This window comes from Cibotium barometz, chromosome 50 (assembly GCF_041138505.1).
Source record: "Cibotium barometz isolate CiBa-2024 chromosome 50, ASM4113850v1, whole genome shotgun sequence".
Taxonomy (NCBI): Eukaryota; Viridiplantae; Streptophyta; class Polypodiopsida; order Cyatheales; family Cibotiaceae; genus Cibotium; species Cibotium barometz.
This window is the reverse complement of record NC_141095.1, coordinates 6,275,466-6,419,644: the sequence shown is the minus strand read 5'-3', so window position 1 is coordinate 6,419,644 and position 144,179 is coordinate 6,275,466. Positions and strand designations below refer to the sequence as shown.

The window sequence follows — 144,179 nt, the reverse complement described above, 5'->3', positions numbered from 1 at the left end:
AGAGAATGTGGGGGAGAGGAAGATCTTCAAACCCTAGCAAGCAAACACACACACACACACACACAAGAGAGACCAAGACACAAGAGAGAGATGGATAGCTGAATTTTCTTCTATCTTCTTCTTCTCTACTCAACCAACATAATATAAAGATAAGAGTACACACTATGGGTTAGTACTCAACTACTAACCCATACAAGGTGCGGTCCATAATGTGAACCCGACTAAATGAGCTGGAGCTATAACTATGCCAGTATCTAGTAATCTAGAATGGCTATCACACAGCCTGTCATCCCACTAGCCGCATATCACCCATAATCTCACCAACCATGCCACTGGTGTAGATGCGGAAGCTATCACCCAAGCAAGTCATCAATGTCCTCCGTAGCACTAGTTGAGCTCGATATCTCAACACTCCCCCTCAAGCTCAAATTCACACAACACTGCACTCCATATAAGCTCCTAAACCTGTGGAGATTCTTTGTGCCCAATGCCTTCATGAAGATGTCAGCTACTTGATCCTCTATGCTGACATATACCAGATCTACATCTCATGGTAGAACCTTCTCCCTCACAAAGTGATAATGCACCTCAATGTGATTCATTCTAGCATGATACACTGGGTTACATGCTAATTGTATGCTACTCATGTTGTCATAATATATGACAATTGCCCTATCCATGGGCTCTCCCATGTCACCAAGTAGCTTTTGAAACCAAGATACTTCACAAGATGCCATAGCAGCACCCCTGTACTCTGCCTCTGTACTCGACAAGGTAACTTTTGGCTACTTCTTACTACTGTAACTCACAACAGCACTCCCAAATGAGAACATAAAATCACTGGTAGATCTCCTATCTACAATACTACCAGCCCAATCAGCATTCGTGTACCCATGCAACCACAAACAACCTACTCACTTTTGTCATCACCTTCATGTTTTCTAGATAATGCATAGTTGCCTTACTGCAACTTCCCACTTTTAATGTCATTCTGCTTTTTGTAGCAGTCCTTTGTCATGTGTCCTAGTTTGCCATAGTAATAGCACTCTATACTATTTGCATTTTGATTTCTTTACCAACCACCTCCGCCTCTTTGGCTCCCCCTGCCTCTAGACTGGCCTTTTCGACCTGTGTATGATTGCTGCTGTGAATCATTGGACTGTTGTTGTCTAGAATTCTGATTTCATTGTCAGCCACCACCTTGGCTTTGTTGACCACAGCCTCTACCTCTCCCTCTACTACTACCTGAATCAGAGTTAAAGTCCTATTCTGATGTGTTCATGCTTTGTGAAGAAGAATCCTCACCTAAAGACTTTTCTTCTATGATCAACATAGATATCAAGTCCCGAAAGTTGGGAATATTCTCCCTAACTGCAATGGAGGTCTTGAATGGCTTGTACTCTTTGCCAAGCCCATTCAGACAAACACTCACCAAATCATCATCCTCCACTAATAAATTGATAGAACCAAGGGATTCAACAATGCCCTTGATCTTTAAGGCATATTCATTGATGGACATGCTTTTCTTTCCCATAGTATGCAACTCTTGCTTCATCTACAACTTCCTTGCCTTTGTGTTAGTCTGAAACATCTGAACCAGATTCTTCCATGCAACTGCTAGAGTGTTTGCATCCTGTATGTGTCCTATCATAGTGTCTATGACACTAATTGAAAGCCAGTACATGACTTTTCTTGCACCTTGATTCCAATCCTTGAGTGCCTTTATATCTATAGGAGTTGCATTTGTTGAAAAAGCGGTAGAGGGAGAGGAGACACACAGATAGGAGCAAACCCTAATGTAGATTGCAAACCCTAACCATAGAGGGAAGCCATCTCCCTTCTTACACAATGCATAAAGCCATAATCCATAATACACACAACACACTATGAGTTGTGTCCACACTCAACTAACCCTGGCTAATGTCCACACACTATGACCAGCTGGACATGCGGTCATTTATGTCTCACACATGTTCCTACCTAACATGCCAGTACATAGCATAGCTGGCTCACACTGACATCGAGCTTGAATCTCAACAGCCCCTCTCAAGCTCATGATGTACTGCCGCGATGAAGATGTAGATGAGCTTGGGATATCAAAGCTCTCAACACTCCCCCTCAAGCTCATCCCACATACTCCCAACATAGTACGGAAGTACTCAAACTTCTCCCTGCTAAGTGGCTTTGTAAAGATGTCTGCCACCTGCTCATCAGTCTTCACATACTGTAGATCAATTATACCATCCAGCACCTTCTCTCTGACAAAGTGATAATGGACCTCTATGTGTTTGGTCCTCGCATGAAATACTAGATTCTTTGCCGACTGTATGCTGCTCATGTTGTCACAATGAATGACAACTTTGCCATCAATAGGCTCACCCAAATCTGCCAAGAGAGTCTTTAACCATACAGCTTCACAAGTAGCAATGGCTGCACCCCTGTATTCAGCCTCTGTACTGGATAAAGCAACTATAGGTTGCTTCTTGCTACTCCAACTCACCACGGCACTTCCAAGTGTAAAAGCATAACCACTAGTAGACCTCCTGTCATATGAGCTACCTGCCCAATCAGCATCTGTGTAGCCATGTATATCCAAGCTTTTACCACTCTCATAAAGTAGACCATAATGTGCAGTGGTCTTCACATATCGCATGATGCGTCTCACTGCATCCAAATGTGGTTTTCTGGGGCTGTGCATAAACTGGCTTACTAGCCCCACAGCATAACTCAAATCCGGGCGTGTGAGTCATGTAAATGAGACTACGAACCATCTTTCTGTACATAGATGGATCATCCAACTCCTCACCAAAGTCAGCCCGCAACTTCTTATTTTGCTCCAAAGGTGTACTCATAGGCTTACACCCTGTCATGCCATACTTTGCCAACATATCCAATGCATATTGGCGCTGTACTAACCATGTACCTGCATGATCTTTGATCACTTCAATTCCAATAAAGTATCTCAACTCACCAAGGTCTTTCATGTCAAATTGCCCACTCAATGCTTTCTTGACATGCATCACATCTGTACCATGATCACCTGGTGATAATCAAATCATCCACATAGACGACGAGTAAAACAATCCCATGATCTGTCTTCTTCACATAGAGTGAAGAATCTACTGTAGAAATCTAAAAACCAAGTGAGATAAGATATCTGCTCATCTTATCACTCCAAGCACGAGGTGCTTGCTTCAAACCATATAATGCCTTTTTCAATTTGCATACATGAGTGGGATATCTTGGGTGTACATACCCTTCTGGCTGTGCCATATACACTTCCTCTTGTAGATCACCATTTAGAAATGCATTTTTGACATCCATTTGATGCATTTCCCAACCATTAGCTGCAGCCATAGCAATGACTGCTCTCACTGTTCCCATCTTTGCCACTGGACTAAAAGTTTCATCATAGTCCAAACCTTGGGTTTGTGCATAACCCTTTGCTACCAATCTTGCTTTATGTCTCTCAATAGAACCATCAAATTTGCACTTCAATTTGTAAACCCATTTACAGCCAATGACATTCTTATCCTTTGGTAATGCAACCAAATCCCATGTGTCATTATGTACCAATGCGTCCATCTCAACATCCATTACTTTCTCCCATACATGCTTTCCAACAGCTTCTGTATAGCATGTAGGTTCCACATGCTTCACCATAGATGTCATATATGCATAATGCATAGCAAAATCTCAATATGTCAATCTGTCAAGTGGATATCTGACCCTTTGGGATCTTCGCAATGCCTGTGGATCACTCTGAACACCTGTCACTCTAGCATGTGTTGGCACATATCTATCCTGCCTAGCACCAGGTGTGCGTAAAACAAGTATGCCAAGTTCCTCATCCAAACTCTCTGAACTCGATGACTCATAACCTGTAATTCCAATGCCTTCAACCTTCTTCTTTCCTTTATCCACAGCACTACTCCCAGTGCTCACACTCTCATGCCTCAAACATCCTGACCATGGATGTACAGTACTACTCTCAGCCTCTGCTGTTGCTGCTGGCCCAGACATAGAAGTAGAACTAGAACTTGCTTGTGGCAAGTTCACATGCACATCAGCTTCAAGTGACTCAATGACACCCTCATCCTTTGCTTTGTACCAACTAGCAAGCTCATCAAACACCACATCTCGTGAGATGACCACTTGTCTAGTTTGTGGATTATAACATTTGTATGCCTTACGATCCTGTGCATATCCAACAAACACACATTTTTCTGCCTTAGGATCCAACTTCCTTCTTCTTTCATCAGGCACATGTACATAAGCTATGCATCCAAAAACTTTGAGGTGTCCAATGTTTGGCCTATAACCTGTAAGCCGCATCTCTGGCGTACTTCCATGAATGGCTTGTAGGTGTTTTGTTCAGTATATACACTGCAGTAGCATATGCTTCTGCCCAATAATAATTTGGCATGCTCTTTTCATTGAGCATTGACCTAGCCACTTCACATATGACTCTATTCTTTCTCTCACAGCCACACCATTTTGCTGAGGTGTATACCTGCAAGTCAATTGTCTTCTTATACCATGCTTCCTCAAGAAATGCTCAAAAGCCTTTGAGGTGTATTCACCACCTCCATCTGTCCTCAAACATTTAATCCAACAGCCATATTGCTTTTCTGCAAAAGCTTTAAAATCCATAAACTTTTCAAACACTTCACTCTTCTCTCTGAGAAAGTATATCCATGTCATCCTACTGAAGTCATCTATGAATGTCACATAATATAAACTGCCTTTGATGATGGGTTTTGTGCAGGACCCCATACATCACTGTGTACTATCTCAAGTGGCCTGCTACTCATGTTGCCTTCTCTAGGAAACCGCAACCTTGCCTGCTTTCCAAACTGACAGGCTTCACAAACATGCATATTCCCATCATACTTGAATCTAGGCAGCCCACTGACAATGCCTCTTGTCTGCATGTTCTTTAATCTTTGTATATTGACATGTCCAATCCTCTTATGCCACATATCAATGTCCTGTACCACATTCCTGCTTTTAGAGAACATGGCTGATTTTAACTCAGGAATTCCAGCATCCAGCTTAAACAACCTGCCTTCTTTCTTGCCTTTAGCAATGACTCTACATCCATGTTTGAAATCCTCAACAACGAAGCAACCATGCTCGTTGAAACGACCCTGTAATCCCTGTTCCACCATTTGACCAACTGAGGCCAAGCTTTTTGTGATAGAAGGCACATACAATATATCTGACATAGATTTTGTTTGACCATTGTGCATAACCAATGGTACACTTCCAACATGTGTAATGGCATGGTGAGTATCATCTCCTGTTTCCACATAGCCTTTCACATCCATAGGCTTCATATGCTCAAACCATTCACCATGACAAGTCATATGGTTTGATGCTCCAGAGTCCATATACCATGTGTCATCATTTTCAGCATTTGTTATCATAGATCCCACAACATGTTTCATGGCGAACAAATGATTTGTAGTGCCATCATTACTGCTTGATGCATAATTTCCACCACCATGTTGTGCATAATTTCCACCATAACGACCACCACGTTGTGCTCTACCCCCTCTCAAATCATTCTGTTTGCGGAAACAATCTCTCACCATATGACCATATTTCCCACAATAATGGCATTCCACATCTTGCATAGATGTCTGTTGGCTTTGCCAACGTCCTCTACCACGAGGATTACCTCTGCCTCTCTGAGGTGCATATCCACGACCACCTCTAGCACCATATGAAGGTTGAAAATTCTATTGTGGTGACCTGTCCTGCCATCCACGACCATTACCGGCCACGTGATGTGAATCTCCCCCTGCCTCTAAAACCTCTCTGCGAATAGAAAGCCTGATTTCTGCCATTGTCATGCATCCAGAAATGAATCACTGAGTTTGATTTCCTCAACAAGCAAGAGTGAAACCAACTCATCAAAGTTTGGTAAACCTGTACTCCTCACTGAGATGGATGTATCAAAAGATTTGTACTCCTTGCCAAGACCACGCAATGTAATATCCACCAAATCATCATCAGGCATGGGGGCATTAATTGTTGCCAATGCATCTGCAAACTTCGTAATTTCTTGCACATAATCATGGATTCTCCTTTTATTCCGCTTCACATTATGTATCTGTTGTCGCAATTGAGACTTACGAGCACTTGTGTCTGTATCAAACATCTTTACCAAAGTATCCCATGCATCTTTGGGATTCTCAGCATCCTGTATGTGTATGAGCATGGCATCAGAAATACATATAGACAGATAATGCAACACTTTGAATGCTCTTTCTGACCATTGCTTATGAGCAATAACCTGCTGCTATGTAGGTTGTCAGGGTAGCTCTGGCTCTGGCTCAGCACCTGTAATGAGATTCCAAAAACCTTTTCCTTTCAAGAAACTTTTGATCCTGTACTTCCATGCCTGGAAGTTCTTCCTATCTAGCTTTTCACCACAGCTTTTCACCAACAATCTGTACTGGATTATCCGACATGTTTGCTCAATGCAATACACCTTTCGCACAATTCCAAATCTGTAAATGAGCCTTCCTAAGCTCAACCACACTCCAATGGATGTTCCATATACTCCAAAGTAGCCAACAATCTTCAAATTTGATGTAGAAAACCAACCTGTATGCATCCAAAATGAACTGACTCACGCAGTCCGAGATACCCTGATTTGAATCGCCTTCCACGGCTCCAAATTGCAATGTAGTGGTGCAATCAAGTATGGGTAACTTGTATTGACACCTAAACAACCTCAATGTAGAGTATCAACACCATCTGACATGTGTACATATCAATTTTTGAAAACCCCTTTCTCTGTTTTGGGAAAAACCAGAAAAACCAAAAAAACCAGTAGTAATTTTGCTCTAAATTCTTCAATATTTGTCCAAATTGAGCAACCAGGCATTCATTAGCTTAGCAATAGTGTCCACTAACTCCATGTAAGAGGAATTTGTCCAATTGTTTAAGACCAAGGATTAATTGCTCGATTAAAATCACCTTGTTTCTCTGCAACCAATGGGGACAGCCTGTTTAATCAGCTCATTCCCAGCTCAATTGATGATAATTTATCAATCCAATCACATATCCCTCTTCTCAAATGTGTATAGCAACCAATTTCTAAATTTTTTTTGAAATATGTCAAGCACAGAAGTTGTAATCAACCTCCTCGCATCAAAATGATCAATTTTCTGCCATGTTTCTTTGTTGGAGCTGCACCGCCTGTAGGGTGGATTTGGGGAGATTATATTGTTAATTGATGATGATATTGAGTGCCTAACACACCAAGGCAAGTGTGTAACCCATAAATGCTTTGATTTTTGCCAAAAACATGCTCCAAATGCATCAAATTTTGACTCCTTTTTCTCTGTTTTGTGAGAGCTCAAAAACCAGAAATTTTCATACATTCATATGCATCCAAATTGCTCCAAAATTAGTTTAAGGCTTGCATAGGAGTTGCCAATACATTCCTCCTTGTCAGATACATGTGTCTCTTGCCAGAATCACTTCTATTTCACCATACATGAGTGCTTCCAACCTTTAATGGAAAGCTTCCAAAAACCAAAATTTCTCTTTGCTTTGAGTTGCTCTAATTTGCTTTTTTTTTGCCTGAATCACCTGTAATCCGCTCAAGGATGTTTAGAAGACCTTACCCGGTAGGCCAAGCTCTCAGATCTGATAGTAATCGGTGTGCTCCAAGCTTCACAGCTTCAATGGCAAGCTTCACAGCTTCTCTTCACAGCTTCTTCTCCCTCTTCTTTCACTCACTCATAAACCCTAATAGACAGCACAAGGCTCTGATACCATGTTGAAAAAGCGGTAGAGGGAGAGGAGACACACACACAAGAGCAAACCCTAATGTATATTGCAAACCCTAACCATAGAGGGAAGCCATCTCCCTTCTTACACAATGCATAAAGCCATAATCCATAATACACACAACACACTATGAGTTGTGTCCACACTCAACTAACCCTAGCTAATGTCCACACACTATGACCAGCTGGACACGTGGTCATTTATGTCTCACACATGTTCCTACCTAACATGCCAGCACATAGCATAGCTGGCTCACACTGACATCGAGCTTGAATCTCAACAGCATTCTCCTCAGATAACTCTCAAGGCTCCTCATTGTCTCCTTCTACATAATCCCAAAATCCTTTACCCATTAGGAAATTGGTCATTATGAACTTTCAGGCATGGAAGTTATTCTTATGTAGCTTCTCACTAACAATCTGATTAATTCTGTTAAACATGTTTTTTTGTAGCAAAATCAAATAACCTGCAAATAGACAACTTATGTATGTAACCTGTAATACAGCAGTATCTCTGTAAATGCTGTAGCATCGGTACTTCATCATAGCTTGTGTGTCACCAAATGTGACCACTACTTCCACCATGTTAACAAGTGGGGTTTTAGCACAATCATAGGTGTAGTGGTCTCAAATCTCTGGACAATGTAGGCATGGGGGTGAGCCCTCTAGTACAGTGCATTAAGCTTGCATGTGGCTGCTCCTCCCATAATGGAAGCATATTAGAGGCCGGGTGGGGTTGTTGGGAGGATGGCGATTGGGGAACCTTTGGTTAGGCTGGTACCTATACGTGTTGTTAGTGGCTAGAGATACTGGAGGAGCTTCCGCATAGACCACCAAGGGTGGGTTTTGATAGGCTTGAGGTGCTTGTGGAGCTGGCACACGAGTGCGAGGTACAGCTGATAGGTCGGGAGAGTGCCTGCTTAATACATAATTTGCATAGGCAGGGGGTTGTTTGTGAGTGTTGCTCCGGGATGAGGGGTATTAATGTAGGGGCTACCATGGCTACTTGAGCTCTGTGAGATGATGTGGCTTGGGGCTGTTGAAGGGTCGGTGCATAAGTAGCCATGGGGTATGTGGGGAAGCTAAGTAGGAGGGGCCAGTTGGTGATAGGGTTAATATAACCTTAGGACTGGGGGTAGCTATTCCTACAAATCAATGGTTCAAGAAGGGTGATGGGTTTGGTTGGTGGTTAGGGACCTAGGCGGAATTTGAAGCACTATTGGTTGGGGTCACCATGTAGTCTTTGGCGAAGGGATTAAGTGGGGTGGCACCTTGCTTAAGTTGTTATTGCTTGCATAAGTCGGAGTCCCTTGAGGTAGTAACACTCCTTGTCCTCATGGCCCGAGCGTCTTTGAGAAAAATGAGCAATATTTCTTGGTGGGACAATCACTTGGAAAATATGGCCTTGGTGGGAACTACATACTGGGCACCATGGACTCATCTTAGGCTCTTTGGCCTTGAGCTACTCGATCTCCTTCCTCAGCACTTCCACATCCGCATCCTCTTGTTGTGACCTTTTGAAATCTTAAAGCTCCTTCTTGAGCTTGTCTAGCTCATCCATGGAATCGAAAGTAGAAGCTACCACTGAGGCTAGAGGAACCGTTGGAGGAGTCGAAGACATGCCAAGGATAAGTGGGGGCCAAGAGATACTGCACTGCGCCATGAGTTGAGCATTCTCTAGTTGTGTAGCTTTGTCTTGGAAGTCTTAGAGGGTGCCTTGGGGTGGAAAGGTCTCTTTCATCTTTCGATCATCATTTTTGAGTAGGGAGTACGCAAAGCACCCACTATTATAGCATGTAGTTTCCAGGATCTTGGGGTGGCCGAGCCACCAAAACTTTAGCTCTTGTGACAAGTTGAGCCACTGACTCCCCTACCTTCATGGTGGTTAAGCTCTTGAGTAATGAGGTCAATGTAGTTACCATGCCAAAAGGTAGCCAAGAATTGTAGTGTGAAGGTGGCCTAATCAAGGAAGTTGTTGGCAAGGAATTGATTGTACCACCAGTCTACACTTTCTTCCTGAGTTATGGGGAAGAAGACCAAGTTTGCATCATATTGTTTAAGCCCTTTTGAGTCACACATACTGAGGAGCCACCACACATGGTCTCTCGCATCTTCAATGATGGTACCTTTGAATAATGGTAGTTTAACTTGCACACGCAGCAGTTAAGGATAGTAGCCAATAGCTTTGGCCCAAGTAGAGCTGTCATAGGGTTAGAAGAGGAAGATACCGAGGGAAGAGTAGGGGAATGAGGAAGAATCCTACGATGAAGGGGTGAATTACCTCCATAAGCTCTCGTCTTCAGGGGCATACACAACACTCCTCCACGATCAAAAATCACCAAAAAGAAAAAGAAATGTTTTTGAGACTATCCTTGACCTCTAGGAGAGTCCTACCGTGATCACCAAATTTTGTCTTAGCTATGGATAACTCCACTGGTCCTCGCTATGGAACTCACAGACTACCAACACAAACACTAGGGTTGGGGGAAAGGGAGCATGGATCCTCTCAGGGGGGACGTATACTCGCCAAGGATGAGTCAACCTCACTGGGTAGACATGCAAGAACTATGCTCTACACAGTCTACCGTGCTCTCCAACCACCACCTAGCACCGCAGTATCCCCACATGCCTCTCACTCACACAACACCCACCCACTAGACCACTTACTCACCTCACTCACACACAGAGATAGAAAAAACACCACAAGAGCCTAACATTGTATACCAAAATGCCTAAAAGAATGATACAAGAGAGACTATGCTCCAACAGCGAATGCGCTACAAGAGAATGTCCTCTCCAAGAGAATGTGCTACCAGCCAAAATGTGCTACACCATTTAGAATGATCCCCTAAACTCCTCCTTGGGTGTCCTCCTCCTCAAAGTCTCAAACCTCATCGTGTTGTGTAGAGGGAAGATCTTCTATTAGGAAAAGGGAGCTGATGCTCAAAGAGGATATTGAAGAGGAACTTGCCCTGCCTTGGGAAAGGGAGAAGGGTGTTACCTCCTTGAGTACCCTTGGAGTTGGCCATGCACGTCATAAGTGCCACTAGTAGTCAAAAGACCCGATGGGTCAGAGATGTCAGAGGAGGGCACCGACGGTGACGGCGATCGAAGATGTCAAAGGGCACCGGCGATGATGGCAGTTGGAGCGGTTGGAGGGTACCGACAGTGATGTGACAGTCAAAGTGGTGGGAGAGTATAGGCAACACTTGGAGCGATCGAAGGGCACCGGCGATGAGACGACAGTCAGAGTGGTCGGAGGTGATAGTTGGAGGCTCTTGGCAGAGTGTGGAGGACCTTGCTTCCTGTCCACATTTCACTTATCACGCTGGTCACAATTGCATTAGTCGTCGCTCGTCCAGAGCTGCCTAGGTGGTTCAGAACCACGCAAGTGCCAAGTCTAGACCGAACACCAAAAACGTTTGGCAATCCTGCTGGTGGGGGGAAGTGGTACGCCAGGTAGGGGAGTAGAAAGATAGAGGCTAGCTCTAGGTGAGTCCTACATAGCTAGTCAGTAAAAGTACGCGAGTAGAAAGAAGTCTAGAAAGAAAGCATGCATTAGTTAGTGTTAGTAGTGTTCACCAAAGAGTCATAAGAATACAATGGGGAGGAATACATGGAGAATGAAGGGAGATCAAACAGGGAAATGCGATTCCATCTCGCAAATAGGCTAAAGCTATAGAACAAGAAGGATAAATGCACCATCCAATAAGATTCCTAGAAGGGATTCCACACCAGCCAGAATGATAGATTTAGGAACCCCTAAAAAAGAAAGAAGAATACCATCAAGAACCACAAAATAGGAGGCAAGAAGCCCAAGAAGAAAAATAACCTATAGCAACCATGGGAAGGATGTCTCTCAAGTATCCAAAATTTAAGGGCAAGAGTGAAAAAGATCCATATTCCCACATCTTCGCATTCGAAACCACATTCCTAGCCACCCGAGCTCCGTTTCCAGAAAACATAGAGTACTTTACTACAACCTTGGGTGGCAAGACCACTAGCCAGTATGCACAGTATGGTCTGGAACAATTCCAGGCATTTGAAGACTTTAAGAAGGCCTTCTTGAAAAGATTTAAGAATGACAAGACCATAACAAAAGTGCTGGAAACACTACAAAGGCTAACTCATAAGAAGAGGCCAATTGAGGATTATGCAATTGAATTATGAGCGTTGCTTATTCACCTGGAGGATCAACCCAATAGACCTGCCCTAGCCACATTGAGCCAATGGTTTGTGAGAGGGCTTCAGAAAAAGCTCGAGACAACCGTGGCATCATATGATTTGGAGACCCTCACCTTCGAACAAGTGGTGGTGGCAGAAGCAACCAAAGCTAAAGGAATATTGATTCAAATAAGCAAAGACACTAGGAAGAAGAAGGATAAGAGAGAAAAAGAACGAAGAAACTTTCAAATCAGAGTTTGAGGAAGGTACCTCAGAATATCAGAATCCAGCCAGAGTCGGATGTCAAACAGCGAAAGCCCTAGAAAAATAAAGGCACGAAGCAGGTAGTGAATGATCAAGAAGAACTAAAGGCTTGGCTAAGATTGCCAAATGACATGCAAGATCAAGACTTAAATGACCGAACATCTAGTGTACGAAGTTCAACAACCAAGGAAACATGAAGGAAGAATGCCAGTTGTAGACCATGCAGTTGGCATGCGCCATTTGTGGTGGAAGGGACAACCACACCACAGAGACTTGCTTCTACAACACTCAGAATAGGAATCCAAGAGTGGTGGAAAGGCAACAAAACAACAAGCTCTAGCTATCAACCACATCGCCATGGGACCTCCAATCAACAGACCATATGGAAGAGGAGGTGAAAGATTTGGGGGGGTGAAAGATTTGTACTAGTGGGAGCTTGTTTCTACTGCAATGGTCTAGGGCACAAACAAAATGATTTCCCCATATTTCAGTGCCATCAGCAGGAGCTATGAGAGGCAAGGCCAATAAGGGAGGAAAACCTAGCAGGAAATGATGCAACTGTAATTATGGTGAAAATAGATCATGGGGCAAGAAAGGAAGAGCCACTAGAAGTGATGGTCGTGAGACAAGATCACAAGGACTTGTCAAGATGTCAAGACAGGCAGGAATCCAAAACCAAAATAGAAACAGAAGCCAAAACCATGGGAAAGACAATAGAGAGTCTATGAATAGATCACCAAGCTAGTGCAAAGTGCACAAGGAATGGTATACGAAGGACCGCACTTAGTAGGAGATTCTAAAGGAAATCCGGACAGGATAAACTTGATCAAGAAGAGAGAGGAAATTGTATCAAGAAAGAAGCTAGTGTCCAAATGAGAGAGCAACCAGAGGACATATGCTGAAGTACAAACTAGATCTAATTAAAGCCCAAAGCTAAAGAAGTGTCGCACAAGAAAAGAAGTAGAGGAAAAACTAGAGAACATCAAGATAGGAAAGCTAACAAGGGAAAGTCAGGAAACGGAGAGAGAAACGAACCAAACACCATATTAGTGAATTTGGGAATTTCCCAATTCCCATTTTTGAATACTTAAAAAAGGGGACATGGATAACATGTTTGTAAGTTTCTCAAAACCCTATCATATGACCTATCGTTGGAAAGCGCTTGAAAAATAGAATCTAAAGAGCTATAAAGCGCTCATTTTGGATTAGTGGTGTGGTTAATCCAAACTTTTGACCACGTGTCCCAAACTTGTGGGAAATTCTCATATTCCCCAATATGGTGTTACCAGGAGAAAGAAAGAATATGCAAAGGCCAAGATGGGCCCACTGAAACAAGGAGAAAAGCAGCAATTCTATGAAGAAACATGACTTAAGGAAGAATCTCAACAAGATGAAACTGAATATCACTCTGGATCTCAACAAGATGAAATTGAATATCACTCTAGATCAAATGCTAAACCTAGTTTCCAACTACAAGCAGAAGCTGCTCCAGGCCATTATACCAAATGAAAAACTAGCATAGTTTCCTTTGCAGGAATCAAAAAACCCAGCAGTGGAATGTAGGAATGTGGAGATGATTCAGGACTATGACACATCTATTCCAAAAGTGACCATCAAGATCAAAGTGCATACAGTGGAAAGGGGCATTTTGGATGATGGATTAGGGGTGAACATTATATTAGCCTGGCCAAAAAGCTAGAAATTACTGATTTGTAGCCAACGCGATTCCATATCCGCATAGCCGACCAAAGGAGGATCCAACCAGTCAGAATATTTAGAGGTGAGCAAATGGAAGTGGTAGGATGCATGTTCACTACAGTATTAATTATCTCAAGATGACCGATATAGCAAGTGCATACCCCATGCTGTTGGGAAGTCCATGGCTTAGAAGTGGAAGATTGAAGCACAACTGAGATATAGACAAGATAACAATCTGGAGAGGGAAAAAGAAGGTCTACATCTCAATTTGCAGGAAAGGATAAGGTGAACATGGCCAATTGATTGTTGCATGCAGAAGGTCGCAATTAACTGGAAGGGGTAGAAGACAATGAAGAGAAGCAGATTATGAAAGAGAATCCGGATTTGCTGTCACTATTCGAAGTAGATATAGAAAGGATTTTATAGGCTCATCCTAAAGTGATAGTGAAAGATGGAAGTACACAAGAAGAGGAAGATGACACTCATGATATTGTGAAAGAATTGCAGGTTTCTCAAGAAAAAGCCATGGTAGCCCTCAAGCAAGAGGAAGCCTAGCTTAGGAAAAGAAACATCAGAGTTCAGGAAGATGAGTTAGAAGAGGTGAACCTGGGGGATGATCAAAAGCTCAAGATAGTCAGAATTAGTGCTAAGGTGAACCAGGAATTGAGAGGGAAGCTCCTAGAATTGCTAAATTGCTACAAAGATGTATCTACCTGGAACTATTCTGACATGAAGGGAATTGATCCAAGTTTCTACCACCATAAAATAAACCTTAAAGAGGATGCAAACCCAATTAGGCAGAGCATATGTAGGATGAAGGAAGAGATTGACAAATTGCTAAAGGTAGGGTTCATCTATCTTGTGGATAGAGTGAAATGGCTGGTCGATAGTCATTGCTCCGAAAAAAGAATGGGAAGCTATGGGTCCAACTACCACAAGCTCAATGCTTCCACCATATCAGAACCATTCCCATTGTCTTCATTGATTCCTTGTTGAATGCAATAACTGGGCATGACACGTACTCTTTCCTAGATAGATTTAATGGGTATAATCAGGTACGAATGGCCTCAAAAGATAAATAAAAGACAACTTTCGTGAAAGAATGGGGGGCGTTTGCCTCCAATGTCATGACCTTTGAGCTGAAAAATGCTCCTTCCACATTCCAAAGGATGGTACAAGAAATATTATATGAATATTTAACCTCCTTCATGAGGGTGTTTGTAGATGATTTTAGTGTCTTTGGGAAGAAAGAAGACCACATCACAAACCTCACAGTGTGCTTGGAAAAATGGTAAAAGCCTAGATTGATCCTAAATCTAACAAAGTGCACCTTTGTGGTGTTAAGTGGTTCCCTCCTAGGGGACATTATATATGCAGAAGGATTGGCAATGGATCTGGCCAAGGTAGAAATCATCATGAAACTCCAATCACCAAAGAATGAAAACAAACTAGCAATATTCCTTGGTCTAGTAAAGTGGCACAACAGGTTCATGAGGTTCCTAGTAAATGTGGCTATACCCTTGTACAGTATGATAGTGAAGTATAAAGAATATGCATGGTCAAAATCCTGTGAAGAGGCATTTCAGAATCTCAAACGAATCCTATCTGTAGTAGCACCCATCCTCCAGCTGAATTTTGACCTAGTGTGTAAGATTCCTCCCTCTAGCTTTTGAGGTGTGAAGGTGTAACCTCCCCTTATGTTCTTGTAATTATTCCCCTCTCTGAAATAGAAGAAAGATCTTGTTTTACCCTATTTTAGCCTAGAGAGAGAAAATGTCTAGAGAGAGATGATCCAAAATTGAAATATCTTTGGATATAAAAATCCTCCTAGTGTCTAAAATGGATTCCCCTGAAACAAAAGTTCAAAATGAACTTTCCAATGTGTATTAGGATTTAATTGAAAATGGGATAAGAGACCTTAGCCTAAGGGTCTACATTTTCAAAAAAATTTAGAATATGGTCCAATTAAGGTTTCAATGAACCAACTAGATTAATCCAAGTGTTGGGATGAGATAAATCCAAAAGAATAAAAGAAAATACCCAAAAGTGAGTAAATGCTCACATAAGATGAAGAGTCGACAGAGGAGAAGGTTTATAAGTTAAAAATTATGAGATATTACTTAAAAAATGAGATATTTTGGAATAATGATGCATTTTTGACACCTTGGTAAGAAAGGGGGACTATTGAGGTAGGCACCTCTTTCAATGTGTGCAAGGGTTTTTAATTCAAAAAAATTGTGATATTTTTTATCTCTCCTCACTCCTGGATCAAACCAAGTAAAAAAGAGAGCCAAACTGGTCCAAATCTTGTCCAAATTGAGTCAAACTGAACCTAAAAAATTTTAGAACCCAGTTAGACTTGGTTAGTGGCCTCCCTCACCTATAAATAGACCCTCAGTCATTTGTAATTAAATATTGGAGCTATACCATGCCAGTATTATATTAAAATAATCATATTTTCTATTATTCCTTAAATTTCTCTCTTGGGAGCTTGGAGCTCTCTCTCTCTCTCTCTACAACAACTCTTGGAGTTGCTCTTCTCCTCTTGGTGGACCAATTTATTGGTCGGGGGCTTCACTGGACTTAGAGAATCAAGCCAGACTTGGAGGTAAAAGAAATTTTTATTATTTTTTCTAATTTTCTCAATAATTTTCTTCTTCTCAACCCCTCTCAAGCTTGAGAAGCTTTCTAAATGATTGTTTTAATTCAAATCAAGCTTTTCCTTAAAGTCTTAATGTTTAATTAAGAGAAAGTTAATCTTTATGCCTTTTAGTAATACTTTCTTTAAGTAAATCTCTCTCTCTAAAAGAATAGCCATCTTTATGGATAAATCCCTTGAAAAAAGATGCTTCTCAATGACAATCTCTTAATTCAAAGCTAAACTCTAGGCTTGATAAGGTAGAGATTAAGAAAATTATATTTTCATGATTTTATGCTATTAAAATAATGGTAAATTCTTTTAGATTGTTTATGAGTAGTTGAAAACTACTCTAATTCATTCTAAATGAGAAATGGATTATCCTAACAATCTGGGAAAAGAGGAATGTTGAAGTTAGCTTAATGCAGTGGGATAATCATAGTTATGTTTAATTTTATGATTAAAATTATGTTTTAAGATCATAGTTTGATTTTAAGCATAAAAGAGGAACTGCTGTCATATTTTCATTACAAACTTTTATTCTTTTAGAAAAACAAATTGAGAATTATCAGTAATAGTAGCGAAGCTATGGTAAAATTTTCAAAAAATAATACATATCTTATTTTTATGCATAATGCAAAAAGAGGAATTCCCATGATATTTGAGATCCAAGTAATTAAATGGTAAAAGAGGAATTTTTTGGTTAATTTATTTTTATGCAAAAAGAGCAATCCCCATGATATTTGAGATCCAAGTAATTAAATGGTAAAAGAGGAATTTTTTGGTTAATTTATTTTTATGCAAAAAGAGGAATTCCCATGATATTTTAGATCCAAGTAATTAAATGGTAAAAGAGGAATTTTTGCCATAATTCAAATTATGAGTATTTATTAAAAGTGGAATTTTGAGCTTTATTAATTCTATTGAAAAATATGGGTAGAATTGATTTTTGTAAATCCCATGAATCTTTTACTCGAAAAGAAGAATATTGAATATATTTTACTTGAGAAATTTGCGAAAGAATATGAAAATATCCATCGAGAAAACTTGGATAATTCTTACTCGAAAAAGAGAATCTGGAATCCCTGGGAGGATCAAGGATCCAATGAGTAAACAGAAGTTTAGAATTAATTCTCATTAATGAAGCTTAAGGAATGAAAATACATTACTTAAATGCTCTTTGTGATCATAAAACTGACCACCATGAACACAGGACCTGTGTGCTCATCATCAGACAACACTGGATGTGAAGGATGCTCGGGGGAGAGGAATGTTTGTATCCATGCATCTGCCCATCCTCTCGAGGCACAATGCAACCAATCGCCATCCATACATGCTCCACAAAAGCATGCAAACCATCGTGTGTAAATCATGGGGGCTGCCAGCACGTACTCCTGATGGAATGTAAGCCCAAGGTTCCTGGTACTATGTCACAATCATGGGAGGCTCTACGGTCAATCATGCCACTATCCACATGCAAAAAAAATCTCATGACAATCCCAGCATCACGTTTGGGATACGATGATGCTACACTCCCACACAAATGTTGGGAGCACCACTCGACTATGTGGCCCACATCTCTGAACCGCTGAGCATCCTGCCATAGCTGATGATGCCTTAGGGCACGTTTCACACATGCACGGTCCGCACCATCATGCTCTCCCTTCCCGTGACCAGTCTCAAAGAATGACCAAATCACTGGGATACTAGACTGCACATGCCACCTATAAATCCATAAAAGATAGTCTTAGTTATTGTTTTCTTTAAGATGTTCTAGTGAATTTAGTTTAATTGCAAATATAAGAAAACCATAAGTACTACCTGTAGAGCCAATAGAATTGTCTTGACCACTTGAACTGTGCGCCACAACCATCCGACCAAACCCATCGCTGGCCATGTATGATCCCACAATCTCCTAAAAAATCATCATGGAGACGAAAACAGTGTTGCACAAAATGTGCATCATGTGAACGATCATCACTAATATAGAAATGATACTCTCGAATAATGACACGGGTCTCAGGGATACTCACTATCCCATCTACATCAGCCTCTGCATGTCGATAGCTAATGCGGACCATAATAGCAACCTGGTGAGGTAAGCAATACAGATGTTTAGGACACAAAAAATCAAATAAGTAATATAGCTCAAACACGAAACAAATATTATGAAATATAACCATTACCTGCTCTGAGAAGTAATACTCAGATTGTATCGGTTGAAAAGGTGTAAAGGTGTAGTTCTCTGCAAAATCAATCACAAAGACGACCACACCAATAGGAAACTCTGTCCCAGGCATGCTCGAAAATGACAATCCAGCCACTTGGCACAATGACTGTGCCATATATAGGGGTAGATCCGCTCCCTAAATGTGGCTGTGAAGTGACAACGTGGTGTATGTTTGTCCACGAGCTGCAACTTCTTGGACTATCACCACTCTGGAGCTGGTGTGTCACATACTCATAACGTTGCCATGGCACTATCTCTTGGTCACTTGCATCAAGATCTACCATCTATAGATGTGCAAGTGAACCACATGATGTGCAATTACTCTCCAAACAAGGCATCCTATGGAACTGGGCATCCTCCGTGCGTGCACACAAAAGAGAGTGGATGAAATCATGAGGACTACGAGGCAACTCTCTATGTCCACTAAGAGAATGGAACACATCATAAAAAAGTTTGAACTCAACATGTTAGCGACAACAACATGTGTCACGCTGACGTGAGTACCTCACAAACCAAGGCTTACACCCCTCAAATGACCTTTGCCCAATTTTAAGCTCTCGATACGAAGCCACAAACTAAGAATACAACTCAGTTTGGGTCATTTCAAGAAAGCAAGCACCGTGCTCAATGAACACTCCTGTTGTCACTCTCTTACGCAAAGCTTTCTTGAGAACTAGCGAGGCGCGACAATTCTCCTCCCAAAAACTTTCTATCAAGGTTCTAGTGGTTTCATCTAGTAGGCGATCATGCCTAGCTACATGACCACTACTCCGCCTTGCTCAATACAAAATGAATACAACTAGGCCTTGCTCAATATAAAATGCCTCCTAGCTCCACCTTTAAATAGATGAGCTAGTGGACGTTAAGTCCCTTCACACTCACACCCTTCTCTTCCCCTTCTACATAACCTTAGTCTCTTAATATCCCCCCTCAATACCAACTATGAAAGAAATTGGAATAGGTGGTATTGGACATAGGATGCCTTTATAACATTAGGCGTACAAGGTTTGGAATATAGGTGTGATTACATTGAGATTTAAAACAATTTCTCAGCAGAGTTAGAGGCTGATACAAAGTTAGCCTCTGACTCTTTGTTAGGACATTTAGAAGTGATATGTCCCGTTTGTTTACATTTGTTACATTTCATTTTGTTGGGATATTTGATCCAACAATTATTTGCCAAGTGACCCACCTTTTTGCAATGGGCACATCTTACTTTGACCATTTGAAAGCTTGTTTGATAGTCGATGAAGTGGTTGCATTTGAAGATTCAGCTCCTCCCTTTGGCCTCTTTTCTTCATCAAGACAAGATTGAATGACTCCTTCGAGGGTGGGATTAGGTATGTTCTTCAGGGTGATGACTAAGGTGGGGTACACCTTCTTGACTGCTTTTAGCAAAACAGCCACTGCATCATCTTCATCCATTCTTGCATTCACTCACACTGATGCAAGTTGAGCCATAAGGCCCTTCAAGTGAGAGATGAAGGCTCCAATGCCTTCTCCCTCTTTGAGTTCCAAGATGAAAAATTCAATTTTGAGTGAGATCTTGGAATTCTTTCCATGAGCTCCATAGAGCTTATCAAGCTCATCCCATTTCTCCTTTACAGCTGGTCCACATGGTGAATGAGAGCCTCATCAAGATGAAGCATGATGATGGCTTGTGCCCTCTCATCATCTTCAATATCTTCAGCCTTTGTTCTCGATTAATAACCTTAGTGCCGGAGATGAATGGCCAAAAACCTTTGGACATCATCTTGTACTTGACAAGGACTTGCCAAGTGTGGAAGCCCTCTCTCGAGAACTTCTTGATTTGGGTGTTGTCCTTTGACATTGGTTATTGAAGGAGAATATTAGAGAGTAATGGGCTGATTTATGAAGAAGAAAAAACCAAAAATTTATAATATTTAGGCTTAATTAGAAAGAGAGGCTTATAAGAGTGCAACAACCCTAATCAAGTCAAGGATGTTGCATAAATAGGAGATTAAAATAGTAATTTTTATGGTTTAGCACTTAGGGTTTGTGCCCAATTACTAGTTTTGATGGAGATTAGCTTCATTAGTGTTAAAGAACACTTTGTTTGGTGATTAAGATCACCATTAGTGTTTAAAAACATGATTAGTGCTTAAGAGCTTATTTTTAGCATCTAATGACATTTATTTTGGTAATTAGATTCACCATTAGTGTTTAATAACACTCTTAGTGTTTAAAAACACTTTGGAATAACTTTCCTTTGTTGTATTAGAAGGCTCATTAGTGTTAATCAACACTATTAGTGCTCATAAGCACACTTTGAAGAGCTTTGAGAACTTGAAGATGATGAGGAAGCTTGATGACGTGATGAATGAGACTTCTGAATGCCTCATGTGGTTGGCCACCACTTCAAAATCAAGAGAAGGATCAACAAGCTCTCACAACATTACTTGGGTGATTAGAGCAAAGAGGGAAGGATTAGAGCAAGAAAAAAATATAAATTTGAAGCTTTAATGGAGATCTTCAAGAGCTTGAAGGAGAGCTAATTGGTTTTTCTACTGTAGCGCGCGCGTTGGTGCACCATTCAAGCTAAAATTCAAGCTGTAGATAGTGGAGCCTATGGGATTCAAAAGCCCTCAACTCTCATGGCTTATGGTTTCCTGTAGACGGTGAATCAATGTACGATAGTGGGCAAAGCAAAAAACGGCATCGTGTTGAACCAGTCGGAATACCGTCACGGAGAGGAGACGATTCGTCTAATTGGGTATACAACCACATGCGCTCGGATGTCCTCCACAACTCCCTAGTTGGAATCACCTCAAGTTATGGCCTCTACAAGCTGCTAGAGCTCCTCCACCAGCAGGGGGTTGAGCTCCACACAAGAGAAGGTAAGAAAAAATGAAGATTTTGACCTATTCTACACCACAAATGTGACCTACTCAACCAAAGCTCTAGATACCATGTTGAGAAAACGTGGTGCTCATGCTAGATCAAGTGTGTGGAGGAGAGGGACTCACAAAATACAAGAAAAATATCTTGCTTATTAAGTTGTTTATGAATACAACTAGGCCTTCCTCAATACAAAATGCCTCCTAGCTCCACCTTTAAATAGATGAGCTAGTGGACCTTAAGTCCCTTCACACTGACACCCTTCTCTTCCCCTTCTACATAACCTTAGTCTCTTAATACAAAGCACCAACCTCATTGGCATCTAAACTTTGTCGTCTAATAGACCCAATTCTAAGTGCATGTGGTGCTATGGAAAGGATGCGAGATGTAGCACTAACCATACCCTTCATTTGGGAGCTACTTATGGCTGCCACAATAGCCGGTCGAGCAGCCAAAGCGTCCGCAAAGTTCCTCTTCTTGTTAACTATATAGGAATGATGAACAACACTTTGTAGCACCGCCATGCCAGCTCTCCTCTCTCTTCGACCTCCAATGTCGGAAAGCGCCGTGCAGTTGGCCATGTTGGGCAGCTCAATCAAAGCATCAAGCACACATGCCTGTGCGATGAAGGCATGAGGTCTTTGAAATAGGAATGGAAGATTGCATGGGCACGACGATGTGCCCCTAACTTTGATAGTTCTTTCCTATCCACACGATGGGCATCCCCAAAGGAGGGGGTGGGTTCTTGTAGAAGAGAAGGGGACTCAGGAAGGGCGGGGTCATGTGTGGATTATCTAAACTAAGGGGTAGTGGGGGGGAAGAGGGCAGAGGGAGAGGAAGTGGAAGAGGAGGAGCAAGGCTTGGATCATCGCCAAAATGGAAGGTGTTGCTCGTTGACGTGCTCTCCACTCTCTCTTTCTCTCAGGAGCTACCCTTTTCCTCTCCTCCTCTTGAACTTGGTGGACGGGGGGAAGTCTAATCCTATCACGTTTCCAACTCCTACGACTTTGAGAACCCATTCTCAAGGAAGCTAAGAGAGAAAAAATTATAAAGGCTCAATGATGGGATAGTACTAGAGATGTGTGATTATATAGGAAAAATACATTATCCACTTCAAATCTCAATGATGGGATAGTACTAGAGATAAGTGTGGGATAGTACTAGAGATGTGTGATTATATAGGAAAAATAGATTATCCACTTCAAATCTCATTGGATTTCCTATCTAAGATTGATTGGATAATTAAGATAAACATAAAGATAATTAAAGATAAACTATTATCCACTTAAAAATTAATATTATTAGTAATATTTATTAACAAGTCTAAATATTTATCATTCCTAGATATATAAATATATCTTTAAATATATCTTTTATTTTATAATTATATAACTGCTTTTTTTAAATAATTTATTTTTTTAAAATTTTATTCAAAGGTTTATTCTACATAAAATATTTTTAAGGAACATTAAACTTAAAAAATTATTTTTTTAAATTGAATAATATGAACTTTAATAATAATATTATTGATCTAATTTCAAAATATAATCCTTTAAAATTAGTGATTTTAAGTTTTTTAATTTAATAAGTTATATATATTTTATTATTTAAAATTCTATATTCTATTTCTCTAAATTACTAAATTAACTTTTTTTAAAATGTATTTTTGAAAAAAAGGGGAGGTGGGAAGGAGGTGCCACGTGTCACATACGTGCATGACACGTGGCATTCTCTTGACATGTGGCACTATTATGGTTGATGTGGCAATTCCATGATGTTGCATGCCATATTACCAAGTGCAAGGTGGCATGCAAAGGTGGCAAGAAGATGTAGCATTAATGATGATTAGGATGATGAGGTGGGGAGTCAACTACGTTGACCATGTTGACATGGAGGGTGGAGGTGGCAAGCTACTTATGTGGATCCTCGAAGCTCATGTGGACATAAAGTGGCATGCATATATAAGATTTGTGCCTACCCAAGCCTCACACATGGAATGATATCTAAGCTTTGAAGTTTACCAAGCCTAGATTTCCAAACCTAACTAGGGTTGGTTTTAGACTTGAAAAGGGGAGAGTGGACACAATATGGGAATTTTCACTTGGGAGGATTGAAAATGGACCTTCCCATACTCAAATTAAGCCAAATTTTTTTAATAAATTCATGGCAACAAGCATATTGATCCCTAGAGTTTTTAGATTGAAAGATTCAATATTTAATTTTCTAGAATTAAATTACAATTGATTTAATGGGCCTCTAACAGTCATAACAAATTTTCCAAAGTAAATCTACAAAATTCCAACCATTAGATTTGTAATTTTACCTCATACCCACATTATACTAATCTTTCCCAATCTAATCATCACTAGATCCATACAATTTGAGCATTTGAAATGGTAGATGTGGTGGGAGGATAAAATAGTATGTTTTTTAACAATTCTAATACCTTTTAAATAATATAGAGAATAGTAGAACACATCAAAAATTACTCGATAAATCAAGTTAAGCTCTATGTTATTTGTATTTGTGATATGCAAAGTGGGAACATCATATGAGTAATAATGTAAAAGTTATAGGCAATTTACTCACATTCACTATACCTGTCTAAACCTTCCACACAGGGCCTGTATACAATTTTGGTTCCCAAAGAAAAGGGGATTTGCAATTATTGGATATTCAATCAGATTATAGTTTTAGGTGCCCAACTTTGCATATGATGTTTCATTAGAAGACCTTGAAGTGAAACTCCTTGGCTAACTAGGAGAGATTGGCTATTCTTCTTGAAAAAATGCATGTTTTCCGACTAAAGCCAAGGGCGCCCACTACATGAAACTAGATAACCTTATCTTGCAACCACCCATGATCTTGGGAGAGTCCTTCTGAAATAAGGATGCGGGAACCAAAAAGATGTATTTAATGAAATCTTCAAATGTGATATGCATGTAACCTGGTATACATCAAAGACTATGATAATGCCTATATTCATGTCAAAGCATAAGACTTATTTATCATAATTCTCCAAGACTGGCTTCTTTTAGTCCTAAAGTACCATGATTATCTTTATAAATCTATATGGTGCTACGATCATTGGATTCAATATCCTTTAGAAGACATTGTATTTGGCTCTCTAAGTTATTAAAGCATGCTGAATCAAATAGTGGAAAGTTATTACAAACATGAGATTCCTTCATTATTCCATAGAAAAATTTGCTATATGAACCTTATTTTGATTGGCATATAGATAATATCCACTCTTAGTGTTGATTATGCCCACTTATACATCTATCCATATTCTTGAATAGCTAAAAATGGTTTTTACCATTCTGGTTATATGCTAAGCTCCTCAATCCTAGGGTTTTCATCATCTCTCTCTATCTTTTAACAGCCTCCCCTTGTGTATACAAGATACTACTTTTTTCATCTTCATGATGCAAGAAAGAGAATGATAGACCAACACATATGCACATGGCATACCCAACTAACCTAGAGGCTCTCCCAAAAGGGTTGCAATATTAAAGAGCTTAGAGATTCCCTAGAGTAAGCTAATATGGTAGGAGAGGTGAGTACAAGAGAAGAATGTGAGTATACAAGGGGATGTGGCCACCATGTAAGTAAAGATGTTTTATTTTACTAATATATATAGTGTTCTGATTATCTTTAGTATAAGTATATAATGCAACATGGTCAGAATGTTAACATTTTTGCACTCAACATGTAGACTCTAAAATAATCACAAATGATTATGGTGTAATGGAAAGTTTTAAGCAAGGTAGTAAAACTAAGAGAAGAGATAATAACCCTCTACTTCTATTAGAATATAGCTAAGTGGAAGACTTGTCTAGAGAGAAAAGTCTCACCTAGGAGATTCATACAAGAATGGCCTAACGTGTTCTGCCTCCTACATAATTCTCACAATTAAGAGTCCTACTCCTCCATTGTGAAGTTGATAGCCTAAATACATTATGAATATAATTCCTGCCTCCTAATAACCTAATTTTTTTATTTTATCCCAATTCTCAAAGGTTTAAAACAACTTTTTGTCTTGTATAGGAACCACCCGCATGCTCGAATCCACCCTCTTGCCACCCACTTTTTGGTATTTTATTCTTTATCTAATTTTACTAGATCCTTAGGCTCAAAACTACTAGCTTTTTGGTTGGCCCATCTAGTCCCATAGCTTCATCCAATCCCATGGGTCTAGAAGTATGCCTGACCACTAGGTCTATGGAGTGATTATATTAGTTAAAAATTGTTTCCCAAGCTCCCTAGGTCACGACACTTAAATAGTATGCACACTTCAAAACTATAGGCACACCCACCTCTTCAAATGATTCCCAATTCAAGTAATACAATCTATATTATCTTATTTGTTTGGTTTACTTAAATCCCTTACATCATATATCTAACAAAAGAAAACATCATACAATCTATATTAGCGTATTTACTTGGTTTACTTAAATCCCTTACATCATACATCTAATAAAAGAAAACATCATAAACATAACCATTGTAGCGTGGGAATCACCCTTTCAAGTTATTTGGGCATTATCTAATAAAAGAAAACATCATAAACATAACCATTGTAGCGTGGGAATCACCCTTTCAAGTTATTTGGGCACTATCTACTATCTGAGCTAAATATTGTCATAACTTAGAATTTACCCTGCTAGGTTGCTCAGATATTACCCACCAAGTTCAATATTTCTACCATTCTAGGTCTCTTGAGCATTATCCATCCCTAGTTCAATATTCTCATAGCACATTGTTTCATTTGAGCACTTGCATTAAAACCGATTTTTCCCATAGTTATACCAAGTTAGCCATTACAAACTAGACACAATAACTTGATCCTTCTTGGTGAGTCTCTACCATGACCCACATGATTCTATTTATTTATAATTATCTTAATTTCTTTGAGGATCCTTTAAGGTTACCAAGATTATACACAGTTACACAATAAGGGATCATATTACATATATATTCTTTCTAGTTTCTTTAGGCTTATATCCCATAAAGAATTCAACAACACTCTAACAATCAATCATAGAGTCATAAAAGAGAACTTAAGATCTTACCAAAGCTATATGTATGTGTCTCATCAAATTTACAGCCCGTTTAGGTAAACTTAAGATAATACTAATAACATGACATTTGATCCAAGTTCAGGTTCATAACATTTTTTGAGAATTACTAAACTCTTGTGTTCTTATTCTCTTAAAACATAAGAGACTAGATTACCTGAAGATCACATAGTTGACATAGCCCTACCTTAGGTTGAGAACTTTAATCATACAACTCATTATTTTCAAAGGTTAAGTAGACTCAACTTCTTTTAAATAACACCCTCCTATTTTCAAAGGTTAAGTAGACTCAACTTCTTTTAAATAACACCCTCCTATTTTAGATTAGCTTTAACTACTAGGAAAGGTGTAGTACAATTTCCCAACTTAGATTTCCACCTTTAGATAGCTAGGTCTCAATCTTCTCCACATGAAGTTACAGTAGATTTGTTATCTTTAAGTTCTATGGTTAGTCAAAATTCTAGCATATTTCTTATCTTTAAGATCTATGCCTAGTTGAAATCTAGGGTTATTTTTGTCCCCTCTTTTTACTAAGGTCTCATGCATTTGACACATAGAGCAATTGCAAGATTAACCTTCTCTGCTTAACTTCCATAAGCCTTTTTTTAACTTTTACACATTCTTGAGAAGATAATACTATATTGATCTAGGATTTACTAGAGTGTTAATCTACTAGGCTAGTTTCTTTTTCTTCCTCTCTTTAGATGCCCAATCTCATACTCTATCCTTATGATTACATTGAAGCTTATCTCTCTAGTTCCTATGTTTGGAAGTTAATATAATTAACTCCCTTGCTCTACCCTTATGATTACATTGAAGCTTATCTCTCTAGTTCCTACATTTGGTAGTTGATATAATTAACTCCCTTTCTCCAGGGTTATTTTACCAAGAGCCCAAGTGTTATAATTATGGCTTTATGGCCTAGCTTGGTCTTCTTTGGTAGAGATGAATCGGGGAGAAGTTGTGATTTTTAAATTAATTTATAATAAGAAAAAATAATCATAATCAGCCTAAGTTGTCTAATTGAAAATTCCTTAGTTATCTAATTACAAAGATCCATGCAATTCCTAATAAAAATCAAGCCTATTCTCACAAATCTATGGGTCTCTACAAAGATGTATCCTCCCTATAATGTAGCGCCAAGAATGAAGTGAGAAATACTTTCCTCTTTTTGTAGGGATGCTCTAGTTGCCCATGTGTAGCTTTCCAAGGGAGGCCACCTACCATAATCATATTATAGCTCCCATCGTAACATAGCTAGTTCTCTTCAAATACCTCTACAATAGAGAGCTCCCATGGTTGTCACTTGAATGGGTGTGAAGTTGATCAAATGGCTTCTCTTATAGGTAGTCAGGTAGCAATGCCTAAAATATATGTGTGACTTAAGCTACTAGTATGCACAAGAAATGTAATATTGGCATTTACACTTAGCTCGGTCATCTTTTGTAAGATTCCTCCCCAGCATCTCAAGATGACTAGCATCTTCCCGTGTAATTAAATTCCTCTTCAGAAATATAAAAGATCTTGTTTCTAACCGTTTTAACATAGAGAGAGAAAATATTCTAGAGAGAGAATATTCAGATTTTGAATATTTTTAGAGAGAAAAATTTCTCATATTATTAAGATGAATTCCCTTGAAGTCCAATTTTGTAAAAGAAGATACCCAAAAATGAGTAAATGCTCACATAAGATGAAGAGTTGACTATGTACAAGGTTTATTAGTAAGAAACTATGAGCAATATTAAAAATATGAGATATTTTGGGTATAAGGATTCCATTTTGACACCTATGTAAGGAAGGGAGTCCCTTCAATGCTCACATAAGATGAAGAGTTGAAAATGTACAAGGTTTATTAGTAAGAAACTATGAGTAATATCAAAATATGAGATATTTTGGATTTAATGATTCCATTTTTGACACATGTGTAAGGAAAAGGAGGGCCTTCAATGAGGCACCTAATTCACATGCTTGAATGAATTTTAAACTAAAAAATAATGTGATATTTTTATCTCTCCTCTCTCTTGAACCAAACCAAATCAAAATGGAACCAAACCGAATCAAAAAGGAACCAAACTACAAATCTAGTCCAAATTCAACCAAACTGAAATCTGGAAAATTCTAGAAATCAGTTAGCTTTGGTTAGAGCTTCCCTCTCCTATAAATAGAACATGAATCCTTTGAAAAAAATAGAAGAATTTTACTATACTAGAGTTATGCTGAAATAATGCTAATTTTTACTATTCTCTAAAATTCTCTCCAAATTGAAGAAATTGGAGCTTCCCTCTTTCTTCAATCCCCATTGGTGGCTCCATCAACATACTTAACCAATTGATTGGTTGGGGGCCTCTACTGTGAACAAAGAATCAAGCAATTTGTAAGGTAAATGGTGAATTTTGATCTTTTCTATAATTTCTCAATGCTTCTCTCTTCTCAACCCCTCTCAAGCTTGAGAAGCTTAATTGGAATGGTCTTTGAATGCTATTGAAGTTAATTGATGAATGGTAGTGAAGAGTTACATAATTTGATGAATGCTATTGAAGTTAATTGATTAATGATAGTAAAGAAGTACATAAATTTCTATTTATGCTTAATTCTAATGGTTTTTATGTAATTTCTCTCTCTCACTCAAGAAATGGTCATACTCATGACCCATTCTCAATCCAAATGAAGCTTTTCATAAAGCTTTTTCTTAATCCAAGATTAATCTATGCTTGAGCCCAAATTAATGGCTTTTTTCTATGCTTTTAGTTTATGTATTTCATGAATATTGATGATTCAATCCATTATTGGATTAATGATCCAATTAGGGATGATTCTAATCATTTTCTTAATGATAAGCTTTATCCTTCAAAATAAATTGAGATTTATCAGTCATAGTAGCAGAGCTATGGCAAAATTTTTATAAAAATTACACATAAAATAATTTTATTCAAAGCATGAAAAGAGAACTTCCTACTATATTCTAGGAATTATCATCTAGATTATTTGAAAGAATTTTATTGTAATCATGGAGAAAGTGATTTTTATGTTATGCATAATTGATGATTATTTTATTATAAAAGTATTACTTTTATCATATTTGGATTTCATGCATAGAGGTATGCATAAAAGATTATTATTTTAATATAAAAGTGTTTCTTTTATCATATTTGGATTTCATGCATAGAGGTATGCATAAAAGATTATTATTTTAATATAAAAGTGTTTCTTTTATCATATTTGGATTTCATGCATAGAGGTATGCATAAAAGATTATTATTTTAATATCAAAGTGTTTCTTTTATCATATTTGGATTTCATGCATAGAGGTATGCATAAAAGATTATTATTTTATATAAAAGTGTTTCTTTTATCATATTTAGATTTCATGCATAAAGGTATGCATAAAAGATTATTATTTTACTATAAAAGTGTTTCTTTTATCATATTTATATTTCATGCATAGAGGTATGCATAAAAGATTATTATTTTACTATAAAAGTGTTTCTTTTATCATATTTGAATTTCATGCATAGAGGTATGCATAAAAGTTGATTATTTTATTATAAAAGTGTGACTTTTATCATATTTGAATTTCATGCATAGAGGTATGCATAAAAGTTGATTAGTTTATTATAAAAGTGTGACTTTTATCATATTTGAATTTCATGCATAGAGGTATGCATAAAAGTTGATTATTTTATTATAAAAGTGTGACTTTTATCATATTTGAATTCATGCATAAAGGTATGCATAAAAGTTGATTATTTTATTATAAAAGTGTGACTTTTATCATATTTAAATTTCACGTATAAAGGTATGCATAAAAGTTGATTATTTTATTATAAAAGTGTTACTTTTATCATATTTGAATTTCATGCATAGAGGTATGCATAAAAGATATTCTTTTTATACTAAAAGTGTGATTTTCATCATAAATGGATTTTATGCATAACTTAGATGCATAAGAGAAATTCTTTTATTCTAAAAGTGTAATTCCTACCAAATTGAATTTATGCATAAGAAGATGCATAAAAAATTAATTTTCAATTCAAAAGTGTCATTCTCATCTAAAATGAATTTATGCATAGGAAGATGCATAAAAGATTGATTTTTAATTCAAAAGTGTCATTCTCATCTAAATTGAATTTATGCATAAGAAGATGCATAAAAGATTGAATTTTAATTCAAAAGTGTCATTTTTATTTAAAATGAATTTATGCATAGGAAGATGCAGAAAAGATTGATTTTACTTCGGAAGTATTAATCTCCTTAAATGGAATTTATGCATAAATAAATGTGTAAAGAAATCTTATATCAAATATAAGAATTCTCTTGTATTCTATAAATAGATATGAGATGTGATAGGATGTGATAAGAGGTGTATAAGATGTGATAAGATGCTTATGAAATAAGTTAGGAGGTGATAAGATGAATTAAGATGTGATAAGATGTGTATGGGATGAGGTAAGAAGTGTATGTGATAGAATAAGATGCATATGGGTTGTGATAGGGCGAGAATGGATGTGATGTAAAAGATTAGATGTGAAGACATATGGGGTTATATGAATGGGAATGTGGAAATGGATGTATATATGTGGATGTGTGGATGTGGAGATGGGAGTGTGGATGTATGAATGTAAAAATGGATGTATGCATGAAGATGTATATGCATAGATGTGAATGTGGATGAAGATGTGGATGTATGTATATGTGTGGATGTATAGATGTGAATGGGAATGTGGATGTGGATGTATGTATGTATGTGGATGTAGATGTGGATGTATAGATGTGAATGGGAATGTGGATGTGGATGTGGATGTGGATGTATAGATGTGAATGGAAATGTGGATGTGGATGTATGTATGTATGTGGATGTGGATGTATGAATGAGGACGTGATAATGGATGTATGCATGTAGATGTGGATATATGGATGTGAATGTGAATGTGGATGTGGATGTGGATGTATGGATGTAGATACGGATGTGGATGTATGAATGTGAATGTGGATGTGGATGTGGATGTATGGATTTAGATACAGATGTGAATGTATATATGTGAATGTGGATGTATGAACGAGGATGTGAAAATGGATATATGCATGTAGATGTGAATGTATGGATGTGAATGTGGCAACCTCGGTTAGATTTAAATGGTGAGCTTCCGGTATGGTGGATTAGGGGACCAAGGAAGCGGCCTATGAGTGAAGCGCTAGGTGACATGCGAAGGTGCGTAGAGGGTGCTGACCATACGATGCTCGAGCTCTGGGTCGCCGAAGATACCCAGGTGTGCATCGAGGAAGAAAATGGAACAAGGTGTTAGAGTTGTTTCTAAAATCGGGCATGGATCTAGTTGATTGGCCTTGCTGGTACTCAATGGATGAGTCCATGGCTCTTTTATATGGATCTCTTGGTTGATCTTGCTGATCTTCAATAGAGAGTCCATATGGATTTTCTTAAGTGAATATGTTTTCGGGTACTATGATCTAGGAACTATTGAAAAGGCCCCTGAGAGTGAATAGGTGGTGAGAGTTTTGGTTACCAATGATGCCATAGGTACACCGATGAAGGAATGATTGCAAATTGGAACTCAAGCTAGATATTTTGGAGGATTATGATCAGTGATACTATGGTTTCATTAAAAGATTATTTTAAAGACAATTGAATCTGTGAAACAGGCAGTTTCATATTGGGTGTGTAAGTGGTGTGACTATCTTGAAGTTTGCTTGAAGCGCCGACTAGGGGACCTGGGAACTCTTTTCCTTGGTACCTGGGGCAAAACATAACCAGATTTCAAAATGGATCCTATCACTATAGTGGTTACCCATGGGATTGGATGGGGTTAGGCTGGACTGATGGATCCCTAAAATGAGACTCAATTCTATTACGTTACAATAGTCGAAGTAAATCCCGGATAACCCTTGTTCTATGGCAACGGCTGTGCCTCTTGGTGAGGAAAAAAGCGTTGGACTCTATGATCCAAGTGCAAGTCTCTTCCTTGATCTGACCATGGGACTTATGAGTTCAGTCAGATCAGTTTGGTTAGTTAAGGTTCTTGACTACGTTAGAATAAATTTTTCAGGAGGAATCACTCATGCTTTATGGGCTAGGGAAGTTTTTCTGGGTTCGGTTTTGGAAGAACCGAGGGATTAGTCTCTTGTCCGTATATCTGCGGTGGGTGAGGCCCGAGTGAGAGGCTCTGCCCTATGTAAGAAGTGCTATTTCCACTGCTAGCACCCTAGAATTTGTTGCTGTGCGAAGGGGGCAAGGATCTTTAAGCTGGTATCAAAGCGAATTGGCTAAAGTGGATCAACCAAGAAGCAAGAAATGTCAAAAATTTATGAAGTACCAGTAAAAGATTGTAATGGTGTGATGAAATTCATATAAATTGGTATTCAGAATGAAGATTCATAAATTGGAAAGTGGGTCTTTAGATGGAAGTACCGCAATTGTATGGAATCCCTGACTTGGTTGAGGCCTAGATATGATGGTATTTACCTTATAGCTCCAAGGAGGACGGTGACTACCCGTATATACCGTGGGTATATCTGCAGCTCTTTAGTGACAATATATACGAGTAAATCTAAGACCTTGAAGTTATAAGCAAAAATGCTATCCAAAGGATGAATTCAAATGCTGGTTGATATAATTTTTAAATTCTGGTTGAGAATTGATGAATTGATTTGGATTCTGATTTGATGATTTCTGAATTCTAGTTGAAAGAAGGTAAGTTGAACAAAGCCACAATGAGGATGAATGGGAAGAATCCCAATGATGATGTTAGTAAACTGGAAGACGATTATGACTTCAGCAAATCACTATGAGATTAGTGGATTGTGTTAACAGATTGCTACTATTTGACCTTTGACCTAGTGGATCTAATTAAGGAATGACAAATTGAGAACTTGCATAACTAAAATTCCCATGGAGGAATGTTCAGATGAAATTTTCGGTATGATGGATCATTATTGTATTAAGCATATGAATGAATTATTCATGGTAATGAGTTCTGTATATTCTTCTTGTAGAAGGGATCTTTATCCTAGGATTCTGTGGGGGGGCTAGCCAAACTCAAAAGAACCCCAAAATCAGTTGGATCTTAAGTCAGATTTAAATTATAGATAAAGTGGTCTTTTCACCTGAGCATCTTGGTTAATTTGGAAAAAAAAAAGGGACTTAACAAGAATTTTCATATTGATAGGATCATGGATCGAGGTTGTCGTGGTGGAATGTTAATCCCAAACGCGATGAGGAAGAGCTCGACCCAGATGTTCGTAAAACTCTTCATAGATCCTAGCTTCCAAGGACCTTTCAAGGGTGAAGGGGAAAACTTGGGTGAGGCTGTGGAGAAGTGGATGGAAGCAATGGAAGAATACTTCAATGTTACCGGGTACAACAAAAAAAGTAAAATGGCTCTTGCAAGGTTGAAGATAGTAGAAATAGCCAGAGTGGCATGGAGAAACCACTGCGAGACAAACTGTCTGGATCGGAATACCCAGACATGGAATGATCTCAAAATTTACCTAAGGGAGAGATTCTGTCCTCCCGGATTTTTGGAAACCAAGATGAATGAACTCTTAGAGTTAACCCAGGGGAGAAGAACTATCAAAGTGTATCACCAAGCATTCGCTCTCCTCTCTTAAGTACTCGCCACTGCTGCTGGATGAAGAACAGTTGATGTCCAGGTTCATTCGGGGACTAAACGAACCCTTGAATATCCTAGTAAAGAATGCCAAGCTAGTTTCCATGGCCAAAGTAGTGTGAATGGTGAAGGATTTCACCAAGGCCTTTGATGTCAAGGTCCTGCTGAAGCCAGCACCATCATCTTTCAAAAGATTTCTAGCTCGAGAAGGTGATTCCAACTTTCCACCGCCTAAGAGACAACAAGGTCAAACTCAGCATATGGGAAGTTCCAGAATGGAAGAAAGCTCTTTTTCCCGGAATGCAATCCCCTCGAATTCAACTTTAGAAGTTCCACCCTTGAACAAAGAAGTGAAATGCTATAACTCTCAAAGAATTGGACATCGCAGTATGGATTTCCCAACTCCTTTTGGATCAAGGTTTTCGGGGCAAGAAAGTCAGGGACCAAGAATCCAGACTCTAGCTCCTTCCTTCCAGAGTAATCAGGTTCCTTTACGTCAAAATCAGGGAAATCCCAGAGGTAGAACCTCTAACCAACCCTCAGTTTCAATCCAAAGTAATACAAGACCTCCGCCTCATAATAGGGAAAGTCAAAGAGAGATGTTCCCAAATTGACCATCCACTTCCAAGGCAGTAACACTGGAAGTCGTGATTGAAGAGGAAGAAGATGAAAGAGATTATACTCCAAGAACCTCCCCTTTTGTTCTTGTAATTTTTCCCTCTCTGAAATAGTCTAAGAAAGATCTCGTTTTACCCTGTTTTGGCCTAGAGAGAGATAATCCAAAATTGAAATATCTTTGGATATAAAAAGCCTCCTAGTGTCTAAAATGGATTCCCCTGAAACCGAAGTTCAAAATGAACTTTCCAATGTGTATTAGGAATTAATTGAAAATGGTATAAGGGACCTTAGCCTAAGGGTCTACATTTTCAGAAATTTTTGGATTATGGTCCAATTAAGGTTCCAATGGGCCAACTAGATTAATCCAAGCATTGGGATGAGATAAATCCAAAAGAATAAAAGAAAATACCCAAAAATGAGTAAATGCTCACATAAGATGAAGAGTTGACTGAGTACAAGGTTTATTATTTACAAATTATGAGATATTACTAAAAAAATGAGATATTTTAGAATAATGATGCATTTTTGACACCTTGGTAAGGTAAGGGGGACTCTTGAGGTAGGCGCCTCTTTCACATGTGTGGAAGGGTTTTTAATTCAAAAAAATTGTGATATTTTTATCTCTCCTCTCTCCTGGATCAAATCAAATAAAAAAGGGAGCCAAACTGGTCTAAATCTTGTCCAAATTGAGTCAAACTGAACCTGGAAAATTCTAGAACCCAGTTAGACTTGGTTAGTGGCCTTCCTCACCTATAAATAGACCCTCAGTCATTTGTAATTAAATATTGGAGCTATACCATGCAAGTGTTATATTAAAATAATCATATTTTCTATTATCCCTTAAATTTTCCTCTCTTGGGAGCTTGGAGCTCTCTATCTCTACAACAACTCTTAGAGTTGCTCTTCTCCTCTTGGGAGCTTGGAGCTTGGAGCTCTCTATCTCTACAACAACTCTTGGAGTTGCTCTTCTCCTCTTGGTGGACCAATTGATTGGTCGGGGGCTTCAGTGCAATTAGAGAATCAAGCCAAACTTAGAGGTAAAATCAATTTTTATTATTATTTTTAATTTTCTCAATAACTTTCTTCTTCTCAACCCCTCTCAAGCTTGAGAAGCTTTCTAAATTATTGTTTTAATTCAAATCAAGCTTTTCCTTAAAGTCTTAATGTTTAATTAAGAGAAAGTTAATCTTTATACCTTTTAGTAATGCTTTCTTTAAGTAAATCTCTCTCTCGAAAAGAGTAGCCATCTTTATGGCTAAATCCCTTGAAAAAGGATGCTTCTCAATGACAGTCTCTTAATTCAAAGCTAAACTCTAGGCTTAATAAGGTAGAGATTAAGAAAATTATATTTTCATGATTTTATGCTATTAAAATAATGGTAAATTCTTTTAGATTGTTTATGAGTAGTTAAAAACTATTGTAATTTATTCTAAATGAGAAATGGATTATCCTAACAATTTGGGAAAAGAGGAACGTTGAAATTAGCTTAATCTAGTGGGATAATCATAGTTATGTTTAATTTTAATGTTAAAATTATGATTTAAATTTGTAGTTTGATTTTAAGCATAAAAGAGGAACTACTATCATATTTTCATTCCAAGCTTTTATTCTTTTAGATTTTTTTTTTGAGAATTATCAGTAATAGCAACGAAGCTATGGCAAAATTTTTAAAAAATAATACATATCTTATTTTTATGCATAATGCAAAAAGAGGAATTCCCATGATATTTGAGATCCAAGTAATTAAATGGTAAAAGAGGAATTTTTTCGTTAATTTATTTTTATGCAAAAAGAGAAATTTCTATGATATTTGAGATCCAAGTAATTAAATGGTAAAAGAGAAATTTTTTGGTTAATTTATTTTTATGCAAAAAGAGGAATTCCCATGATATTTGAGATCCAAGTAATTAAATGGTAAAAGAGGAATTTTTGGCATAATTCAAATTATGAGTATTTATCAAAAGTGAAATTTTGAGCATTATTAATTTTATTGGAAAATATGGGTAGAATTAATTTTATTGGGAAATATGGGTAGAATTAATTTTTATAAATCCCATGAAACTTTTACTCAAAAAGAAGAACATTGAATATATTTTACTTGAGAAATTTGCGAAAGAATATGAAAATATCCATCGAGAAAACTTGGATAATTCTTATTCAGAAAAGAGAATCTGGAATCCTCGGAGGATTGAGGATCCAATGAGTAAACGGAAGTCTAAAATTAATTCTCATTAATGAAGCTTAAGGAATGAAAATACAATACTTAAATGCTCTTTCTGAGTTTTTACTATTCAATTCTGATAAGGTTTATTTTCTCTTTTAAAACCTTCAACAACACTCTGATACGTAGATTCAATGGGATCGAGAAAAAAGTACCTTTAACTAGGCCAAGCAATTGGCAGAAACTTAGAAAAGTCCTATCAGTATCGAAAGTAGAAAACAATACTAAAAGTGGATGTGATAAGATATAATGTGGATCTAAATGAATGTAAATGAATGTGATGGGATGTAAATGGATGCAATGTGATTAGATGAGATGTGAATGTGAAAAAGAAGATGTAAATGTGATGTGATAAGATGTGAATGTGATGTGATAAGATGTGAATGTGATGTGATGAGATGTGAGTGGATGTGATGCGATGTGATGTGATGTAAATGGATGTGGATGTGAATGTGATGAGATGTGATGTAATGTAAATGGATGTGGATGTGAATGAGATGGATGTGGATAGATGTGAATGTGAATGAATGAATGGATGTGGATGAATGTGATGAGCTATGAATGGATGTGGTGTAATATGGATAGATGTGGATGTGATGTAATGTGGATGGAATGGAAGTGATGTGATGTGGATGGATGTGAATGAGATGTGATAAGATGAGGATGGATGCAACGAGATGAGATTGAATGCGGGATGGGAATGGGTGTGATGGATGTGAATGGATGTGACGAGATGTGAGTGGATGTGGTAAGATGTGAAGGCATGTGATGTGATGTGGATCCGGTTAGATATGAATGGATGAGATATGATGTGGATAGATGAGATGTGATGTGATGTGGACTTGGGTAGATGTGAATGGATGTGAAGTGATGTAAATAGATGTGAAAGTGATGTGATGTGATATGAATGGATGAGATGTGATGTGATGAGTGAGCATAGATGTGGATAGATGTGATGAGATGTAATATGATGTGATGTGATGAGATGTAATATGATGTGATTGGATGAGAATGGATGAAGGACGATGGGTATGACTGGATGTAGAATAAGAAATGTGAATTGATGTAGAAGAATGTGGAATAACGAGAAATGATGTGGAACAATGTGGAAAGATGAGAGTTCGTTAAGAAACTGTATTTATGACCTATTTTTAAATGACTGTTTTATGTCAAGAATGTTGGGGAAGCATTTTGACCATCTTGTGAATGAGGTCGTGGAGACCTAAGTGATAAAGTTACAACAGCTGACGAAGAGTCAATGGTGGATGTCTCACGTAGCAAGGTCGACCAAGGTCTTGACCAGCCTCAGTTGGATTTAAATGGTGAGCTTCAGGTATGGTGGATGAGGGACCAAGGAAGCAGCCTATGAGTGAAGTGCTAGGCTTGCAAAGGAGCATAGAGGGTGCTGACCATACGATGCTCGAGCTCTGGGTCGCCGAAGATACCCACGCGTGCGTCGAGGAAGAAAATGGAACAAGGTGTTAGAGTTATTTTTTCTAAACTCGGGCATGGATCTAGTTGATTGGCCTTGCTGGTCCTCAATGGATGAGTCCATGGCTCTTTTATATGGATATCTTATTGATCTTCAATGGAGAGTCCATTTGGATTTTCTTAAGTGAATATATTTCCAGGTACTATAAGCTAGGAACTATTGAAAAGGCCCCTGAGTGAATAGTTGGTGAGTGTTCTGGTTACCAATGATGCTATAGGTACACAGACGAAGGAATGATTGCAAATTGGAACTCAAGCTAGATATTTTGGAGGATTATGATCAGTGATACTATGGTTTCATTAAGATTGTTTTACAGACAACTGAATCTGTGAAATAGGCAATTTCATATTGGGTGTGTAAGTGGTGTGACTATCTTGAAGTTTGCTTAAAGCGTAGGCTAGGGGGCCTGGGAACTCTTTTCCCTGGTACCCGGGGCAAAACATAACCAAATTTCAAAATGGATCCTATCACTACAATGGTTGTGCGGTTGGCTAACCCATGGGATTGAGGCTGGACTGATGGATCCCTAAAATGAGACTCAATTCTATTAAGTTACGATAGTCGAAGTAAATCCCAGATAACCCTTGTTCTATGGAAATTAATCAACGGCTATGCCTCTTGATGAGGGAAAAAGCGTTGGACTCTATGATCCAAGTGCAAGTCTCTTCCTTGATCTGACCATGGGACTTACGGGTTCAGTCGGATCAGTTTGGTTTAGTTAAGGTTCTTGACTACCTTAGAATAAATTTTCTAGGAGGAACCGCCCGTGCTTTCTGGGCGAGGGAAGTTTTTCCGGGTCCGAGGGATTAGTCTCTTGTTTGGATATCCGTGGGCGAGGCCCCGAGTGAGAGGCTCTGCCCTGCGCAAGAAGTGCTACTTCCGCTGCTAGCACCCCGGAACCGAGGGATTAGTCTCTTGTCTGGATATCCGTGGTGGGCGAGGCCCCGAGTGAGAGGCTCTGCCCTCTGCAAGAAGTGCTACTTCCGCTGCTAGCACCCGGAATTCATTGCACAGAGGGGGCAGGGATCTTTCATAGTGTTCCATGTGTTTGTGGATACCTCGGATTTCTTAATTGGAAGTGCCTTGATGTAGAGGACTAGTTCAGACCAGTCTACTATGCAAGAAGGAGGCTATCTAGGCTACAAAGAAACTACTCCACTACAGAATAGGAGTCACTAGGAATTATCTACTCTATTAAGACGTTCGGACACTACCTCTTGGGGAAGGTGTCTGAGTTTCTTGTAGATAACAAAGCACTATTTTACCTAGTGAATAAGCCAAACCTAGCAGAAAAACTAGCCATATGGATGCTTCTACTATAGGAATTTGAGTTCACCATCAATCACACCCCTGGAAACAAACATGGAGTGGGTAGATTTTCTGTCAAGACTGGAGATAGAAGAAGATCCATGGGGGTTGATGATGACTTCACACAGATGCGCATCTCTTCCTGATAAATGGAGAAAAACCAAGGTGGTATGATGAAATGTTACAGTTCTTGTCAGACTTGTCCTTTCCAAAGTACATTTCTAGAGAGAAAGAAACTGACTCTCCAGAGCAAGTAGTTCATGGTATTAGCACGACATCTCTACAAGATGGGCATCAATCAAATCTTGAGAAGATGTATCTGTGAACATGAACAACAAGATGTTCTGGCAAAAGCACACCAAGGAATAAGCGGAGGGAATTTTTTTGGGAGAGTTCACTAGTAGTAAAGTGTTCTAGGAAGGACTATGGTGGCCAACTACATTAAAAGATTCACACAAGTTCACAAAGGAGTGCAACATGTGTCAAAGGTTGCGGCAACCAAATGATGCAAATAGGATGCCTCATAACCCAATCCTACCACTTAATCCATTCCAAAAGTGGGGTCTGGAATTTGTAAGCCCATTCAAACTTGCTACTCAAAGGACAAGGAACAAATACATTTTGGTGTCCCAATGGATTATTGTAAAAAATGGGTAGAGGCTAAGGCCCTTAGAGACTGCAAGGCATCATCTGTAGCAAAGTTTCTTTATATGAAACTATAATGACAAGATTTAGATGCCCCATTGAGATAGTCAATGAACAAGGGAGCCACTTCATCAATGAAGCGATCAAGAAACTGAGAGAATAGCATATGATAATACACAAGAAAGGGATAGTCTACTACCCCGCAAGCCAATGGGAAAGAAGAATCCACCAATAAGATCTTGAAGGGAATCTTGATCAAGACAGTAAATGAGAATAGGAACGACTGAGATACAAAGCTACACTTAGTATTATGGGCATTCCAAATAGCTTATAAGAATGCAATAGGATTTACACCATTTAGCATGGTGTATAGATTGGAAGCAGTAGTGCTACCCATGGAGTTCCTTACATCATTCAGCATGGTGTATGGATTGGAAGCAGTAGTGCTTCCCATGGAGTTCCTTACATATAGTCTCACGATTGCAATGGTAGAGAGGCTCTCTCCGGAAGAATCAGAGGTGCACAGGATCAAACAACTCCTCAAGCTAGATGAAAGGAGACTGCACAATGCATGGACAATAGAAATTGTTCAAAAGAGAAGGAAGATGCAAGTAGACAGGAGTACAAAGTTTAAGATCTTCAAATAAGGAGATGTTGTCCTCCTGTTCTCATCAAGAATGGGACCCCCTTCGAAAATTTAAAATGAGATGGATAGACCCATATAGAATTGTTAGGAAACTGGGGACAAGAGCTTTTTAATTAGCAAGTTTGGATGGTGAGAAACTAAAGAATTTGGTGAATGGGTACAAGCTGAAGCCTTATTATGGAAGGATTCCCTAAGAAAGAAAAATGTGTCCAAAAGGAAACCAGAATTCTGATCTGGAGATATCTCAAGAACCCGAAATCAGATTCTAGCTAGAAGTAGAAAGTCGAACACGATTCTGGAGAAATTAAAAATAGAAAAGAAGAAAGCCCAAAAATATATATCCTATATGTAAATATGATAACAATATATAGAGATATCAAGGATCTAAGTAGCAACAGCATGGTGCAAGTGGGAAAATCGAAGTTGCCACCACAAAAAGGTTGCATGGATGAAAGGGAAACTTCTCACATCGCCATCACCTATTCTCGACCAAGCCATTAATGACCTTGTAAATAGTGCAAAAGGCACTGATGGTCGAGTAACGAGGGAGATCTAGGGCAATCATGGAAATAAGAAGTAGTTATGGCCGCCCTTGGGAAGGGTGCACCTCACGACAAAAATGAATGCCTCTCCATCAAAGACCTAGTTTCCAAATCAGCTTTCAAAAATCCCTTGTGAACCTGCATGCTTAACTCTCTTTCTGCTAATCATTGTTCATTTCCATGCCTTCTTTTTCCAAGCATCCCCAACATTCTTAAAGAACATGACATGGTGTTGGAGTTCAAGCACCTATCATCCACGATGTACAAAGGTGCCAATAAGCATGAGCAATGGCTAGAGAGGATGGACTCAAGGAGTTTGCAGAGATGCCCAAGAAGGTGCTCAAGTAGAACTACAAGGTCACAGAACAGTTAGAATAGTTGCAGAAAACCAACACCATCATGCTTTCGTCGAGAGAGAAGAGGGTTTTCGTTCCCCTCTATGTGGCCGAGGTCTTCATGCTAACCGGTGGACCGGTGGAAGGTGAGGGCGAGGTCAAGGAAGCAGATGAAGAAGACCTAGTAAAGGTGTTCGGCCATTTTGAAGGTAAGGCCAAGGAATTCAATATTATAGGCATGCCACACAAGGCCCGGCAAAAGCATATTCACTTCATGGTGGAGATGATCAATCTCACCCACAAGCCATATTGCATGTCAAGGAAGGCATACGATTGGTGAAAGTAACAAACATAGGAACAAAGTTGGCTTGGGCAAAGGTGCTATACAACAACATCAAGGACCAGGTTGGCAAGGTCAACTGCCCAAACACCAAGACAAAACAAAACAGAATCATTTAAAGCATAGGAAGCAGCTCAGCAAGAGGAGAAGAGCAAAAAGGAGGAAGTAGGCCACAAAAAGGACATAGAGTCTAAGGAAGAAGTAGCCGCAAATCCCCAAGAAGAGGGGAGCTCCGCACAAGCCCTATTTAAAAAGAAGACATTCAAGTTTGGAGAGAAGAAGAAGGGCAAGAAAGGAAAGACGGGAGCAAAGGAAAAGAGCACAAAGAAACTCAACAAGGACCTTGCTCGGCATTGGAAAGTCCATCCTTTCACAGAAGCTGGAGGAGCAGCAACAAGAAACATCAATAACAGAATGCCTACAACTTGAACAAACACAGCATGAAACCCCTACCATAGAACGCCTGCATCTGGGACACAAACAGTAGGAGATTATTATCACAAAACCCATCCACCTCAGACAACCACGAGCCAAGCCCTCTAAACCCTGTCCTAGAACTTTTTTGGAACCCATTGAAAAAAGATGGGTGCAAGGGTGTCTCAACTATCTATAAAGGAGTATAACGCATGGAACAAAGGAAATAACCATGCTGCATGTAAAGGTCAAGGAAAAAGAGGCCACCATCCAAGCACTAAGAAGCCAACAAGAACCCCTCCAAGAAGATCTAAGAAGAAGAAAAATGGAAGCAGGCCAAATGGAGGAAATACAAAGACAGATACTAAGGCTCCAGAAGGCGAATGAAGAAACACGAGAGGAGATGGTGATAATTGTAAGATTCCTCCCCAACCCCTCAAGATGTCTAGTTTCTTCCCCTATAATCAATCCCCTTTTCAGAATAATAAAAGATCTTGTTTCTACTTGTTTTGGCCTAGAGAGAGAAAATGCTCTAGAGAGAGATAATTCAGTTTTTAGATATCTTTGGATGGAAAAATATCCCTTCTTATTAAAATAAATTTCCCCAAAACAGAAGTTCAAAAAGAAATTCCTAAAGTGCATTAGAAATAAAATATACTGTGCACAAAAGACCTTAGCCTACGGGTCCAGATTTTCTGAAAATTTTGGATTAAGGTTCCTATGGACTAATAAGATTAATCCAAATGTAGGGAGGAGATAAATTGAAGAATAAAAGAGAAACCCCCCAACAATGATTAAATGCTCACGTAAGATGAAGAGTGGACTAAGGACAAAAGAAAACAATTAAAAAACTGAATTTTGACGCCTCAGAGTGGGGATCTCCCCTCATGAAGGAGGCACCTTTTTTCTCATCATTACCCCCAATTTTAAATCAATAAAATGAGATATTTCATCTCTCCTCTCTCCTATTTCAAAACTAGATCCAAAAAGTAAGCTGAACTGACCCAAAAATGGTCAAAATTTGACCAAACTGATCTGGAAAATTCTAGAATCAGTTTGCTTGGTTAGAGGCTCACTTTTTCCTATAAATAGAAGCCTCCCCCTTTGTAAAAGCTTAATGGTGTTTTATGCACTGTTACTCTACTCCTGCCCTGAGTCATCTACATTGAATTTCTTAATAATTCAATTGTTTTTGGCCTAATCCTCTCCAAAGTGAATTGGTGGCCACTCTTGCTCCAAACAAGAGTAGAACCCTCAATCCCTCAAGCCAAAGGAGAGCTTACAAGCTCCATGTAAGCTAATTTTCTTACTTATTTATAATTTTTAAATCTATGATTTTCTTGATTTTTATGTTTTACAGTTGATTGAATTAAATTCAAATGCTATGCCTTGATGAAAAGGCCACCCCCTTCTCTTCTTTACATTCCAGCCTTTCTTAATCCTAAAAAGATTAAATAAGAGATTAATTAAACTCTTCCTATTATTTACTCTCTTGAATTTAGAAAATTATGTATATTAGAGTTCTATGAATCTGATTTGGGTTAATTTAAGTTAAAAATAGAATTATAAAAATGAAAAATGGTCAGCCATATAAAGGAGGTTATGGCAAAATTTTCTAGAATTTTGTGGAAAAGAAAGTTTGTTTTTATGTTATTCCAAAAAGAGTAATTCCCACCATTTTTGCATCTAAAAGAAATATTCTAATTACTCCATGTACATATTCACCTATGAATATGCATGGATATCACTGATATTAATTATTAAAATTGATTTTTATGTATAGAAAGATGCATAAACGAATGTTTTTTATTATAAAAGTGTTATTCTCATTAAATTTGATTTTTATGCATACAAAGATGCATAAAGGAATTTTTTTATTATAAAAGTTTTATTCTCATTAAATTTGATTTTTATGCATAGAAAGATGCATGAAGGAATTTTTTTTAAATTATAAAAGTGTTATTCTCATTAAATTTGATTTTTATACATAGAAAGATGCGAAAATGAATTTTTTATTATCAAGGTATTATTCTCATTAAATTTAATTTTTTTGCATAGAAAGATGCATAAAGAAAATTTTTTATTATAAAAGTGTTATTCTCAGTGAATTTGATTTTTATGCATAGAAAGATGCATAAAGGATTTTTTTTTATAAAAGTATTACAAGTTAAGCTCTATGCAATGTATTCTTTAAAGCAAGTTGGACAATATCGAAACTTTTGTGCAAAAAAACATTTCCTAAAATCAATTGGATTTCTGATCAAGGGTGCCATTTGAATATCCACTATATGTATAATGTGCCCCAAACACTACGCCATTAAATTCCAAACGTAGCCATAAGAGATTAGACCTTTAAGTTGTGGTGATGCCTGTTTTCAAGCTACCTTCAGGGCACCCAACTGTCAAAAGTGGTGCCCCTTATCTTACAACCACCTTGTGGTTGGATGAGTTTAAGAGAGGCTAGCCAGTTGCCTAAAATTGGGAAGAGTTTCAAGAAGCCCTATTAAAGACTTCTAGCCAAATAAAAAACAAGATAGGGCATCCATAGTATGGGATGAATATGAAAATAAGAGAAGCCCTAAATTTAATACATTACTACCTATAGTAAAATGATCCTTGAGCTAAAAGGTATTAATGACTTTTAGTCACATAGGTTGATTGAGGGAATTTAGGACTTCATTAAGGGACCTTAGATGATTAAGAAATTCTATGAGTTGATGGAGAAAATCAAGTTAGATGTTTATGAGGATTTTTATGGACTTGATATTCATTTTAAGAGCTATAACATGGCATACATGACCTCACGTGTGGTGTGTGATTTAATAGTAAAATTAAAGCCTCGTTTATGTTGATTATGGGTGTGAATAGTGAAGAGTTTCCTTGCCAAGGCTACTATAGAGCCATTGATGTAATATTAGGAGTCATCAAGATTAAGGAGAGCTTGTAGATGCACCATTTTCCACAAGGTCCCAAGTGGGCTTGGAGCCACTTACTCCACATGCCCTCCCTTGGCTTAGCACCAAAAGGTGGTGGTTGTTTCTAATGGTGGCACTCCCTCACCTATTCTCATACTTACTTCCTTACTTGCACAAAAGCACATGGATATTCAACAAATGATCATTACTCATAGTAACACTGCAAATCCTATAAACAAGCAACAAAATACATAAAGCAAAGTGTTAACAAGTAACATTCTTAATGATAGCAACACTACGTGGTGGAAAAAAACAAAAAGCTACTTAAGCATCCACATTTGTGTGATCTTTTTCCTTAACGATCATTCCTTTCAAATTGTCTACTACTAGCAGCATACCTACTCTTTCTTATGACTTGAATCCCCTTATATCGACCCATAATGATGGCATTGTAATAGCACTTTGCTTTATGGAGTGTTGGAACTACAAACTCATTCCTTGAAGCCCATGGTGGCACTTCAAGTGTTAACACTTGTAATTGATACCCTATGGTGTTTGGATCTTCAAATTTTATCCTGGAGCTATATCTAACTCTATATATAGGCACTATTAGAAGGTCTTGGTAGACTGGACCAACCCTATAAACTTTGTCCTAGAGCTAGATCCGACTTTATATTTAGGCACTATTTAAAGATCCTGGTAAAGTGGATCAACCATTTGGACTTTGTTATTGCATACTCATCTAGATCTACCAAGATGCGATTTCAAGTTGGATCTTTCATAACCAATACTTATAGTGGTATCTCTAAAATGACTAACCCTTTGGATTTTTGTTGTTGCATACTTATCTAGCTCTACCAAGATCAGATTTAAAGTCAGATTGTTCATTACCAATCCTAGACTGGCATCTCTAAAATGCGCTTCCCTTGAAATTCGGATAAGCCATGATGGTTTGGACCTCTTGGTCTTCCTACCCCATGATGATAGATACATGGTGTGCAAGTTACTTCCAATTCATGCATCCAAATAAAGTGCTCATCAATATGGATGTCTTCATTACTATTGTGAGAGGTCATTTCTATGTTGTCATTACTATTGTGGGATGTCCTTTATGTGGTGTCTAAAGCCACATCAAAATCTCCAAGTACCACCACTTGGATACGCATGTGTGTGGATTAATCATCACTGTAGTTTCTCTATTTTGCAAACATGCTTGGGGCAAGGGAGAGGAAAGAGAGGGGAAGGGATAAAGGGAAAGGAAAGAGAGTGGAAGGGAAAGAAAAGCTAACATAGAGCTATGTAAGCTTTCCATAAAAGAGTCAAATATCTTAGTTTGCATCTTATGGGGTACAAAGCCATTGTTAAATAATATTATGCACTTAGTTGGGCCTTGCCAAATCTCACGTTTATTATTTCTCTTGGAATCTTTGTTGACGTGGAAAACTTCACAGATTTTACAAAGATTTGGGAGAGTTTTTTTGAACTCAGACTTGTAATTAGATTTGAGACCTTTTATGAATCTCATTAGTTGTTTAAACTCTAGATTGTAATTGGAGTCGAGACCTTTCATAAATTGTAATAATTTAAAGCTTTTTATGAATCCCCTTAGTTTGCAATCATCTTTTTCACCTTTTTCTATATCTTTATTTTACCTTTTCCCCTCTTACATTCACCAAATACAAATACACTTATGAATAATGAACGATTTAAATTTAACACATCTAACCAAAGATCATCCATCCCTTCAAACATGCTATGTGCCATGACCATAATTTAAACACTTGGCAGTGATGAGAAGAGAGTATTTTGCCTATTAACCCACAAAATAAATGAACACCCCTTTCTATTATGCCTACTAAAAAGAGTCAACCAAGTGTAAACAAACAACACTTTTAAGATTCTTTTAAGGTTGGTACATTACATATTTCTTGCTACTCAAACATTCTTTCAGAACAAAATGGTCATCCCCTTTTTTACACTATAATTGGAGTAGTTGGCTGAAGGTTGATGTGTCATTGCTGTAGCCTCCATCCTTGACAAAGTACTTTTGATCAATTTCCAAGTGGTTGAGCTTGCAATAGAACCTAAATTGTTGAAAAATACTAAGAAACCACATGCTTAAGTCATAATCCTCTTTGAGAGTATTGTAAAGCTCAATCCAAGTCCTCTCTTCATGTGTAGATCCTTGTTTTGATTTGATATGATTGATGTCCTCCTTAGACTTCCATTTTTTTTCTTCCATGTATATACCAATGATGTCGCCCAATGATAGAGTTATCTGATTATTCTTGTTTTTTGCATGTCGAAGTTGTCCCTCTGAACTCTTTGCAAGTAAGGTTTTCCAATCCTATACACAATATAGTAAGTTATTAAGTTAGTATTTCTTTACATTTTTTATTGAATGTATCAAAAACATAATATCATCATCAATTATGCAAATAAAACTTTCAAATTCTTAACTCATGTATTATTTTATTTTTGAAAATTTGATTATTTTCATGACACACTTTACGATTTAGAGAAAGAGAAGGGTACTCCTTTAAAACTCAAAGGACATCAACTATACAAATACAATTTTGAAATGCTTCAATGAACGTATTAATTTATTTTATGAAAAAGAACTATTCTTATGATACATTTTACAATCGAGAGAAGGGTACTCTTTTAAAACTCAGAGCATATAAGAATTAAGTGAAAAAAATAGAATGGTTGCAACATCTAAATACATAAAAAATATTATCCTTAGCCTTCCCAAATCATGTGTCGTTAGCCTTCAAGCCAACTGCAAATTCCCAATGTGGGTGCACTAGCATGTTCGTTGTGTCCTCATTCCATTGTCACACATGAATGCTCCTTTGCCAATAGGGTGAAGGATGACCTCTCTATGGCTACATGAAGGCAAAAAGAGAGAACCTTCACAATGGTTCTCTCTCACAAAAGGTGGGAGAAGAAGAAGCTAATGCAAGATGGAAACCTACCAACTATCCTATCTAGCATGCATCCATCCAATAACATACATGCAAGCAAGAACAGACAAGAGAAGAGCTCACAAGTATTCTATTGCAAAGGAAATGATTGTCCATTTCTTAGTCTCAAAAATGACTTATGTGACTAGTTTTACCAAACTTTAAATTGATCCGACCTCCAATACTAGTCTTAAGTAACTCTCATATTGCAAATATATCTAATGTTTTGTCATTAATGTTGCCATCTCCTCATCCATGACATCTTCCAATTTTTTATTTCCAAGTATCTGCTAAAAACAAGTGGGCTCCAACTCATGTATTTCTTTAACCATGTAAACATAATGATGGGTTGTATATCCATTATATCTCAACATGTCAACAAGGTATCTAGACCGACATGTACCTATCTTGATCACTACAAGAAGGAGACCTTAAAACACCCCACATTCTCCTTGCACTAGGAACTAATGGAATACCAAGATCCTCATCCAGGCTCTACTTAGAGCCACTAGAGACACCATCCACATATAAGTTACCTAATAATAGATCATGCACAAAAGGTTGATCTACATTTTCCTTCCCTTTGTGTGATACATAGTACCTACATTTATCCTCATGCTACCTGCCCATGGACTAACATTGGATCCACTACAAGAGGACTCTTCACATCTACTAAGCACCTATGATTGATGCTCTCCATGTTGGGCACCATCATTACTTCTTACATCTACATCTTTTGTTGCCTTTATTAGTGCATACTACCAGCTACTAGTGATCTCATCAAAGACAACATCTCAGCTTATTCGCATCTCATGAGTGATAGGATTAGAATATCTATAACCTTTCGGCTCTCAATGAAGATGAATTTCTCTACCTTTGGATTCAACTCTGTTCTCACTTCATAGAGAACATGCACATATGCAATACACCCTCTCACTTTCAAGTCAGACATATTTGGTTTTATGCCCGTAAACGTCTGTTTAAGTGTTATACCATAAACATATCAATAGTCAATGTCCTATTCATAATGTAAATAGCAATTATTAATATTGCTTCTGCCTAAAAATAATATAGGATACTCTTTTTCAATATCAAGGCCATACGCAACTTATGCAATATGCATATTCTCCCTTTCTGTAATACACCATTCTGTTGAAAGTGTACCTATATGTAAATTGTCTCTTGATTCTTGGCTTTTACAAGAAGTCACTGAACTCATTGGAAAAATACTTTCTTCTACCATCTAATCTCAAACATGAAATAAACCCATACTTTTCTAGTGTGATCATGAATGAATGTATAACATAATATCTATAACCTGAAATTATTGTAGTGTTTGTCGTTCCCTATACATTCGTTCAATGGCCTTCCACCACTGATATGCTTTTCATGCAAGAAAGCATATTTAGCATGCTTTATATACTTATACATAGCATTTATCAGTAAACCTATAACAATATTTTGAGTCTCTATAGACTTCAACTGTCATATATTCACATGACCAATGTGCTTATGCCATACGTTAATATCCACAATGACACCTATCTCATGCATAAACATGGCTCCCTTCAGCTCAAGGATTTTAACATCCAAAGTCGTGACATTTCTCTTACTCTTTGTAATTTGAAACCAAGCAATATTGATTTTTAAAGTCTTCCACAAAAGACCCTTGAGAATTAAACCTCACTTATAGACCCTATTCAACCATCTATCCAATAGAAACCAAGTTCTATGTAATATTTGGAACATAAAGTACATCTTTCAATGACTTTATTTTTCCATTCTGCATAGGCAAAGGCACTTTACCAACATGCATACTAAAGTACACAATATCATTACATGTTTCTACATAACCTATTTTTTTCATTTTCTACATATCTAAACCACTCACCATGACTCGTCATGTGGTTAGAGATGCCACAATCCACATACCAAATATCTCTTGATCACGACACCTCCTATCATAGAACTGAGCATGTGTTGTATCATAGTTGCTTACTTCTATTATCTCACCCTGTTTGCATGATACATAGATACCTTGCTGCAACTTCAAGCCCAAGACCTCTAGTTAAAGAACTACGCTCTATACCAATAAACTATTCCCACCATATTAACAATCGTCTTTTATTTTTAATAATTTTGCTTTTTATAGCATTCGTTTTCCATGTGTCCTAGTTTTAATTAGTAATATCACTATATGCTATTTATATTTCGATTTCTTTGGTAACCACCCGGCTTTTTCTATCTTTAGAGTGTCCTCTTCCACCTGTTTGTATAACATTGGATTCATGTTATTGTTGTTTCACTCTATTTTCGAAAAAGCATATACCTCATCTTCTAAATGATACTCTATCTAGACCTTTACCTATATCTGAGTAGAAGGCTTTCTCATTAAATTTTTAAAGGATGAACATTCCTCAATATTCATCTCCTCATGGATGAGAGTACAATTAGTTCTTAAAAATCAAGAAAGTTCTCTTAAACTGGAATGGTGAACTAAATGTAGGTGTATTCTTTACCAAGATCATTTAAGGTCATAGACACCATATCATCATTTATCATCACCACCTACTATTGGTGATCCAATCAAAACAAGGATATCTATAAACCTTTATTGAGTAATTACACTTATATCCCGCTTTCCTCTAGTAACAATATGCAATTTCTACTTTAGAGATATCTTTTGAGCTTGAGAGTTTATCATTTATATCTTCGCCAAGGTATCCCCGACCTCCTTAGGTATTGTACAATCATACTCATAGACAACCAATGTAAGACCTTTCTCTCTCTATCATGCCATGCTTTATATACATGTGCTTGTTGAGGAGTGGCATTTTATTCACCAATCTCTAGCTCCTTTTCATCACCTGTGATGAACTCCCAATACCCTTTTCCAATAAGAAAATTGATCATCTTGAACTTTCATAGTTGGATTTATTCTTGTCTAACTTCTCGCTCCTAATCTAGGATAGAATGCCAGACATGATTACCTGTAACAACTTACTAAATAGTGCTTGCAAATAATAGGGTCTCCTTTCTTTTACCCTAGAAGGATGCCTTAATCTCAGATAGTGACTTTTATATTTACATGTAGCTCTCAAGGCCACCAAAGGTGTTGCTCCAAAATAAAAGAGAAGAGGAGATAAAAAATAACCTTATCCATGTACCGCTTTCTTGTTTTTGTTCTTGCCTCTTGCTTGCCTTATTAGCTCTCACACGAACCAAAGCTTTAATACGATAAAGTCAATGTGAGAAAGAGGAAGAGCTTGCGTCCCTTGTAAGAAACATACACACACACACATAAGAGAGAGCAAGACGAAAGAGAGATGGATGGATGAATTTCTCTCTACAACCATAAACTAAAGAAAGAAGAGATATAAAAATACACTCTCCTACTATATCATATAATGGTCAATCCATAGTGTGAACCTGACTATATGAGCTAGCACTATAACTAAGCCATACTCTAGTTACTCTAGTAATACAAATATGATTATCACATAGCTTGTTATCCACTGCCAGCGTATCAACCATAATCGCACCAGTCATGCCAATGACATAAAGTGTGGAAGCTATCACCTAGGCAGGTTATCAATGTCTGCAACATTAGTTGAGCTGGATATCGCAAAACAATAGACCTATGGGGTGAGTCTTTCCTATTTTTCAAGTCTATTTTCAAGGATTAGTTACCCTTGCATATATAAATGTGATTGACTCCCAATCATGAACCAACCTTAAGTCTCTTATATAATGAAAGCTCCCTGCCTCCTCTGCACAACGGATTCGGAGGTGCTAGCAGTAGTGGAAGTAGCACTCCTTGCGCGGTCCTCTCACTCGGGGCCTCGCCTATGGATATCCGAAAAAGAGACTAATCCCTCGACTCTTCGAAACCAAACCCGGAAAAACTTCCCTTGCCCATAAAGCACGGGCGATTCCTCCAGGATATTTTTACTCTAACGTAGTCGAGGTCATTACTGACCAAACTGATCCGACCATACCTAAAGTCACTTGGTCAGATCAAGGAAGAAACTTGCACTTGGATCATAGAGATCAACGCTTTTTTTCCCATCGAGAGGCACAGCCGTTGATTTCTTTTTCCATAGAATAATTACTATTCGGGATTTACTTCATCTAGCGTACTACAATAGAATTGAGTCTCATTTTACGGATCCATCAGTCCAGCCTAACCCCATCTAGTCCCATGGGTTAGTCAACCGCCCAACCACTGTAGTGATGGGATCCAATTAAGAATTTGGTTAGGTTTTGTCTCGGGTACCAAGGAAAAGAGTTCCCAGGCTCCCTAGCCAGATAGTCATGCAAATTTAATGCCAGTCACACCACTTACACACCCAATATGAAATTGTCTTTTTCACAGATTCATCAATCTTTAAAACAATCATTTAATGAAGCCATAGTGTCACTGATCATAATCCTCCAAAATATCCGGTTGAATCTTAATTTTAAATCATTCCTTCATCGGAGTATCTATGGCATCCTTGGCAACCAGAATGCTCACCACCTGTCCACTTAGGGGCCTTTTCAATAGTTCCTAGCTCATAGTACCCAGTAAAATATTCACTTATAAAAATTCAACATGGAATCTCCGTTGAAGATCAGCAAGATCAACCAACAGATCCATATAAAAGAGCCGTGTATTGAGGACCAGCAAGGTCAATCAACCAGATCCATGTCCGGTTGTAGAAAATAACTTTTACTCCTTGTTCCAATATCTTCCACGATGCACTTGTGAGAATCATCAGCCACCTAGAGCCTAAGCACCGTATGGTCACAGCACCCTCTAGGATCCTTCGCAGGTCACCTAGCGCTTCACTTATAGGCCGCTTCCTTAGTCCCTCATCCACCGTACCATTCACTCACATCGACATCACATCCTTTCACATACACATCCTCATTCATTCTTCCACACATCCACATTCATACATCCACATCTATACATCCACATCCATTCTTCCACATCCACATCCATACATCTACATCCATATCCACATCCATACATCCACATCCACATCCATACATCTACATCCATATCCACATCCAAACATCTACATCCACATCCAAACATCTACATCCATTTTCACATCCATACATCTACATCCATATCCATATCTATACATCCACATCCACATTCACATCTACATCCATATCCACATTTATTCATTCTCATACGCATGCATACCCTTTCTTTCACATATACATCCGCATTCACATCCAATCACATTCCATACTCATCTTATCACATCCGTTCTCATGCTTTTCTCATTTAATAGCTTTTTCTAGATTGATACCGATAATATGACCTTTTTTTAAATTTCTGCCAATAGCTTGACCTATTTAAAGATTCTTTTTCTGACAACTATTTCCATATTCTTTCTCAATTCCTTAATTGAATTATATTCAATATTCTTCTTTTGAATAAAAGAAGAATGAGATTTTTAGAAATCAAATTTATCCATATTTTCACTTTTGGTAAATAATCATAAATCGAATTATACTAAAAAATTCTCTTTTTTCCATTTAATTTCTTGGATTCCAATTACAATGGGAATTCTTCTTTTTGCGTTTAATTAATTGCATTCCAAGGTCATGAAAATTTCTCTTTTATCTTCAATATTTCTCGTAAAATAATTTCATCTAAAATAAAATATCCATTATTTCAATATACTAAGAATTTTTCTTTTTCCATCCAAATGATGAAATTGCAAATGTCATAGGAATTCCTCTTTTAACATTTAAATATTTCTCATAGATAAAATAAATTTATCTAAAAATTCATCTTTGAATTTAAATGAATTATCCAATAATTCTAATATACTAAGAATTTCTCTTTTTTCATCTAAATGATGGAAAATTCTAAATATCATAGGAATTTCTCTTTTAACATTTAATTATTTCTCATAGATAAATAAATTTATCTAAAAATTCATCTTTGAATTTAAATGAATTATCCAATAATTCCAAAATGCTAGAGATTTCTCTTTTTCCATCTAAATGATGGAATTCTAAATGTCATAGCAATTCCTCTTTTAACATTTACTTATTTCTCATAGATAAATAAATTTATCTAAACATTCATCTTTGAATTTAAATGAATTATCAAATAATTCCAATGTGATAGGAATTTCTCTTTTCCCATCTAATTGATGGAATTCCAAATGTAATAAGAATTTCTCTTTTATCATATAAATTTATCTATGCAAAAAGATAAATATAACTAAAATCTTTCTTTAATTTTTACATAAAATATACATTATATTAGTATTCCAATTTTTTTCTCTTGATTCATTGGAATACAAGGATTTTCATTGTCATGGGAATTACTCTTTTAACATAAAAATAAATTACTAGAAATTTCTCTTTTTCTAATTCACTAATTATGCATAAACATAAAAATTTATTTTTTCATGATTACAATGAGAATCATTCAACTAATCTAGGATGATAATTCCTAGAATATGGTAGGAAGTCCTCTTTTTATATTATGACTGTAATTATTTTATGTGTTTATTTTACAAAAAAAAATTCATAGCTCCGCTGCTATTACTGATAATTCTCAATTTAATTGAAAGAATGAAGTTTAATATTATTGATATGATTAGAATGACCAGTAATTAGATCATTATCTAATTATGGATTGATTCATAATCTCTATGAAATAAATATTATAAAAGCATTAAAAAGCTATTTTTTGACCTCCAATTAGACAAGCATAGAATTTACTTTTGGATTAGAGAAATGCTTCATGAGAAGCTTCATTTGGATTGAGAATAGATCATAAGAATGACCATTCTTTAGGGGAGAGAGAGAAATTATTATACTTAAAAACCATTCAAAATTAAGCATAAATAAAAAATTATGTGTTTCTTTATTACAACACATCAAAGAAATTCAATAGTATTCAAAAGCCATTCAAATTAAGCTTCTCAAGCTTGAGAGAGATTCAGAAGAGAAACATTTAGAGTTTTAATAAGAAAAAGATAATAATCCACACTTTACCTTCTAATTTACTTGATTCTTTGATCGACCCCCAACCAATCAATTGGTTTGGTATATTGTAGGAGTCACAAAGGAAGATTGAAGAGAGAGAGAAGATCCAATCTCTTCAATTTTGTAGAGGTTTTTAGAGAATAATAAAAAATATCATTATTTCAGCATAATACTGACATAAGATAGTTCTCATATTTTTTTACAAAGGACTAAGGATCTATTTATAGGTGGGGAAGGCCTCTAACCAAGTCCAACTAATTTCTAGAATTTTTTAAATTCGGTTTAGTTGAATTTGGACAAGATTTGATCCTAGTTTGGTTCCCTTTTGATTTAGTTTGATCCGAGAGAGGAGAGAAAAATATCACAATATTTTTGAGTTTAAAACTCCACCACATGTGAAATAAGCACCTCCTTGAAGGGCCCCCTTTTCCTTACACATGTGTCAAAAATGAATCATTATACCCAAAATATCTCATTTTTTTAGTCATACTCATAGTTTTTTACTAATAAACCTTGTACTCAATCAACTCTTCATCTTATGTGGGCATTTACTCATTTTTAGATATTTTTCTTTTATAAATTGGATTTATCTCCTCCCCACACATGGATTGATCCTATTGGCCCATAGGAACCTTAATTGGACCATAATCCAAAAATTTCTGAAAATCTAGACCCTTAGGCTAAGGTCCTTTATACCTATTTTCAATTAATTCCAATTGCACATTGGAAAGTTCTTTTTGAATTTCTGTTTCAACAGGGGAACCCATTTTAGACACTAGGAGGATTTTTATATCCAAAAATATCTCAGCAATTAGGCAATCAGACATAGCAATGATAGAGGGACTACATGGATCAACATCCTCACTAAACCGAATACCTAACATCTTCGAGCCATTGAGATCTATACCCCAAATGCACATCCCAATAACATTTGTCATGCCAACAATAAGAGTGTCATCAAGTTTTGCACCCCCTGTCACTTCAATCCCATCAAGCTTTGGTTCTTTACCTAACATTTCTATAATTCCTATAGATATCAACCCTATTCCCGCACCTTGAACATACTGACTAGTCCAAGAAGAAGGAGGGTAGTCCAAGGGCTCCGTGAGTCCCTACTATCAAGAGCTCTCACATACGACCTCAATGAGTCATATAAAAATACGGTCCTATAGATCTCTAAAATTATGGGTAAATATGACGGAACAACTGATCTTGTTCAATTCATTCAAATATTTAAACAGAGATGTAAAGCCTTTGAAAATCCAAACTACCCTACCACGGTACATGCGTTGAACCTATGCTTAGAGGAAAATTTTAATCGATGGTTCATCACATTGATGCCAGAAATCAAGAAAAACTTCAGAACCTTGAAGTTAACCTTATCCATGGCTTTTCAAGACAAGGTGATCGATGGAGTGCAGCAAAAGAACTCTATTAAATTAAGCGTAAACCAAATGAAACCATTAAAGATTTTATCATTCAGATAAAACTCTTGAACTCACGATGTGAGTCATGGGAGAAATTAAAAGATTCTCAATTGAAGAGATGTTTCATGATGGGCTTAAAGAATAACAACTTACACAGCTTGATCATTGTATCCAACTTAGAAACATTCGATCAATGTTATAAAAAAGCAATACGGTTAAATGACAACATGATGGAAGATGATCATGATACGAGTGTTTCCTCATCTAAACCAAGTGAAGCAATGGCAAAAGAAAGATTGATCTCGCAATTGTCATTCCCTGAATTCTATGGAGCTTTGCTTAAAAGCTTTTAATCGACATCTCTAAGAGAGGATGAAATCCTTCAAAGCTAAATATCCTTAATGCCTCTAAAAGTAAGGAACGAAATACCTTGTGTTCAGTGCAATCACTATGACCAATTCAATCCCCATTATGTATACAAGACACCTATTTTTCTATACTGTATGTATTGTAAATCCTTTGGTCATGATACTACAAAGTGTCCCAATTCATCAAAATTGACTCAAAACTGGTAGAGCTTGCTAGCTTCTCCCTCATGCCATCTCCCGTGCACCATACAGAAACAGTCCAAAGGGTAGTAACTGCTCAGGAAGCAGTTAAGCAAACACTTCAGTGTTTCTATTATCCTGGACCTCACAAAGTGATAGACTACAAAGTTTGGAATACTTCCATGCCCATAGTCACTAACACTTTGTAACCCATGTGTGAATAATGTGGCATTGACCATATGTTCCAAGATTTCCTAAGACGAGTTGCTTCAATGCAACTTGTCTCACAAAATATAACTCTAAATATCTTAAGTGTACAAAATGAGAAATTATTTACGGCATCCTTGAATGTACTTACACGCTTATAAGCCAAGACACGAGTGTAAAAAAGAATACAAAGATACACTTTGAAATGGGTAGAAGAACATGCCTTAAAGCAGAAACCAAAAGAGAAAACAAAACCTTCTAAACCTAAGAAAAACAAGGGACAACAAACTATCGAAACCAAGGTTAAATTAAAGGATAGAAAAAAGGAGCCTATGGAGGAACATAAACCCAAAAGAGCCAAAAGCTACACATGATGTAGAATCATCCACCTCAAAGGCTACCACACAAACCACAAAATCCACATGTGCAACGGGAATACAAAAGTCCAAAAGAAAATTCGTTCTCGTCGCATATGGACAAACATAATGAAAACCTAATGATCCAATGAAAGAAGATGAAATGAGTTCTAGTATGTCACTTAGTGAGAATGAAACAAGTTCTGATTCGACACTCACTACAACGCACGAACCAATCAAGAAACTAGAACCCACCCAACCACCTCAAATTGAAAATCATGATCATATGACATATGCAAAACACAAAAAGCAAGCTCAAGAGAGCATGCTTAGCATGGTTGAGAGTCTTAAAAGATCACCAGCTGTTATTGAACCTCATAATGCCAATCTTAAAAAAGAACCAAAATACAAAACCCGGAGGAGTATCGCTTTCCCTTCCAAGAGGAAGACATACTCTAAAGAAGAGTCCTTAGATACAGATTGCATGAATTATGCAATTGAGAAAGCACGTGAGGAATTCAATGAATCCCTTATGAAATTAAAACAGTCTCTCAAAACCTCATTTGGAGGAATTCTCTTCTCTCATGGTGAAGCCAGCATAGTGTCAGGACTTGCACCTTTAAGGGCTTAACACAAGTTATACCAAGACATAAAGAGCTCCATAAAACAAGATTGTAAGGATTCACAAGTTTCCAAACAGAACTCAGTTAGACTTGTCAGAGGACCAAGTGTACCATTGTACACATTGGGTACTCTTGAAAAAGCTGAGAGCCAAAAAGAGGACGAAAGTGAAACAGGAATATGAAACACAAACTGAAATATCCATGGTTCCCCTTGAAGATTCTATCATGATATGGTTAATTTCTCCTACCGGCAATGATGTTAAGCGCACAAGCGCATTGATTAGCCCTCGAGCTACTCATAACATCATGACAATAGACACTTGGGTGTCATTGGGACAACCTAAACTCATCTATAAAAAAATGCTCTTGCAAGAGGAGCCAATTGACAAAACATTGAAGTTAAAAAATCACCACAGATCAAGCACAACTTTATCCAACATAAGAACACAATCTCATTAGACCCTCAAGTTATAGGATTTGTTAGGTCAACCAATACTCATAGATCATCCTGAAAGAATTCCCTTTACACAAGACTTGAACATGCCATGTTTGGGTTACTTCGAATATACAATGTATATTGAAACTAACCTCCTTACTTCAAGTTTTTTTTGGTTGAATATGTGTTGTAGTAGATTTGATTTTGGGGCATAAATGGACTGTTGTTGCCTAGGCACCACTGTGCTTTGCTAGTGATAGGGTCATCATGATGGTCAATGACACAAAATTGATAATACCATACTGTAAGGAAGAGGATCCAACCTTTTCTATGATTCTAAACACAAAAGATTACAAACCCCTTCCATAGAGTCCCCTCTACATAATGACCTACCATCTGTGTCAACGACCGACTCCGATAAAGCATCTACTCCTTCAACTCCATTCTCACCGACGAAGTTCGATGCCAAAATCTTACAGTCAGCAGCTATTCTTCAAAAAGTTCACCACGCACAACCATTTATCGCTAAAAAGAAACTCAAAGGAAAATCCCCGGAGCCTATGTCTCGTTATCGACAAACCTCACTAAAGGAAATAACCGCAAGCTCAAAAGCTTGATCATCGACAGCCACTCCACACAGAATCTAGCCTCATCATCGTCAACAATGCACATGAGTCCCAAACATGTAGCCTCAGTGCCAACTAATGTGAAGGAGAGCTCACAAGATTCCACTTCAACCAAAAAGAAAAATCCACCAAGACAACAAAAATCAAGGTATCTTAATGGCATCAAAATGTAGGTAGAGAAGCAACTACTTGTTGCTCGAGGCTACTACAAAGGTGCTAATCAAATTTAGGTACCTCGACAGTCAAAGCCTCTTCCTCAATGTAGCACTTAAAGACTAAAGAAAAAGAAAAGTACTCCACGACACCGTCCACAAAAGCCTATGAGTTCCTCAGCAAACTCTAACATCTGAACAAGTGTGGGCATCCAAAAGATTACTGCAAGCACAAGGATACTACCAAGAAAATACCAATGCTTAGTTCATGTGCACATGCTTCAACAAGGATATTATGAAGATAATACCTCTATGGTTAACACAATTGAACAACGTGAAGAAAGCATCACCACCGACTTCAATCCCAACAGCTTCACCTAAAGTTTGCCAAGAATGAAAACCCAAGAAACACCAAGCAAGTCACTCAACCACTCTCGTGCATTCAGTACCTACACAAGAGTTTATGTGTTCAAGGAACCCTTAATGGTAACCAACCAGTAGTCTTACCTACCGCCTTAACATTTGAGCTAGAAATTCAAGAATCAATTCCCACTTTTGCAACAGAGACTTAAGAGTGCATCAAAGACAAACTCACAATTCTCTTTTCACCCCTTTGGATGTGAAGTGTCAGCACGGAAGCGACACGATAGACATAAAAACTTATTCTCTTAAAAAGGAGAATAGCCACAAAAACCTGTTGCTCACAAGGTGGTAATTAGAAAAAAAAAAGCACAAGAGTCACACATATGACCTACCTAAAAGTGATAGAATATCACAAGAAACTCTCAAGGATCTTCAATATTCATTATATTTGGTTACGCTTATAGCTTACTATTCTTTTGGCTATGTTAATGTAGCAGTTGCTTCATGAGTACATATCCATACTCATCCACTGGAGGACATTTGCACCAAAGCGTCACCATCGACAACTTCGAAGTACATCTCTAGATAAGGAAGCCATGGTGGACGAAAGCCTCATCAATGGTACAATCCATCTCTTGAAATTTTTCTTTAAATAACAAACCTCTCCAAACGATGCTATCATCTTCGCAAATCAATGATCTTCAATCCTTAGTGAAGATATCTATATTAGCCTCGCAAATTAACGTAATTCTTTCAATCCTCGCCAACTAATGGCTACTTCAACATAGAGCAATTCAATAAGAGTCTATATGACTCACTTCTTGTACTTCATGTATATCTACTTTGCAAGAGCACTTAAATATACATAAAAACATAAAACTCATATTATGGAAAGAAGCATGCAAAAACACGACCTACTCAACAACATTTGACAAAAATCGTGTCACACAAAGAGACTTCATCTTCAAATGATAAATGTTGCTCCAATGAATTAAATGAGGAACTGAGAATCACCATCTCGTTCTGATGATTATGTCTACGTTCTTCAAATAATTCCCTCTTCTCTCCCATTATTAACATCTCTTAGCGTCCCCACTAACACAAATCACATGTGACCTTGCTTATGATTTCTAAAAACAAAGTGAGCAAAAAACACCCAAAAAACATGCTCACATAAATATAAAACTGTAATCATTCGCAAAAAACTTCACCGCCCCACCCCATTAGAAATTCCCAATAAACCACCAACTTTTTTATTCACTAACTAGCTTTTCTTATTCCTTCCGGAAGAACAAAGACCATTTAACGTCACTCAACATCAAAGCCATCGACAAAGCTTGCCCATTCTCCCCACACAAAGGTCTTCAATGCGATCACAAGCACACGATCGACATTATGAAGAGGAGAATGTTAACCCATTTCTAGGATTAACAAGAATTACCACCATTATCTTACATTAAGGAATCAAGGTAGATACACTAAAGAGTGATACATTCAAGATATGAAGTAATGGTATCCAAATCTACAATTTGAACGGGCGCCCGTAATGGTTTGACGGAATACTTAAGGTGATTCCTACTTCAAGAGAGTGTGATAACAAGCTAGGATGAAGTCCCAAGTGATATACTTCATGGATATATTATGAAAGTAGTCATTGTAATAGCATTAGGCCTCTTATGAGCCTAAAGTGTCTGGCCGACTACAATTTAAATAAGTGTGAACACTTATGGCCATGAATATAAGTGAATTTGTCTCATAATACAACATACTCTCCCATTGTGCAATTGAGTCTTGCTCTTGCTAATCCTCTTACTAATCGCTCTCTAATGCATGCTAGTGAGTGATGTGAGGAGAGGAGGGACGAGTATCCATAGTGTAATGCAACGGTGTGACAACACTCATGAGAGGTGCAATGGAATTGCTTCTCAAGAAGTTGTAGAGCTTGGAGACTTCAAGAATTACGAGCTCGGCCATTGGAAAGATCCTCACGACAGTTGCGGTTCACCAAGTAATCTCTTGTTGGATGTGTTAAAAGGGAGGTTAGGGTGAGCCATAACCATAATCTCACCAACCATACCAGTGACATAAGTACGAAAGCTATCACCCAAGCGGGACATCAATGTCCCGTAACACTAGTTGAGCTCGATATCTCAACATCATACATGTCTGTACCTACACCGTACTGTTGTGCTTTCAAAATCCATACCAAGGCCGACTGCCTGCTATCATACTTGATAAAGTGTGGTGCCTCGTCTCTCTCTCTCTCTCTCTCTCTCTCTCTCTCTCTCCCCCGTCCAGACTCCAGAGTGATTGAGTACTCTCTCAACCCTTAATTAAACTAATTCTATCTTTTTTTTAATAAAAATTATTCCCAATTTGAGAAATTCCAATCATTCTCTCTATTTTCAATCATTCGGATTCATTTCCTCTATTATTAAAAATTCCTTATTTTCAATCATTCCCTCTATTTTCAAGAATTCTGTCTATTTTCAACCATTCCCTAACCCCTCTATTTTTAAGAAATTTTTATATTAATTCTATATTTTTTTCAATCATTCCCTCTATTTTCAAAAATTCAGTCCCATGAATAATCCCCAAATTTTTTATGTATTTTTTTCAATCTTCATTCTCGAATCCCTCTATTTTTAAAAATTCAACTGCTAATGAGGCTTCTGATATTGATTTTGTACATTGCAACTTGTTTAAGGTACCAAAGGCACCGAATCCTTACTAGGTTACACATCATCATCCTTAACAATACATCATCACAGGTTCAAGCACTTGTCATTGGAAGTGTCGTTATTGTTTCTTGCAAGAGTCTAGCTTGATCACGCGGATCATCCACCACATGTCAAAGATAAGGGACAAGGGAATTAGTGGGTGTCCAAATATTCCACATCAAATGGCTGATGCTATTATAAGGGAGAAACCCAAGGAGTTTCCGCATGGCAGAGAGATTCGTAGCACTATCATTTTGATGAAGTGTTGTTAGACTCTTTGCCTACATATTAGCCTTCTAGGCAATAGAACATTAATTCCTCTCTCCTTGCACTCCATGTCATGGATCAAGGAGACACAATATAGGGCAAAGATTGAGATAGAGTACACACTCATTGAGTGCAATCTCTCTTTCAATATACTACGTAGGAACTAGTGGAAGAGCATGATTGCCGATGTTGCCACTGTAGGCAATGTGGATGGATGAATGGGTTTAGAGTACAATAAGATGAGGATCACCATAAGAAGGAAGAGAAGGAGAGGATTGAGACTTCTCTCCAACCTATCAAAGCAAGTTGGAAGAAGTTTGGTTGCACCATCATTTCATATGGTTGTAGTGACACAAGGCGACGCCACATAATAAATATCTTGCTCACTTCATATCTTAGCATCTATTTTTTACACGCAGTAATGTAGACAAGGAAGAGAAGCAGATCACTTAACGATTTTATCTAGCACCACATTCGTTAGGCTATTGTGGAGGTGGAGGTAGAGAATGTGATGTAAGTGGTAACATACAATGCCTCTAACTGCAAAAGGATGGGTAAGTTGATCGAGGAAGCGTTTCCAAGCATTGTGTGGACTCCTTGTACTGCACACTCCTTGGATTTTCTTATAGAGAATATTCGAAGCTTGAGTTAGGTAAGGGTGCAGCCTACCATCGAGGATTCTACATGCATAGCTTCTATCTTTAGAAAGAAGCACCAGGCATTGGCTATTTTTTGCTCCCATAGTGCGAAAGATATCATAAAACCCTCCAAGACTAGATTCCCTTATATATATTTGGTCTTCAAATGTTTGTATGATGTTCGAGATGTCTTCGTCGATCAGTGGTTGATGCACCGTGGAGCCAAATACATAATGCAAATCATGAAGCCACAAGGGCCATCCAAAGAAAGGTGCTAGATGAGGAGTTTTGGACAGAAGCACATAACATCACCATAGTCTTCAAACCCTTCTTTATCCTTTTGCGTGTCACAGATATGGGGGGATCTACCATGGGAACACTCTATCATCTTTTCCACAAGATGAAGAGAGAGCTTGCAGCATGCATAGTCATCTCTAGAGCCAGGTGAATATTAAATATTGAATTGTAAATTGTAATTTTTATTTAATATTTAAGATTTATAAATTACTATTCATAGTATGTACTTATGGTTGTTGGCATTTACAAGGTGGATGAGATTATTCACCCTGTAGAGAGGAGATGAGATTGGATGCGTCATCCAATTCATGGTATGGCAGCACTATTGCATCCTCTACAAGAGTGCAGATCTTTTCAAGGACACCGCGCTTCTATCCATGAGAGAGATCAATATAGAAGTCATGTATTGACGGATGAGAAACAAGTACACATTGATCGAGAGATGATAGGATAATCCAATAACCTTGGAGAATTTTATAATCGTGGTGTTCCATGCTACTAGAGGTGTGTAAGACGCCTCTAGATTGGTGTGTAAGTTTATGCCTGATCTGTTAGCATGTCACTCTTATGTGGATGGTGACTCTAGTGGCTTTGAGCAGCACAACCTTGATGAGGAGCTTGGCATTTCATCAAAGGGTGGTGGTAACTCCTGGTGCATGGAGAAGCAAGGTTGTTTTGAGGACACCTAGTGGTGGTGATCCAAGTGAACGTAGGTCTACTTGGGTTAGATACTCTATTGAGAGGTTGAGATATGACTATGCTTACATGGTTAAAGCAATATAGGAGATAGTGCCTCCACCACTACAATTGTTCACTACAATTGTTTATGGCATGGCACCTAAATATAAGTTTATATGCATAACACCACATATGTCTCAAAGTGTTTGGATATATTGCATATGTACATGTTCTTGATGAAGTAGAGAAATGCATCATCATTGGTCATGCTTTGGAGGAGAAATGTTATAGATGCTATTACCCTATCATTTATGTGATGTAAGTAAGCAGAGATGTTACCTTTGATGAGATGAGTATGGCTGGTATATACACTAGTGAAGGCAACTAAAGATGTTGATGTAAACCAATGATAATATCCCACATGTAGATATGTGTTTATTAGACCTAGAGAGTTCTCTAATAATAAATCCAATGTAAATCTATGGTCATGTAGGTTGAGGATACATACAAGGAATGTAGATGCATCATCTTGTGGTACTATATGTGTTGGTACACACATATTAGACAAAGGGAAGAAAAAGGTAAATTAACCTTTTGTGCCTGATCTGTCAGCATGTCACTCTTATGTGGATGGTGACTCTAGTGGCTTCGAGTGTAGCAGAAGAGGCTTGATGAGGAGCTTGGCATTATTAATGGTGGTGGTTACTCTCCTAGCGCACAAAAAACCAGCGTTGTTTTGAGGACATGTAGTGTACATAGGTATACTCGGGCTAGATGCAATGTTGAGAGGTTAAGATATGACGATGCTTACACAGGTTAAAGTAACATAGGAGATAGAGCCCTCATTGTTTCATCTATTCATGGCATGATGCCTATATAGAAGTCTATAGGCATAAAACCAAATGTGTCTCACTTGAAAGTGTCTAAATGCATTTCATATGTGCATGTTCTTGATGAAGTGAGAACCAAATTGGATCCAAAGGTAGAGAAATATATTTCACTTGAAAGTGTTTGGATGTATTGCATACGTGCATATTCTTGATGAAGTGAGAACCAAGTGTATTAAATGTGTTGCATATGTGCATGTTCTTGATAAAGCGAGAACCAAGTTAGATCCAAAGGTAGAGAAATGCATCTTCATTGATTATACTTTGGACAAGAAAGGTTATAGATACTATATCCCTACCACTCGTGAGATGAAAGTAAGCATAGATGTTGCCTTTGATGAGATGAGTAGCAATATATATAGCTAGTAGATGCAGAGAAGCAATCACATGTGCTTGGTGGACCTCAAGAGTTCTTTAACAGTGGATCCATTGTATTATTAGTCTACATGGTAAGGTAGGTTTAGGATAGATGCAAGGAATGTAAATGCATCATCTTGTGGTACTACATGTGCTGGTACACATGTATCACACAAAGGGAAGAAAAAGCTAGATCAAAGTTTATGCCTGCTCTGTTAGCATGTCACTCTTATGTGGATGGTGACTCTAGTGGCTCTGAGCAGCACAACCTTGATGAGGAGCTTGGCATTTCATCAAAGGGTGGTGGTAACTCCTGGTGCATGGAGAAGCAAGGTTGTTTTGAGGACACCTAGTGGTGGTGATCCAAGTGAACGTAGGTCTACTTGGGTTAGATACTCTATTGAGAGGTTGAGATATGACTATGCTTACATGGTTAAAGCAATATAGGAGATAGTGCCTCCACCACTACAATTGAACATTCACTACAATTGTTTATGGCATGGCACCTAAATATAAGTTTATATGCATAACACCACATATGTCTCAAAGTGTTTGGACATATTGCATACGTACATGTTCTTGATGAAGTAGAGAAATGCATCATCATTGGTCATGCTTTGGAGGAGAAATGTTATAGATACTATAACCCTATCATTTATGTGATGTAAGTAAGCAGAGATGTTACCTTTGATGAGATGAGTATGGCTGGTATATACACTAGTGAAGGCAACTAAAGATGTTGATGTAGAACCAATGATAATATCCCACATGTAGATATGTGTTTATTAGACCTAGAGAGTTCTCTAATAATAAATCCAATGTAAATCTATGGTCATGTAGGTTGAGGATACATACAAGGAATGTAGATGCATCATCTTGTGGTACTATATGTGTTGGTACACACATATTAGACAAAGGGAAGAAAAAGGTAAATTAACCTTTTGTGCCTGATCTGTCAGCATGTCACTCTTATGTGGATGGTGACTCTAGTGGCTTCGAGTGTAGCAGAAGAGGCTTGATGAGGAGCTTGGCATTATTAATGGTGGTGGTTACTCTCCTAGCGCACAAAGAACCAGCGTTGTTTTGAGGACATGTAGTGTACATAGGTATACTCGGGCTAGATGCAATGTTGAGAGGTTAAGATATGACGATGCTTACACAGGTTAAAGTAACATAGGAGATAAGAGCCCTCATTATTTCATCTATTCATGGCATGATGCCTATACAGAAGTCTATAGGCATAAAACCAAATGTGTCTCACTTGAAAGTGTCTAAATGCATTTCATATGTGCATGTTCTTGATGAAGTGAGAACCAAATTGGATCCAAAGGAATGTGATGTAAGTGGTAACATACAATGCCTCTAACTGCAAGAGGATGGGTAAGTTGATCGAGGAAGCGTTTCCAAGCATTGTGTGGACTCCTTGTACTGCACACTCTTTGGATTTTCTTATAGAGAATATTCGAAGCTTGAGTTAGGTAAGGGTGCAGCCTACCATCGAGGATTCTACATGCATAGCTTCTATCTTTAGAAAGAAGCACCAGGCATTGGCTATTTTTTGCTCCCATAGTGCGAAAGATATCATAAAACCCTCCAAGACTAGATTCCCTTATATATATTTGGTCTTTAAATGTTTGTATGATGTTCGAGATGTCTTCGTCGATCAGTGGTTGATGCACCGTGGAGCCAAATACATAATGCAAATCATGAAGCCACAAGGGCCATCCAAAGAAAGGTGCTAGATGAGGAGTTTTGGACAGAAGCACATAACATCACCATAGTCTTCAAACCCTTCTTTATCCTTTTGCGTGTCACAGATATGGGGGGATCTACCATGGGAACACTCTATCATCTTTTCCACAAGATGAAGAGAGAGCTTGCAGCATGCATAGTCATCTCTAGAGCCAGGTGAATATTAAATATTGAATTGTAAATTGTAATTTTTATTTAATATTTAAGATTTATAAATTACTATTCATAGTATGTACTTATGGTTGTTGGCATTTACAAGGTGGATGAGATTATTCACCCTGTAGAGAGGAGATGAGATTGGATGCGTCATCCAATTCATGGTATGGCAGCACTATTGCATCCTCTACAAGAGTGCAAATCTTTTCAAGGACACCGCGCTTCTATCCATGAGAGAGATCAATATAGAAGTCATGTATTGACGGATGAGAAACAAGTACACATTGATCGAGAGATGATAGGATAATCCAATAACCTTGGAGAATTCTATAATCGTGGTGTTCCATGCTACTAGAGGTGTGTAAGACGCCTCTAGATTGGTGGGATACACATGGATACCATCTGCCTCAACTAAAAGCCCTTGCACTTTGACTATTATCCCAGGTAATAATACAAAATACATATTGAACAAAAATTAGGCTCTAGAGTGTAAGATGCAAGCTTTAAGATTTGTTATAACTAAGACTTGAATCTTCGTGGATTTAAAGATTGTTCCTCCGGAGTGTGAGAGAAACTAGAGTAACTACTCTCTTATCCGTACAAAGACTCGAAACTGCTAGAGAGATTGTTGTTTTGCAAAGTCAACCTTCCACTACTTCGGAGTTTTCGAAAGATAGATAGACCAAAACAAGTTTAAAAAATTACGACATACACTTTAAAGATCATTGTAAGCTTAAAGTGATTAGTTGCTAATAGCTACTAGTGAATACATACGCCATAGGTTGATGTTGAGGAGTTCGAGTGCCCCAGCCAGTGGCATGCCAAGGAGAGCGACATAGTACGTGATGAGCAAGAGAAGATATACAAAAAGCTCACAGAGAGCTCAAGGTCATTGATAGACAAGTCACTCGAGCTCGGTCTCGAGCTCTCACGACCAGCTCCCTGACTTCTTCAACTCAACTGAGTCGTCCTTCCACCCCTAGAGGCACCAAGGTGTATACTCATGGTGCACATTCCAAAGGGAGAGGTGCCATAGTGATCAGTAGAGGTGATTCAAAGCACCAGATGCAGACTCTTCGAGAGAAGATACCTAGGACCTCTACCATTGTTGAGGAGATATCGAATACTAATGTATCAGGTGATGTGAGGAAGCGAGAGCCACTATATAGTTCTGATGAGAATCTCCTCTCACAGATGGGAACTACTCAACATCCTCATCTTCAAGCTTGGATGATGATGAGTGAGAGCCAACCATATGGCTATTGGTATTTGTACTTTGTAGTATGTACTAGGATTGTAGCTTCAACAAGACTTCATGTTGTATGTAGTGCAACTCATTTAACATTTATATAGCATACATGTTTGCATTTCAATTATTTTTTTGTGCATCTTTGTGTACCAGTGTTGCTAAATTATAAATGATTTATAATGTATTTTTTTACACATTATTTTTAAAAAGTGAACGTACTTAAAGTACTCATCTCGATGCATACTTTACATACTCGTATGCGTATTGTACCACACCACACCGTTCCTAAAGTACACAACCACTATGCTACTCCATGCTATAGTCGAGGTGTCACTCTTATAGCCACTACGGATTTCACTCGTAAGGCCACACTCGACGTCACTCCGGGTTTCAATCTGGTAGGCACTCCATTTGGTCATACTCCTTGCTCTCCAGTATGGCTCCTATACTCCTATAGATACTATAATGATGAGTCTATCATCGAAGATGAGCTAGGTAGTAGGGTACTTAGGTATCTATGTTAGCTTTGTAGTGTACAATTCAGCCACGATATCCTCACAAAGTGGCAAGGCCACCTAGAAGAGAAAATATTACATTCTTGAGCAGCTTCATAGAGAGTTTCCACAAATGCTAACCCTCTCTGAGTAATTCAACAAGTGGATGCTTAAGAGAATAAGAGATCTTATGAGTCATCATAGGTCTGAAGTGCAAGATACAAGAAACCAAGAAAATATTAATCACAACAATAGGAGACTGCTAAAGCACACCTCGAAGGATTGAGGACTTCTTACCTTGGTGCTAGTGGCACGGCTGGTGGCACTAGGCACTTCCGTACATACCTTGTAAGTTTTCACCTCTTAGTTTTTGCAATGTAAATAATATATGTATGAATTGCTAAACATATTAAAAAACTTCCTTAAATGTGTGTAGAGATAAGTAGTGGGATGTGGTTAAACTCAAGAAGAGTATGACCTCGCATGGTCTCATGAAACTACCACCTTCTTCGACAAGATAGAGCGGGAAGGACAAGAGCTCAATTGGGTCCACATCTTCAATTATATAAGTATATAATATTGTCAAACTTTAAACTTTTCAACTTTCTAAATTTTACGTATAAATTATGTATAAATTAATTTATCTTTTTACATCTTTGTTTTTTTTATGTTAAATTATCCTGATAAAACTTGTGGTTCTATTCATACAAGGACCTCTGCAGGAGCCACGAAAAGCAAGAGAAGGTGTCTTGAGCTTTATATTGCTTCTAAGGTTTTTTAATGTCAATGAGTTTCTGTATCTTGGATATGAATGTCTGTGTACTTTTCGATTTTCCAAATTTTATGCATAATTTTGATTATCTTTTTTACATGGTTGTCTTTAATGTATTTATATTTATAAGTATCAGGCAAGATATTGTGGACATAATGGGGTAGATCAAAGAAAATTGTTCTAATTTGTTCCATTTTGCCCTAAATTTTTTTCCCAATATCGGTATGTATATGTCGGTATAAAGGTCGGTATGGACATCAGTATAAGCATCGGTAAAAACACCCATGCCCGATGCATATACCTACATTTTATTCAGAGGTACCATCGATGTACTAGTCGATAAAGATACCGATGATAGGTGAATATACAAACGATCATGGTGATACCGATGTCGTGAAAAAAAAAATGTAAGTCTAAATCGCCTACATTTTATTCATAAGTACCATCGATATACTAGTCGATAAAGATACATGAATATACAGACAATCATGTACTGATGAACATACAAGTGGTGACACTGATGTCGTGAAAAAAAAAAGTAAGTCTAAATCGTTGATATACATGACGGTATTAGACTAATCTCTTATAGTGAGTACTCTCCTCTTCGGTGTTGCTAGCTCTAAGGTAGGTAGGCATGTGTCATCACCACACATAAAGCCTAAAAGCTCTTTGGCTACCAGTAGATTCCGAATCATGAAACTGATCCTCCTTTTAGGATAGCACACCAAATACATCTATAGCATTCAGAGCCATAGCTTGCCACCTTGGCTGTACAAGAACCCAGATGTCAAAATTCACACTTTAATACTTACACATAAACCAAGAAGCACATACGTGCACTGCCAGGTAACCCAATATTCTCTCTAGTGTTCAAAAACACTCAATGTGTGTACATATGCCTTAATCTTGACTTTGTAACACTACTATATGCTCCAAACAGAAAAGCCTTTAATTTTTCATACAATTTTGGCTTCAATTTGTGTTGACTTGCATCAATTTTAGAAAACCTCAAAAGTCGTATGCATTGATGGCCCCATTTGTACTAAATTGCAAGAATTTCAAAAAAGGCCCAGAAAATTTGTGAATTGTGACTCTTTAGTGTAGTACCTACAAGCTGAAAGGTTCATAAAATCTAAAGATCAAAAGAAATGCAGACCTGTAGACCATCGACATAACCCCTTGATGGTCGAGAAGAAGCGTCTCATGCCGGCTTTGATGGTGGACAGAGAGTAGCTCGACGAGAGGTGGATATGCAGAGGCTTTGATGGTGGACAGAGAGTAGCTCGACGAGAGGTGGATATAACGGCACAGTACAACAATGGTAAGCTGGTCATCCCAAAACAGAAGCAGACGAGACTGGCGAATTGAATGCTGCAGGAAAAATAATGGAGATCAGTGGGTAAGCTCTTGTATAGCAGGCTGCTCAGTCGAGAGAAGGTGCTGCTCAGCCCAATGCCTCTCCTCCCCCCTCCCTCATGCTCAGTCGGCGAGCCTCAACGACTCTATCATGAGATCCGCCATTGAAAAAGGGAGGAGCTCTCGGCTAGGCTGGGTGGTGAAGGAGGGTTGGGCGGCGGTGCCGCTCGATGTCAGCTGCGCTTTCGGGTGTTGGCGAGCAGGTGAAGGGCAACTCACCGGCGGGGATGTTTCTAAGAATGGGAAAGTAGGCAACGAACAATCTCCTCAATTGTGGGAGGCGACGGGCAGTCTCCTACGAGGTATCCTAAAGAGCAAAAGCAGAAGCAAGCCAAGCTCCGAGACTGAGAGAATGTTAGGGTTTCATCTCACAACCACAGAGAGATGGAGCTAGACACAGCACACAAAATGTTGAGACGCATCTTAACAAATAAGATTATTCAAACAATGGAGCAAGGTAAAAAATTTGACCGGTAATGTAGTTGAGGAGGACCATTGACTCTTGCCAAACTTGATGCCAGTAGAGACGGACCTCATACATATCCACGTGTCTATTGGTGCAAGCTTGCTCTTATGGGATACTTTTTGAGTTGTTTTCCATCTCCCAAAGCTTGAGATTGTGCTCAGTCAAGCTTGTAACTAGGGGAGAGGACTCCTGTCATCATCACCCTAGTTATGCCAACCTCCCACTTCAAAGGGCTGGAGAGGAAACTGCACGAGAAAACCCTTTGTTTTTATGGTTTTATGGTGAGGACCTGGCCCAAAAACATACTCTTTGTTTGTTTGATAGTTTGTAGGTCCACACTTCATTAAATATGAGCACCCGGTCACATTATAAGACGTTGGTATATTCTAAGTTATTTAACACTTGTCCACAAGCACCTTCATTAAATAGAGGCGCCCAGGCACATTACAAGGAGTTGGTACATTTTAACTTATTTAACACTAGTCCACAAACACCTTCATCGAACCAAGACAGTATCCTAGGGGTCACTCTACCACAAGCCACAGTGCTCCGAGCTACGAGACGAACTCGGCCTGCTCGACCATGACCACCACCAGGCCAAGATCCATGTGATCCTTACACATCACCGATGGCTTATGCGTCACAGTTATTGGCTAATAGAGATGTACTTAAGCCTATATAAAGGTCCTCTATCTAATAAAATGCCATATGATCTTTTTGCTAAATCTCTTGCTTGTCATTATTCCATAGTTTTTCATCAACCCTAATCACTTTCTTACATATGTCAAAACGTTGATGCTAATCCATTTCTACACATCCTAACCCTCTCTAAGAATGAAATTCAACATTCATACCACTTAGAAAATAGCTTGGAATGCTTTATGCCTTCATCTCCAAATCCATTACAAAAAGAAATGGTATGGACTTCCCCACATCAAAATGGAACAGAGCCAATGTTGCAAGTGGAGATTATCATTCTTTTGTCATTTCCTTACTACATGATAAAGACAAGGGAAGCCATCCCATGTGATTGTTCTAATAATAACAAATCCGAGCTCACTATGATCATCTTGGACTAAGGATCATAGATTCGATATTCCATTAAATCCATGCTATAATCCAAGAAGATACATTTATGTCTTTTAGCATCTCATTTGATATTCTCAGAAGATGGAACATTTTCATGACATTCACACCCACCAATGATATTTGAGTGTGCGCCATAAGATAATCTACCCAAGTGTTTGGTGGCAAAGGCATTTGGTTTAATAAATTTGGCTAAATATACATTTAATTGGTTTTGTAGGGTTTCTCTATGGACTTCACAATGGATGCACATACTTGTCTACTTTGAGTACTTTTAGAAAGTTGTAATTTACATTTCTAAAGTGTTACTTTGGATGGGAACCAAGGCGAGCAATTTCCATGCTTGGTAGGATTCCTTGGTTCTATAGGTTTGGTCTATGTGGCAACAGACTCAAAGGTGTCATCTTTCTCTCTGCAATCGAAGAGACCTTCTATTGTTACTTCTTTTAGATAGAAGGAGAAAGTTTAAGACTACCTTCTTCTTGGAGTTATCTTTGGGATAAGCTTCCTATAAATTTTTGTTATCTCAAGACCTTCTCAACAAGTTATTATAGTGTATGGCCAAGAACCAAGGAACACCCTCTATGTAGCATTGTGGTGCTCTTCTAAAAGATTTATCTTTTGTCTAAATAGTAAGTTTATATCTAGTCTATCGAAAAAAGTGGTTCTAAGCCTACCCAACCTCCATCCAAAAAAAAGTGAAGCTTTGTAGCCATGGACAAGATATTGAAAGAATCTAATCTACCATGACAACATCACAAACCTTACTAAAAAGTAATAGACTAAGAAAATGACTTACTTTATACATGCTTAAAATGATTTGAGTGTATGATAAAACAAAGACCTAAGGCATAACGCAAGTACCTCAATGATCACGTTCATTTGGTCTGTCCAATTCCAGCATACAAAAATCCAAAGAATCAATTTTCTCTGCCATCCCTTGAATTCTTGGTTTTCCATTTTACGATATTGAGAGAGAATATTCCAAGATAGTCGATGATAATTTAAGAACCGTTTCCACTCGCGTGGAAGCTTGCGATCTCCCATTGTTGATTCACATAGTTTTAAAAGTAATTCTCTTTCCATGGGACTATAGCTTGCTAAAAGAAAATGAAAGCCTTTATGGAAAGCTATACCTAGACATCAAAAACCAATTAAGTTTGTTAGAATAAACTATAAATGTGAATAAGTCTTGGAAAATGATAAAGAATTTCCAAGTTCTTTGAGCAATAAATAATCAAATAATACAATAAGTATACATCTTTTTCTAAAAAATAACGTCTACAAATACTACTAGGAAAAGGAACACAAAGGTTAGTCAAAAGCTATCCTTTTGACCTAATTATTGAGTTCTTTGCTTCCTACCATTGTAGACTCACCAAATTTCAAAGGACAGCCACTTACCATTTGCAGTGTCCTTTTTATGATAAGAAATGGTATACACTTAATAAATGCAATACCATTCCTTGTCATAAAAAGAAGGGCATTTCAAAAGACAATCACTTCATCATTTAGAGTGTCTTCTTTTAATGATAAGAAATGGTATACACTTAATACATGTAATACCGTTCCTTGTCATAAAAAGAAGGACACTCCAAATGGTGAAGTGGTTGTTCTTTGAAATATAGTGAGTCCAAATGAACAATGTAATCACAATTTTTTTATTTTTAAGAAATTTCATTAGATTAAGTTTCTAAAAGTAGGTGCTATTCGTAAAAATTGATCAGAAATACACAAGTGAAGCGATTTATAACTTAGTAAAAAAGGGACCCTCCTTTATCTTATACATTTAACACAATCATTCACATTAGCTAATAATAATAATAATGTTAAACAAAAAAGATTCCCAATAAAAAAATCAAACATCTCATAAAAGGATTATTTTTTAAGAAATCTATTTTTAAAAATCAATAAAAAAATCAAACATCTCATAAAAGGATTATTTTTTAAGAAATCTATTTGATGTGGGATTTCTAAAATTTTAAGTGAGTTTGTTTGTACAATCATCTAGTCACAAGCGCAAACACTTATTTTTCTATTAAACATAAGTAAAAGAACATTATGAATCTATAAGTAGAGTTGCATGTGCAAGTAACATGCATATGCATCATTACATTTTTTGGAATAACTTAAACAACTACTTTCTCTAGCTTGAGTATACATATATGTTGCATGCACAAGAGTACTATGCCACAAAGTAAAAGCAATCATAAGTAAAGGTGTAATATTTAGTGCATGTACTTCTCAAATTTCACTTTGACGATATTTGTTAACTCGTTTTTTCTAGCAAAACTATCTACCCACCAATTAAATCATCAATCATCAATCTTCTCTTTAACATAACTACTAAAAACTTGTCTTCCCTTTCTATCTTCGTCTTTCTCTTCTTCCTCTAAGAAGAACAATAAATATAATGCTAATTAATAAAACATGGAAATCTATGGATAAAAAGTTGGTGGAAGTTTAAACACCATAAGAACAAGAAAGAACAAGACTTAAAGAAACATAAGAAAGTGTGTTGAAAACAAAAGAACAAAGCATGCAAAGAGAGGTAAAAACATCAACTATACTTTAAATTGATTAATGGGTGCCATTTTGGCACCAATGATAAAGAGAGAGAATTATCCCACATCCTTGAACATTCGTTGTTGCTATCCTACAAAGTATATGGATGAATGGTGCTACGGACAATGTGATGTATTTTTGAAGGGTTCAACCTACTCTTAAACGAAAGAGCTTCAATATAATGAGTTCTTTCTAATATAGTATTGATTTTTCACTCATAAACAAGATTCCAACTTGTATTCTTTTTTAAAAAAATATAACTTCATTGGGAATTTTTTATGGTAGACTCCTAAACTCGCAAAACCCACATTTAAACAAAATTTGCTTTTTTATAAAAACTATAACTCGTAATTTTTATTTCTATTATCGATATTAAGTATGAAAGTGTTTTTATTGGAGAAACAATTTAAACATTCTTTACCATACTTTAATTCTATTCAAACCTAGAAGTAGTTATTGTTATCAAGGATGCATTTTTTACTTCATCTATCAAGTATGGGACAATACTCATGATATTGTATGATGGATGATCACATGATTTGATATTTCATGATAGATGGTCAGATCATTTGACTTTTATGAGTGAAGATCTTAGTATCATAGACATACTTTTTTACTACTAAATTGAAAGTTACAACACATAGATTTTGTAGCATAGATATATTAGGATTCAATGATTTGATTAAGTTTCTAAAATGTACTACTACTATGTCAACACTAGTGTCTCATAGATCTAACATCTATCTGAAGGTATTTAATCTACGAATTAGTAGGGAGTAATTCAAAATTTGATCATATCTTGCATGTAATTCATCAAAATTCGGCTAGTGATAAAGGCATGGACTTAAAGCACTCAATGGATTCTATTAGTGGCGTAAGTTTTTTCCATCCCTCAAAAACTCTCGTGGTAGGAAGAATTTTACAATATATAAGCTTGCAAATGGCCATTGTACTATTGTAATGGTGTCCTTTCTTGGGTTTTAATAAGGGCATTTCTATTGTGATGAACCTTCCTTTGGTTGATCTTTGACTATCCATTTCCATGCAAAATTAGAGATTTTCTACTCAACTTAATTAGACAAGAACTTGTTGGCAAATGAACTTTTGGTGAGCCTCTTACAACACCTTGGATGTTAATATAATAAAATATTAGAACAAGACACAATTTGTCATTTTTGAAGTAGCGTACCATGGGATGAAAAATAGCTCAACATTGAAAGACTTGGTGGAAACCTTGCTATACAATCTTAAAAGAGCAAAAACCAAGCACTTTTTAGCTTGACAATAAGTTTTTCAAAATTGTTACATAAGATGGACAAGCAAGTAGATTGAGAAATAACCTTATACGACAAAGCTTTCTTCACAATCACGAAAGAGGTGATAGGTCTACTGGAACAAGAGAAAGAGGCAAAAACAAGATATTTTATTCATTCAAATGTTTGGGCACCTATTCAAAATTCTTCTCTAAGTAGCTAATACTACTTCATTATCTTCAATGGTGTTTTTTCTAGCTATACTAGGAAACTTTTTGATGATGAATAATATTATATGATCTCATGTTTTTTTTAAATACTAGCTTGTTTGGAAACTTTTTGATGAGATAAAATATCTAGAAGTCTACCCCCTTTTCGTAAATCTTGTAGCATATGCTAAATAATAAAGGAATCTATCACCTTCAGGTTCCATGAGGTGGACCTTTGGTTGGTTTGAGAGACACGAAAAAAGAAACTAATATGTATGGCACTTTCAAGTGAAAAGAAAGCTTTACATGGTACTCTATCGAGGGAGTAACTAACCCTTGTGAAGAGATCAAATGTGTATGACCATGCATACCAAGAAAGGTAAAGTCGTAATGACTAAGACACATATTTTTTAACATATACATATATCGTTTAGGTTTTAGACTATCTAGGAAGGTAGCATAGAGATATATGCATAAGGTCTTAAGTTTTATTAAATTCCTTTAGATGTGTGTGTGTGTGTGTGTGTGTGAGAGAGAGAGAGAGAGAGAGAGAGAGAGAGAGAGAGAGAGATTTTTCACAAATGAGATAATCATCATTATGGATTGTAAAGATAATTAAAAGTGAAGTTTTACTCTCTTGAATTCCATCAACAATCTTTTGGTTAGTACACTCAATTGTGTACTTCTTACCAAGCCTCATCGTCACTAACCAAATCTATTCCTTTCATAACGATGGCTATGGGCTACATTACCTTAAAAGTATCAAATTCACTACTTGCTTCTCATTTGAGTATCCCTTGTAGTTTCAAGTGAATTATATTGGATAAGTAAGGCTTGCAACAATGACGAGTATAGAGTAGAGAGGTCAGATTGCTACCATAGCAATGCCCCAATACTCTGCCTGTATACTCGACAAGGCAAAGCCAGTTATTTCTTACTACTTCAACTCACAGCAACACTCCCAAAAAAAAATGTAAAGCCACGATCTCTGGGAGTGATTTAGACATGTGGAAAATGGAAAAACAAGCTATGTAAGAACAGTGATGATGTTGTACACCCCATTGTGCATGTTGGAAAAGTCCCATTGTCTATGCAAGATGGCAAAATAAAGAACTTCGCACATGTACTTCATATTTCAAATATTGCAAAGAGATCACCTCATGACATCTTGGCACACATGTCGTATGGCTTGGACATTTAATATGATAGATTATAAGGCTATTTCAGTGCCATTAGAGTAGAATACAAAGGCTTCTGGAGATATATGTGAGCTTTTGAAGAAGCCCCACAATGAACACTTATAGTGGCTAGCTTAATCTACATGCCTATTACTAGGCTACACTTGAGCTATGATATTGGACTTTAGAGTCAGTTTATATAAGCCTCATGAGCCATACTTGGATGTGGCTAGACAGATTCTCAAGTACATAAAGTCCATAGTTGATTACAGACTTTTCTATGAGGTTGGCACAAAGATACAACTATATGGATACACAGATGGTGATTGGGTTGATAGTGTCGCAGACACATGACTCATCATGTGGTTAGAGACACCAAATCCACATACTAAATAACTCACTTATATATCACCATGTTTACTTGATGATGCGTAGTTGCCTTGCTATAACTTTCCACTTTGATATCATTCTACTTTTTATAACAGCCTTTTACTATGTGACCTGGTTTGCCACAGTAATAGCACTATATGCTATTTGCATTTTGATTTCTTTGCCAACCACCTTGGCCTTCTTTGCTCCCCTACCTCTTCCACTTATTTATACATTAGACTTGTGTTCTTACTAGTGCCTACCATTTTTATTTCCAAAACAGCTTGAACATCGGCCTCTAGATAATGATTTGGCTCTACCTCTACATCTATCTAGGTAAAAGGCTTGCTCATGAGAATTTCCAAAGGATAAACCTCCCCCAATATTCATCTTCTCATGGATGAGAAGAGTAATCAGTTCCTAACATCTAGGAAAGTTCTCTCGAACTCCAATGGAGGTCTAAAACTGACGGTATTCCTTGCTAAGACTAATCAAGGTCACCAACACCATATCATCGTCATCTACTAGTACTCCAAGAGAAAGGACTCCTAAAAGCGTCTTAATCTTCACTCAGTAATCATTAAACTCAGTTTCCTTCAGGTTGTATTACGCAACTCCAACTTTAGCTGCATCTTCCAAGCTTGAGTATTTATGTTGTACATCATCACCAACGTGTCCCAATCCTCCTTAGGTGTTTATGCATCCTGTATAAGCACAATCATAGTCTGTCATACTATCATGCAACTAGTACACCTTTCTCACTCTTTCATGTCTTGCTTTGAATGCATATGGGGTGGGTTTTCTTTCAACCATATATGGCTCCTTTTGATCGCATGTGATGAACTCCCAATATTCTTTTTTCTACAAGAAAATTGGTCATCCTGAACTTCTATGCTTGGAAGCTTTTCTTATCCTCGCTCACAATGTGGAACAAATTGTCACATGATTACCTATAACTTATCAAATAGTGCTTTGAAAAACTTATGCACTTGCAGCAAACCTGCAATCTCTAGCATAGCAATACATCTTGTCATCCACCACCACTGACAACATATCAACCATAATCTCACCAACCATGCTAGTGACACAGGTGTAAAAGCTATCACCCAGGCGGGTCATCGATGTCCGCAATATCTATTAAGCTTGATATATCAACATGTGACTCGTACTTCATCATGAGACTGAAACATGGTCTCAAGGACCACCACGCAACCCTTCGAGAGATGTAGAATCAGATGTGAAGAATAATGGATCGCATGACTAAAAGAGCAAGCATGGTCATTGCTTGAGAATTCCACCATCTTTGATCTTCAATGGTCCACGCTACGGTGTTGAAATGCATGACACCACTTGTGCCACAATTAGTGTCCCTCTTGGTTTTGTCGGGAAGGTACCAAGTGTTGATATGCTACAGGCCGAGATTGTTGCCCCGAAACAATATCCCATAGCTACATGGCCTTCTGTAGACTCTTTATAATTAATCTCCATAGTGCTTAGTGGGGTCCATCAAGCCGATCCTTCAAATGTCATGAATCCACCAAACCCACATTCTCATAGTATGGGATTTTCTAAAGCTGGATAGGATGCTAGGAATAGAAATCCCTCCATGAATGTGAGCTCTTGGGAGTGTAAGAGAAGAGAGGTACGGAAGTGTGCACACAAGGCATTGGAATATGATGGGATGTGAGGTGCGATTGCCAAAGCATTCCAAAAACAAGATATATACCTGAGTGAGAAGAAAAATGCTTCGAGATATGTGCACAAAAATAGAAGTACCTAGGGTTTGCACAAATACAAGAGTGCATATGGATGCTTCCACTACACTAATTCACCCCTTATAAACAAGAATCTACAAATCATAGAACAAAAACTTTGATTTAACACAAATGTATCCAAAAAAGCCTCAAAATGTATCTCTTTGAATGTAACAAACTATGTTATTAGTCTAGTTGAAAAAGCCTCTAATCCCTACTCCAAGAAGTGTCCACTTGGTGACTATCACAAAGACGAAGCTATGCAACGTACTAGAACCATGTGCACTGGATGACTGTCTGGGCCATGATGGTGATCTCATAGCTGAGGCGGAGCAGCTGACTAGCTGTGAGTGGTGTGCTATCCATAAGCTCCACCCAAAATGGCAATGAAAATGGATAACAAGCAACAGTGGACTCCGAGAGCCATCTCTGACTGCAATAGTTAGCTCTAAGTCGACGACAATAGCGATAACTAGATTTGAGAAGATAGTTGGACTAAGTTTAGGCAAAGGCAATAGCTCTCATACCAATATTAGTCCCAGTGGCATCCTAGAAAAATATATCTTTATGATATTTGATCCTTTTTATCAGAGAGGCTTCCGTTTACAAGGTGCACTCATATGCCACCACCACACATGCCACATGTCAAGGTATGATGCCAAGAGGTGTCACCTTTGCACATCATTGCTTACATAATATCCTTCTAAGAGATGGTTCCCAAACACAAAAAAACCCACACTAGCAGCTATATTCACTCTAGAACTGCTTTATTTAAAGCTAGAATACCAGGTGAAATTTTACAAAACTAGCTAGACCTTATTTATTTCTATATTTACAATTATTAATATTTAATAGTACACACAAATAGAGAGAGAGAAAGAAAGAAAGTCATATTAATGTCTTCAAAAGGCTAAAATGACCTATGAGACCAAAAAGATTAAATCATATCCATGAGATACATCATCTTGGGTACAAGGTGAAGGACGAGGATGGAGACGAAGAAGGTGGATGGGTGGGAGGAGAGAGAGAGAGAGAGAGAGAGGGAGAGAGAGAGAGAGAGAGAGAGAGAGAGGGATGAGGACGAGGATGGAGACGAAGAAGGTGGATGGGTGGGAGGAAGAGAGAATATTCACTTTCATGACTAAGAAGGTGGTGGATCGATGACAAGGAGAGAGGGTATTCACTTTCATGACTAGGAATGAAAAAATAAAGAGAATGTGCACTAAAAACCCAAAGTGATTGGGGTTTTAATAGGATATGCCAATGGTGACATAATAACCAGAACTCATTATTTAAAATATAAGCTAGGTACACCAGTCAGACTAGACATGTGCACATGGAGTTGCATTTGGAAGGAAGAAAAAGAAAAATAGTGAGATTTTTAAACAAAACAAATAGAGAAAAGAGAACCAAATTGATAGTCATTCTAAATTTGATGTGCATATTCACAATTTTGTTTGGTGTGCATTAATTTAACATCATTGACATGGCGTTCAATTATGAAGTTGGGACCTTCAGGTGGCATAAGAATCCATCCTACTATGGACTTTGGAGCCAGCTTTCTAGGAGCAATGGTACCACTACGTCACACTAAAGCACAGTGGATAAGTGAGGAGGCGTTGAGTTTGAGATATCTAGCAGTGGAATTCTTTTAGGTGCCATGCTTAGAAGCATATGTACAATGACAAAAAGACGGTATTTATAAAGAATCTTGGAATAAGAAATAACAAACATGCAAATACAGCATGAGCACCCACCACGCAGGCCTGAAATTTGATGCCTAGTATTGGGCTTCATAAAAAATCCAATGACGTCTTCCCCTTAATTTTCAAGGCATCAAATGATGCCCTAATGTAATTTTCAAGGTTTCAAGCCTTATGTATCGATCTCTATCTCTAGCCCCAAACACCTACGGCCCACAGGCCATTGTCCAGTAATGTAAATCACTTAGTTTACAAACTATCAAATCACTCATTAACAGTGTGATTGCACACACATACACATTTTGTATGCACATTGAAGCACAATGGAAGACAAAGAAGTTGATAGCAGTCCACAAACAAAGAGACTGACCGTTAATCAAGCTTAAAAATAGCATACTAGCATGAGGTAGTAACGAGTTCAATTCTCATGAGTCCATGACTCGCTATTAATTATACATTTAGGCCCATATATATATATATATATACCCATGACTTCTTAGGGGTTTTTATAGGGTTTCTTTTGACGCCTTAGTCCCATTGGTAAGATTTCGTGTTGACACCTTAGAGCATTGTGCAAGGTGTATTTGACGCCCAAATTTGTTGATGACGCCCAAAATGGGTATCAAATTTCAGGCCTGCCCACCACGTGATATCCATCCCATGCAATTGTGTTGCTCCATGCCCAATAATATCAGGAGGCTTGTAAAAGCTGAATTTGTGCATATTCCATTCACATGCAATAAGGAAAAAGCCAAGAGTATTGTGGACAGCAGAACGCATAGAACACAATTGCCGGCTCGAATCACGGATGCAAAGATACCACCAGCACCCACCACGTGATATCCATCCTATGCATGGAACGGATAGCCTTGTAGAAGCTAGATTTGTGCCAAGAGGTACAAAACGGCACCCAAAACAAATCAAACAACCCGTGGTGGAAGACCGCATGCAGCTAGTGTTCGACATGGAAGAGCGCAAATACAATTGCCAACTGGAATCATGCATGCAAACATACCACTTGCGTCTAGCACATGATGTCCATCCCATGCATGGGATGGAATAGGATTTGTGCCAGAAGGTACGAAACAACCCGTGAGGAGGCTGCAACAGAACTGCGGCGTTGCGCGCATAGAGCCGTTGGTGGGTTCTAAGAGTTGTTAATCGAGATTAATTACACTTTAGGATTTGAAAACCTCAATCCTTCTCTGTATAGCAACCGGATTTCTCCAGTTGCTGATCATCAGCAGCTGGTGGGAAGGTTGAGTTAGCAAATCCTTGAAACCCACCACCCCTTCTTCTTTGAAAAAAGAGAGACACACACACACATATACACACCCCTTTCCCAAAAAAAAAACCACCCAAAAAAAACCACCCATCCACCGAAACAAAAAGATGATGAGCGAAATCAATTACCATCATTTGTTGTATGGAGAGAGACGTTACTGGCTTGGACAAGAGGCGTGTCGCCGTGGCCTTCTCTTGCATCATCATCCGCCTCCTGAGAACTCGAACCTGTTGCTTGAATTTGAATGCCCTGCAGACCTGTTGCATCATCATCCGCCTCCTGAGAACTCGAACCTGGATCTTGAATTTGAATGCCCTGCAGACCTGTTGCATCAGCATCCGCCTCCTCTATCTTCTCCTCCTTTGATTCTTTCTTAGTATCCTCATTTGAGGCTTTTGCTTTCTCCTTGCTTGTGTTTCGACCAATCTGTCCTTCAAGGAAATTTTTAAGGTTTTTGTTACTTGGGTCTGGCATCTGAACGGGTAGCTGAATAATCTTCTGCAAGTATTTGTCAGCCAAGTCATAAGTGTACGAGCCTGTATCCTTCGCAAAGGCCTCTCTGCTCTTTTCAGCCATTAACTCCAGCACCTTGTCGCTCATATCTTTCAAACTCTCTTTGGTAATAGCACGTTCAACCATGCCCTTGTCAATACCAATAACAACATTTATGCCACAGGAACCCAAGATCTGACTGATCGCACGAAGCACCTGCACCCAAAACAAAAAAGAAGCAGAGTCAGTAGGTTATCAGATGACAAGTATTATTTAAGAAGATTAAACCCATGGAAAAACACATGACTAAGGCCCAATTTCCACGCAAGCAGAAATTTCCACTTGATTTCTACTTACAAAACATATAAGAGTAGTAAGTACTCTTGTGGCTGTGCACTCTTTTTGGAAGGGTGGTTATGTTCACCGCCAATTGGCCAGTGTGGAAAACTAGCCGTAAGTATAGTGCCAAATACCAAGAAGAGCTATTTTATGCACACAGAAAAATGGAGGAGGCAAGGGTATGTGACAACCTCTAAAACGGTCTTTTCATCACATCTGTCTAGATCATCCACAAAGACCACAATGCGCAGATTGTTCAAACGAGGATGTTGTTTCCTCATGCTAGTTCCCTCCATATTATATTTGTTTTTTATGAAGAATTGCCCCATGAAGCCAAGAACCTTCCAGAGAAAATTTGCCTCTTTGCAAAGCTGATCTTGAAGAAAATTTATATCACGAATCACTTTTTGCTGGTACCCAAGCATGGATTTGTGATCAGGAGATTTGATGTATTTCAAGATTGTGTCTGTCACTGGCTGCACAACTTGCAAAAAAGTCTTGAAGAATACCCAGATGACACCAAAAACACCTACTGGCAGAGTCAAAAGCTTGTACCCTGTTCTGATTGGCGCTACCCTCCACAGCACTACTATTACACATGCAACAAAAAAGGCAACGAAGACTGGAAGAAGAAGCTTCACACAGATATCAGTGGGTTGGCTTCCCCATGAGTACATCCAGCACATTCTTAGCCATTGAGGTGGAGTCATGGAATCCTCTAGCTCTTTGCTAACTTCCACGGCAAGCCCAGCAGATGCTTGACTCTTATTGTCATATTGCCATGCATTATAATGCACGGTCAGCACAGCAGGTGTGTGCCCTGTTAGTTGTGTCCGTATGGCTTTGCTCTCACCATGTTCTCCAGGAAACAACCCTACCTGAATACAAGCAAACAATTAAACATAAATACATGAACATGAGTAAAATGTTGATGTTCCAATCCAAAGAACTTCAATACTTCCACTCACCAACTTTGACTTTTTAACTGCCGATGCCAAACCTTTGAACACTTGGCGACACTGAGAGTATGACTTAAATAGAAATTTTTGATCAGTCAGTATGGCATTTCTCGTACCACGAAACTTCACCTAAATACAAGCAAAACAATCAAATCTGAAAACTTCATGTGGATTGTTAGAATAAAACATTAATGTTCCAAGCCAAACAATTTTACTAAATCCACGCACCAATTTTGATCGATCTGCCAATGCCAAATCTTTGAACAATGCGGGATTCAGAGAGTGCAACTCGATTGGAAATTTATCAATCACATCCACTTCCTGTTAGATGCATTGCCTCAGCAAGCCTGAAGTTGAATCCGAGTGGAAAGCTACTCTTAAAGAACCAAACAAGCTCATGATACCTTGATCTCCTCGGTAACAATATCTGCTTTTAGAGTTAGTTTGTAAAGAGCCTTGGCCACCTTGACACGGAGTGCTGTTCCAGTTGAGGAGAATTTAGGCACAGTTGACTCCTTTCCGAGCAGTAATTGATCAGGGGATTTAGTAGTAGAAGGACTAGTGTCTCTGAAAGTTTCTTTGACAGCCATACACAACAAAGCTTCTTCCACCTTTCCATATACATATATCAACAAGCAATTCAGGGTGATAAAATTTGTTGTTTTATTCAAGTGACAGAATACAATATGTATATCATGCATCGAGGAACATGCAAGGTCTAATCCTCTTCAGAGCGAACTGAAGATTAGCTTCTGAGTTTTTGGATTTCCAAATATTACCTGGAGCATGAAACTAGATTTTCCCATTCCCCAACTTCCAAAAAGTCCAATGGATATGGGAGTTCCCGTGTAAGGATTTAAGAGCAACGTAGCTACCCCTTTCACTAAATGTCTTCTGCCTGCAATGAAACACACATCATATACAGAGCAATATTAACTTTGCATAAATACGTTTTAAGTGAACATTCATTTAATTTCCCCTATTCATAAACACACAAAGTAAACTTAACCGTGTTGCCAAAATAAACAAGTTTTTCACCAAATCATAAAACCTCCTTTAGATCAACGAAGAGTGTAGACTTAACTTGTGCTTTAACCATAGTAACATGGGATGGGGAATGGGAACGGGGAAAAGGGACGGGGACGGGGATTCCTGGGAACCGGGATGGGGAACGGGGGACGGCAAGGGACGGCATACAAAATATGCAATTTTAAGTAAGCACTCATTTAAGAAACTTGACAATACTAAAACAAAGTCACTTTACACTTCCAAAGCATCAATATTAAGTCATACTAGCAAAAAAATGGGTGTTACAAAAAAGGAGATCGGGCACCCAGGACCCAGTCGCCAAAGGCTAAAGCAAGAGACAAGGGCAAACTTGCTAGGGGCCTTGCAAGTTGCTTGAGCCTTGCTTGAGCCTTGCCAATGGGGGCTCTTCTTATAGCCATGGGCCAAGTGGGGAGGGCTGCCCAACGGTCCGTTGACCATCCCGTCCAGCTCCGTCCCACACGAACCGCAGTCCCGCCGTCCCCGAATCGCCGTCCCCTTGTTGCAGCGTGGGCTCACACGTCCCCTGGTCGTCCCGTGTCCGGTTCCGTTCCCGCGCGTTATGGGACAGGGGTCCGTCCCCCACGTCCCCTGTGACTATGGCTTTAACTGCTTTGGATTTTGCAATATTTAAGAAAACTCTGCAGGTGAATAAGAAAATCTTGCAATTGAGGTGTAAAGCTAACAAACTCCTCGTCGAGCATGCAAACTCCGGTTACGTTTTGGCAGGCCCCCTACTGTTAGGGTTTCGCCTCTCTCAACCTGCTGCCCAAGGGCTCTGCTTGTTTGTAGGCTTCGTTAATCCCCTCTCTCGCCATCGTCCCCCCCCCTCAGGTGTATGGGCACCAGGTGGAGGGGAACCCCCACTTTGCTCAGAGCTCAGGGCACCAGTTCTGGCTCTAGGACTATTACGCTGCCATCCCCCCCGGGTCAAGAAACGAAGCTACAACATTTCAATAGTGCGTGCAATGGCCGCCTACCATGGATGGGAATCGAGAAGCGATGTTGAAATACGAGCAAGTGCTAGTGGACTTCTTGGACACCAAAAAAAAATTGGAAGACTCCAGAGCTCGAGTGGAAGAACTGAATTTGATGCTGCTGCAGAAGCAAGTTGAAGAAGACGTGCAGAATAACAAGCAAAATCCAACCAAGGTCGGGGCCCCATCAGGTAATTCCTCTTCCATTAAACCTCTGGTCTCTCTTCCGCCAAATATGGTTCATTCAATGGAAATGGATTACACAGCCTGGTGCTTAGTAGGGTTATTGTTCGGTCCTTGGCCTCCAGTTGAGTTCCTTAGGGGCTGGGTCAAAGATAACTGGCTATCAATTGGTATTGAGGTAGACATCAACCAAGCCCTCCCGAATGGGTATTACCCCTTTCTGTTCAAAGACTCAAATATGGCTCTTAAGGTTCTTGGATCAGGGCAATGGATGTACAGGAACATCCCATTCTGCTTCTTCAGTTTGTCCGAAAGTTTTAACCCTCACGGTCCAAAGCCTACAGCCTGTCTGGTGTGGGTTGAACTGCCCAACCTACCTTTTTATCTATATCCTTGGCTTAAAAAATATGTTTCCCCAATAGGGAAAGTGCTTGGCATAGGCCCAAAAACGATTACAACCCGGCTTGGCATCCTCAAGTCCTTGTGGAAGTTGATCTAGATAGGCCCCTAATAGATGAGATTGAAATCAATTGTGGGGACTACATCTTACAGCAAAGCATTTTGTATAAACACCTACCCAATGCTTGCTTTCATTGTGGAAAGCAAGGGCATGTTATTAGAGAGTGTCCTACCAAATACCCCAATCTGAAGGACATCAGCTCCTAGCCTTCCAACAACCAACAACAAAACTTAGCCTGCTACAGTTACTAATAGTCAAACTGTGCACCCTCACCTTGCTCCCTCTTCTTCAAAAGACAAGGGAGAAAAGTTTATCATACCCAACAGGAGGAACACCTTTAGACAAAACAGGCCGAGTAACTAGAGGGATTTTGCTAACTCCTTTGCCTTCTTAGATAGCATATCGGACCCCGAAGACTTGGGTGACTCACAAGAGTTCATTCAATCCACTCCCCTGGACAAATCAAGAATTCTAGCCGAAACTAACCAAATGGACCATGACCAGTTGATCCCTACCCACTCAACATTGGCTGGCTTGAGGGGAGAAGAGCAAGATAGGGCTGATCAGTATCTGTTTGATACAAAAAACGGTATTCCCAAAGAAATGGAAATAGTTAAGGAATTGAAAAGAATGCATGCTCAAGTTGGATCCACCACACCTCAAGCTGCCTCCAAAGTTGGACCTAAAAAGGTCAACACCCAGAAGAAAGGTAAATAAGATGCACCACTCTAAATGTAAAGGGGTTGACTGACCTCACAAAAGTCCAACTAGTGAAACAATGGCTAAGGAAATAGGGTAGATTTGACTTCATAGCTCTAACGAAGTCAAAGCTAGTGGGGATGAGCTTGAAAAAAGGCTGCTCAACATCTCTAAAGATCACATCTGGATCTATATTGCCCATTGTCAGGGATCTGGAGGAGTGGCTATGGGTATGCATGTGGACCATCAGAATGAACTGAAGGATGTGAGGATTGGGCTGCATTTGAAATGTCCACCTTCTCCTTCATTGGTATTTATGCTAGAGGTGCCTAGGCTATCAGAATTAGAACCTGGGGTACATTGAGAAGTGTTCTTGAACCTATCATTCTAATTGGGGATTTCAATATGATGGAATCCAGAAATGACAGACTCAGAGGTTTGGGACAAGTCATTAAAGCTGCTGAGCTCCAAGCTTGGCAAAGCACTACTCACCACTTTGGGTTATGTGACGTTGGGAATATTGGTGAATACACGTGGCAGAATTATGCCCTTGGGCACTTGACCAGGAAAGCCAAATTGGACACAACATACATGAGCAAGACCTTGGGTAACTCCCACATCAGACGTGAATGTAGAGCAGATGTGTCTACTGCCTCTCAGACCATCATCCCATTACATTAGTGTTGGATAACCATGATAAAAAGGTTTCTAATCAGTGGTTCCACACGGATCCAACCCTATTCAAAATGCCTATTATAAAGGAAGAAGTCAAAAGAATTTGGACTGATTTCTTCAGTTGTGGTCTCACCCATGCAAGGGCATGGAGTTTGGCCATCAAATCTACCCAAGCCTTGTTGATATGCATTAGGAAAGAGGTAACCAAAATCAGGAAAAACAGAAGAGACTTGCTTTATCTAAAGCTAAAAGAGTTGGAAGCTATAGCCAAAATGAAGGACCCTGCTGTTCAAAAAGATGTCCTTAGTACTAGGGCTGAAATCAGGAGAGAGGAGTTATCCCAGAAGTATGCCCTCCTTTTCTTTAGGGATTGGTGGGCTGGGAAAGCTGACCTTCCCACTCCTGAGATGTGCCAAATGCTAAAAGTCAAACAATATAAGGATGCAATCCCTACCTTGCATGATCCTAATAACCCAGGAAACTCCTCTAAGGAAGAGAATAGAGTAAGGGTCTTTAAGAATTTTAACAATATTTTTAGCAATGGGGGTGGGGTGACCAAGGACCAACTCAAATGCATTGCCCTCATAGGGCAGGATAGGAAGTCCAATAGATATGGGAGTCAGGGATTTTATATTCACGTGATCACAAAATTTTTCTTGTTAATAACATGTGTGAACATGTTATTAACATGTTCACATGTTAACATGTTCACAAAAAAGCCGGTGGCAAGCGACCTGGTAACCGGGAAAAATCCCGCCGGGCTTTTGATATACCCCGGCGGGCCCGCCGGGCTTATGCTTTACCCGGCGGGGACCGCCGGGGTCGTCACATATCCCGGCGGGGTACATTTTTCTATATATATGGGCCCGGGGGGCCCTTTGGGATTTCATTGCTGACAGCATACACAGGTAATAAAAACTTGTGTGTGTGTGTGTGTGTTTGTGTATGTGGGTGTGTTCGTGCGGGCAGCCGCCCACTGTCGCAATGCGCGGCAAGATGTGGGTGGTCCGCCACACGAGGGATGTGTGTGTGGGTGAGTTCGTGCGGGCAGCCGCCCATTGTCGCAATGCGCGGCAGGATTTGGGTGGCCCGCCACACGACTGGTGTGTGTGTGTAAGGCCATTCTTCGGAATGGTGCTTACCCTGGGGCACTTAGTCGGTAACGCGGCTAGTCTGTGTCCTATGGTAAGTATGGCACGCCGTAGCGGTACTAGTCGGTAACACGGCAAGCATAGTATCGTTATGGCGATGTCACCTTCCCTTCCCTTCCCTTTGTCAAATGCGGACATATGGTCGGTAACGCGGCCAGTGTATGTTCGTATCCTATTGGTATTCCCATAGAATCGGGCGGCATTTTGTCGTTAACACGGCAAGTTGGTGTCGTCCGCTAGTGCATAAAATGTTTTTTGCATATTGCGGCATTTGATCGTTAACGCGGTCGAAAAAGTGTCGTAAATTTGCTTGTGTATTTTGGCATATGATCGTTAACGCGGTCGAATAAATGTCGTAAATTTGTTTGATTTGACTTGTATTGTTTTTATTGTGTTTGATCCATGCGATACTTGGTTGCTAACGCGGCATTAGTATTTCATGGATCAAAGTTTACATCATATTGTCTAACCGTTTTATTTTATAATATCGTGATTCGTAACTCGAAAAATATGAATCTCTCTCTTCTTACCCCCCTCTCTCTCATGATACACTTCACAACTCTTTCTCTATCTCTCTCATGATTCACTTCACAACACGATAGATGTGTAGATAATGATTTTTTTTCTCTCTTAAAATATACATACTTCTTAATAATTTCTTTTTTCTCCCTCTATTTACTTAAAAATTAAAACAATACATTATCTTTCTCTTTAGGAACTCCCAAAAACATTAAAAATGTGATTTAATGTTTCTTCTCTCTATCTGTCACACAACTCTCTCTTCCTCTCCTCTCTCTCTCTCTCTCATGATACACTTCACAATTCTCTCTCTCTCTCTCGCAATGATACACTTCACAACTCTTTCTCTCTCTCTCTCATGATACACTTCACATCTCTCTCTATCACGATAGGTATGTAGATGAGGAGTGCTTTAGGATTACAAAACATTATTTTTCTCTCTTTAGGAACTCACAAAACTATAAAAAATATCATTTAATGTTTCCTCTCTCTATCTGTCACACCTCTCTCTCTTCCTCCCCCTCTCTCTCTCTCTCTCATTCGATAATGTATACACTTCGTAAGTAATAATGCGCTTGTTGCGGTTGTCTCACATTCGATAATGTATTGCATGATGTTGAGTTCAGTAATGTTTGATATATTCTGTTTTTGTTTGTTCATTGATAAGTAATGATACACTTATTGCTGTTTTCTCACGTTTGATGATGTATTGGATGATATTGAGTTCATTAAAATTATTTGATATTCTGTTTTTGTATGAACATTGACGCTATTGATATACTTGTTGCTGTTCTCTCACGTCTGCTTGATGTTTATTTCAGTAATGTTTGATATTTTGTTTTTTTATGTTTAGTGTTATTTGCTGGATTTACGAAGACGATCAACATGCTTACTCCCGAAGAGCGCAAAATTGTTCTGCGAGCAATTCGCGTTGAAGCGGTCATCACAGTATCACAATGTACTGATGATGTCGTCAAGAAGACCAACGAGTCTGAGATACTCATGCGAGATCTCATAGACCAAATATGGGAAAATGCACAGCGGCGGCTTCGAAGCGGAGGCAACGCTGAGCTGCTGGAGAGACAGAAGATAGCAGATTTCAACCATCAGCACATAACACGAACCATTTTGGGGAGCATGCGAGTAGCGTGCAGTGATCTTCGAGATGCTGCCCCGCCTGAAGCCAACATGCAACGTCTACAGTTATGGGACGTTGTATGGAGCGAGCAGAGGGCCAAGAGCAAGCGCATGAAGGCGTTGGATGCAGAGTCCCTCCCCAAAAGAGTGCGAATTGCCCAAGACGTCGCTGCAACGTCCAGTCAGGCAGATGCAAGTGGTACAGGTGTCATTAATCGTACCATCTACAATTCTATGTGCACACATCTTATTGGCATCCCGCACGAAGCTCTTCACGAAGGACGAACAATAGGCTCCGGTGTGTTTGGAACAGTAAAAGAGTATGCAATTAAAGGCATATCATTTTTACCGGAGCACATCACTTTTTGCGGAAAGCACTACAAAGGAGAAGGCAGCGCGAAGTTCGAGAGCTTCCAGGCAGAGCAGGGTATGCAAGTGCTACATCCATCGATTGTCCGATGCATTGCCTTTACAAAAGAGGCTCCTTGGATCACAATTTTCCCGTACTTTAATGGCGGCGCTCTTGGTGATACTCTACTGAAGGTTCCCTTCAGATTCAGTGAGTTCACCAGAGCCATTTTTCGTTTGGATCGAGGATGGAGACAACCGCCGCCTGATAATATCCCTTTAGGTCATCTAGAACTTTCAAAAATAAAAGAGGTAGTAATAAACATGCCACATATTATGCATGCCCTGGTGGAAGGTGTAGCGGCAGCGCATATGGCAGGTATTGTACATACCGACCTACATCCTTTTAATGTAGTGTTGGATTATACAAAAGAGCTAAAGCCACGCATAGGTATTATCGATTGGGGATTGCTGCTGAGAGCGCCCAAAAAACGGGTGTCTCTCAATTTTGTTTATGAAGCAGACAAGAACCCCGAGAAGGTGGCACAGGCAGTCTCCCACGCAGACAGAGAGCGAAATAAACGGCCGTGGATAGCCCCAGAGCTTTATGATCCATTTTTGGCAGATGCATACACTCCTGCATCTGATGTTTTTGCCTTGGGATATTTATTACAAACTTTATATGACTTTTGGAAGAAAGTGCAAGAGTTGTGGATGGATAATAGTTCCCATGACAAAGTTACCATGGATACTATTATTCATAGAGTCAAAAATTGGATGTTTCTGCCTAATCGCGATGAGCGAAAGTCAATTTTGCAAGTGGTTGAATTTTTTAGGTCACTAAATACTGACCCTACGAGGGCACAACGTCCTCTTGTAGAGCTATCGGTGGCATTCACCCCGACTTTGTAATGATACAGTATCAAGAGATGAAGTTTCAGGAATTTGAGAATTTGATGTGTCCAAGGTTTCAAAATTTTGTTTCTCTTCAAAATTTATTGTGTCCAATGTTTCAAAATTTTGTTTCTCTCTTCATTGGGTCTTTGCAATATCTCTCTCCTCTTCTGGTGTTTAAGTTTATGTTTTCTCTTTAAAATTTGATGTGCGAGCATTGTTTGAAGTGTTTTTGGAGTCAAGTGGATATTTCTCATCGAGTCTTTGCAATACATATCTCCTCTCGTTGTGTTTGACTTCAAGATTTTGAGAGCAATGGTCAATTTATCTTGCGTTGATCTTTACAGTTCATTAAAATCCTGATGTCGTTTACGTTCATGCAGATATGGAGCAAGCGCAAGCGAACGAGCATCAGGAGTTAGCCAAGAAGGCATACGAGAGAATGAAGGCCCTTGCACATGGCCTGACAGCCCGCGAAGCTACAAGAACAGCGTGCAGATTATCGAAGTGGACAAATCCAACTTATGCCCAATGGAAAGACATAAACAAACGGGTAACCACAGAGATGATAAAGGCAATATGGCCATGTCCAGATGGCGAGGTAAAGAAGGGAAGATGGAAGATTTCTCGTTGCACTAACAATGATATCAAAACTAATGCCGAGCGCATTTTCTTGGAGGTGTACGGCCGTCCTCTCCATAACGCCGACGCTCCACTGTATTTTGCTAAAATGCTATATGCTCACTTTGTACTGGAAACTCCAGTGGACTTCGCCTCCAGAGAGGCCACTGTCAACACCCACGACATACGTGAAGAGACAGTTACATTCACAAGAGAAGAACTTGCTCTTATGGTGGAGGGCGCCGGACTGGAGTTAAACCAGGTCAAAGAAAGCTTAGGGGCACAGCTAGCAGAGAAGGAGAAAGAAGCTGACCGATTAACTCAAGCGTCAACTCCTCCCCCGGCCAATAGAGGAATTCAAGAGCAGCTAACAAAGATCAGCCAAGACGTGCAGAGCATCTCTTCACGTATTGCTCCTGTGCGCCAAGGAAACCACATCTCTCATTTTTTGATACATCCTGATCTTGTGGGAGTTTCTGCTGAGGCTACAAGTTCCTCCACCCCCCAATGTCCTGTATGTTACAAAGTATTCGATGGGTGGAGCGGCCAGTATATACTACCATGTGGACACTACTACCACTTAATATGTTTAGTGAGACAAATGCAAAATACTTCCACATGTGCATTGTGCAGTGTCCCAATAAATCAAGGTATTTATACAGTGTTCGGCATGGCTAGCGAATATAAACCACCAGGACCTTTAGATGCAACTCCTAGTGCAATTCGCAATTTATTTCAAGATGAGAGCTAAGAAAAACAAATTCTACTTTTGTATTGATAATTTCTCCAAATATGATCATTTGTACAAGTACTTTTTATTAAATTAATGAAGTGACTTCTTCCTCTATGTCAGTATCTTGCTCCAAAATTCTTTCACCGTTTACTCTCTCGTCTGCTAAATTAAGCTCATCTAAGTCAATGTCTAAATTGTCTTCTATCTCAAGGGTGGTGCACAACGTACGTCCAACATCAAAGTTCTCGTCTACATCTTCACAATTGTACATCCATCTGGGCATATCTTCTTCATACTCTTCGCTTTCGATGTCTCGCAAGATCTTTTCATTGCAGTACATGTAAACAAGTTTATCTGCTCGATCCGCAAGAAGTCGATTGCGAATAGTACTATGAATATATTTATACATGCTCCAGTTTCTTTCTGAGCCTGAGTTTGAAGAGCACTGACTTAGAACCTTCATCGCAAGGTTGCGCAATAAAGCATAATGCTCACCACCATTCATCATCCACCACTTCCATGCAGGTTGCTCTTTAGCCATTTGTTGAACAAGGGAGTTGGAAAATAAACCCTCTTTCAACCGAAATGAGGTCATCTCCTTTATGCACTGTACACGATCATCATCATTATTATAGAAAGTGTTTACCACTTTATAAAAATCTTGCACCACCTCAACGTTGGACATCAAATCCATATTCCAATATTCAGGATCTAACATGTAAGCAGCACTGTGCAGTGGTGAATGCGCTCCAATCCATCTAGCATGAAAGTACTTCAACAGAACTTTTCTTTGTCTACTAGAGAACGGTACACGCCATTGCTTCTCCACCACTGAATGCTCTAATTTCTCAGGACACTCCAAACTCCGCTGGACAGTCCACCATTGCATCCATGCTTTTCCGAGATTAGGCGCTCTTTGATCAAGGCTTCGTACAGCATACATAACAGGCATCATTACATGGTATGCATCCATCACACTGTTCCACCAACTTCTTCTCGTAAGCGCTGCCTTCAAGACTTTGATTTTCTCTTTCACTTTTTCAAGTTGAGTGCTCTCCCAGTCATGAAATGCCATGCATGTAAATGTTTCACAAACTGCATCTTTATTTCTAAGAAGAGACTCAAAAGTGTAAAAGTGAGTGCAAAACCTAGTCTCCGCTGGAAGCTTTAACATAACTGACATGCGAGGTCGAAACATATCCAAAACTCTCTGTCTCTTGAGCATGAATTTCACAAGCTGGCGAGCAGTGTCGACGATTGAGGCAAACCATTTGGTATCATCAGATTTATACCAATCTTTTAATACAAGATTCAAACTATGAGTATTACAGCCTACCGGAAAAATATGTGGATATTGTCGCTGTAGGATTCTGGATGCATTTTTACAATTTTTTGCATTGTCCATGACGACTTGGACTACATTTTTGGCACCCACTTCCTCTATCACAGTGCTAATAACTTGAGCAATGTAAGCCCCAGTTTTGATTGAACCAGCTGAATCCACGGCACGGATGAAAGTCTCACCTCTAGGTGAAATAACCATTACATTAATTAATGGTTTTCTTTGCACATTAGACCATCCATCACTTACTATACTACATCCAGAAAGCTCTATATTGCTAAGAATTATTCTTTGTACACGTTCTTTTACCTGCGCATAACATTTCTCTAATAGATCATTTCGCATAGCATGGTACGTAGGCGGTGAAAACCCTGGTCCAAACTCACCAATTTTCTTCCATGCTCTCTTCCAATGCTCACTGTCCACCATCATCATAGCACTCCCAGAAAAGTAAATCGCTTCAGCAAGGACGAGTTGTGCATCATCGAGTCGACCTTGACGTAGGCTTTCTTGCAATGAAGTTTGACGCATGGGTATATTTCCTACGTCAAAGTTTTGCTTGCAAGAAGATGCACTGGGTAGATTACTTTCTGGCTGCATATTGCCGTTCGGGGTACAAGTAGGCGATGTAGCGGGAGTTTGATGATTAGAAGAACAGTGTTCTTGCTGCCTTGATACATTAACGGGAGGAGTGTCATGTTTTCTTGAATCTTTCTTTTGAATTTCTTCTCTTATGCGTTTGGCCACTATAGGTGCAGAGGGGTGGGTACATGACTTTTTCTTCGGTCCGCCTAAAAAGTGTTCTCTTAGTCGAGGCGCCCCACCTGATTTTACTGCATGGCATAGCTTACACTCCCAATCTATGAATCGATCACCAACGTTAATTGCATATTGCCACTCTATCCCAGGTGCCTTTTTTTTTCTGCTATTTGAAATTTGGGCTCTATTGGAGGTACCACTGGATCCAACATTGTCCTCCATCTCAACAAATAGCCTATTCAACCAAGCATATAACAATGAATACACAAATGAAAAAACAACAAATCACTCACGTATAACAAAACATACATCTGCAGACAAAGTACTTCGAAACTATCTTGACAAATACAAAAGATCATCACATAACACAAAACTATTTCAAACTATCTTGCAAGGTCTTACTACAAAACTACTTCGAAACTATCATGCACATTGCACCCCCAATGAAGGATGCCTTTTGTACCCAATTAAGGATACTTTACACAATCAAAGATCTATGCTTGCCCAATACTCTAGTATAGGACAATAGACCTTCTCTAACATTCACAAAAAAAATCAAAGATCTATGCTTGCCCAATACTCTAGTATAGGACAATAGACCCTTGTCTACTCTAAACTATATCAAGTATCAAGAACCAATACAAGCCCCTAAGCAGGACTCTTGGCTCCATCAAACCATTCATAAAGCAGAATGAGGTAGATTACGTACGTGGCTCAAATGCAAAGCTGAATGACTCCAAATTTGTCCCTAAATCTCCGCAAGTATTAGCTACGAACCACACCCTGCCCCCAGTTCAAAGAACTAAGGACGAGTGGCCCAATAGCCTTAGGAGTGCCTACAAGGAAAGACGACAGCCCCTAAAATAAGGACGTTCTTCCCAAGAGGACACTTCTAGCAACTCGAGAGCTCTACAAGTACTTTGAGGAGAGATATCACGCCCCCAAAACAAGGACTATCTTCCCAAAAGTTGTACGACGGGTGTCGGGCAGTGTTTATATACAGAATAATACCCCGCCGGTGTTTTTGTTTTTCCCGGCGGGCCCGCCGGGAAAACCTCATACCCCGGCGGGCCCGCCGGGAATGGTAGAAGCCCGGAGGTGTTACTGGAATAGTGGGTTCCGGCAGGTCATTTCTCAGGTCATGTGAATATACAATGTGATCACAAGTTTTAATATGTTAACAATAGGTTTTGTTAACGTGATCACGAAATTGTGAAGACGTTAATGAAATCCCTGATGGGAGTTCCCGTGTAAGGATTTAAGAGCAACGTAGCTACCCCTTTCACTAAATGTCTTCTGCCTGCAATGAAACACACATCATATACAGAACAATATTAACTTTGCATAAATACACATTCATTTAATTTCCCCTATTCATAAACACACCAAGTAAACTTAACTGTGTTGCCAAAATAAACAAGTTTTTCACCAAATCATGAAACCTCCTTTAGATCACGAAGAGTGTAGACTTAACTTGTGCTTTAACCATAGTAACATGGGATGGGAAAGGGGAACGGGAATGGGAATGGGGAACATAACGGGGAACAGGGATGGGGACGGGGATTCTTGGGAACTGGGACGGGGAACGGGGCCAGCAAGGGACGGCATACAAAATATGCAATTTTAAGTAAGCACTCATTTAAGAAACTTGACAATACTAAAACAAAGTCACTTTACACTTCCAAAGCATCAATATTAAGTCATACTAGCAAAAAAATGGGTGTTACAAAAAAGGAGATCGGGCACCCAGGACCCAGTCGCCAAAGGCTAAAGCAAAAGACAAGGGCAAACTTGCCAGGAGCCTTGCTTGAGCCTTGCCAATGGGGGCTCTTCTTATAGCCATGGGCCAAGTGGGGAGGGCTGCTCAACGGCTAGGCGCCCAATGGCTAGGAGTCCAACGACTACAGGGCGCAACAGCACACTGCCCAACGGTCCGCTGACCGTCCCGCATCTAGCTCCGTCCCACACGAACCGCCGTCCCGCCGTCCCGGAATCTCCGACCCCTTGTTGCAGCGTGGGCTCACACGTCCCCTGGCCGTCCCCTGTCCGGTTCCGTTCCCGCGCGTTATGGGACGGCGTTCCCCCGTCCCAGGGGTCCGTCCCCCTCGTCCCCTGTGACTATGGCTTTAATTGCTTTGGATTTTGCAATATTTAAGAAAACTCTGCAGGTGAATAAGAAAATCTTGCAATTGAGGTGTAAAGCTAACAAACTCCTCGTCGAGCATGCAAACTCCGGTTACATTTTGGCAGGCCCCCTCCTGTTAGGGTTTCGCCTCTCTCAACCTGCTGCCCAAGGGCTCTGCCTGTTTGTAGTTCGTTAATCCCCTCTCTCGCCATCGTCCCCCCCCCCCAGGTGTATGGGCACCGAGTGGAGGGGAACCCTCACTTTGCTCAGAGCTCAGGACACCAGTTCTGGCTCTAGGACTATTATGCTGCCATCCCCCCGGGTCAAGAACACGAAGCTACAACATTTCAATAGTTCGTGCAGTGGCCGCCTACCATGGATGGGAATCGAGAGGCGATGTTGAAATACGAGCAAGTGCTAGTGGACTTCTTGGACACCAAAAAAATTTTGGAAGACTCCAGAGCTCGAGTGGAAGAACTGAATTTGATGCTGCTGCTGCAGAAGCAAGTTGAAGAAGATGCGCAGAATAACAAGCAAAATCCAACCAAGGTCGCCGCCCCATCAGGTAATTCCTCTTCCATTAAACCTCTGGTCTCTCTTCCGCCAAATATGGTTCATTCAACGGAAATGGATTACACAGCCCGGTGCTTAGTAGGGTATTGTTCGGTCCTTGGCCTCCAGTTGAATTCCTTAGGGGCTGGGTCAAAGATAACTGGCTATCCATTGGTATTGAGGTAGACATCATCCAAGCCCTCCCAAATGGGTATTACCCCTTTCTGTTCATAGACTCAAATATGGCTCTTAAGGTTCTTGGATCAGGGCAATGGATGTACAGGAACATCCCATTCTGCTTCTTCAGTTCGTCCAAAAGTTTAACCCTCAGGGTCTAAAGCCTTCAGCCTGTTTGGTGTGGGTTGAATTGCCCAACCTACCTTTTTATCTATACCCTTGGCTAAAAAAATATGTTTCTCCAATAGGGAAAGTGCTTGGCATGAGGCCCAAAAACGATTACAACCCGGCTTGGCATCCTCAAGTCCTTGTGGAAGTTGATCTAGATAGGCCCCTAATAGATGAGATTGAAATCAATTGTGGGGACTACAACTTACAGCAAAGCATTTTGTATAAACACCTACCCAATGCTTGCTTTCACTGTGGAAAGCAAGGGCATGTTATTAGAGAGTGTCCTACCAAATACCCCAATCTGAAGGACATCAGCTCTCCTAGCCTTCCAACAACCAACAACAAAACTTAGCCTGCTAGAGTTACTAATAGTCAAACTGTGCACTCTCACCTTGCTCCCTCTTCGTCAAAAGACAAGGGAGAAAAGTTTATCATACCCAACAGGACACCTTTAGACAAAACAGGCCGAGTAACCAGAGGGATTTTGCTAACTCCTTTGCCTTCTTAGATAGCATATCGGACCCCGAAGACTTGGGTGACTCACAAGAGTTCATTCAATCCACTCCCTTGGACAAATCAAGAATTCTAGCCGAAACTAACCAAATGGACCATGACCAGTTGATCCCTACCCACTCAACATTGACTGGCTCTTGAGGGGAGAAGAGCAAGATAGGGCTGATCAGTATCTGTTTGATACAAAAAACGATATTCCCAAAGAAATGGAAATAGTTAAGGAATTGAAAAGAATGCATGCTCAAGTTGGATCCACCACACCTCAAGCTGCCTCCAAAGTTGGACCTAAAAAGGTCAACACCCAGAAGAAAGGTAAATAAGATGCACCACTCTAAATGTGAGGGGTTGACTGACGTCACAAAAGTCCAACTAGTGAAACAATGGCTAAGGAAATAGGGTAGATTTGACTTCATAGCTCTAACTGAAGTCAAAGCTAGTGGGGATGAGCTTAAAAAAAGGCTGCTCAACATCTCTAAAGATCACATCTGGATCTATATTGCCCACTGTCAGGGATCTGGAGGAGTGGCTATGGGTATGCATGTGGACCATCAGAATGAACTGAAGGATGTGAGGATTGGGCTGCATTTGAAATGTCCACCTTCTCCTTCGCTGGTATTTATGCTGGAGGTGCCTAGGCTATCAGAATCAGAACCTGGGGTACATTGAGAAGTGTTCTTGAACCTATCATTCTAATTGGGGATTTCAATATGATGGAATCCAGAAATGACAGACTCAGAGATTTGGGACAAGTCATTAAAGCTGCTGAGCTCCAAGCTTGGCAAAGCACTACTCACCACTTTGGGTTATGTGACGTTGGGAAAATTGGTGAATACATGTGGCAGAATTATGCCCTTGGGGACCTGACCAGGAAAGCCAAATTGGACACAACATACATGAGCAAGACCTTGGGTAACTCCCACATCAGACGTGAATGTAGAACAGATGTGTCTACTGCCTCTCAGACCATTATCCCATTACATTAGTGTTGGATAACCATGATAAAAAGGTTTCTAATCACAGTGGTTCCACACGGATCCAACCCTATTCAAAATGCCTATTATAAAGGAAGAAGTCAAAAGAATCTGGACTGATTTCTTCAGTTGTGGTCTCACCCCTACAAGGGCATGGAGTTTGGCCATTAAATCTACCCAAGCCCTGTTGATATGCATTAGGAAAGAGGTAACCAAAATCAGGAAAAACAGAAGAGACTTGCTTTATCTAAAGCTAAAAGAGTTGGAAGCTATAGCAAAAATGAAGGACCCTGCTGTTCAAAAAGATGTCCTTAGTACTAGGGGTGAAATCAGGAGAGAGGAGTTATCCCAGAAGTATGCCCTCCTTTTCTTTAGGGATTGGTGGGCTGGGAAAGCTGACCTTCCCACTCCTGAGATGTGCAAAATGCTAAAAGTCAAAAAATATAAGGATGCAATCCCTACCTTGCATGATCCTAATAACCCAGGAAACTCCTCTAAGGAAGAGAATAGAGTAAGGGTCTTTAAGAGTTTTAACAATATTTTTAGCAATGGGGGTGGGGTGACCAAGGACCAACTCAAATGCATTGCCCTTAGGAAGCCAACTATCCCAGTCACATTAGCTAAAGAGCTAGAAAACAATCTCTCCAAAGAGGAGATTGGTAAGGCCATAGATTGTCTCAAGGTAAGAAAAAGCCCAGGTGTTGATGGCATGCCTGCTGAATTCTACAAGACATTCAAGGATATCTTGTTATCCCCTTTACTAGTTGTGTGGCAGGAGGCTGTCTCTTTTGGGACTCTGCCCCTCTCAATCAATGAGGGTTGGATAAAACTTATCCACAAGAAAGGGGAGAAGCAAGATTTGAGCAATTGGAGTCATATTACCATGTTAAATTGTGCATTGAAAACTTTTGCCAAGGCATTAGCTCTGAGGCTGTCCAGTCAATTGAAGAACAGGATCAGATAAGAGCAAAAAGGATTCATCAAAGGAAGGTACATTCTGGATGCCATTATCACTCTGTGGGAGGGCATGGAGTATGTAGAAGAATCTGAACAAGACTACATCTTCTTCAAAATTGATTTTGATAAAGCCTATGACAGGCTCAGCTAGTACTATGTATTGGAATCCCTTAAACATATGGGCACAGGTCAGTCTTTCATTCAGATGGTGAGTACTCTTTTTGGAAATGCCACAGCTAGGGTGAATGTCAATGGTGTGCTATCTAGTGCATTCTCTCTAACCAAATCTATCAGACAAGACTCCCCTTTAGCACCCCTCCTCTATGCTATTGCTGTAAATGGATTGAACTGGCTGATTCAAGACAGGTCGGTCAAAGGGAAAATGAATGGCATTACCCCCCCAACAACAAGCACTTATGCACCCAAATGTTTGCTGATGACACAAATGCTATGGTTGCTAATAATGAGCTAAGTATTAGATGCTTCTAGGAGTGCTTGGACATCTATTGCAGGGCATCTGGATTTGTGATCAACCATAAGAAAACTGGTATCAAGACTCTCATTGATAAGCCCCCTGACTCGCTGATCCAAGCTGGTTGCAATTCCCTGGAAGAGGGAGTGATCTTCAGACTGTTGGGCATTCCTATGGGCTTCAAGGTCACCCTCAAGCGATGGTGTTGGGTTTTAAACAAGGTAGAAGGGAAACTGGCTAGATGGCAGAAAATGCATCTTAATTTGGGGGCAGGAAGATGGTAATCAATCACTTCATTATATCTTCTTTCATCTACTTTCTCAGCTGCTCTGGAGATCTTCTGAATCTGATTTATTGTAATATATAAGGTTATGCAGGAATTATCTATGGGGAGGGGGCCCCTGGATTAGGAATATCCCTAAAGTCAGGTGGGAATGGTGCTGTCTGGAAACTGATAAAGGGGGCCTTGGCGAACATGTGTCCAACCTAGCTAATAGACTGGCAGCCAAATGGGTGTTAAGAAGTTTTCTCTACCCCTCTGAAGACTGGGCATGGCTGATCTCCAGAAATCTCAGAAATCTAGAACAATTCCATCTCAAACATTTCCCTAAGTGGAAGAACCTCCTTCCACTCACAATCATGGCAAGCAAATTCGTGGTGAAACCGGTGGGCAGCCAGCTCGTCTCATCACTCTAGATGGCTTGGAATGCTATTAAAACTGACCTTATCATAGCTGAGAAACCTAGTTACACCTGGGGTATACATGGGAGAGACTCCATCTGGTGGCCAAGCATTCCCCTCCCCCCAATTGATAATGCCCAGGTTGAAGGGGCTCTAAGGTTACACAGGAAAGGCATATGCAGCTGGTGGGATGTATGGGACATAGATAACAATTCTTGGATGTCCAAAGCTGATTTGATTAGATATTGTAATGTCTCATATGCAAAAATAGACCTTATTGGAGCAAGAATCAAGTTATGGCACTAGTCAGATACCTGGCTGCTATCTATTAAAGATAGGCCAGTACACAAAGCTTTCCAATGGTAGAGTCTGCTACCTATCCCCTCCAAATTGGGGACTGCTCCTATACATTGCACTTTAAACAAGAGATGGGGAATCCTCCTAGATATAGCACAATGATATTTTCTGTTTGGTAAATTATGGAATAAATATGTGGAACCAAAAAAATCATGCCTGGTCTGGTTGATTATGCTCAGAGCGATTTGGACTCAGCTTAAAGCCCTCAAATTAAAGATTGGGGATGGGAAATGCCATAGATGCAATGAGGTTGAGGATGACCTGCATATATTCATGCACTGCCTTATAGCAAAGGAATGCTTTATGGGTTTGGCCAAATGCATTCAGTCATGGAATGGCTACACCCTTGGCTGGAAAAACCTGCTTCTTTGAGAAGGCATTGGATGCATTGTGGGCTGTCTTGAGAACTGAACTGTTATGGTGTTTGTGGTTACATAGACTTGAATTCATTTTTAATAGTAATCCTACTAACAGCATAAGGCTGAAAGAGAACATGATACATGCAGGTGAGAGATTCATACAAAGGCGGTTAAAAAATCTGGACACTAAACTTCTTCGTCTGCATAAGAAAGCTAATGGAAGGCAAGTGAATCAGCTGATACAGACAATGCAGGAACTGTTGATGAAGAGAGAGACTGTCATCTCCAAGGATATGATGCTTATGAAAGCACTCTATATGTTGTAATTGTCTTCTCTAACTTCTGCCCCTTATTTGAAAAAAAGAAAAATCTTGCAGCTGAGTGTAACGTCAATATTTCGGGAGCTTCAACTATGCCATGTGTGAGCATGTGCTCTGCTGCCTGCATGAGCGATGGCAGGTAGCGCCTGAAGCGACGGCCCCTCCCTCTGCTTCCCTCACCCTCTTCTCGTTCTATACCCTGCCTAGTTGCTTAGAGAGATCCCCCCACCCCCTTGGGTGCATGGGCACCGAGTGGAGGGGGCCTCCTACCTTGCTTAGGGTGCAGAGCGCCAGCTCAAGCGCCGGGGTTGCTTAGCGTTCTCAATCCCTCTGGGGTGATTTCCTTCCTTCGCAGCTTCACCTCCCCTCTTGGCCCCCGGCTATGGATCCTAACCGAGAGGCGAATACCAAATACAACAAGATCGTCGAGGACTTCTTGGAAACAAAGAAACAGTTGGACGACTCTTGAGCTCGGGTAGAGGAGCTGAACCTACTTCTGTAGAAACAACTCGGGGAGAAAGAGGATAGTGGAGACAAGGAGCCAGCCCCCTTCTCAAAAAGGTCATCCCGTTTCCATGATTTCGTAAGTATGTCTGCCTTCAGACATGGTTATGGTGTTGGAAAGGGATTATGCAGCCAGGTGTTTAGTAGGCTTGCTGTTCGGCCCTAGGCCTTCGGTACGGAACTGGGCCAGAGACAATTGGAATAGTGTAGGGATAAAAGTGGAAGTGATCCAGGCTCTCCCCAATGGCTACTATCTATTTCGGTTGAAGGACTCGGAGATGGCCCTAAAAGTGCTTGGGTCAGGATAGTGGATGTATAGAAACCTCCCCTTTTGCTTCTTCAGATGGTCCAAGGACTTCAACCCCAATGGCCCTAAACCTTTTGCCTACCCTATTTGGGTGGAGCTGCCCAACCTCCCTTTCTATCTCTACCCTTGGGTGAAAAAGATAGTTTCTCCCATAGGCAAAGTCCTACGATCAAGGCCAAAAAATGATTACAATCCTACCTAGCATCCCCAAATCCTAGTGGAAGTGGATCTTGACAAACCCCTAAGTGAGGAGATAGAAATAAACTGTGGAGACTATAGCAGAAAGTCCTTTTCAAACACCTCCCCAATGCCTGCTTCCACTGTGGAGCCCAGGGACATGTAACCAGGAATTGTCCCATCAAGCATTCTGACTCTAGGCCTCCTAGCCCCCTTCTGTCCCCTCATATTCCAGCAAAAGTCCTCAAAATAGTGGTCAAGTACTGCCCCAAGGCCCCCCTCACAATACTCTCGGTTTGACAAAAGAAAAGAATGATGGTTTCTCGGTCCTACCCAGGAGGAAAACCTTCAGGCCAGGTCGACCTGGGTAACAGAGAGCGTATGCGAACTCCTATGCCCTACTGGATACTCCAACAGACCCGGAGGAACTGGAGGTTGGTCAAGATATCATACACCCCTCTCCCCTGAATAGGAACAGGATCAATGCAGAAATTAACCAAATGGACCATGATCTGAACAACTCCTTTCAACCCTTAGACGAGGAGAACCAGTTAGAGGAACCCATCAGGCCAATTCAGGAACTGGGCTGATATTGAAGTGAACAATCTAAATGACATGGAGGTGGAAACGCTCATGTGTTAAGCTTCACAACTTCATCGTAGTGTATAAATTGCTGATTTCCGCCCCCAAGGGGGTTTTTCCTTTTTCTCCGGCCTTTCTATGTGCAGCTTGGTTCTTGCAGGATCTCCGCTTTCGCCTCGCCTTCGCCATAGCTTCAGGCTCTGATGGAGGCTCCTCCCGCCCCGCCTCAGAGGGACTCCCCCGCAGGCCCCTCGCCCGCCCCTGAGGACACCCCCATCAGGCCTTCTCTTTCGCCAGAAGAGGAAGCGAGCCTCACCGCAGAGGTGGAACGCCTCCAAGCTCATTCCACCATCTGCCGTATAGTCGGCACTCGCCCCAGCAGAGGGGAGATCCGGGATCTTCTCCAGGCCCGCCTTCTTGCAGATGTGGGCAAGATCCTGGACGTACAGCTACTGGGCCGTGGACATTACCAGATCGAGTTCGAGACCGCCCAGAGCGTGGCCAAGATCCTAGCCATGAATCCCCTTGACATCAGGGGTGCTCGGGCTTTCTTCAGACCTTGGCAGCATGGCTTTGACCCAGCAGCGGCCAAGCAGGGAGAGCGCCTTTTCCATGTTACAGTTTGCTTCCCTGGACTCCGCCGGGAGTATCTTCCACTCCTCTCTAGGCTAGGAGCATTGGTGGGCTCGGTACTAGAGACTGGCCCCACAGCAGCTTCAGTGGTGGCCAGAGCAGCTGGGCTACCTTCGGTCAGAGTTTTGGTGTCTGACATCTCCTCCCTTCCTAAGGTCATTCAGCTACCTAGGATAGGGGGGGGATGGATTGATCAGAGAGTGGAGTTCTCGGGGCTCCCGAACCAGTGCTTCAATTGCAAGCAGGTCGGTCATCTGGCCAAGGCCTGCCCTCGCAGGAGACCCCGACCCTCACCACAGCAGCAGGCCCCTGATGGCCCGCCCACAGATGCGGCTTGACAGGCAGCCTCAGGGACACCTGCTCAGGCCACAGAGACCTCGGAGTGGCAGCCTGGACAGGGGCGCCGTCGAGGGAGACAGCCACAGCAGCACGCCCAGAGACCGCAACAGCAGCAGCCACAGTCTCAGCATCACTGGGTTCCCGTGAGGAACAGCTTTGCTCCCCTCCAAGAGGAGACCCCTGCGACGACTGAGGACCAGGAGATGCCAGCACCCCCTCCTTCACCCCCCCCACCCCCGTCCCCTCCCACCGCCTCGCTTCCACCTTCGCCTCCTCCCGTCCCCGCTCCGGTTTCGGCAGCGGCTCCCTCTCCACCCCCCTCGCCCCCCCCTCCTCCCCCCCCGCCCGCCTCACCTCCCTGGGAGGCCCTGGCGTTCACCTGCAGTCCGGAGGACGCTGAGCACCGACCTCGCTCGAGCACCACAGAGGAGACTTACCATGCCGATTCGGGCTTCACGGATATCATCTATCCGCAGTCGGCTGAGTCGCCTCGGCACTAGACAGCGCTCGGAGGCTTTTGATTACGCCTTCACACGGCTTTTTGGAGCAGAGGGCCCCCATGAGCCAGCACCCATCAGAGTTCATGTAGTGATTCCTCCGGCCCGCAGGGAGGAGGCACTTGATTCAACGGTGGCCTTCTTGTTCCCTCTATGTGGCCCATGCGACCGGGAGTGGACTCTAGAGCTCACTCTTAGCACTTTGAAGACTCAGGCAGTTGAGTTTTCTCATCATGTGAGCGATCTGGAGGTGACAGATGTGATAGGCCGACTATGGGAGTTGGCTCATTTTTTCTTGGATCCCGGGAGTGTGGATGCCTCAGGGATTCGGCATTTGGTCGTTCGCATAGTGGCAGACTTAGCACGCGACCCTGGATATGTATGTATACACGAGGTTGCTCTGTCTGAGCAGGAGGCAGTCGCCATGGGACACAGCCACTGGCGCCTGATCCGTGATTCTTGCAGTACACCGGGTGGGCAGATTCGCAGCCGCTCGGATGGGGAGTATTCTCCATCCAAGCCGCTTGCGAAGGCCCGCCGTACGGCTAAGACAGCATCCACCTCAGCAGGTCATCCATGAGGATCATCTCATGGAATGTACAGGGCCTTGGCGGAGCACATTATATACGCTATCGTGGTTGCTTGAGGCAGGAGCTTCAGAGATGCCTGGTTGGTGGCAGCATTGATATTTTGATGATGCAGGAGCACCACTTGGGTGAGAGCAGGATCCGGAGATATGGTTCGGTGATGCCTGGTAGATGGGACACCTTTTGGTCTGCAGGGTTTGGTCCTTTGGGTGGACAGGGAGGAGTATGCATGGTCATTGCAGATGTATGGCGGCAGGCCATTGTGGATCGAGGGATCATTGTGCCTGGTAGAGCATAGTATGTCATTCTGAGGATGCATGATGAGCTAGTGGGCGTGCTCAACGTCTATGCGCCCAACCATGCTAGTGCCAAAGCAGAGTTCTGGACCCAGGTTACGGATGCATTGCCAGAGGCCGCACATTGGTGTGTCGGGGGTGACTTCAACATGCTTGAGGACCCGGCTGATAGGGTGGGAGGCAGTCCTGTTACAGTGCACGGCACGGAGCTTGCAGCTTGGGAGCGATTTTGCATGTCACTGAGGATCACTGATGCATGGCAGCATGGGGCCTTCTCCCGCTCTCAGGACAGTCTTAGTTTCTCTCGGTCGGATCGCCGGCAGGGAGGGACTAATCTATCACGGATTGATCGCTTTTATGTGGGCGACTGGTTCGGGGAGCGAGGGGGCTCCGTTGGCATTCTCGCTGGCACCTCATTTTCAGATCATGCGCCAGTTATTTTGACGCTTGAGGAGAGGACACGGGAGCCCAGCTTGCAGTTGAGGATCCCAGAGAGGGTACTTACAGATCCTAGTCTCGTAGAGGACATTGAGAGGATCTGGCATGATAGTCAGTGCTCTGACCAGGATGCAGCAGGCCAGTGTGCCCAGGGACTCATGGAGCTTAGCTCTTTTCTGCACGCTGCAGCTTTGACACGGCTGGGAGAGATTCGCGAGCGGGAGCAGCGGGGCTGAGACGCAGCCTTGCTTCGCTTTAGCGCCTTCAGGAGCAGCAGCCTGCATGTGAGTGGGTGGCGTCCAAGCTGAGCCAAGCACGGCAAGAGGTTAGAGAGGCAGAGGAGCAGAGACATGAGTTTTACTATCGTCGCCAGGCCTCTCAGTGGACGCAGCTTGGGGATAGAGTGACTGGGGAGTTTTTTGAGATTACTGGATCCCGCCATGCTCGAGCAGGAGTCCGTCAGCTTGGGAGGCCAGACGGGTCTGTAGCTACTGAGCCCGGGGAGATCAGAGCCATTGCCACTGGGTTCTATAGAGACCTGCTTTCAGCGGAGCCAGCCACTGAGGCTCGGGATGCTTGCAGACAGACGGTGTGGGCCCAGGTGCAGAGGAGGGTCACAGATCGTATACGTACATTCCTTGGTGCGCCTCTTTCAGAGGTTGAGCTTGCTGAGGCCTTGAGGGTCCTGCCGTGCCATAGTTGCCCAGGGGAGGACGGGCTAACGCCTGCCTTTTTTATGCGCTATTGGGACCTTTTGGGGCCAGGCCTCCGCAGGGGCTTTCAGTATGTTGTGGACACTGGGGTGATGCCACTGAGCTTTTCAGAGGGCTTGATCTTTCTCATCCCCAAGGGGGAGGGAGTATCAGATGATATTCGGCATTGGAGACCTATTACGATCCTCAATACTGTCTACAAGGTCTTAGCAAAGGCCTTGAGTTTGAGGATCCAGCTCTTCCTGGGGGAGTTGATTCATGCTACCCAGACAGGATTCGTCAAGGAGCGTAGTATCCTTGACAACATTTTCACCTTCTGGGAGGCGACGGCCCGAGCTAGGTTTCTTGGTGAGGACTTGGTCGTGATGCTTCTCGATTTTGAGAAGGCATACGATAGAGTCGATTGGGGTTTCTTAGAGGGCACTGGTTCGCCTCGGCTTTGAGCCAGGTTGGATTAGAGGGGTGGCGGCTCTGTATTCCACAGCTCGCAGCCAGGTGTTGATTGCAGGAGGACGGGGGCCGAGTTTTGAGCTGACCAGATCAGTCCGTCAGGGGTGTCCCCTCGCCCCTTTTCTTTTTCTCTTCTTTGCGGAGGCTATGAGCATGTATTTGACGGCAGAGGAGGTTGGTTTGAGAGGACTCCAGCTCCCAGTTCGGGGGGAGGACCTGCTCGATGCTGAGTTTGCGGACGACACGGGCTTATTTTTGCATGGCCAGGAGGCCAATCTTCTTCGGGCAGAGCAGTCGCTCCAGGTTTTTAGTGCAGCTTCAGGAGCTTTGATCAATTGGCGCAAGACAGTGGCCTTTTGGATCAGTAGCGCTCCCACTCCGGCATGGAGCCCGGACCCCGGCTTTAGATGGATTCCTCCTGGCACAGGAGTGCGGTATTTGGGATGCCAGATTGGACTAGATTTGTCACCTGAGCAGCAGATTGCCCCGCTTCTTCTGAGCATTCGGAAGAAGCTTTTGTATTGGAGTACAACTCGACTATCCTTGGCCGAGAGGGTAGTGGTGGCAAATCAGGTGCTGTTAGTGACCATGTGGTACATTACGTCTTGCTGGATCTTCTCGAGCTCTTGCATCAGCCAGGTACAGAGGCTGATCAGGAACTTTCTTTGGTCTGGGCGGGGCGGGACGGTCAGCCAGCTCGGGCAAAGGTTGCATGGGCAGTTATTACACTTCCGCTGGCTCAGGGAGGCTTGGGCATTATAGATCCAGTCGATTAGAGTAGAGCCTTATTGGGGAAGCTTATTGTTCGGGGGCTGCTTCCAGGCGCTGAGCCTTGGAAAGAGCTTCTCTTGCAGCGGCTGCAGGCTCGGGCTCCCCCAGCAGGGGACACTTGGGCACCAGAGATTCGATGGATCTTCATAGAGATGAGGAGAACAGGCCTCAGTAGAGGATGGGAGGACAGATTTGCTTTGAGCATCCTGAGAGCTTGGGAGCTGCTGAGACCGGGGCTCTCTCAGCGACCTCCTTCTTGTGTTGAGGAGCGGGCCAGACAGCCGCTCATCTGGAGCCCAACGGTTCGCACAGAGCAAGGTCATATGCTGGGTTCTCGGCCGCGTCTAGCCTGGGGACCTTTGGCGGCAGGCCCAGCACGTAGCTTTGGAGACTGGCAGGCCTTCTGCAGTCTACCAAAGGAGATCCAGGTGGAGAGGCTGAGTCACTTCAGAGGGGGGTTGATTATGAGGGATGACATTCAGGAGGCACTCACAGAGGAGTGGTTCACGCCTATCGAGCTAGTGGCCCCACGGTGGATGGGAGCCTTTACACAGTTGGAGATCCTGATTGTTGTCAGAGCTTGCACTGAGGATGGCAGATGCCTCTACTATGAGATTCAGGATGAGGGCAGACTTCAGAGAGTGAAGGTGGAGTCGCCTTTGGTTGCAGAGTGCACCTTTCAGAGGATACGGGTAGTGGCCGCCGCTTCTCGGAAGTGGCATATTGACCCAGACCCTGCAGATGTGCTCCCGGATTGGCGCATATGGGCATATGCAGCGCGCCCCTTGGCCCAGCTACAGCGGGACCCTGGTGAGTACGAGTGGCACGATCCTTATGCATCCCTTGAGGCCACAGAGATTACCTTTTTTCAGTATACTGTTCGGTTGGGACGGCATATTTTGACGGCGGCGAGGAGGATGGTCTCTCCAGCTGCAGTAGGGCATTGGCGGCTACAGGGACTCTCACAGGAGTTTCTGGAGGATTTTTGGGCCCGGCTCTGGGCTAGTCGACAGGCCCGCAGGATCTCGACTTTCCAGCGCCCACAGGGGCTCAGCAGTTGGCACCTGGCTTGTCTACAGTGGTCTTCCAGCGGCCTACGTCTGATGCGGCCACCCTTTGGAGACACAGAGACATTGCCTTTGGGACTGCCCTCAGGCGCAGCTGATTTGGCTGCGGATGCTGCGTATTCTGGCCCCCCTCTCTCCAAAGTACCTATACGTGGGGTGCCGCTGCTTGGTCGACTTCGTCAGGGCCTGCTATGGGCTATGAGACGGAGCAGGACAGCCAGGCCATCAGATTCATTAGAGGCCAACCTCGCCTTGTTCCTTCACCGGATTTCTCGTCCGCCAGCTGGACACAGGAGAGGGATCTACGATGGGAGCTCCTCAGCAGCATCACCATCTGGTTCACCTGGAAGGCCCGGTGTTTCAGGGCCTTTGGGGGGAGACTGGAGCCACCAGCAGAGACTGTTCGGGGGATCTGGATTCTGGTAGGAGTTGATCCACACCTTGCGGGGACAGTACGACCGCATTCGGGGCGACTCGGATGAGGCGATCTTGCGGCTCTAGGCCTTTCACACCACCTGGCGCAGCGGCCCCTTCTATACCCTTCACGCGGGGTCCCCCCACTGGCACTACAGGCCACCTGTTTGGCTTTTCCCCCCTCCTATTGTATGATATAGCCATTCAGTTCTTTGTACTGATACTTGTACTTTTCAGCACCTAGGGAGAGTCTCCCTGGCTGCCCTGCTGTTTTCTCTGCTCTGTTTTTTCTTGTGAGCAGGAGAGGATCTTTTGTAGCCCTACAGGCGTTTTTTTATAACTAATGAAATTCTCGGAAAAAAAAAATTGACATGGAGGTGGTTAAAGAACTCAAAAGGGGTCACTCCCTGTTAGGGTCCACTCCACAATCAGCTACTAAAGGAGGGACTAAGAAGGTGAACTCCCAGAGGAAACCTAAATGAATTGTTCCTCTCTGAATGTTAAGGGTCTCACAGACCCCTCCAAAGTCCAAAGGGTTCAACAATGGTTTAAAAAACAAGGTAAAATTGATTTTCTAGCTCTGACAGAAGTGAAGGTAGGTGGCTTGGAACTAGAAAAAAGACTCCAGACCATGTCAAAAGATCATGTGTGGATATACACAGCTCACAATCAAGGGTCAGTAGGTGTGGCAGTTGGGATGCACATAGACCTTCAAGAAGATCTGACAGATATCCAACTGGATGTCTATGACCAATGGGTGGCTTTTGAAATGACCACATACTCCTTTATAGGTCTTTATGATGCAGTTCCACAGGGAAATAGATCAAGAACTTGGAGGTCCCTCAGACAGGTCCCTGGTCCCACCATATTAATGGGGGATTTCAATATGGTGGAGTCTAGAGGTGACAGATATAGAGGCTTGGGGCATGTATTAAAAGGCTCAGAGTTGCAATCTTGGCAGGCCACTGTTGAACACTTTGAGCTTTGTGATCTGGGAAACATAGGAGACTTCACCTGGTAGAACTATGCCTTGGGGGAGCTTGCAAGGAAGGCCAGATTGGATAGAGGATATGTTAACAGAAGCATGTGCAACACCTTTGTGAGATGTGAATGTCTATCTGACCTTTCAACCTGCCTTTCAAACCATTACCACATTACCTTGTGGCTGGACAACAAAGACAAAAAGGTGTCCAACCAATGGTTCCACATAGATCCTAGCCTTTTCAAGCTTCCAATAGTGCAGGAGGAAATTAAAAAAATCTAGGAAGAACTTATTTGGGAGAGAACTAACTCCAGCTAGAGCTTGGAGCCTGACCATCAAATGCTCCCAATCCTTAATAATATGCATCAGGAAGGAAGTAACCAACATGAGGAAACAAAGAAAAGATATATTGTACATGAGACTGAAGGAGTTGGAATCCCAGTGCAACCAGAAGGATCTGGCTATACAGGATGAAATCTGTAGAACCAGAATTGAAATAAGAAGGGAGGAAGGGATTTCCATTCAGCAAGCCAATCTGTTTTTCAGAGATTGGTGGGCAGGGAAAAGTGACCTGCCTACCCCTGAAATGTTCAGAATGCTAAAGATTAGACACTGCAAAGACAAGATTCCCTTTCTTAAGGACTCCAATGGCCTTAACTGCAGCTCAAAAGAAGGCAAATCTTCCAACACTTCAACAACATTTTCAGTAAAGGTGGAGAGATGACCAAGGATCAAGCCAGATGTATAGCACTCGTAGGAGAGGCCAGGAAGCCCTCCATCCGTGATGGCACCTCCAAAACTTTGGATGCTAACCTCTCAAAAGAAGAAATAGGTAGGGCAATAGACCAGCTAAAGGGCAAGAAAAGTCCAGGGGTGGATGGCCTACCTTCAGAATTCTACCAAACCTTCAAGGAGGTCTTGATAGGTCCCCTACTTGCAGTATGGCAAGAGGATATGTCTCCTATGGGGCTCTCCCCCTTACGATTAATGAAGGTTGGATTAAAATCATTCACAAAAGGAGGAGAAGGACAACATTGGCAATTGGAGACCAATCACTATGCTTAATTGTGCTTACAAAATTTATACCAAAGCCTTGGCATTGAGACTCTCCAATCAACTTAAAGACTAGATCAGCCAGGAACAAAAAGGCTTCATTAAAGGTAGGTTCATCCTAGATGCTATCATCACTCTATGGGAAGGTATGGAATATGCTGAGGAAACTGAGCAGGACTATGTCTTTTTTAAAATTGATTTTGACAAGGCCTATGATAGGCTAAGCTGGCACTATGTACTGCCTTCTCTCAAACATATGAGTGCAGGCAAGCAGTTTATCCAGATGGTTGGGACTCGTTTTGGGAATGCATCAGCCAAGGTCAATGTCAATGGAGTACTCTCTGATTCCTTCCCCCTTGTCAAATCCATTAGACAAGGCTGCCCCCTGGCCCTGCTACTGTATGCCATAGCTGCAGATGGTTTGAACTGGCTTATTAAGGACAAGATGGCCAAAGCTGAAATGCAGGGTATAACTTTGCCCAATGGCAATCAGCTTTGTACCCAGATGTTTGCAGATGACACCAATGCCATGGTGTCCAACACTAACCAAAGCCTCACATGTTTCTAGTATTGTCTTGATATCTACTCTTCATGCTCAGTCATAAATCATCAGAAAATAGGAATCAGGTCATTAATTGACAAGCCCGTTGAATGGCTTATTCAGGCTGGCTGCAACACTTTCGAAGAAGGGGTGATCTTCAGGCTGCTTGGCATTCCCATGGGCTTTAAGGTCACTTGGACTCAGAGATGGCATTGGGTCCTAACCAAAATAGAAAGCAAACTAAGCAGATGGAAAAAGAGGCAACTCAGCCTTACTGGTAGGAAAATGGTTGTGAATCACTTTATAATCCCCTTTGTAATCTATTTTCTAAGCTGCTGGAGACCTCCAGAGGAAGACCTTAAAGAATTCATTAGACTTTGTAGGAACTTTCTGTGGGGGGGGAGACCCTGGGCTAAATAAAGTACCTAAAGTCAAATGGGCTTGGTGTTGCAATGGTACATGGAAAGGGGGGATGGGCATCACAGATGTACTAAATCTTGCTGCTAGACAAGCTGGCAAATGGATTCTGAGAAGCTTCCTCCATCCTACAGAAACCTGGGCCTATCTAATCAATAGAAACACCAACCAATTCACCCTAAATGGAAACACCTGTTCCCACTCACTATCATGGTGAGCAAGCATCAAATTAAACATGTTGGCAGCCCACTAGTTAAATCTCTATGGTCAGCCTGGAATGCCCTGAAGGGGGACCTAACCCTTTCAATCAAACCCAGTTACACATGGGGCCTTCATGGCAGGGATTCTACTTGTTGGCCCATGCTCCCTTTTCCTCGAGTGGCTTCCTCCAAGGCTGAAATGGCACTGAGGATGCATAAGAGAGGAATCTGCAGTTGGTGGGACCTGTGGGATGCTGCATGCAACTCATGGCTGTCCACGGCTGAATTAATAAGGGTTTTCAATGCCTCAAAGGCAGAGCCATCAGTAATAGGAGAGAGGATCAGCCTCTAGTGCCCCAGTGATCATTGGCTTCTGTCAGTCAGAGATATGCCTCACCCAAAAGCCCTTCAATGGCCCTCGTAGCCTCTGCTTTTACCCTTTCCTATAAAGAACACAGCCCCCCCTATACACTGTAAACTCAATGCTAGATGGGGGGTGCTATGGGATAGAGCTCATTAGTACACACTCTTTGAAAAGCTCTGGTCCAAATACATAGAACCCAAGAAGGCTTGCCTTGCTTGGCTCCTAATGCACAGAGCCATCTGGACACAGCAGAAGGCAGCCAGGCTGAACATTGGAAATGGGAAATGTCACAGATGCCAGCAATTTCAGGATGACTTGCATATCTTCCTCCATTGCCCTCGAGCTAAAAAATGCTTTGATTCTCTGACTGCCTGCATTTATGCCTGGAATGGACAGTCACTTGGTTGGAAAAACCTGATGCTAGGTGAAAACATTGGTTGCTCTATGGATATGTGGACTGTGTTGGCTGAAAGTGCATCTTATTCGTGCAGGTAAAAGGTACATACAAAGGAGGATGAAGGACCTGGAAGCCAAAATTGTCAAGAAGCTCAAGAAAGTCAAGCACAGGCAAGATGACAGAATAGACTCGGAGAGTCAGGAACTTATGAGGATAAGAGAGATCACTCTCTCTAAGGACACCTCTCTAGTGGATGCTCTCTATTTAATGTAACTCCTCCTAATTTCCTAATACAATCAGCCTGTTTCTTTGAAAAAGAAATCTTGCAGCTGATCCATTGAATTCGGTTTACAGTGTTCATGGACTAATGGATTCCGCAGCATGAAATTCGTGGAATTTAAAAGTTCTCTTTTAAAAATATGCAGATTTAGACGCTAAAACAACTAACATTCATCAAATTCTTCAGCTTTTAGGTTCTGAAAAAATCCTACTTTTCACGAAAATGAGAACGTTAGAAGCACATTGCACATAGTCTGCAGGTTGTCTGTGTTACTGAATACATACCCAAGCTGTCCTCTAGCGCAGGTTGGTCGGAAGCAATTCTGCATAAGTTCTTAGACAACCAAAGCCGAGATTCTGGCAAGATATACAAGGTCCAGAGTCCACAATGAGCCATAGTAGCGTAACGTAGATACTGAGACCCAATATCGAAAGGACATTACACAATGTAAAAAGGTTTTTTTACCGTCATCTAGAGTTGTAACATCGACTCCTTTGTTTATAAGCTCCCTGGCCATATCGAGGTCCCCCTTCTCCACAGCAGCCTTTAGCAGGCTAGTTTGCACCCCTGCAAGCTTGGCTTCCTTCTCTAGCTTGCTCAGATGACTATCAAGTAAAGTTTCAGGAGTACCTGTCTTAAGAAGATTCCACAACAAGAAGCGCTGTGTTATTATGTCCTTTGCAATATAATTCAACATCGCAGAGACCATTGTCTCATCATTTACCCCGTAATGCAAGGCCGTCCTGTTCTCAATGTCCCTCACCCGAAGCAGTTCACCAGGGTGTTTGGTTTCTCTGAGGAGCATTGTTACTATCTCTTTGTGGCCTTCTCGTGATGCCTCATGCAGTGCGGTTTCTCCTGAGAAGTCGCTCATTGCAATCCATTTCTCTCGATCCGTGCCTTGGGAGTACCGACACTTGTCTGAAAGCAAAATGGACACAATCTTCTCATGGCCTTGCCTCGACGCCACATGCAGTGGAGTCTCACCATTACTGTCCTTCAGATCCACTAGAGCACCTTCATGCCAGCACAGCCTTCTCACTAATGTTTCCTTTGCAAAGTCTCTTCTTTTCTTAGATGAACACCTAATCAAAATGTGCAAAGCTGTTTGCCCCAACAAGTCTCTCGTATTGACCCAGTCTATCCTGTCATTAACAGAGAATTCTTTATATTGACGACTGTTTAAAAGGTCAAAGCAGGCATCTTCATCTTCCTCCTGGTCTTCCACTTCTTCCTCCTCCACCTCCTCCTTCTCTTCCTCTTTGTCTTCCACTTCTTCCTCCTCTTCCTCCTCCTTCTCTCCCTCTTTGTCTTCCTCTTCTTCATCCTCCTTTTCATCTTCATCATCTGCCTTGCCCTCCTGCCCTGCCGCTAAGTGTAATGGCGTTTTGCCATCGTCACTCCTAGCATCAAGACGAGCCCCAGCTTTGAGTAGAGCTGTAATGTGACGACGCGAAGAGATGGCTGCTGCCACATGCAAGGGTGTGAGGCCGAATTCAAACTTTTTATTGATCAAGGTGGGTGTCGAGCCACTACTGGGGCCGGTTTTTTTATCAGATTTATCTTGCTTTAATTCTATGCAAGCATCTAACAATGAACGTACAATTTTAAAATGACCACCAATGTATGCATCTGTGAGCACAAACCTACCAACTCTATCACTCAACCCAATGGAGGTACCGTATTTCAAAAGCATTTCACAAGCTTCTGCATGTCCCTCCCTAGAAGCAAGATGAAGTGCTGTTTCCTGAGCCTCATTGGGGACATTGGCCCCAACAGTAACATTTTTGTCTGTTTCGCCATCCTTGAACTCAACTGAGGCACTGTATTGCAAAAGCTTAGATAAAATGTCCGTGTTGCGGGCCTTCTTAACTGCTAGATGAAGAGGGGTTTGGCCATCCTTATCCTTAGGGCTGATAAGGTTCACCTCCTTAGCTCCAGGATAAGTCAGAATTTTGTCTACAATTTCAACAGACTGTCTCTCAACAGCAAGATGCAGTACTGTAGTTTCGTTCCTCCCGGTCTTGGTTGCTAACCAGTTTGGAGCATCTACTTTTTGCCCTGAAGTTTCTTTGCTGGCGTCCAGAAGAATTTCTTTGCTGGCGTCCAGAAGAGCTTTGCACACATCCTCACTCTTCCAGTCTAACGCTTGACCCAATGCTGTATTTTGATCCCAATTGCTGCGCACAGAGAGCAAGTTGTATGCGCCATGCTTTGCAATCCGCAGCAGGAGGCATGCAGCTGTTTTGGACTCCTCATAGGAACCACGCAGGGCGTGAAGTGGAGTATCTCCATCTTTATCAACGATGCCCACGTCTACCTCTCCAGCGTAGCTGGTCAGCACCTTTTCAAGCAGCTTGTTACTCCCAAACCATGCGCACACGTGAAGTACGGTGCCAAGGCGGATAAACGGCATCCTCGTGGAAAGAAGATCTACGAGTCCATCCACCTCATCATCCACGTCATCATACTCAGCAGCATATGCCAGCGCTATCAGACGGTCCTCCTCTGTCAACTTCTCATCATCAGGCTCGGCTGTACTTCATCCACACACACACACACAAAGGAATCCTCAATTAGCTACATGAATCAGAAATTAGCTTCTCCTTCTTCAACTGATGAATTATCTGCGACATGCATACATTTCTCGTCATCGCTTAATCCTTCTGAAATTTCAAGACTCAAAATGCATGCGGAGACTTCTTCATTTGTTGTTTGTCCATACACTAAAATTGTAGAGTGGACCTGCTTGCTGATCGTGGTATACATTGAAATCACCTGGCAAAATGCAGGAGGTGCAGCCTACCGTCGCGATGAGAGAAAATGTGCTTCAAGTTATATGCTCCAATTATGGAAAAATGAGTTGAAGATAGATAATAATGTGCACGCACCTGCTTTTGGGGTTGCTAATTTGCTAACCAGCTTGTATCTCAGCCTGGTGCGATATTCTCTCTCCACGTTCTTGTCGTCGGATACAAATCCATTCTTCAGCCTCAGGCGTGCAGTCACGTCCTTCCATGAAGGCAACGAGCCGCTTGTACGGATGTGTCTCTCCGCCTGGGCAACAGTTGTGAGGCTGTAACCTTCCGGAATCTTGGTAGAGATAGGAAGTATCTGCAAACCCACTTTGTCAACCTGCAATGTGCTTGTGCTATGGCTTGCTATCTCCAGCTTAGCCTCGTCGTTTGATTGGACGGGAGCCTCCATGTGATAGTATAACACAAAGGCTGCACAACCAAGAGTGTTCTGTCAAGAACCAGTAATGATGAAATTTACCCCAAATATCGGTTTTTTCACGAATAGATAAAAGCTAAAGAACAAATCAGCAGTGATGATGAAACCTGCCTTATAGCAGGGTGCTCGAAGAGCATCGTTGGTATTTCGTGAAAGAGCTTGAAGACAATAAATTATTCCCAGGGATTGACAAAACCTAAAAACAAATTTTGAAGCACTAGCCAGTAGTAATGATGAAACCTCCGGCCTCAGAGCAAGGTGTGTAGAGTTACTTCAACTAAGGGCTTGCATACATAACACACCCAAGGAACAGTGTTCGGAAAGTGGTGCTTGAGGTGGCTGAATCCTTTCAACTTAAAAAAGGAATTTAGATCTCGAGGGGAAGAAGGGGAACGTTTATGGTTACAAGAAAAATCTTTCTAGAACATTGACAAGGAGTGACTCGTACCAATGTCATGTGCATCCTCGAGGATGCACTACTAAGAAAGCCTATGCATCACGTGCGTTCAAAAGGTATTAAAAAACCCTTTACTTGTAAATTTTTCATGAATAAAATTACTCCTTTTTTTAATGGAATTATAAGTTTTTTTCAAAATTGATTTAAGAAGCCTCTTCTTACCTTAAAATTTTGAATTAAAAAACCCTTTCATTTGAACTCACCTGGTATACTTACATGTTTTTAGGTGAACCCCCCGAGTATGCATCCCACACTTAGATACCATGTGGACATATTTGTATAGCAAGTGCAAGACCTGGAGTGGAAATTGGTCCCATGTGAGCCCCAATCCAACGAGTCAACTAGGGTTCCACTTTAAGCATCCAAGGTCAAGGATACAAGTCCCATACATGGACTTCGTTAGGTGTACATTGTCCTGCACATAAAGCACTGACAGTCCGTACAAATGAGTCTTCCTTTGGAATGATGTGAGGTGTCCTGAGTGTTTGGTTTGCAACTAGAAGCCAAGCATGTAGAAGGGGGGAAGCCCTTAGGGCTACCCTAGAATGATGTGAGGTGTCCTGAGTGTTTGGTTTGCAACTAGAAGCCAAGCATGTAGAAGGGGGGAAGCCCTTAGGGCTACCCTAGAATGATGTGAGGTGTCCTAAGTGTTTGGTTTGCAACTAGAAGCCAAGCATGTAGTTGCATGTAGAAGGGGGGAAGCCCTTAGGGCTACCCTAGAAAGGGGTGTTGTATCCCTTTAACATGGGAACGGAGTAGGCCTTTAACCACCCAAGGGGGCCAAGATGGCCCATGGCCTTTGCCCCAGTAGCCACCCACGAAGGCTAGGAATTGCTGTAGGCTAGGCCCAAAAGGACTAGGCAGCAAGTCGGCCATGCCTAGGCCAAGTTGGCTAGCCCCCAAGCCTTGGCTAGCCTGTTAGGGCCAGCAGCCAAGAAGGCTGCATAGCCTTGGCTAGCCTGTGAGGGCCAGCAGCCAAGAAGGCTGCATAGCCTGGGCTGTGGGTCATCACATGGTCTAGGCATAGCCTGGACACAGCAAAACGGGGCAGCCAATTCATGTCTAGCAAGAAAGTGTGAAAAGTGTTGCCCTAAAAGGGGACTTTTGCCAGTCATGGGAATATTTGCTGCAAGCGGACCCATACATGAGCCAGTCGACCAGCATCACTAGGACATATAAAAGCATAGGCATGATTTTCAGTTAGTCATCTGATCATTCACAAGGGGTTGTTGAATTCCAAGGGCTAGGATAGCCAAGGAGAGATCTCAGCCAAGGTGAAGGTGAAAGGTCAAGAACCAGATTTTGTTTTACAGATTTGCATCATTCTAATAAAGCAAATACACCATTCGTGGTGGTGAGGGCCCTACAAAGGGTATTCGAGATCCAATACTGTGTCCGACTCCATCTGTCACTCTCTCTATTTCTGCACATCTCTCTCTATCTTGTGAGCTATCTTCATCACAAAAGATTGCTGAATTCTTTCCATTGAAGTTACCGATTATATGCACCAAGCTTCCACATTATGTTACAACTAAGGGGGACATTTCGTAATTGGCAATTTGCTTCTCAAGACATTCGTTTAGCCTAAAGAGTATAGACATTAAGCATAAAGCTGTGCCAAACGTTAAGGGCAAATTGATGCGTACATAGCAATCAAGTAGCATGATCATGCTCCCTTGACTCATCTAGTCATGCCCCTAGAGTATAAAGTCCATAATGTGGATGAATGAGAAAGTGATAACACATAGCACTTCTAAAAGGTTGATATTGTACTTTAGTTTGACCACCAATCAAGAACTTAGAAAATACAGCCTACATTTTTAATCCATTGAGAACATTAGAAAGTACATGCCTTTCAATCAACAAGTACAAATGAAAATAATCTTACTTCTTAATTTAAAAAAACATAAAAATACCTGTTATGTGCATGCACATGAACATGCTTAATCCCAAGCTAATCCTTGATTTGCATTAGATAAATATCAAGATTTGTGCAATATACTCTATCTCACAGGCTTGAAGAAAGTTAAAGGTGGATAAGAACACTATCGACCAGGCTTAGGAGGGCATGTACTTCCAGTCGATAGCTTGAAAATTTATTAGGATACATGGAACTGGCCCCACCACCGCAGCAAGTCATCTAGTTTATTATTCTTCCAATGGCCTATAAAAGGCACCTTGTTGTTGCATCTCTCTCCCAAGTTGAGATTGGTCATAGCTAGGCTTTTTGTTATCCTTTTAGAAAGGCCAACGGCCACAACAAATGTACCTTTAGTACAATGTGAACATACTAAATACACAACCATCTCTCTCTCTCTCTCTATTCTTTGTCTATGTTGATTATTCTTATATTACATTAAGAGTTCCTAATGTAATACATATGGCTGAAAGAAGACTACCCAGAGCTTCTGCATGTCACATTGGTATCAAAGCATCAAGATCAGCTATGCCAAGTGCTATTGGTGTTCCAGAGGAAGTGCACAAGTCCAAGGAGAGAAACTCATCATGTGTCAAGACCCCCAAAAGTTGGTTGGTGACAAGCAACCCAAGGGGGGGGGGTTTCATGAGAGTTGATAGCTAGTTGCTTCTTGGGACTTCCCAAGAAGCTTTTATGGAGCACTCCAAGGGATGAAGTTCATGCAAGGGGTAGAGCCAAGGGTCCTGATCACTAATTTCAAGGAGAAGGATTCATGCTTGTGTTTAAGGATAGAGCAAGAAGGCAAGGGGACAAAGTGTAACAAATGCACATATCTCTACATTAGATTTGAAGTGGATTCAAAGATATAAGGCAAAGCTTTCAATGCGAAGGTTTCGAGAAAGGGAAGGATGACAAGTATGGGAGACCATCTATGGAGAGAGGGCATGATGACACTCATCCAGGTTCAAACATTGGAATCCCGTCATCAGGTTTAGCAAGAGGAATATCATGTGCATGCACATGGATATGCTTAATCCTAGGCTAATCCTTGGTTTGTAGCAAATAAACATTAAAATTTGAGCATTATACTGTTGAGAAAGACCAAAGGTGGGGACCAAAACTCTATTGACCAGGCTTAGGAGGGCATGTACTTCTAGTCGATAGCATGAAGATTTATTAGTGTGCATGGAACTGGCTAACAGCACGTCGGCCAATTGATTACCAATTGATTATTCTTCCAAAGGCCTATAAAAAGTACCTTGCTGCTGATTGTTAGGCATCTCTCTCCCAAGTTGAGATTGGTCATATCTACGGTTTTTGTTATCCTTTTGGGAAGGCCAAAGGCCACACAAGATATACCTTTTCGTATCATATGAATATATTGAATACACAACCATCTCTATGTCTCTTGTTATTCTCTGTCTATGTTGATTGTTCTTGCATCAAGAGTTCCTATGTAGTGTTTAAAGGCCTGAAAGAATACTACCTAGAGATTCCACATATCACAAAATTAATACAAAATAAACTATTTATCAAGACGGCATCAGGGCGGCATGACCAGTAGGTATTCCCTTCCCCCCCATTCCCAGGCATGAAACAGATCAACTTTTACCTCATCCATTTTTGCTGGGTGTAGGATGACATCCACTAAACCTATTCTCACAGAGCAAGAAGAACAAAAACATGATGTCACATGGATCCCACATTTTGATTCCATGTGGACTTGGTTGTACAGGACAAGTACATACCGAGGCCAAACACCAAGCATATTTGTCCTCCCTTGGTCAACAAGGAGTATTTTTGGTGTACCACCAAAGATCAAGACAATTCTATCGTGCATCATCTCATTCTTCTCCATCATCATTCGCAACCTTTGCTTCATCTCTAGCAGCCCCAGAGAGCAGCCCATACAAGGAGAGAAAAGTATTCCAGAAGGTCAGCTGGCAACCCTCAAATTAGGATATCTCTAAAAGCCTAAAGCATCCCGTAAAGAGATTAATACAAACCCTAAAGTGAGGTAACAATTCTATCCAGTTCGTTTGGCACATTCAGCTCCGTCTTGTTGTACTCATTCTTTATCTTTGGCGGATGGTTTATTTTGCTTACAAACTCATAAATCCTACATCATCACTTGGTGAGTGAGGTCTAGAACTTGTGAAGCATCCCACCTCATTTCTTGGGGGCTGGTTTGTTTACGCTCCAGTAGTGTCACTGAGACTCCCACCATGGATCTGCAAATGGAGAGCACCACCTTGGATACAGTACTTCCTCTTCAGGGGCACCTGCAACCATTCCACTGTAATGAGTACCAATGATTTCATGGCTTATATCGCTGCTATGTTGACCGAGATGAGGCTAACCTTCCAAATCTCCTCTCCCACATCTACCCCCGCACCGACGCCCATTCAACCTAACCTCAATCTCTCCAAACCCCTCCAAAACACCTTATTGTTTTGGAACGACTTTGACAAGAGTAGGAAAAGGCGATGGAGACTTTAGACCTCCACTATCGGGCGAAAGAGTCCAAGTAGCAACAAGAGCCAAGGCAAGCCAACATTCGGTTGGAATATGAGACGGAGCGTCTTAAAAGACAACTAGAGGAGTACCACGAACTTCAAGAGGAAGAATGCCGATGTAAGGAGCATGCTACGTTCCTCAGCAAACTTTCTCGGCACCCCATTGCCATGGGTGACATTCTTACCCGATAGCCAGAAAGCAAGCACGAAGGGAGCAAAGATAGGGAGTAGAAACATGAAGATTTTGTTTAAATGCTATGGGTACACTGGCGGTCAGACTGTTTTCATTTTGTTTGACAATGGTGGTGGCAGCACCAAAGACCTCATCACTAAGCAGGCCGCTCGGCTAGTCGTTTGGCCTCGTTTGGCCTTGACCTCCACTGACCAAAAAGGAGAAAGGTTTGGCTACTATCGTTTGGTAGTGTGCCAAGTTGCTCATTTAGCACAAGAGACAAAGAGAAGAATGTATTGAGTACTTTTGTATGTTACTATGTCATTACTTAGATTGGTATTGTGAGGAGAAGATCTTACTCTTTGGCAATAGTTAGTTGTCAGTGATGCACCAAGAATCTGATGTTTCCTAAGTGAGAAATGGAAGTTAGACGTGAATTTTGGATTTACAATGGACTTAGTCTATTGTGCTCATTGTGTTCTATCTGTGTATTGTTCAAAGTGTGGCTAGGCATATTAAATGCTTTTCATTGTAACTCTATTGAGCCTTCATTTTGAACTATTCTAATATAAGCATGCAAATGAGTAATGTAGTTTACACAAACGAGTTTTTCTTGCACAATTAATAGCAAATGGCAATCTTTACTCTTGTCGAGACACATTCTTGATAGTACTCTGGCTCGTTCTAAACTAATCTCCGAAGCATTCTCTGCTCATACAAACCGGTGTTGGGTATGTTTTTCCTACTTAAGGTGTCAGGCATAGTCATAGAGTTTAGCTCATGAGAGTTGGCTAGGTTGTTTGAAACCACCGAAGTGACGGGTCTTGATCAGACACACCTCCAATTTGGGTTCATCATCATAAAACTTCGAAGGACGAGGATCTACAAACAGTTTAAGCCAACTAACATGTAAACATTATGCAAAGTCCAACTAGGCGGCAGAAGGCTAAGCTTCATTATAACTTCATTGATTTCTTTAAAATGGGAAAAGAATTGAAGCTTCAAAATGACAACTTTGGGCATCACTTGTACACTTGCTTCATAATCCAAAGAGATCAAATTATCATGTATCTTTAGTGCTTATTTGCTTGCCTTGTGTGTAGGCATCCTATGCTTTTGCTAGATGATCTTTGTTTGCCTTCAACACACTACGGTAGAGTTAAGAAATGTGTGGGGCTTTGGGCACTTGGGACACACTATGTATCTTTTCTAATCTCCCATTGCACCTGAAGATGAGACATCAAGGGAACGTTTGGAATATTGGATACACATTTGACACATTTGATCCAAGTAGAAGGATGTGATACATTCCTCTCAATGATGAATGAATTTCGCGATCCCTGAAAGTATTGAGAGGAAGCCTCTTGTCGGCCTATCACTTGTATTTACAACTTCTTATGTTGGGACACTTCTCCCTTAATTTTTTTACTTCTTCATACAAGGTCTCCTACTTTCAGGAATCCTAACATGCCTTGTTAAACTAAATCGACACAATTTCCTTCTCCTTGAGACTATGTTGCGTCTTTGAATTTCCCTTGGTCCCTTTGTCATACACTTTCGTAAGTAGTGTATAACTTCATGAGCCTTCATCACGACTCTCGATGCTCTCAAATAATCATATAGCACTTACAATCCTATACATTCTCCATGATTGATTTGGGGGCATGTGGTATTGTCTAGGTATCCATCTGCTTAAGGAAATAGCACGACAAACCAATAACATGACCCAATATAGGTTGAGCATGCATGATTGTTTGCTCGACTAACTCCTGTCTCGATTCTCACCCTTGGCAAGCTTCCAATGCTTATGTTACTTAAAAGTTAGCACTCAAGATGAGTGTCATCAAATGGCGCTACCAGTTCCATGGTGAAAGCATGTTAAGGTGAACCACTTTTTCTTGTATGGGACATAGTTATAATATAAATTACTATAGTACATATATTTTCAATCAAAATCATGATCTCAACACAAAACTTCCTACCATGTTATATGTCATTGAATAGCTCTTGACAATCACATTTTAGATTTATAATCTCCGACAAATTTTTATTTTATTTGGAAAAAAATTACGACAGGCACATTTTTAGTGCTAGAGAAACTATAACCTTAACATGCTTTCACAGGTGGAGGTGGATACAGACCAAGTTCTAGGCAGGCAGGATCCATTGTGTCGTTACATGCACAAGACCCGGTAATTGTTTTGTTTCTGGTCTTCATGCACTACCAGGGCCTACAGCACTGGCAATATTTCAAGCGCTTATTTCGGCATCTTCAACGTACTAAAGCACCTGGCTACCACTTTTCACAATTAGGGTTTATTCCATACGTACTCGAAGATTGGTCGGGCTCAGACTGGTGTGTGAGTGAATGGTTTGAATCCTATGTCCGCTGGATTATCAAGCTCAGCTTTAACCAGGCTCTGAGCATGCAGATATAAATTATATATACGCGGCAAGTAAGTGATAATAGCAGTGATGAGAACTGGTCGTCTCACAAACAATAGCAGTGATGAGAACAGGTCGTCTCACAAACAGACATGAAAGGCTACAAGAGCACTAGCAATGAAACCAACCTTGTAGGTGACTGGAAAACCCGCGTCAAAGGGCGCAAACAACGACTTTCTATCTCGTCCAGGTATTACGCAAAGGTCTGAATTTGCAGTTCGACAGTGGCTGAGGCAGAGACGATGAGGAAGGCGAGGGTTTACTAGGGGGTATGCGTGTGTGAGAGAGAATAGTGACGATAAGTATGTTTCCTGGGTAGGGGAGGGCGTGTGTGTATTGTTTACTGAGGTTCTGGACACCATACTAGCAACAACCAAAGAGCATTGGAAATGTGTGGGTTGAGAAAGTGGAAGGTGAAACAGATTACCGATAAGACAAGAGGTGGCCAGTGCCTAGTGAGGTTGTGGACAACGCCACCCAAAGTGAACGATGGAATAGATTCCAGAGAAGAGGTGGCCAGTGGCTGGTGAAGTTCTAGATGAGTGAGGTTCTGGAGGCTGAGAAATAGGTGGCGTGTAGGATGCAAAGGTGGGAGCTGGCCGCCGTGTAAACAAAGCAGCATTTCACAGAGGTGACTTTTCACACTTGAGCTGTTGCGCACTTCATGATTCATGTCACATGGAGGCGTCAAAAATCAAGCCTGCTGCCCTGCTCCCTGCGTATCCTTTTCCAGGCCTCTTTCTTTCTTTTTCTTTTTTTTAAGCTCGAACTATATTAAACAGGAAAAGGTCAAACAAAAATACATCGCTTGCTTCATACTCTTATCCAAACAGCCCATAGAACATTTGATTTGTTGACCTAGAAGAATTCCTAGACATGCTTAATATGGCCACCAAATTTCGTTTTCCATTAATTAATTATTGGAGACAATGGAGGACCGTTATGGAGCCTTCAAGTTCTAGACTTTTCAAGCCTTTGAGCGGATGGTTAAAAGGGTTGTGCGTTGCATTTTGAGGCTGGGGAAGAGCCCCCCAATGCAGATAGCATGACGATGTGACAATGGGGCAGACAAAGAGGGACACAATGAGAGAGAGTCCACGATCTTTTTTTAAAGAGTGATGGCATGCAATTATTAATGAACGATAGAGAGAAAGAGCGATTGTCTGTAATATGCATGCATCGAGCTTATATGTTTTTTAAAAAATAGAATATATATATTTTAATTGCGATGGCGTGCAACTGCTAACAATGGAGAGGATACGCTTTTGTAAAAAAAAAAAAAGAAAAACCATGGTAGCTTGCAGTATGTCTACGATTGAGTACCAGATGTTTTGTTAACACCTAAACCTTCATACATTAATTAATTAATGTCGAGTGAATAGGAGTACCTTGACGTGGACTCTTGGGATTTCTATCCGGCCTCACATGGTGCTCTCGAGGTATGCTTGGGTGTCCCGAATTCTTTGCATCTATATGGGAGTACCTTGACGTGGACTCTTGGGATTTCTATCCGGCCTCACATGGTGCTCTCGAGGTATGCTATAGATGCAAAGAATTCGGGACACCCAAGCATACCTCGAGAGCACCATGTGAGGCCGGATAGAAATCCCAAGAGTCCACGTCAAGGTACTCCCATATAGATGCAAAGAATTCGGGACACCCAAGCATACCTCGAGAGCACCATGTGAGGCCGGATAGAAATCCCAAGAGTCCCGCGCCTCACAATATGTATCTAATAGTGGTTGTTTATACCCTAACTGGGTGTTCACATCAACGGACACACTAGTACTAGACTCCAAAATAATACCCAAAAATATCCCGTTGGTTTTTAGGATTTTCATTTTCAATTGAAATTTCATCCCAAGAAATAGAGTTAAGGTCAATGGAACCTTCCCTTGCATTTCTTATTATTGCTTCAAAAGCAAGGTGGAGAAAGAGAGTTGTCTTTTGTCTTTTGTCTTTTTTTTGGCCTTCCAATTTTTCTACAAAAATGAATATCCTTTAGACTTCAGAGTTTACACCATATCATGATTAAGATTTGGAAAGATGAAATAAATTTTAAAAAGCCTACCTAGAAGCATATGTGAATTCTTAGCACTTATCTCTCATCACGGATGTTTGTTTGCCTATCAAACTTCTTTGCTCCAAAAAAATTTGCCTCAAAGGACTAAAGAGACGACATCCTACTTGAGTTCATCAATAACATAGCATCAAGAGAGAGATATGCAGCATGGTGAAAGGAAAAACTTTGTAAAGAAGGACATAATAAACTATTATTGTTAAAAAAGAAAACTATTAAAGAAGGACATAATAAACTATTATTGTTAAAAAAGAAAACTATTAATTTGGACATCGCATCATGCTTAGCAAGGAGGAAGGTTAGACCTTAGGCAAATAAAATCAAAAAATAATATACCTTGATTGCACACTAGGCATTGTGACATCCACATGCCACTATGTTAAATACGCATCCACCACTGATGAGTAGCTTTTTACCTTGGAGCTTCTTCAAGGCTTCCTACTTTTTACATTGCTTTGAGACCTTGGTTGCAAATAAGAAAGTGGAGATAAAGGTGGAGACCTTCAAGGATTTTGGCCTTTATTCGCAATCGCGTGGTTTCCAGCTCAACACTAAGGCTTTCCGAAGCTTTCACGAACTCAACAGACAAACTAAAGGTTGGGGCCTGTGTTGCTCGGCGAAAGAAAGACAAAAGCAAAATAAGGCCTGCCAGTGAGATCTCTTCAAAATTTTAAAAAGCTGCAAGCGATATATTTCCTCAGCGCTTTCTTTTTGAAAATCTACCTATCAATTCTCTTTGGCAAAATTGTCATTTACTTAACAACAAGGCAACCCATTTTTTTCTAGCTTCTTTGTACTTAAATTTAGCTTCAAAAACAATTCCGTCCACAAAATTAACCTGCTCACCTAGAAAGGTGATGAAAAGAGTTACTTTCCAAAAACAAAAATTTTGTAAGCTTGCCATCTAAGAAAGCAGCAACAATAATGCAAGTGTTGAGGATTTGGACCCTCATGCTATTGAAGATGAATGTTCCGGTCATAGAGATGATTGGGATACACATGACACATTGACACCTATTGATGCTAAGAAAGATTTGGAGGACAAGATTGAGGCTGGCCATCTTCTAGAGGAGGTGAGAACTAAGACAAGAAGATGCCAATATGTTTCTGATGTATGTGCATTTGCACAAATTATGCAATGGACATGTACTAGTTGTCTAAATCGATGGAACAAAGTATGGCAGAAGTTCAAAGACATTCATGATTATGCTCCATCTATCGCAAATGTATTGGTGGCTGATGAAGCCACATCAAAGATTAACAGGAAACCTCCCCAAATACTATGATAAGAACCCTCCCCAAATAGTATGATAAGTGTGTTTTCTTTTGCATCGCATCGTTGTACACAATTGATCCTAGAGATATCCTAGTTAGCATCTTCGCTTCTACTCTTCATGAGCTTGTTGGGGACACCTTAGTTTACTATACACGTTCTTCCATGTGAGCATATGTTTACACAAGAAATTGCAACCAAGAACACATGTTCCTTCATGAAAAGAGATATGAATGCCGGCACCTAGTGGCTATAAGCACATACTCCATCCGGTGACCCTTGTTTTGTGATATGTGTCCATGCATGCAGCACATGTGCACTTCCATGAGTATGTATCTATTTCACACTTTCATTTGAACATCCTTCACCTTCACATACATGTATTCCTAAGTTCATATAGGTACCCTCTCACACACGAACACCAATACCATCATTTTCAGACGTACATTATACCCACGTCCCTAATTGCCCACACATGTTTCTACATCTTGTCAATGCACGTTTCCAAGTGTAGTGAAGACCAAATTTTCAATTTATTTGGGCAATGCCCAAATTCTGTGATTAACGAAACTTAAATGAGATTGGCCTCCAACCAAAACTCCTTCAAGGTATAGACAATCTAGGAGAGTAGTAGTAGGACACAATCCACCCTTGGAGGAAAGCGCTTCGAATGATGCTGAATCTAGAGCACCATCCCTATAGAGTAGGGATTATATCCTACAGAGTAGGATATAATCCACCCTTGGAGAAAAATTCTTCGAACAATGTTGAATCTAGAGAACCATGAGTCAATGCACCAAGGCCCATTCGGGGAGCATTCGGGTGAGAATTTCAGGAGCCATCATATAGCCCTAACAATTGACTATATGAGAGATAGTAAGGACACTAGCTCAAAAGAAATTTATTATTAGTGACAAGCTTGCATGGATAACAAGCCTTTGGAGGCCCACACATTAGAATACCCTACACACAATCAAAGGAGTCCTATTGCAAGACTCAAAGTCCCCTACAAACCTACCAACCCTTACTAGTCGGTGACACTCTACTCACATGAATAGACGAGATGGCTTAAAGAGGAGCCAAGAGAACCCATCCCAAGGATTAGACCGCAATGCATCAAGACCACGGACTCAGAGTAAAAACCCAGGAGGGGGGAACCCTTCCTTCTTAGAGCCACAATTAACCAAGCCACGTTTTTGTGGCTACAACATTAGGAGCCTTTGGCTTTTGGCTAGCTCAAAGCCCTAGCCCCAAATTTGTCTAGCATAAACCTAGGAACTCAGATTATCTAGGTTGAGACATTGAGGAAATGGAGGAGCCTTAGACTTCACACCTTCATGCTCTTCAACACAAGTACATATAAATGCCAACTTTGGGGAGGACACTAGGGCAACATGACCTACAAGTGCACCTGGCTTTTTATGCTTGCACAACACAAACCAGGAGGCTCCAATGTGGGACCAAGGGGGACCGTACTATTCACCATATGACCCCAACATATAGGGATACCTATGTCAGTACTATAGCTAGCATGGACATGCACCACCATTCCTAGACTATACTCAATCACCATAGTAATACCTTTTCCCCCATGCTTATAAACCTTAACCACAACCCATCGTTGCACACCAGAAGTAGGAGGATTAACCCAAGCATACTTAGGATAGCATTGGAATAGGGAGGGGGGTTGAATAAGAGTCCACCAGTTGCACCAAGACAACTCTTCTAGATTGCTAAGCTTGTGTCTAGATTTAATGGGGAAAGTGACACAATAGTACATTTAGAAATGTTTGATCTGATGTGATACATGTAGTGAGGCAGACGACCAAATGTGCTATTTAGAAATGTTTGATTAGATGAGATACGTGTAGTGAGCTAGACGACCAAGGGAAGGTGGGAGCCTTTGGCCTCTCCATGGAAGGAAAAGGTGGACATTGGTTTTGATCACCAAATCTCAAGGACAAGGTACACTTTAGCCCACTAAAAATAGCATTTACAATTGGGTATTCTCGACAAGCAGCCTAATGTATCAAGCATTAGGGAAAATTTGGACTCAAAAAGGGGCCTTGTAAGAGATCCCTTGGGATGGTGATGTGGACAAAGCAAGCCAATAAACCCACATATAATATTGGAGGGTACGTGCGTCATTTTTGAGTCCTTTATTCCATTAACTGACATGTAGGGTGTTTTTTAATTCAAAACAATGCCTCTTAAGTATAGTTTTTTATTCCCACTATGGTGCCTTATTTTATTGAAAAAAGACACCACTCTCTTTCTTCATTACACTTTTGAATGTAACGAAGCCAACTTTGCTTACCAAACTTGAACCAAACTTCGTCCCTGCAACCCATCATCTTGCATTGTCTCCCTCATTGTCTTCCCGACTCCACAACCACAACCACTCCAAATCCGAATTGTTTTGAGCGGGAGGTTTTTGATTTTCTCTTCTTCTCAAGGCGGCAAGTTTTGAAAAAGGATGGAAAAGTATTTGTTCTTCATGCGCCATACCTGCTTGTGCATGAATAACAATCCCATTTCTTACCTTTTTCAAGTGAGGGTTGTGCTTATAAGTACTCTGTACATTTTGGTTCATCCAGGATACCAACAAGTTTGTTTGATGGACAAGGAGGTATTATTTAGTGATGTTGTCTTTTGGTTTTAATGAAGCAATCTTCTTCACGGGAGATAAGTGTAATATCTTTGGTTTCTTTTGGTTAAAGTGTGAGTTCATGATGCTTTTTGGTGTTGTTAAAGCACAGAACAATGCAATGGAACCTGTGAAGCAAAAGAAGAAAAAGGTGGACATTCACTTCCAAGTAGAAGTCGATTATGCTCTCTGCTGTAAGAGAAATTGGTCTAGGCCAGCATGCGAAGCCCACATTACTGAGCTTCGAAATGACATTAGAAAGTGAATGGGATCTTCTTGGGCCCTTTAATTTGCCCAAGCCTAATCAAGGTGATTAAGGAATAGCCAAATGGGGGGTTGCCATGTGGACTGAAATGTTGGGTTTTTAAGAGAGGTGTAAGAGTGGTCAAAGGGTGCACTTTTTCCCCCAAAAAGGGGAGGGGGAGAATTTTACAATTTTCGGACCTCCATAACTTCTACATACAAGCTCCGATTTGAGCGAATATTACAGATCCGTGATCTACGCATCAAGAGCTTTCCATAGATATATTACATGATATGGTTTTATCCGCTAGATTTTAAATTCCATTTTTTCCCCAAAATTCAAATTCGAATAAAGTAGCCGTTTTGAAGCTTCTAATTAGAAAACGTTTCTTCTTAAGAGAAAAGGTTTGACTCCCTTAAACTGCCAAATAAAAGGGCCCAAGAAGCCTTCCATTGAGGTCCCTAATGAGGAAAGAAAAATATGGACCTATGGTTGGATGGTAGTATTTACCCACCAGATCCAACCTCCTCTCAATCTCCATCATTCTTTGGGTTGACAAGTTTCTTCAAGTTTGTGTGTGAGGGTGAAAATGGATTGCTTGGATATTGCAAAAGATTGTTTGGCCAATGTCAAAGTATCTTTGAAAGACATTTGAGTGATAGAGATGCCAGAATAAAAATGCTTGAAGGTGCGAATTTTTACTTAGCATCGATCACAACAGCTTTGCAAGCTTCAAACGAGGACAAAGCAAAAGTTTGTGCTAGGTTACAAAAAGAGTTTGATCATTTGCAGAGCAGACTATTCGTAAGATGTAGAACACTATTAAAGAGAAGAATGAAATTTTGGCAGTTCGAGAAATCAACAATTTCACATTGGAGAGTGAGAATGCACACCTTCGAAAACAACTTGAAAAGTTCAACAAAAAATTACAATATTTGAAAGACACGCCATTGGGTGCTCGATTATGCAAGAGACAGATCAAACCATTGGAAGAACTCAATGTTGGAGGTGGCCAATGGAAGCGTCGTGTAAAAGCTTGCAGGTATTGGGATCTATAATTTCTTTGAGCTTAAATTTCTTTGAGCACTCACTTTTCATTTTCATCTTTAGTTCCTTTTTTGGAGATGGGGGATTGGGTGTGGGGGTGGTATAGTTAGATGAATGATGGACTGAAATAGCTATCGTTGTTGCTTCAGGATGGTCACAGATGTTGTGGGTCCAAAAGAGCAAGGTTCTGATATATTTGCCAAAGTTCTAACAAAAGACATCGTGGAGTCAGCAATACAGCATCCTAAGTTTGCAAGACTTCGATCAGACATAGCAAAGCAATCCTTGCAGGAGGTGAGTGAAGCATTCACTCCTGCAGATGCACAAGGCATATGTGACATGGCTGGTATAAGCACAAAGTCTTACAGGATGTTGTTTAATAAAGTTAAAGAAGGTTTCAATTGTAAGCTTGGAAAAAAAACAGTAATTCCCATTCCAAAACCATTTCACGTGAACAAAGCTCGAAATATTCTCAACTTGGGAATGGTCGAACTTGTTGGAGAGCCTTGTCACGTGTCTAGTACATTGACAGTGACTAAAAAGAACGGGGAACAGAAAATCATAGAGCTTACAGAGTTCAACAATTTCATTATGGATGTTCGGAAATTACAAATGGCTATGGTGAAATTTTATGACATCGGTGTACATGAGTGCAATGGAAGGCTGAAATTTGTTTTAAAACTTGATGAGAGTGAGGTGATCAAAGGATAGAAGCTGGAAAGGGTTAGCATGACTTTAATGAATAGAGCTTTGGATGCAAGTATCAGTAATGCTGATGAGAAGCACTTTAGTGTACAATCCGAAAATGAGATTTGGTGGCTGGCTGCATTTGAGGTGACGTGCTATCCATTTTTAAAAAAAGAATATTGTGTTGCTATCCTCTTGTTATGATGTTGTAGACAATTTAACTGTTGTTGTTAACAAGTTCCAACAGAGACCCATGAAATTCTAAAGTGGTACTTCAACCAGACTGAGCTTCCTTCCACTATCCACCAACAGCAGTCGAATGGCGAAAAGCTTTATGTAGAAGGATATGGTGAATATGAGGTTAAATGGCACCTGGCTGCAGATCTTAAAACCTTGAAATGCATGTTTGGTATTTCCCAAGGAGCAATGGCCAAGTATCCTTGCCTGTATTGCATGACCGAACGAGGTGTAAAGGAGGAAAAGAGAGAGAATGGAAATGCCTAAATGCAATCAGTAATAGGCGTGAAGCCCCAAATCGTGATGCTCCAGGAGTGGATCCTAATTGGGATCCAATTCTTCCTATCCCTTTGATCAGAGTTCATATTCGTGTTTTGCATGCGCTGGTTAGAATAATTGAGAAACTAGTCTACATGTACATCGAATTTTCATGGAATATGAAACCAGCATTAGAGAGTGAAAGAACTATTAAAAAAATAGAGCAAGTGCTTTCAGATGCAGGTTTACATTGTGGTCAAGTGAAGATTGAGAAGGACTTGAGAAGATCAGGGAAGACCGGAAATGTTCCTAGCAAACCATGTTTTGGAGGTGCAAAAGCCAGAAAGTTCTTATCTAATCATACCCAGAGCGGTCATCTGGGTACAGATTTTGAGGTGTGGAGGAAGCTTCATTCAGCTATACCTGATTGAGGCTCTTCAGGACAAGCAAGGGTGGCAAAGGCCAAAGCGTGGTTGGCACTTGATCGCCTAGCACCTTTGTTGCAAAAAGCAAGGTTTGAAGATGGGGATGTTGAGAAATTTGAGGCAGTTGTGTGACAGAGTTCTACACTAGCTATGAAAAGACATGGGGTGCGACAAACTTGACACAATACATGGTTAATACTTGAAAACCTACAGCTTTGAGTTTTTTTTGTTGTTCAAAAAATATTGTACGATACTAAATGTCTTGTTGTTGTTGAGCATTTGTAGCACATTTTGCATGCACATGGAACCTTTTTTGCAGAAGAGTTTGGAAGCCTTGGGATTTGGTCTACCCAAGGCATGGAAAGATCTCATTGGCAAGCACGTTGTGCCTATCAAAAGGGCCACTCAACATGGAGGAGGAATGAAGAAAAGTAATCCCATGAAGCAACTATGTCAGTGGTGGTATAGGCGGATTCAAGTGAGGGCTCGTGTGAAGATCAAACAGTCTCTGAATCAGTTGTGTCATGTGCAATAAGAAAGATGCAGGCTGAACGGAGACGATCAATATATGTCTCCTCACAGGGAAAGCAGAATCATGCTGAATGGCTAAGACAACGACAAAGACAGGGTAGAGTGTGGAAGAAAATTGATCATTGAAATACATATTATAAAACAATGATGTAACTGTGAAAGATTTTAAAAGAACAAGAGCTTTCATCTATGTCCCATATAAATGTTTTCAATATATATACATTTCATAGTTTTTAATGGTAAGCAAGAAGAGTATTGAGAAATTTGAAGAAACTTCTTAGCAACTGGAACAATCTAAATCTGTTAATCTGGAGCAGAGACTTCCCCCAGCCGAGCCTTTTTTTTATGAAGTTTCTGCATCATCTTCTTCATCCTCTATCAATGGCACAACAGGGACCTTTGGCCTTACTATTCTAAGAAGATGCTTCTTCCCGCAATCACTCAACAGATTAGGATCTGTGATTCCACATGCCAACCTGTAAGCAGCATATGTTAAATTTACATCTCAACGAATATACTCCAGGTCCCTCTCCAAAAATTCGAACAGCTGCCTTGCCACTCTAGACGTATTGCCTTGTTTGCATTCAGCCTTAAGTGATAGCCACCTAAATACCTGGATAGAGTCTTTATTGCCATCAGAGGAAAACTTGCATTGTCTTTGGAGAAGCTAGCATGAAATATCACAATTTGAGGGAATTTTAGGCGATGTATATATGTTCCTAGTGTCGAATCGTGGCCCAATCCCACCATACGCTTGCCTAAAGCACGTTTGAGGAATGTGTCTTCATATATTTCCAACTGAAAAAATAAAGGAGCATTAGCCAGAAACAACATCACCAAACATTTCACGACAAAGTTGATAAAGCCAAATCCACAACAAAAGTACGAAAACACAACAAAAAAAACTAACCTCTTGGTTCTCATCTGCTTCAAGCAAGGCGTCTTGCCATAAATTAGTGCTCGAACTAGGAACGGTTTCCGCTGACTTACTTGGCACATCCCTAAACCCTTCCATGTTGGTAATATTCAGTCTTTCCCTTGCTTCTTGTAGCTCTTCCTCTGTGGCATCTTTTCCTTCATATTTAAGGGCATCAGCATAGATCATCTTTAGTGTTGCTGCAAACAGATAGGAACTCGGTGTCTTTCACATGGCTATCCACTAGTAAGTACTTATCTATCCCATCATCATCTACAAAATTGTCATCGACCTCCAGATTTTGGACTATGAAAGCTATGCAATGGTCCTCCCTTAAGTTAAATACATGTTGTATGTCTGTCAGCAATATAGGGGAGTAATGGCGTTGGAATGGGGGAGAAGTCATCTGATTCAATCACAAGCTGACCTATATCAGTGTTTTGTTCTCTCACTGCCTCAATATCAACCGCTGAACTAAGCTTCCTCTCTTCTTCAACATTGAACTCCTCAATCACATGAGGAGTGTCCTCCTCTTCAGCAACATCCTCAACGGTGGGACTAGCCTGACTCTTCACTTTCATTTGTTGCATGCGGCTCTGTACATTCTTCATCTGTTAATTGCACGTTCATGTGCAAGAAGCATAAGAAGGCATAAGAGTATTCCATCAAGCGGCATTTTCTTTTGTGAAAAGGGCATAGCAAAGCTCTCTTCTTATCACATGGTACCTTGTGCCAATCCCTGTTTAACCTCTGCTTCTTCTCCGGCGACACCTTGAGATTAAAATGAATGTGATTTTTCCCATCAATCATCATTGGTTCTTCATTTGTGAGCTCATCAAACTCTTGCTTTGCCTCTTCAAAGTATCCGGGATGGCTAGACAATGTATCCTCCAAAGAAAAATTGCAATTGACTAGAGTTATGGCATAGTTATAGTGTCAGCTTGTGTAGTCAGGTTCACACTATGGATGGACCTTTATATTCTAGTAGAAGAGTATTTTTCCTTATAGTATGTACTCTTATCTTTATGTTATCTTATAGATAAGAGAAGAGAATAAAAGAAAATCCAGCTATCCATCTCTCTTGTGTGCTTGTGAGGTGCTTGTCTACTCTTGTTTGTGTGTGTATTTATTGCTTACAAGGAGCTCCATCTCACCCTTATTGAAAAAGCAATGTGTGAGGGTATAACATGAGTAGAGCAAGGGGGACACCATGCACGTTAGAAAGGAAGAATAAATACAAAAGGCTCTAACTCAAAGGTTGATTTGTATGGTTACTTGACACATAAATGGCATAAGCGTGCACATAGCTTATTATTTGGGAGTTCCATGAGAACTATAAAAGGATGCACTTAGATCAACTCTCATGCAAGGTGGTTTTGCTATTTTTATTGTATTCTCATTGAGTCTTTTTCTTGAGTTAATACATTCTTAAATATATTATTAATCAAGCCTTCTAGTTCTTAATCACTTGACTATGGGCCTAGATCTATGTTTTCCAATAACCCTCTCCTACGCATTCTTCTCAGGGGTGGTATGAGCATCTCAAGAATCCTCAAAATTCCTCTTTGGGGCACATGTTTACATCTAGATGAGGATTGTTAGCAATCATAGGCTTGGCCAGTGGAGCTGGCAAGTTGTCCTACTATGCATGCACAAGTAGGGGCTGGTTCTTATAACAGTGAGCCGTGTCACGATTCTTCCCAACTTTATTACAATTTGCATAAAACAACCTTCATTGTTTTGGTTTCAAATGTGGGCATTTGGTACTGGTGTGATTAGCAAGGAAAATAGAACACCAGATCCTCTTGCATCTTAATTCGATGGCTCTTTTGGAATCCTCTAATGTAATTCTTACAAGGGAGTTCCCATGAATTTATCATCAAAGTTGATTACACTTCAATAGCATGTTTGATGTGTGTTTATCCAAGTGTAAGGGATTGTACAAAGTTAAGTCTCGGAACCCTTCCAAAATCTCTCCATCAACGCCGTTTGAGATATCATCATGCACAATTGATGTAATCATGGATTTCCTCTTTCTTGAGTCACATTAGGAAAATTCTGGACTCAAAAGAGGGCTGTTTAAACAATAATATAATAATAGACACACAGATTGAGTGACATGTAATCTACGAACGATATTCACCGGTGGTGGGACCTCTGTAACCCACCCAAAACGTGGAGAAACTCTTATCTTCATGAAATATTAAAAAAAACCATCAACTTGTCTTAAAATATTTAAAACCGTTTTTTTGTCAGCACCTAACACAATAAAAAAATGTTTTCCACATTCTTGTGTTAGACGTGGAGCACTAAAAAATTCTTTCCACCACCCCTAGAACTAATGAAGCTTGAATGCTTGGAATAGATAGATACACATTCTCCTGGTTATTCCCTCAACTTGGTTCCACTTTTGAATCTCGAAACATCTTTGGCACCCAAAAGAACACACCGTCTCTCATTTCTTCTTCCCTCCTTGATCCACAAAAGCGGTTAGCTCAGTCATCCACTTTCTGCTACTTCTTCTTTCTCATACGTCTGTTAATCTATCATGGCACCCGAAAGTGGACTGAAACGAGCAAGGAGCAGTATCTCATCTGTTGTGTTGTATAACATAAAAGATGAGAACGAAGAATGGATTCCCCAAGTATACAGGAAGTACTCTTGGGTCACTATGCAGCCAGGAAAACGAGGCCACTACCGAGTGAAGGGAAAGGCATCTGAAGACTTGGCCAAACATTGGAAAGGAAGGATCCTTGACTTTAAGATGGCACTAGGAGGAAAAACTGTCAAAGAAGTGTTGATCCAGCATGTATTCATGCAAAAAGAGATCAACGTGGGACCATTGGAAGGACTTCCAAGACATAGACCACATTGTAAGTGCTTGTGTTTTGTATTTCAATGTTGCAAATAAGGTGATTGATATACATTTTTCTGCCTCTTGCACAGATTTGTACCCATCCACAATCTTCAGGAGTGGGAGCCTGCACAATGCTTGATGGGATTCTTGAATGTCGTACATGGTGAGGTGGGGGAACTTCAATATAAAGGTCATGCACCAAGTGATCTCGAAGAAGTAGAACATATTTCTATGACTCATTTTATACCTTGCCCACTCAATCGAGTCGACATGGAAAGTTGGAACGTATTCCGTTGCCCGCACTTGATAGTCCTAAGTGGCCATTGCTTGACACAGAAGTGATAGAGTCATATAGGACCAAAATGTTTAATGATATTAAATGTGCTATGAAGCCTAGCATTGGTGCAAGAAATGTCCACTTAAGTTTGTTTGTTCCAATTGCATGCTTTGTTCATTTATTTTCTGATTGTAAACAATTGAGAAAAACTAAAACAACTTTTGTGTGCAAAGATATAGATGAAGCCTGGCTTGATCATTTGTTTGACAAAGGTTGGAGAGTGAAATCATCAAAGGGAGATGATTTGATCGAATGTCGATTGAACACCTCCAACATTGCATTCCATTGAGTGTTATGACATTCAAATGTATTTTTGTGAAACAGTTACAACGCTTATTTGATTATACTCGAAAAATTATCCTAATGATATTTTGGAATCAGATACTATATTGCCAGGCAACATCTGTGCATGTCATTTACTTATAGAAGGTGGCGATGGATCAACAACAACTGGGAAAGCATGGACCAAGATACAAGAGATGGCAGCCACTCTTGCTTGATAGATATAGTTATGATTCGACAGGGTCACCCATCTTTGACATTGGAAGTGGAAGAGAATTGGACTCTCGAATATGTTAGGAAGGAATTAGAAGTAGCTATTCAGAATCCTCCAGATCAATTTTTCTTCAAGCTCGATGGTCGGAAGCTAAGTAAAAGAAGAGAGCATCAGATCATTTGTAAAGATGTTGCAGCCCCACATGAATTGGAGGCACTAGAAGATATATGATGTGACCATGTATACGATGACAATGTATTTTCCATATGCAATAAACTTATCTATTCAGAACATTGCTTTTGTAATGCTTTATTGTTTAAAACAATGTAATGAAGGCAAAAATTTCCCAATTGAATTTTTATGTACACAAAAAAGGCTTAAAGTAAGAAAACAAGCAGTGTGAAGAAACACAATAGCAAAATTTGATCCTCTGATTTTCAAATTAAAAGTGCATTTACAATTGATGTTCTCTCTCTAATAACACTAAATATGTGCAAAAAAATATAAATGTACATGTATAGCTGCATATTTACAAACGTACATTTGTTGGAAGAAGGAAAAAACTATTTATTGCTGGGACCCATAGGTATCGGCTTCAAGATGGAGCCATGGCTCTTCTCCCAAGTACGGAGCCCATGTAAGAGGCTCAGGGGGGCCTATCCCCCCTCATGGATTGGGCGGGATGAAGTCCACTGGGCCATCTGGAGGCATAACTTCAGCGACCTTGATCAATTTCGCAATCGTTTCCTCCCTAAACGTTTGGACGTCTAGGTCCACGTAGCGAGACATTGATGGAAACTGCCATCACAATTCATCAAGGCATAAATAAGATCAACATGACAATATACAAGAAGATAAACAAGAGTACGCATGCGTATGGGAGCTGAAAAATGCTTACATCCTTTGAAGGGAGCTGAAAAATGCTCCGTAGCACCAACATTGCATTAAGTGCAACCCTCCACCCACAGCTGTAACCATCTTCTTGTTTGGGACACTAACCCTTCGGATGGTCGATCGATCCAGGGTGTCAATGTCCATGCTCAGGCTCTCGTAAGCTGTCATTAGTTTTTTGACACCACTGTAAACAAAGACCAATCATTATCCTGATCAATCCGGACTTCTAACTCAAACAATAATATGTATCTTAATGATTTTAACTTACAGCAAAACATTGCCATGGACACCAGATGTCGAATTTGCAAGGTAAATGACATTGTCTTGCACATCGACTAGTACAAGACTCCAATGGGAACTGCATCACATCCAAATAGATTTCTACTAATTTCAATCCAAAGGAAGCACTATCTCGTGTATGGTGATTCGTATAAACATCATGCAAGAGAGATAGAGAGACAAACTCACTTTTCATGATATGCCAAAAAAAATACTCGAGCATCGTCCAGCTGGACCTCCCGAAACCAGTTCAGCACATCGAGGTACGGAACTGACTCTACTAGCAACAGTGTTGAGACCAGTGAATCAATCTGGAACACTCGTTGCTGTACATCCTCGGGCAATTGCAAAATAACAAAACTTCACAAGGAAACATATCAAGAGTGAGGCATAAACTTTAAGATCCAAGAATGAAAAATTGTGGGAGGACAGAGAAAAGAGTATACCTTAAAACACATCTGAGCACTTTGTCGTTGACTTCAGTTTTAGGATCAAACAAAATGTTTATTTCCTCAGCATGAATCGGAAAATAACATATATGCCCTCTAATATTAAAGGGTACATAGAACTCCGGCAACAAAAATTGCAGCACCTCCCGATTCATAGCGTGGAGTGCGCGAACATTTTCCCTTTTTGTTTGCAATGCAAGCATTGCAGCTTGATGTTCCCTTTGAGCGCTTGTCATGAAATTTGCCCGAGTCTGATGTTCATGATCTGGACCTCCCTCGGTCACCTCTTCAATTCTCACTTTTTGTACAGGACGGACATCCAAAATTTGTAACATTCGTTCATCAGTAAACGTAACTGGTCTAAGTAACTTATCGTATCTGAACCGAAGGGCTACTAGGCTAAAAAAATCTTTGTTCATCTCACTGTCACCCTGTGTGCATGGGCAGCAAGAACGTAACTATCCAAAAAAAATTCGATCATCCAATCTTCTGTGGCCTCCTGCAAGCAAAATAGGGCCGATGCCTTCCACCTAAAAACCAAAGTGGTTGTCTCATAGCCTATAAAACAATGGCGATATATAACCCATAATCTCACCAACCATACCAACGGAATAAATGTGGACCTGTCTTCCTATCGTGTCATCTATATCTATATCTATAAGCTCGATATCTGAAAATTCC

The 144,179-nt window shown here is 40.4% G+C and overlaps 2 protein-coding genes across 5 annotated transcripts; one reads left to right on the top strand and one right to left on the bottom strand.

The window, feature by feature from the left end:
• Positions 1-47,745: 47,745 nt before the first annotated feature.
• LOC147609766 (uncharacterized) lies at positions 47,746-128,349 on the bottom strand. 3 transcript variants are annotated; one of them, XM_086787016.1, is made up of 13 exons: positions 122,707-122,845; positions 119,991-120,326; positions 117,565-119,634; positions 117,384-117,455; positions 86,670-86,788; positions 86,295-86,501; positions 86,119-86,211; positions 85,900-86,019; positions 85,123-85,809; positions 84,229-84,808; positions 74,649-74,920; positions 71,973-72,187; positions 71,349-71,584 (listed from the first exon to the last, which is right to left on the bottom strand). In XM_086787016.1, exons 1-13 carry the CDS (start codon positions 122,729-122,731, stop codon positions 71,560-71,562), a joined length of 4,821 nt encoding a protein of 1,606 aa, XP_086643142.1. In that variant the 5' UTR covers positions 122,732-122,845; the 3' UTR covers positions 71,349-71,559. The 3 variants fall into 3 exon arrangements, with proteins under 3 accessions (XP_086643141.1, XP_086643143.1, XP_086643142.1); XM_086787015.1 differs by lacking the exons at positions 71,349-71,584; positions 71,973-72,187; positions 122,707-122,845 and adding exons at positions 47,746-48,187; positions 127,970-128,349; XM_086787017.1 differs by lacking the exons at positions 71,349-71,584; positions 71,973-72,187; positions 119,991-120,326; positions 122,707-122,845 and adding exons at positions 47,746-48,187; positions 119,742-119,973.
• Positions 99,640-117,115, top strand: LOC147609767 (uncharacterized). Of its 2 annotated transcripts, none has more exons than XM_086787328.1 (2): positions 99,640-100,125; positions 116,914-117,115. In XM_086787328.1, the coding sequence occupies exons 1-2, from the start codon at positions 99,936-99,938 to the stop codon at positions 117,090-117,092; spliced, it is 369 nt and encodes a 122-aa protein (XP_086643454.1). In that variant the 5' UTR covers positions 99,640-99,935; the 3' UTR covers positions 117,093-117,115. The 2 variants fall into 2 exon arrangements, 1 of the variants encoding a protein (XP_086643454.1); XR_015264201.1 differs by lacking the exon at positions 99,640-100,125 and adding an exon at positions 105,139-105,673.
• Positions 128,350-144,179: the final 15,830 nt, after the last annotated feature.

What these genes read in the sequence shown, in the direction of transcription:
- LOC147609767 (XM_086787328.1), top strand. Translation starts at nt 99,936, where the DNA reads ATGGATGGGAATCGAGAGGCGATGTTGAAATACGAGCAAGTGCTAGTG. An exon ending in CAAGGTCGCCGCCCCATCAG is followed by an intron (nt 100,126 to 116,913) that starts GTAATTCCTCTT and finishes TTATTCGTGCAG; the next exon opens with GTAAAAGGTACATACAAAGG.
- LOC147609766 (XM_086787015.1), bottom strand. Translation starts at nt 120,306, where the DNA reads ATGGAGGCTCCCGTCCAATCAAACGACGAGGCTAAGCTGGAGATAGCA. An exon ending in TGTTACAACTCTAGATGACG is followed by an intron (nt 117,456 to 117,564) that starts GTAAAAAAACCT and finishes ATATCTTGCCAG; the next exon opens with AATCTCGGCTTTGGTTGTCT. An exon ending in CAGTTAAAAAGTCAAAGTTG is followed by an intron (nt 85,810 to 85,899) that starts GTGAGTGGAAGT and finishes GCTTGTATTCAG; the next exon opens with GTAGGGTTGTTTCCTGGAGA.